The sequence below is a fragment of the Lycorma delicatula genome, chromosome 12 (assembly GCF_047948215.1).
Source record: "Lycorma delicatula isolate Av1 chromosome 12, ASM4794821v1, whole genome shotgun sequence".
NCBI lineage: Eukaryota > Metazoa > Arthropoda > Insecta > Hemiptera > Fulgoridae > Lycorma > Lycorma delicatula.
Genome location: NC_134466.1, coordinates 42,974,957 through 43,119,135, shown reverse-complemented (window position 1 = coordinate 43,119,135; position 144,179 = coordinate 42,974,957).

Sequence of the window (144,179 nt, the reverse complement as noted above, 5' to 3'; positions counted from 1 at the left end):
TTGTGTCATACTTATTAGGTCTGTTATTGTGAGAAAATTATTACTTAATCTGATACTAATTTACAACACTAGAATTAAAAATAAATAAAAACAATACTTAATTGAATTGAACGTAAAGTGTTGGACGTGAAAAAAGACACAAATTACATCAATGTTCTCCCATAACTCGGCTATATGTTAACCCATGTAAAAAAATAAAATCTCATTTTGTTCAAAATAAAAGGCTTAATATTTTAGTAAATAAAATAAATTTTGATAAATATTCGTGTAAAATTCGTTATTTTTGTAAAATGTTTATACCCGCGCGTAATTTTCAAAACTGTTAAATATTTATGATTGTTTGTATTTCGTATAATAATATATTTTCAAATTACATTTTACGTTTTTTATAAATATTTTAATCAGATTTTATCGATTATGACTGACCGACTACTATGTGAAGCAATATTTTGGATTCAATTTTCTTTCTTCTGAGAATTTTCTTTCCAGAACTTCCAATAGTCCATTTTTATGCTTTGAATTTTCCTTCTCTCTTCTGACCAGACGTTATTGATTTATTTTTCTGTTTCTCTTGGAAACCCTTGAAATTTGACCAGTTTCTTAATATTATTTTATCTTATACTAATCTTCATTTCTTTCACGACTTTTAATTATCTGAAGTCCATTAACTTCCGTTATTTTTTTTTTCTCTTATAAATGTAGTTGGTTTAATTTTGCGAGCTTGTTATCATAAGTGACCGAAGAATTTGTCTCTTTTTCTGATTGAATCTGATATTTTCTCAGTTTCATTGTATTTGTAAAGATCTTTACTCGAATATATAAAGATTATTTGTAAATTTGTATTCATTTTCACCTACATTTATTGATACAAAGGATTTTCTAAAGAATTTTCTTTCTCTAATGTATTTATTTATTTCACTTTGTATCAAACTGAAAATGCGTTCTGATATGTACAGGCTTCCTGGTGTAATTATCCTTTTTTTAATGCCTGACTTTGGCTTTTATTGAAATGTTATTTTGTTGTTTTAAAGCAATTTTATTTTAATATAATTTTTTATTTCGAAGAGCCCACTAGTGTTTTTTTTTTCAATATTATTGATATTATGAAAAATTATTAAATATAAATTACTAGGAGACCCGTCGCGGTTCGACTGAACTATATGGTTACTTGCGTTTCCCGTCGTGGTCAGGGTATGTTTATCAAATCAGACCTCGCTTCACACGCCCTTCCCCTCTAGCCAGGAGGGTCTGCTTCCTGGACACTTCTGTGTTCATTATACTCATTGTTTGTCGACTAATTATTTACGTATATTATTATTTAGGAAAAGTATAGGGACAAGGGAAGCAATTTTAGGCCTCAGATTAATAGTAGAAGGAAGATTAAAGAAAAACGAACCAACATATTTGGCGTTTATAGACCTAGAAAAGGCATTCGATAACGTAGACTGGAATAATGTTCAGCATTTAAAAAAAATTAGGGTTCAAATACAGAGATAGAAGAACAATTGCTAACATGTACAGGAACCAAACAGCAACAGTAATAATTGAAGAACATAAGAAAGAAGCCGTAATAAGAAAGGGAGTCCAACAAGGATGTTCCTATCTCCGTTACTTATTAATCTTTACATGTAACTAGCAGTTAATGATGTTAAAGAACAATTTAGATTCGGAGTAACAGTACAAGGTGAAAAGATAAAGATGCTACGATTTGCTGATGAAATAGTAATTCTAGCCGAGAGTAAAAAGGATTTAGAAGAAACAATGAACGGCATAGATGAAGTCCTACGCAAGAACTATCGCATGAAAATAAACAAGAACAAAACAAAAGTAATGAAATGTAATAGCAAATAACAAAGATGGACCAATGAATGTGAAAATAGGAGGAGAAAAGGCCTCCGGATGAAAGGCCGAGACGCTACCACTCGTGCCATGGAGGTCGGCTTTCTTTAGTATTTATATGAAGTGAACGTAACTGCTTTAAACTAATTGATAGATATACTGTATCTAATATAATCTGATAAGAAGAACATATAAGAATAATCGATGTATTTCATTTTTTTCTTAATTTTTATTTTTTATATTTCTTCTTTATATATTTATTCATTAGAATTCTATATATTTCTCTTCTTTTTTTTAAGAAAAAAAAGTTCTTTAGAGAAATTAAAGTTCTTTAGAGTTTTCTTCATACGCATTAGACGTGTTAAAGCTTCAAGTTGTGTTACAAAACCCATGGGATTTAGCGTTTGGGGTTTACTAATCAAGACTTTGTCTGGAGAATACGTATCTTTAATCTGTGATAAAAAGAACTTTCTAGGTTTATACGTAGTTTCATGTTTCATTAAACTATTTTATTTTTTAGTTTGAAAAAAAAAACTGTTGACAGTGTAATAATCCAGAGGCAAATTTTTGTCTTAAAAATACATAGAACATTTAAAACTTAACAAAAAAACGGTTCATTGAAATACACAAAAAAATTTTAATGAAGACTCCATTAAACAAACTGAAATACTATTTATTTATTAATCAGAATTTAGAAAAAACAATGAACGGCATGGATCAACGCAAGAACTAGCGCATGAAAATAATCAACGACCAAACGTAATGAAATGTAGTAGAAATAACGAAAATGGACCACTGAATGTAAAAATAGGAAGAGAAAAGATTACAGAGGTAGAAGAATTTTGTTATTTGGGAAGTAGAATTACTAAAGATGGACGAAGCAGGAGCGATATAAAATGCCGAATAGCACAAGCGAAACGAGCCATCAGTAAGAAATATAATTTGTTTACATCAAAAATTAATCTAAATGTCAGGAAAAGATTTTTGAAAGTGTATGTTTGGAGTGTCGCTTTATATGGAAGTGAAACTTGAACGATCGGAGTATCTGAGAAGAAAAGATTAGATTAGAAGCTTTTGAAATGTGGTGCTATAGGAAAATGTTAAAAATCAGTTGGGTGGATAAAGTGACAAATGAAGAGGTATTGCGGCAAATAGATGAAGAAAGAAACATTTGGAAAACTATAGTTACAAAAAGAGACAGCCTTATGGGCCACATACTAAGGCATCCTGGAATAGTCGCTTTAATATTGGAAGGACAGGTTGAAGGGAAAAATTGTGTAGGCAGGCCACGTTTGGAATATGTAAAACAATTTGTTAGGGATGTAGGATGTAGAGGGTATAATGAAATGAAACGACTAGCACTAGATAGGGAATCTTCGAGAGCTGCATCAAACCAGTCAAATGACTGAAGACAAAAAAAAAATTATTTACGTTTTGTTTTTTACATTTTTTTAACTAATGAAAACAATGAAACGGACAATGTTGCGAAAACAATAATTGTAGAATATTAATTCAGTATTAGTCTTTTTATTTTCTTATGACTCCCAGAATGTTTATCACAGTTCAAATCTCACTAAACTCTTTGCTATATCAATTATTAAAAAAAAACATATATATAAATATCCTAAAACTTCTTTTATAATTTCGTGTTTTTTTTCGAAAGATATCGTTTATATCAATTGTCATTGTTTATATCGATCGTTGTGTTTGTTAATATCGACTTCCTCAGACAGATATCATATTAATACATATTAAAAAAAATACATGTTCAATATATTTAATAAACAATAGATATACAATAATAGATAATAAATAATGTTTAAGCGTTTCATACAATAAGCAAAAAAAAAATAAAATTTGTTATAAAACTGTTACCGACTCGTTTCATTTATTTATAATACATATCACATTTACAGAAATAATACAATTCTTATGATTATTCGTTGTTTAATAAATGAAATCGGGTCGGTATTTTTTTAATAAAATTCTAAATTAATAACAGATTTTGATAATAGAAATGTAATACCTTACCTTTCTTGATATCAATATCGTTTTGTTAAAAACAGTTTTATTTATATTTGAGAATTTTTTGTTTTTGGAATGGAAGAAATAATATCTACGAGACTCTTACTGTAAGGATTACAATTTCATGTAATTATTTTTTGATATCACTATGTTTTCTTAGATTATTCTTTTATTTTTTTTATGAATTATCGAATTTTATCTTATGGATTTTTTATTAAAATTTATTGCCTTTCTAGAACAAATAAATTAAATTTCACGGCTATTTTTTATTTTTTTTTGATAGTCATATCATTCACTTTATACCATATTTTTCCTTTTTTAATAAAAGTAGTATAATAACGTTTACGAATCTAAGATCCGTGATGTAATATTTCACTTATTACTTTGTAAGTGTAATCCTAGATTTTTTCGTTAAATTCAATTTTAACTATCGAATTCATTTCTGTTTTACTTATTCCTTTTTTAATAAAACTAGTGTAATCTTCTTGTAAACTTATACTTTTATTTTTTAAAAGAAGTGATGGGAATTTAAAAAAATTATTTCATCTACATTTCAGTATTTCATTTACATAAGAGCATTTAATATTAAAACAAGCTGTAGTATATTTTCCTTTAAATTTTATTATTTCAATTGCATTATCAAGTTTTTCTACACTACCTAGTACTATCAAGTACTGATATCTAGCGGCGCATTTAGTAAAGGTAAATTAAAAAAATTAATAAAATGATATGTTCCAGTTCCGCGGTTCATCAAATGGGGAAAAAAAAACATTTTCTAACAAAATTCGAGGTATTTTTTGAAAGTAAAAATCTTTATTTCAAATTTAATTGAACTGAAATATAATGTTTTCCCGCTTATTTTTTCCCAATTTTCATTTTACTTTTAGGTTAGGTCATGGTTAGAACTGTAAATGTAGTTAGTTGACTTCGTCACTTCTTACCGAGGAAGTTCTAACGAACTCTGTGAAATAATTAGATACTATGGAACTGGTAACTTGTAAAGACTCCTGGGACAAATAATATATTGTGAAATTTTCAGCGAAACTGGTTAAGTAGTTTCTGAGTTATTAGGACACATACAAACGAAGACTGTTGTTTATTTATATAGATTTTCATATTGTTAAGTATTAATTTTATTTTTCATTTTATTCTCCTAATATGTACGTTACAATCTGTTCAACTAGTAAAAAATAAGCAAACCCACCGGGTTGGTCTAGTGGTTAACGAGTCTTCCCAAATCAGCTGATTTGGAAGTCGAGAGTTACAGCGTTCAACTCCTAGTAAAGGCAGATATTTTTACATGGATTTGAATACTAGATCGTGGATACCGGTGTTCTTTGGTGGTTTGGTTTCAATTAACCACACATCTCAGGTACGGTCGAACTGAGAATGTACAAGACTACACTTCATTTACACTCATACATACCATCCTCATTCATCCTCTGAAGAATTATCTAAACGGTAGATACCGGAGGCTAAACAGGAAAAAGAAAGAAAGAAAGTAAAAAATAAGCAACCACCTCCCCCACAGTGGTCCAATGAGATAAAGATGATATTTATGAAAAACAAATTAGGTTTATTCTTGTACAGAGTCAGGCCGATCCATCCTTAGACGTGTACTTAATTTAACTTCAACCAAAGTACACCAGTATCCACTGTCTAGAATTCAAATCCGTATAAAAGCAGCTAACTTTTATTAGGATTTGAACCTCAGATCCTTAGAATTCGAAAATCTGTTGTGAAAAAACTGTTTTTTACAAAGTAATCGTAAGATCGATTTGGACGTATAGATTCCATTTTCGGAGTACGGCAAGTACCAGCAATGTGCGGGCGAATGTCTAGAGAGCCGCCGATCTTGTGCGGGTCGGCTAGATGCAATGAAGCTGCGGTCACTCCACTGGTAACTCCCGGGGGCTTCCCCCACTTCCAAGCTAAAGCTGATGGCATGTAAGTATGAGTCTTACGAGAGTTGTTGGTCTGCGTGTGTCTGTGCGCGGGTGGTGTATGTGTGTTTGTATGTTCTGTTCTTGTGTGTGTATGTGCCTTGCTATTTCTTTGTTGTCTAAATGTATGTGTGGGCGATTACTCCCTCTTCTGAAATAATGCTTTACTAGTTATTTCCATGAGGGGTGGGTCGCCAGTGGTGGAGGTTCAGTCGGTAGTGCGAAGGAATACATACGCCTTTTTTACTATCTTGCGGAACCTGTTAGCGAGTCCGACACTGCATCGGTGCCCACGTAAATGGGGTTTCTTTATCTCTTAAAAAAAAAGTACCAGCAACGTAGAGACTATTCAGTGATTCCAGAATTAATTTGCAAGAAGCATAACGCAGGCGTCATGTTTCATTCGGAACTCCGAAATCCATGAGTCCTTTGGGTTACCATAATATGTTCGGGAAGAAGTCACTCTATTGGCAACGAAGTATAAAGCAAAGTTTATGACTACGTGAACCGTCTAGTTGTTAACCTCTTGGACAATGGCAAAGATGTTAGACTGTTAAAGCGGCACCAAAGAACACCGGTATCCACGATCTAGTGTCAAAATATGTGTAAAAATAACTGACTTTACTAGGACTTGAACGATGGAACTCTTGATTTCCAAATCAGCTGATTTGGGAAGACGCGTTCACCACTAGACCAACTCGGTTGGTAAAAACTCTATCTGTCCACCAACAATGTTTTGGAGAAGCCAGTCGCAATAATCAAGTGGTTTCGGTTTGTTTCTCTCCTTCAGTCGTAACGCGGTATGGTTTCAATTTTAATTCGTGAAGAATTTTACGACAAGATGTATATTTAACACCGGATTGTTGGGATAACTTGCGTAGTGATTTTTTTTTTTTTGGAAATTGCAAATTACCTGTGGAATCCTAACGAAAAGTTGCCTATTTCGTTTTGCGTTTGAAACCGAACCTGATGTACACCATGTTTTAACTAAATCGTGTATGCTACTCTTCGCTGGGATACAGAGAATCGGAAATTTTCTACGATTAATTGACGTGATTAATGTAACATTCCAGAAGAAATATAGGCCTCAAGTATCTTCTCCTGGAATGAATAAGGCATTTTTTTTTAACTTCCGGGACCACAGTTAGGTATTGCTTCAGAAGATGAGATGAATGATTTGTAGCGTGTGAAAATGCAATGCCTGACCGGCATTCGAACCGGGGGCCTCCGGATGAAAGGCCGAGACGCTATCAATCGCGCCACGGAGGCCGGCGAATAAGGCATTTTACACAGACAATATGTATACTGCACTGACACATAACCAACTGGTAAACTGAAGCAACAATCAGTAGTAACATATAAATCCACTAGTCGCACTAGTTGGCTATACAGGATTATCATAAAAGAATGGTGCGGTATTGAACATGGTTTAAATTAAAACAGAATTACTTAGAGTTTATGTTTTTTATTTTTCAAATTTGTCGTCTCAAACATTTTTTTACGTAATTAATAAATTTCAATATGTGCGCCCTTAGTCGCTCGAAAAATGTCCAAACGATACTCAACTTCTCTCCAAAAATTAGTTAACATTTCTTCGTTAATGGTTGTCATTGCTTCATTAATCCTGTTTTTTAAGCGGTTTAGGTCGCGAATTTTTTGTGTATAAACAACGCTTTTTATGTACCCCTACAAGAAACAATCGCAAGGTGTCAAGTCTGGACTCCTTGGAGGCCAAAGTATGAGTCATTGCCGGCCTATCCATCGATCTCAAAATTTTTCGTTCAAAGCGTCAGTGACCAATGCATTGAATTGCGGAGGAGCACCATCTTGTTTTGAAATGAAGTCGATGAATGTTTTCGAGTTCATCCAGCAGAGGAAAGCAATAATCGGTTAACATGTCAAGATACACAACTCCATTAATTGTTTTTTCAGCAAAGAAGAAAGGCCCTATTACACGATTTTTCATCACACCACACCAAACATTAACTTTAGGCGAATCGCGTTGTTTCTCAATAATTGCGTGTGGGTTTGCAAAGCCCCATATTTGTGAATTGTGTCTGTTAACACATCCATTCACGTGAAATGTAGCTTCGTCTGTAAAAATTATATCATCTAAAAATGTATCGTTTTCACTTATTCTGTCCGACATTTCAACAGCGAAATTGTAACGTTCTACACCATCATCGGGTTTCAATTCCTGCAGTATCTGGATTTTATAAGCGTTTAATTTCAGTTTTTTATGTAAAACTTTGTGAACAGTTGATTTTGGAATACCTAATTCGACGCTTCGACGGGGGATGGACTTCCTAGGACTTCTAATTGCCGATTGTTTAATTAGTTCAACCGTTTCATCTGGTACACTTGGTCTGCCAGTTGATTTCTGTTTCTTAACCGATCCAGTTTCTTCGAATCGTTTGAACCAACGTGTTATGTTATTTTTGTGTGGTGGATCTATTCCGAATTCACGTCGAAACGCACGTTGAACTAAAATTATGGATTTAAATTCAGCCATCAATTAAACACACTTTGCTTTGTCTTTATCCGAGAACATAGTAACTCACTAAACTCACCGCAACAACAATACAAGAACTGACGTTGTTACAACTGCTGATAAACAAACTTTTGGGTTGGAGGCTTTCAGGGATACCAATATAACATCTAGAAATTTCCCTACAATCTTCCTATGAATTACTGAAATCCATGCTAAGACCCTGTATTATGGGTTCGGTTTTATATTGTTCACTCTGTAGAATTATTTACAAAGGATCTAACAAATTTTCAGGAAATAATAATAAAATACGAAATTCTTGTTTCTGTTGAATTTCTGTTATTCATACCAAATTACTTAAAATTTTATATAAGTTTTGGTTAAAATCTTAATCTGTTTATTACCCATTTAACAAAGTTATTTTACACCAAACATAAAATAAAGTGTTTTTTGGTACCAATCTTTTGGATTTTACTTCAGATTTTTCAAAAATTACTATAAATTCATTTCTGAGACAAATTTTTTCTTCAGTTTTTTAGATAAGCTTTCATTACATTCGAATAAATTGATCACTTAATTTGGCTCGTTTTTTAATTACTTTTCGAAAAATCTGTGGTAAAATAAAAAAAAAATTGAGATAGAAATAAACATTATTTTATATTTTGTGTAAAATAGCTTTGGTTAACTGTTTAAAAAATATGTTATAGAAAATTGGATTGCAAGTAAAATGATTTGAAAAAAGTTCAAAGAAACTAAATACCATCATAAAAATATCGAAGTTACTAAAAACAATATTTCATATAAATTTGAGATTTCATGTAAAACCATGAAATTTACCCCTTAATTTAGATTCCAAGAATTACAGTTTGGCTTAATTTTATCAAAGAAGCAGACAGAAATCACGGTGAAGTCTTTCGCCAGCCGGCATTCATTAACAAAGCGTTTCCAAACCTATATTTTGTATGAACTTTCTTCTTTATTTTCACAAGTAGAATTAGACTTAAATATTACGTACTCCGTTAACCACTTTGTATATTAAATTTCTTGTTGTAAAATATGTTATCCTCTAAAGATACCTATTAAAAAAATATTTATTGAACAATAAATTATTTAGAACACTACAGAAGATTTTAATAAAATTAGAAAATACGTAATGACGTAAAGGTAAATCTTCCACTTCGATTGGAAAGGAATGTTTTAAATCCCCTTATATTTTAAGGAAATCCTGACAAAATTCAACAAAAACATATTTCCTAATCATTTTTGTTTATCATTAAAATATTTTTAATTTCTTTTAGTTTTTATAACTATTTTTCGTCGTCTATGTTACTATATAATTCCATTTTATTAACATTTACGAAAATTTATATTTTACTGTAAATTGAGGGGAAAACGATATTTCAAAAAATAAGAAATTAATTTTTAATTTATGCTTGAGATATTTTAATAATTTTATATTTTTAAAAGAAATTAAAAAAAACAACTCTAAATTCATTGTAAATTATGTAGAAAATTGCAAAATAGTGTCAAAAGCACTTTATTGTATTATTATTGTAAGGGTGTCAAACCAAGAGACAAATTGTATGAATGACTGAGAATAAAAGAGGTTATATGAACATGCAGAAGAGAGAGTTAAAGTGAAATGATTGGGAGGATGGTTACGAGAGTTTGCAGTAAAACAGAGAGAGAGAAAGCAGGGAGAGGGGTTGTATGTGAGGGGAAAATGAATGGGAAAGAAAAAATGAATGAGGTCTCTGCTTCCCAATTATGAATTACTTTTAATTAATAAAACGAAACAAGGAACGGCAACAGGATCGACCGGCTATTTCTAATGAGAACCCCCCCCCCGCCTTCAATCACTAACTTCCACTTCACTATGCTTCCGTATTTGTTGTAATCCTTCCAAAGGATTTATTTATTCAACTCATTAAGCACAAATTGATATATTTTCACATTCCATCTAAATATTTTACAGTATTAATATATCTGCAAAGGAATTTTCCTAATCCATTCTCTTAATTAATTTTTTTTGTGGTTTTAATATATATATATATATATATAATATATTCTTTAAATATAATTTTAATCCCCATCGTATTATTATTTTGTTTTTACTGTTTTTTTTGTTTTCTTATTATTACAAGTTATTAATTAAAATTTTATACGAATAACAATAAATTACACCTTTAGAGGGTTTTTTAATTTATTTATAAATTAATTATTTTTTTTTGAATAGAATGGTTTCTATAGTAACGTATTTAAACTAATCTCATATTGCTCGATAATTCATTCTCTCATTGGAATCTAATTATTATATCCTGAACCTAAGAATCTATGGTTGTAAAAACTTACAATCAGTTTTACTCATTATATATGATTCAAAAAGTGCTTCACAAATTTAAAAGTATATAATAATTTATTTAGACAACTTACAGATTCAGTTGAGGTCCCATTTTATAGCAAAACACATCAAATTTTGAATCACGTAGTTCATTAGTACCGAATTCGATCACCAGTATTTTCACCAGTGTTGTTCTTTATTTTCTGTTTAGCCTTCGGAACCACCGTAAGGTATTACTTCAGAGGATGAATGATGATGATATATTTGAATGTAATAGAATTTCAGCCTTATACAGTATCAGGTCGACCATTCCTTGGATCGGGACATTTCTATGATGCATGGAGGACCCCCGAAGTGTGATGGGCGGGCGCGCGTGGGACGGTGGGGGGGTATATGTAGGGCATACTCGGACCCCGACTACCGGTAGGAAAGGAAGGGTGGTCCATCCGGGGAAGGACCACATGGCATCCAGAAGCGGAAGTCACGCGGCTCCAATGAACTAGATGGGATGGTCCAATGGGTGGACAATGCTGGTTAGTCATCGCTGCGTCACATCAGATCGACCGAGGCAACGTCTTTTAGGCGGCTACCGGTTGCCCTGGTGTGATTAAAAAAGGATTATAAAAAAAAAGGTGGACCATTCCTGAGATGTGTGGTTAATTGTTATCCAACCACCAAAGAACACCAGTATCCACGATATAGTATTCAAATCCTTATAAAAGTTACGGCCTTTACTAGGATTTGAACTTTAGAATTATGTACTTCGAAACAACTGATTTACGATGACACCAATGTTGTTAAAAATTAATACATTTACTGGCGAAACGTACGGGCTCTATGTTTTGGTTTTATAGAACCTAATTTTAGTAAAGAGTATGGTAGAAATTCGTTATATTTCGTATAAATCGATTTAAATAGAAACACAACCTACCATTCAGTTATAGAAAAAAAAGTAGGTCTTATTTGGAAATTGAACACATTTCTTAAATAGTTATTATATTAATAAAAACTAAGTTTTACTTTTATTCACTGTTGTGGAGGCCAAACTAAGATGATAATAATCCGCTAATAATCAGAAATTATGTCCGTCCAAGTTCTGATAACCTGTGAAACGTATATTTCGTTTGATCAAGGATCGCATTTACAAAAAAATTTTTTGATTCTCTACAAATCTTTGAAAATACCCAATATTGAAGATAAATTGGACCCACATTGTACTTTCGCCTTGAAAAAATATTCGTTTATTTCCACGTTCAGACCAATCTTAGTTATTATTAATGGGTTACGGAATAACATGTCCGCAACCACCTCCCATAAAATTTTTTTCCTGTCAGTTACAGCGTCACTGCTCATACTAAATTCTTCTTATAAAACCTACAAGAAATAAGTGACTAAATTATAGCCACTTTATCGTTCCTTAAATGATTATATTTGCGACAACTCGCCTTTTCAGAACGTCATTTGTCTTCCTTGTCGCTTAACAAAAGAGACATTTTATGATCCTCTACGCAAAACCTAGGAGTACGTAAAATCCCTTTGGCTTGTAAAAAACGAACAGCGTGTTGTTTATCTGGTACCTTATGGATTAAGTCCTTGTCGAATAAAAAGTATGATTGATAAGCACAGTAGAAATAATTGACTTGGCGATTGAAATGATTGACTCCAATTAGTACTTAACCAGCGATATAATTATGATAAGATAAGGCAGATATAGTAATTACTAAAATATCAGATAAGACAAACATTTAGAAATGAAAGTTAAGAAATGTATCCAATTTTGAATTTTTTTTTTTTCGTCTTCAGTCATTTGACTGGTTTGATGCAGCTCTCCAAGATTCCCTATCTAGTGCTAGTCGTTTCATTTCAGTATACACTCTACATCCTACATCCCTAACAATTGTTTTACATATTCCAAACGTGGCCTGCCTACACAATTTTTCCCTTCTACCTGTCCTTCCAATATTAAAGCGACTATTCCAGGATGCCTTAGTATGTGGCCTATAAGTCTGTCTCTTCTTTTAACTATATTTTTCCAAATGCTTCTTTCTTCATCTATTTGTCGCAATACCTCTTCATTTGTCACTTTATCCACCCATCTGATTTTTAACATTCTTTTATAGCACCACATTTCAAATGCTTCTAATCTTTTCTTCTTAGATACTCCGATTGTCCAATTTGATTATTTCAATTTTGAAATAATACCTGAAAAATTAAATAGAAAAATCTGAGAATTAAATGTATGTTTTTGAAAGTTCCATTTTTAATTATTTATTCCTTTTTTTGTTGAGTATTTTTAGTTTTGATTAAGTACTGATAGAATCAAATCTTAACATTTCACATACAAATTTCCATTCACACAAGAAAATTGTTTGTTTACTTGTATATTAATGAAACTCATTTTTAATGTTCGTACAAGAAAGTAAAATCGCGAAAAATTTCAGTTTCTAGATTTCAACAGAAATATCCATTTTGACCATCACTGAATCCATTTTGACTAGCTTCGGCGTGACGTCTGTACTTACGTACATACGTATTTACGTATATATCTTGCATAACTCAAAAACGATTAGACGTAGAATGTTGAAATTTTGGATTTAGAACTGTTGTAACATCTACTTGTCCACCTCCCCTTTTGATTGCAATTGACTGGACCCAAAAAAGCCCAAAATTTGATTTGGATATATCCAAATCATTTGTATATATACATCATAAGTGGTACTTATTTTCATTGGTTCCAGAGTTATAGCCAAATAAAATTGTAATTAATGAAATATTTTGATCTTACAAGGGGAAGGCTTCGAATTCGGTTCGAATCTGAGTTCATCTCCATTATTTATTTATTTAAATAAGATATATTTATTTATTAATAATTATTAACTTCTGATTGTAAAAATATTTTTACGATAAATAATAATTCAATAATAAAAATAAAAATAATTCAGAAGTTATTAATGATTTTAAAAAAAAAAATGTGTATATGTAATTTAATAGGCGTACATGAAATTCATGTCGTGTTTACATCAATTTTTTTTTCCTTAGGTCAGGAGTAAATTTTTACAGTATAATTTTTTCTAAGAGTATTAAATCATATTCTTCTTTATCATGTATTTTATACTTGTAAAAAAGAATACATTATCATATTTTTCGTGAAAATAAATTTACTTATGTACTTGAGAGCACATCTGGCAGTAATCCATTTTAACACAAAATCTTTTAATGCATACAAATAAAACATTATTAGAAAAATTTAATTAAAATAATCAGCCTTCGAACTATAAACTAATACCCTTGTTTATTTTATAAACTTTAATGTGTGTCGGGGAAGCATTTGTAACTGATACTAGTAGACGGTAGATATCGTTAAAATTACAGTACAAGGAAATATTAATAAGTGTTCGCCCAAAGGCAGGTTTTCACATGGCTGCTTTCCATTCTGCTCGATTCTTTGCCATCCGTTTCATTTTATAGTAACTTTATTCCCTTTTTATATGGTCTATCATTTTCATTCGTCTTTGACCTCTTGCTTTCTTCCACGTTACAAATCCTTCCAATGCCGTCACCAACAGGCAGTCACATCTCAGCCAGTATCCCAACCAACTGCATTTTCTTCTTTTTATAATTTCAATAATCCTCCTCTCTTCTCCTACTCTACGAAGCACCTCCTCATTCCGAACTCTCTCCGTCCAGCTGATCTTTTCCACTCTCCTCCAAACCCACATTTTAAATGACTACAATCTTCTTTCCGCTCCCCTCCTAATCCATAACAAAACATTTCGCAAGTTTTATCCGTAGTTTGCTACTATTCGCTTCCTTTGCTCTAATACTCCGTACTTTAACTTCCTGATCACACTTCATATCTTCCTTAATGATGCACCTCAGGTACTTGAAGGATGCCACTTGCTCAACGTTATTTCCCTGAATCCTAATCGTTGCCCTTTTGGTTGATTTGCTAATTATCATGCTTTTTGTCTTTCTCATACTCCTCGCAGGTTTGATTTATTTTTCTCAACATTTCATTCATCATGTACTCACTCTTTGCCAACACTGTCATGTCATCAGCGAACCTAACGCACTCTATTCTCCTTCCTCTAACATTTACACCCTTATTAACCAGTTAGTCTTTTTCAATTATCGTTTCTAGGCCACAGTTGAAAAGAGTCGGTGACATGCAACATCCCTGCCGCATCCCTCTCCAAAGTCTGCTTTCCTCTGATAACTCATTCCCAATTTTTATTTTTATCTTCTGTGACAAGTACAGATTTCTTATTAATCTCCATTCCCTACAAGGGACTCCTTTTTCCTTTTAGATTCTCAGCAATTTATCCCATTTTACTCTGTCAAATTCCTTCTCCACATCTATGAAGGTCAAATATAAATCTCTTTGCTTTTTAATATATCTTTCTCCGATCACCCTTATTAACCCTTATGCAACACTTGTTTTCTTTCCCCTTCTAAACCCAAACTGCTCTTCCCCAATTGATTTCTCTAGTCTTCCATAAAAAATAATTTATTAAAAATAATTGAAGTTGTGTTTTACTTTTGAAAATTTTGTTTCTCTCACTCTCCTTAAAAAATAGCGGGTTGAAGAGGGATTTATTTTTATGCAATGGTATTAATCACGAACAATCCTTCTTAATCAATCAAGTAGAACATCTATATTCAGGATCTTATTTCATTCCACCTGAATTCACAACACTAACAACTAATAGTTAATTCATATGTCATCATTAATGTATATAATCGAATAGAAAATAATTAAACAATTTTTTTTTTAAATCCCTTCTTAAAGACATACTGTTTGAGTTTTTTATACAACTTGTTTCCTTGTAAAACTGTTTTTAATTTTTATAAAAATGATTAAATTTTATTTTAAGTATTATAATTTACTGTTAAGAAAAAATTCTGTTTTTTTTTTTTTTTTTGTAGAGAATTTAATAAAATATTACTATTATACGTTTTAGTGAATATAGCGTAACGTTTCTTTTCTTGGTGGGCTAAAGAGGAGTTTTTGTCAAATCGAGCGAATAGTACATCTGTTGAATACGTAATGAATGTAACAAACTTCACGTAAGATTTTCAGTATTTTCTTCTATATTTTGAGAGTTTAACTGTAAAATAAAAGCGAGAATCTAAAAAATAAATTACATTTTATAGCACAAAATTTTAAATAAAATAAATTTTTTATAATTAATATTTTATTTATTTAAAATGACTTCGGAAATATTATTTAAACAAACAAGAAATAAACAAATAAATTATTTATAATAAAATTTAACTGATTACTTTTATTCTTAGTTATAGAGAGATAATGTCTTTCTCTTAATCAGAAAGTAGATTTATATTTGCACTAGTAAAATTAATTACATAAACCATACTTTTTTTTTTAGAAAATCGTTTAGTCTTTTAGCAAAATGTAAATAATTTTTAACACATCTTTTATCAATTTTTTTAATTTTTTTTTTTACTTCTGTTCCATGCCATTAATGGTTTGTTTATTTAAATTGATTAAAATTAATTAAATCGGTAGTTATTGTAATATTTTTTTTTATTTTAATTTATTTAAACACTTATTTCTAAAAGTAATATCCTAAATACTTATTTCGGTTTTTATAATTTAAAATATATATAAATCTGTACCTTGAAAATCTGAATAGCTATTAATATTTTTTTTTTAAGAATTAAGACATTTTTTTAAGAGTTCATACTAAAGATAATAGTTAATAAATTACATTAGTTACGGTAAAAAAAAAATTCTGACAACACAGTTGTAGGTCTTTCTCGTCACGCAGATTTTTTCTGATACACAACTTTCTTTTTTTTTTTGATACATGACTTAAACAAACTTACATACACGATTTAATTAAAAATATTAATCGGTTTTTTAAATATAATATTTTTTGTTTATTTAATTCAATGATTCTAACTAAAGCCCGCGCATATCATATTTCATTCGCGCGGGTGTTGCACGGCTACTTTAAATACTTTAAACACTTTAAATATTATTCATTTAATTAATGCTACCTCTCATTTGTGACGTCACAATATAGATAACGACTCCAATAGATATACATCAGTGCTACACTGGCTCTCCATGCGGTGAAACGGGGTACTATTGAGACAGTATACCCACTTATTCGCTAGTTTATTTAGATCATTTTTTGGGATAGCAAAGCATTTTTACAAAAATTTTTTTAGCAAATATTATTTTTTAATTGTTAAAAAATTTGCCTAAGAAAAATAAGACCTTAGGTGAAATTTCGAGATACTGAAGGCGACCTAGCTGTATAGCCTCACCCTCATGACTTGTTAAGTTGAAAATTTAATGGCATCAATGTCTGATATGTAGATGTAATCTGACTAACCCACCAACCCGGTGGGTTAGTCCAACCTAGACCAACCAACCCGGTCTAGTGGTGAACGCGTCTTCCCAAATCAGCTGATTTGGAAGCAGAGAGTTCCAGCGTTCAAGTCCTAGTAAAAGTCAGTTATTTTTACACGGATTTTAATACTAGATCGTGGATACCGGTGTTCTTTGGTGGTTGGGTTTCAATTAACCACACATCTCAGCAACGGTCGAACTGAGAATGTACAAGACTACACTTCATTTACACTCGTACATATCATCCTCTGAAGAATTATCTAAACGGTATTTGCCGGAGGCTAAACAGGAAAAAAAAGAAAGAAAAGATGTAATCTGACTAATTTTGGTCAAAATCGCTTGTGTAATTCTAGAGATATAGGAGTGCAATACCGAACACACACACACATGCATATATATATATATATGCATGTGTGTGTGTGTATATATATATATATATATATATATATATGAACATCCGTAAAATTTCCGTCCGGTTTTTTGGGTTCCTTATGTGTCAAAAAGTTAAGATCCGGTGAAAATCCCATATGCCCAAATTGTATCGATTACAATACTTTTCCTTAAAAAAGCTATAGTTCTGCTACAGCGCTAGACGGATAGTAACAGAAAATTATGAATCATTAATAAATTAGAATATACATTTAAAAATTTATTTTTAGAAAACATAAGCATAAAATAAAATTTAAAAAGTCTTACACCAACATACAATCCAACACACATGCTAAATCAAGCAAAATAGAAAATAACAGTATTTAAATGGAATCAAAAAATAATTGCCGTACATACTTATTCATCCGCGCACACCCATGTAATACGCGAACCTAAGTTTGGAATATTGAAAAAAATTTGTTACTTTTTTCATTCCATTAAAAAAAAATCATCATACCTGTTGGAAATGTAACAATATCTATTATTTTCATAAAATTATTTTCCATAAACCTGTCTATACTGTAAATATATAATTAGTAGGAGGTATTTACCTTAATCACTGTCATTATTTCTCGAGTTTCCGTCATCCGCAGAATGATTATTATCTAAGTAATCATTTAATCACAAATAATCTTCCTAACTTCCATTGAGAATATTCGAAATACAATATTTATTAGAACGATTCTTTATTCAACTCGTCCAATATTTTTAACCAAACCGTATTAAACTACGCACAAATCTGTATCAAAGACGGTTTCTTAATTTTATCAGATTATGTAGCCTCGTGTGTCTTGTTGACAATCCAGTTTTTTCTGCAACGTTTACGGAGTTTGATTTTAAACAATCGGATTTCCCAAATATATGAAGATTAAGATTGGTTGTTATTAAATCAGGAATATACTGCACCTAATTCCATTTTTAAGAATCATTTTTCGCTTTATATCATCGGTCCTCCTAAAACTGTCCGTTTCATGATCGGAAGGTTTTAGTAATAAAGCGCCTTTTGGATGCTACCAGACTCATTTGATCGAGTCTATTACTAATTCATTATACATCCGTCCCTTTATCTTGTGTAGGTACGACAATATTGGTGAAAATCTTTTACTTTCAGGTAGATATTTTCTTTTAAAAATTACATAATGGGAACGGATGGTCCTTATGGAAGTCTACGAAGGGACCACAAAAATCACCAGGAATACTCCCCGCCTAACAGAGGTGTACTGGATCGTGGGCGAAAACTGACAAGGAGAAGGCCGATCTGTTTGCTTCACACCAAGAAGTAACGTTCCGATCCAACGATGAAGAGGGCCTCGTTGATTTGGATGTTAACGACTTCCTTGAGAGCCCGATGCCAATCACCTTTCCGATTAAACCGATCTCTGCAAGGGAGATACTGAAACTTGTCAACCAAGGGAGGCGACTGAGGAAGGCCCCGGGCTTTGACTCAATGACGTACAAAATGCTTGTCATGCTATCCCTTAAAGACATTGAGTACATTAGGAATCTGTTTAACGCTGTTCTGCGAACGTCTAACTTCCTAGCGGAATGGAAGGTGTCGTAGGTTGTATCTTGAAACCAAGGAAGCCTACGCAGGAAGTTTCATCTTACAGACCAGTAAGCCTGTTACCGATCTTATCTAGATTGTTTGAGAAGCTGCTACTGCAGGCTTCGGCCAGTGTTGGAGAGTAAGTGGATAATTCCAGACCACCAGTTTGGGTTGTGGTCATTCCACAATCGAACAATCCCATAGAGTCTTCAGGAGTCAACAGTGGGTGTCTAGAGGAAAGGAAATTCTTTTCAGCGGCGCTCTTAGACATCCATCAGGCCTTTGATTATGTATGGATACCTGGCTTGCTCTACAATTTAAAGCTACAACTTCCTCAACCCTACTGTCTAGTCTTGCAGAATTATCTCGACGGGCGTCTCGCCCAGGTGAGATATATGATGCGTTTTCAAGATTCTTTGACATTTTGTCGGTTGTCCCTCAAGGCTCTGTGTTGTATTCCATATTCTCTGTGGACATTCCGGCCCTGAATGACTGCATCATCACCACGTCCGCCGATGACGATCCTAGCCGTTAACGCAAACTCTGGTCAAGCTTCGCAGGACCTACAAATGGCGCTAGGCCGTGTCTGCCCGTGGCAGAAAAAGTGGACGGTTAAGGTTAATCAAAGTACGTCGAGGCACGTCACATTCTCCATGCGGAGGGGTGACTGTCCCGGTGTGAACTTCGATCATGTCTTGAGCCCGCAAACTGGGACTGTGAGGTACCTGAAACTTCATCTGGATCGGCATTTGACCTGGAACTGTCACGCGAGGTTGAAGAGGAAACAGCTGAACGCAAGGTACAGGGAATTTCATTGGCTGCTACGGAGGAACTCAGGCCTTACGTTATCCAATAAAATCTTAATTTATAAGGCTATCCTGGGTCCAATCTGGACGTACGGTGTAGAATTGTGAGGAACAGCTAGTACTAATAATGTGGAAATTATACACCGATTCCAGAACAAAGTAGCGAGGGCAATTGCTGAAGCGCCATGGTTCACGCAGAATGATGAAATTCACCATTATCTGGAGTTCCCGTCAGTTCGTGTAATTGCATGGCTGTGCAGTGTCTAATACCAACAGAATCTTGGGAATCATGTAAACCACATTGCAATTCATCTACTCGATAACAGCAGGGACGTCCGACGGTTGAGATGTGTCCATGTACTCTGCTTAGGATCTGCGTAACAGTTTGGAATTTAACACCGTCCAGTTTAGTGATGTCGTATCAAATTTCTTTGTTACTTTTCTTTCTTTTTATTCTTGTTTTTTTTTCTTTTTCTTCTTTGTTATTAATATTTGTTCTTGTGGACTATCTGGTGCTGAAATTAATGTTTTGTTACATTACTGAGCTTGAAATTACTGTTTTGCTACATTACTTGTTTCATTACTGAGCTTGAAATTTCATATTGGACTTAAGTTTATTTGCAACTATTTATCATGTATTGCTTATTTTGGGGGTTCCTTAAGGAAGACGTGCTTTTGTCAAGAAACTTGCTTATGACTCTGCAGGAGAATAATTATAATTTTAATTGAGAAAAATAGAAATAAATTTCCCTCGTTTGTCGACGAGGGAAATTTTTTTTTTCCTGAAAGTTTGTTTTATTCTCTGTAAATCATTCTGTATAATAAAATACTAATTTATAAACATTGATTAATTTTTATTCCTTTAATAAATAGTGATTATAAATTTTATTTTTATTATTATTGATATTATTATTTTACTCTTTTCTTTAAATATTTAGTAATAATAATTTAATTAAAATATAGATTTTGATTGCTACAATAATAATACTTCTAAATTCATCAAGTTTTGCTAAAGATTAAATTTTAAGATGTACTAAATTCTGGAAAGTTTTAATGACATATTCATCAGTTTTTAATTTTATTTTTTATTATATAGTTACTCTCCTATAATGTAATTTACTTTTTTAATATAAACGGTTATTTTAAATAATAATATTTAGGATTACTCACTCTTCTCTCTCTCTCTCTCTCTCTCTCTATATATATATATATATATATATATATATATATATATATATATATATATAATACAAATTTACTCCTTTTTTGTTTTCTTTATTTTTCTTTTGGGGGTTTTATGGTTGATTGTTATGTAAGTAGGTTAATCCAAATGGGAACTGGGTATACTAGTACAATGTTCTGTTGAAAGAAGGTAATTTAGACCCATACCCATGGGAATATGATCAAAGTTTCTATCATATAGTACAGTTTCTTCTCGGATCCTTCTGCATCTTTAGCTGTATAAGTTTCAGTATCCTATTGATTCCTAACTCCATATTGTAAAATATATCTATTCATTTTAGTATTGAAAAAGAAAAATAGCTCGTAGAACAGAATTATTAATTTGCATATTTTGAAGTAAAAATGGTTTTATATCAAAAGTATACCTGTGTTTCAGCCTATATATATTTATATTTCCCCGTAAATTATGTTTCATTTATCCTGTGTCCTTTATCAAAACTGTCGTTTTTTTTTATTCATCCTCTTTATTCACAACCTTCATCTACCTTCCTTCCACTGCATTTACATATAGTCTATTTAAGAAAGATAGCAGATTTAATCTTTAAATAGAAAACTTTATTACACATATTTCGTTCCGGCTATTTACAAGAAACGTTATTAAAAAACAAATTCCATAAAATAATGAAAAACAAAACATTTTTGACTATAATTGCATTACAAAAAAAAATGTAATTTGGACACCATGTGACTTACTTGTACGCCTATTAAATTACATATACATATTTTTTTTTTTAATCAGAGGTTAATAATTATTAATAAATCAATATATTTAAATTAAATATGTTGTGGATAACACATGAGTTCCTTGTACCCCCGATTAAATAACAAAAACATTTTTTTTTCTAAATGAAAAGTACATAAAATATTATATCATTAATAACTTCTGATATTTTTCATATTTTTTAACATTAAACATTTGTATAATTATTAATTCAACAATCTTACCTGTAATATTAGGATAGAGTAAAAGTCCCTTTATTACTCTTTAAATAAGTGTATGTCTTATATCTATTTAATACTATGTTTTTTAAATTATTATGATGTAACCATCAACAAAATGAAAAATAAAACGAATAATCAGATTTACATATAATCTGATGTGGACACCACATGACTTACTTGTACGCTTATTAAATTACATGCACACACTTTTAGGTAGATTTCATAAAAAAGCTACTTATTGTAATGAGTACCACGATTTCGATATATCTTCGAAATTGGCAGAAATGTTATGTTGTAATTTTGTATATGTTTACATGTCCTTCACTTTACGTTCAGTTCGATTAAATATTAATTCATTTTATTTCTTGTCAATTTTAGTATTGTAAATTAGTATCAAATTAAGTAGTAATTTTCTCACAATAATACATCTAGTAATTTCCACAAAATTACATCATTTTCTCCTATAACTCGACTATTTGTAAACCGATTTTAAAAAATAAATGTCATTTTGCTAAAAATAAAATGCTTAATATTTTAGAACATAACATAAATCTTGATAAAATTAATATTTATGGAGATATAACGGATTGAGAAATAAACATGGCTGTCATTTTGTAAATTGCGAAGGTATTTAAGGTCTTATCTTTTCTAATTTTAAAACATTATTACCAAGACGCTTATTACATATCAATGTGATTCATCTATCAGAATTTGATATATAAATGATTATATAAAAATAACAAAATGGTGGACATTTAATGAACGAAGGAGAAATTGCCATTTTTTTAAGTATATTTTTTTGTTTAGTTTATCAGTAGAATACGAAAAATCATCATTTTAGAAACATTATATATTTCAATATTAAGAGGTGGGGATTGATTTTTTTTTTGAGTGCTTATTCATTGTAGGTAACAAATTTGTTTTAATAAATGTTTCTTTGAAGAGAATCGAAAATATTTATTTTGCGATACACCCCAATACATTAATGAAATTAAAAAAAAAATTATGAGTAATGCCCCTTGTATATAAATATTTGAGCGACATTTAAAGAAAATCCTTTTGGTCAATCCTTTTTTTTCCATTTTCCCCTTCTTCCGATTTACCTTTTTCGTCCGTTTTCCGATTTTTCCCTTTCTCTCTTTTCCCCGCGCGTAAATCGGTCCAGTAGTTTTTTAGCCTATAGTGGATACACATATCGGAAACCGCATGAAATGGAATCGTAATATATTTAGTATAGCGTGTGTTGTTTTTACGTCCAACGATAGCGCTGTTTTTCAAAAAAAGCATGTTTTTACCTGTCACAGGTGTGACATCTTAGTTATATAAAAACACGCGCGTATTCGAATGCACGTTGTGTCAAAATTTCAAAGCAATCGGTGAAGAACTTTCGGAGATTTAAAATTTTCAACAAATGAACATTTACATTTTTATTTATGTAGGTAAATAATAGCATCAACCGGTATCAATTAAATTTCGTATTTTATGTTTAAATATATTGAGGGAAATTTTATTTAATATATCCCCTTTTATTTAAAATATAAATAATTTACAGTAATAAACCAGTAGATCGTACATCAACTACATCCTACTAAACACACACACACAAAATTCTGGCTTCTGGCGACTGTTGTTGATTAAACTTTAAGTTTAAAGTTAGAAATCTCTTTTAAACGGAAAAGTTAATGTAAAGATTCAACAATTCCTGCAATTCTACAAACCCAAATTTAGCCTACATTAAAACTTAACTTTGTAGAATTGTTTACTGTATTATGCAATGTTACTAACATAAAATATATATAAGTTTATATCAAGAAACTTTAACTTCAACTAAAACAATCCGTAAAATAGTGTATACTAATTGTACTCGTATAATTTACAGTATGTTTTCGCCCCAAATTGCATTTTCTGTTATTTTAGCTTGAGTTCAAAGAGACAATATGTAGCTTATGGCATTTCATTTTATTAAGACTGCAATTAATTTTTTGAATATTATTTCGTAATTTTAAAATACTTGCTCGCTTAATTCTGTAATTTATTTACCTGTAATATTGCAGAACTATATTTTTACACTAACTTAGTAATTCCGTTGTCATGCAGTCCATTAAGAGGCTTAATCTTATATTTATAAAAGTTGAATATTATATTTTATAGAGTTTCAAAGTATATATTATTTTATATTTTTCAAAGTTGAACGCAGGCAGGGATTTGTGAAAAGTATTGAATGTGTATAGGTATACATCTTTTCCAATCTTCGGGAAACAGCTTCACTTCCTAGTAATAGGAATAGAAATCTATTAATCGGAATAGTAATAGTAGGGGGATAAAAAATATTTCCACCTTAAAGTTAAAAAAAACTTAAAATTTACTTAATACGATAATGGTTGCATGTGAAAAGTGTTTCACACGTTTAACATACGACAAGCCCTAATCTTCTTACAATTCCTGTAACATTTTGGTCATCCCTTTCCATAAGTGTTGGTAATATCAAAAATTATTTCAGAAAAACGTTTTAGCTAATGTTTACAAGACTACTGACCACTTTAAACCGAATACTGTACCTATTAAGGGAGGTATGATATTTTATTGTCTTCGAAACCCTATTTTTTCCAGCCCCTGGGCCAATGGTTGGTGATATAAAAAACTTTACTTAGATAGGTTTTAGGCCCTTATCCAGAGTTACGAACTTTAAACGAGTTCGATATTTTACTTTATAAGAAAGTTATAGCGATATTTTGTTTTATCGAAAGAGCCCCCTCATTTCCATCCCTATAGTCCGATTTTTCCCATTAACGAACTCCACCGAGATTTTGGGTCATTAAATTTTGTGTATCAATTTTAAAGTGATTGGCGCAAAATTACGGCAGTTATCGAGTCTACAAGAAAGTGAAATATATATATATCATAAACTTTTGGACTGCCAGTGGTTTTGGGGTCTGGGGGATGTGAAAAGCGAAGACATGTCGAAATTTTCTGGAAGTCGAATCATGGTACCCATTACATTAGGTAGCTTTATTATGAAATCTCCCTAAAAACATGGGTTTTACCCCAATTTATTCGTTTTCTCCCCAAATTTTTCAAAAACTACTGCGAATACGGTTCTTGGATTATTTTTATTCGATCTTTAAGATCGAAAATTATAACAATCACTAAATCTGTCCCTTAATTAACGTCGTAAAAATTTCAGTATACTCCAGTGAAATGAGCCGGAGTATACTGAAATCACCGGGGTAGCTGAAATTTGAGCAAATTCTTTCACTAGCCGTAACTCGCAAGCGAATCATTTTAGGACAGATGTTTTATGGACTTTTTCCATTATTTTTACGATTAGAATAAGTTATAAAAGATCTGGGAGGACTTTGTAATACACTCTGTATATTTTTTTTTCATTTCTACAGTTCATGTCCGTTACATGGTAGCTCTTTTTCTCTCTTTTTCCTGTTTAGCCTCCGGTAATTACCGTTCAGATAATACTTCAGAGGATGAATGAGGATGATATGTATGTGTGTAAATGAACTGTAGCCTCCTTGTACAGTCTCAGTTTGACCATTTCTGGTATGTGGCTAATTGAAAAGTCAACAACCAAAGAACACCGGCATCCACGATCTAGTTCTCAAATCCGTGTAAAAATAACTGACTTTAGTAGGACTTAAACGCTAGAACTCTCGATTTCTAAATCAGCTGATTTGGGAAGACGCGTTCACCACCAGACCAATCTGGTGGGTTTATACGGTAGCTCCTAAACCTGTGGCTTTTAAACTGTGGCTCGTGCACATTAATTTGGCAATGTTGGTCAAAGTATCAACTATTGGTGGGGATATTGTTACGATCAAATATCTTTGAGAAAGCTAAATTTCCTACCAGATAAATTTGGTTTAATTTTGAAAAAAATATGTAGCCTCACAAATCATGTCCAATTTTGACATGTACAACTAAATATAACATCCCTCCGAAAAAGATTAAAACAAGAACGTAAAAATTTTTCAAAAAACTTTTCTGAGTTTGGGGTTTATAATTTTGAAAAATTATACGTAGGTAAAATACGTACGTACATAGTACGAAAATACATACATATCTTTTTTATCTAGATGAACTAGTTGGACCCTAAAACGTAAAGATTTGTAAAAAACCCGATACCCCATTTTTGACACCATACTATCGCCTTTAATATTTGATTTTATTCTAGCATATTCTATTAATTTTGATTGCATTTAATTTTATGATATTTGCCAGGAAAGTAAAAAATGAAAAATTTATTATTTGGTATCCCAATATCATATTATCTAATTTCACTAATTTTAATTCTTTCATTAAATTTATTAATTTTAATTTTATGGCCTTGAATATTATGCCTCAAATATATTTTAAAGTGGAAGATTAAATGGCTGATATAAATTAAAAAAAAGAAACTTTTTGGGAATCGAATATAAAATTTGTTAACCTAATATTGTAATAAGGATAAAATCAAAACCTAAACCGACAACGATTGTTAACGTCTATATGCCTACAAGCGCCCATGATGATGATGAGGTAGAGTGTGTATACGAATAGATTGATGAAGCAATTAAACACGTAAAAGGAGATGAAAATTTAATAATAGTTGGAGATTGGAATGCAAGCATTGGAAAAGGCAAGGAAGGAAATATAGTGGGGGAATACGGGCTGGGCAAAAGGAATGAAAGAGGGGACCGACTTATAGAGTTTTGCACGAAGTATAATTTAGTAATTGCCAACACCCAATTTAAAAATCATAATAGAAGAATATACACTTGGAAAAAGCCAGGCGATACTGCAAGGTATCAGATAGATTATATCATGGTTAAGCAAAGATTTAGAAATCAACTCGTTGATTGCAAAACTTACCCTGGAGCAGACATTGATAGCGACCATAATTTGGTGATAATGAAATGTAGATTGGGGTTTAAAAACCTGAAGAAAAGGTGTCAGATGAATCGGTGGAATTTAGAGAAGCTTGAGGAAGAGGAGGTAAAGAAGATTTTTGAGGAGGACATCGCAAGAGGTCTGAGTAAAAAAGATAAGGTAGAAAATGTAGAAGAAGAATGGGAGAATGTTAAAAAGGAAATTCTTAAATCAGCAGTAGCAAACTTAGGCGGAATAAAGAGAACTGGTAGAAAACCTTGGGTTTCAGACGATATATTGCAGGTGATGAATGAACGTAGAAAATATAAGAATGCTAGTGATGAAGAAAGTAAAAGGAACTATCGGCAATTAAGAAATGCTATAAACAGGAAGTGCAAACTGGCGAAAGAAGAGTGGATTAAAGAAAAGTGTTCAGAAGTGGAAAGAGAAATGAACATTGGTAAAATAGACGGAGCATACATGAAAGTTAAGGAAAATTTTGTGGTACATCAATTAAAATCTAATAATGTGTTAAACAAAGATGGTACACCGATATATAATACGAAAGGTAAAGTCGATAGATGGGTGGAATATATTGAAGAGTTATACGGAGTTATACGGAGGAAATGAATTAGAAAATGGTGTTATAGAGGAAGAAGAGGAAATTGAGGAGGATGAAATGGGAGAAACAATACTGAGATCTGAATTTAAGAGAGCATTAAAAGATTTAAATGGCAGAAAGGCTCCTGGAATAGACGGAATACCTGTAGAATTACTGCGCAGTGCAGGTGAGGAAGCGATTGATAGATTATACAAACTGGCGTGTAATATTTATGAAAAAGGGGAATTTCCGTCAGACTTCAAAAAAAGTGTTATAGTCATGATACCAAAGAAAGCAGGGGCAGATAAATGTGAAGAATACAGAACAATTAGTTTAACTAGTCATGCATCAAAAATCTTAACTAGAATTCTATACAGAAGAATTGAGAGGAGAGTGGAAGAAGTGTTAGGAGAAGACCGATTTGGTTTCAGGAAAAGTATAGGGACAAGAGAAGCAATTTTAGGCCTCAGATTAATAGTAGAAGGAAGATTAAAGAAAAACAAACCAACATACTTGGCGTTTATAGACCTAGAAAAGGCATTCGATAACGTAGACTGGAATAAAATGTTCAGCATTTTAAAAAAATTAGGGTTCAAATACAGAGATAGAAGAGCAATTGCTAACATGTACAGGAACCAAACAGGAACAGTAATACTTGAAGAACATAAGAAAGAAGCCGTAATAAGAAAGAGAGTCCTACAAGGATGTTCCCTATCCCCCTTACTTTTTTAATCTTTACATGGAACTAGCAGTTAATGATGTTAAAGAACAATTTAGATTCGGAGTAACAGTACAAGGTGAAAAGATAAAGATGCTACGATTTGCTGATGAGATAGTAATTCTAGCCGAGAGTAAAAAGGATTTAGAAGAAACAATGAACGGCATAGATGAAGTCTTACGCAAGAACTGTCGCATGAAAATAAACAAGAACAAAACATAAGTAATTAAATGTAGTAGAAATAACAAAGATGGACCACTGAATGTGAAAATAGGAGAAGAAAAGAGTATGGAGGTAGAAGAATTTTGTTATTTGGGAAGTAGAATTACTAAAGTTGGACGAAGCAGGAGCGATATAAAATGCCGAATAGCACAAGCGAAACGAGCCTTCAGTAAGAAATATACTTTGTTTACATCAAAAATGAATTTAAATGTCAGGAAAAGATTTTTGAAAGTATATGTTTGGAGCGTCGCTTTATATGGAAGTGAAACTTGGACGATCGGAGTATTTGAGAAGAAAAGATTAGAAGCTTTTGAAAGGCGGTGCTATAGGAGAATGTTAAAAATCAGATGGGTGGATAAAGCGACAAATGAAGAGGTATTGCGGCAAATAGATGAAGAAAGAAGCATTTGGAAAAATATAGTTAAAAGAAGGGACAGACTTATAGGCCACATACTAAGGCATCTTAGAATAGTCGCTTTAATATTCGAAGGACAGGTAGAAGGAAAAAAATGTGTAGGCAGACCATGTTTGGAATATGTAAAACAAATTGTTAGGGATGTAGGATGTAGAGGGTATACTGAAATGAAACGACTAGCACTAGAAAGGGAATCTTGGACAGCTGCATCAAACCAGTCAAATGACTGAAGAAAAAAAAAACTTAATATTAATAACAATATTAACCGCTACAACAACCTCTATGAATAGAAAAACTTGGTTAAAGATATTTAATTTAACTAGACATAGAAATTTACAACATTGAAATATTAGTAATTTATTACTTTTCTCCACTTGAAATATTTATCAGAAGCCACCACTTTTTGTTGACTGAAAATAAATGTTAACATTTTTTAAATAAATTTAAAAAGCACTTTAAATACTCTTTAACAAAACAGGAGGAAATATTTAACCCGTTCTTTTTCTGGCAATGTTTTTTTTTAATTTACACTCGAAGGTTGTATCATGTTAATAAAAATTTTCAATACAAAAATCTGTAACAACTTCTCTTGTAAGTTTAATTTATATTAAAAAAAAAACGCAAATACAACCTCTTGATTTGATTCGTATGATATTTTTTACTCGTAAGTCTACATTTAGAAAACTATATATTTAGACACTAAATGTATTTAGTGCAGTTTTGTTGATTTGGGGATCATCTATAGCCAACTAGTTTTCGTGTAATTCTTTTAACTTGGTACATCCATAAATTATCTGAACAAGATCTGTTGTTAATTAGAACTCAACAACAGAATTGCGAACGGGGAACACAGAATCTTTAGGATCCGTTTAGGGTTAATATATCACTGGATTTCGAATTTTCAACCTTTGCTTAAACACTTCATCATCAACAGCACCAGTTGGGGTCCGTACTCGGTGATTAATATACCTTTTACCTTTTGACACACCTCCTATTTTCTCAACCGATTTCTGTACATATCCTTCGTGGAGATTTTAAATGAATCTTTTTGGTAAATTACTAATGAAATAAATTTTGAAAGCACACGATTCTACAATAAATGTTCAAAATGCTTCCGTCTACAGCTTGGCAGTGTGCTAACGTCAATTATTATCCGTTTGTAAATTGTTACATCATATCTGGTGGTACATGGGCAGATTCGTCAATCATTCTTCTTTTCAATTCGTCAATGTTTACAGGTTTTTTTTTTGTAAATATTACGTTTTAGTTATCCGAAAAAGAAATAATCCAGAGGAGACGGGAAGGAGAAATATAAAATAATTCACTTTGTGGTATATACTCCTGTGTGTTTGTGTGTGTGTGTGTACGCACGTGCGTGTGAATGTATATGTATATATTTGTATATCGAGATTAGTTTAACATAGTTTTATGTTAAATATATAAAACACAATTTATTCTTGGACGCATTAAGCAAAAGGAGCGGTATAATATTTTTTATTAATATCTCTCTTCGATTAACTTTAGTGAGTGTTCTTATTATGGCTGATTAGTCTATAATGTGATATCTCTTAGAACCTGAATAGTAGATTGTAAAGAGCTTTCTGGTTATTTAAAAGATTCTTTTCATTTGTTTTACTTATGTTATTTCTTTTATTCATTCTATTACTTTTAACGTAGCCTATGATAACGTAGACTAGAATAAAATGTTGGGCATTTTAAAAAGTTTAGGGTTCACATATAGATACAGAAAAGCAATTGATAAAATTTACAGGAACCAAACTACAACAGGAATAATCGAGAGCATAAGAAAGATGCAGTAATAAAAAAGGGAGTCCGACAAGAATGTTCCCTATCACCGTTACTTTTTAATATTTTCATAGAACTAGCTGTTAAAGATGTTAAAGAACAATTTAAATCCAAAGTAAGAGCGCAAGGTAAAAAATAAATGTGCTACGATTTGCTGATTATGTAGTAATTCTAGCCTAGAGTAAAAAAATATTTAGAAGAAACAATGAATGGCATATATGAAGTCCTCCACAAGAACTACCGGATGAGAATAAACAAGATCAAAACGAAACTAATGAAACGTAGAAGAAATAAAGTAGATGGACCACGGAATATAAAAATAGAACGAGAAAAGTCTATGGAGGTAAAAGAATTTTGTTATTTGAGAGGTAGAATTACAAAGATGGACGAAGTAGGAGCGATAAAAAATGCTGTACAGCACTGGCGAAACGAGGTTTCAGTCAGTAATACAATTTTCTTACATCAAATTAATTTAAACGTCAGGAAAAAATTTTTGAAAGTGTATATTTGGGGCGTAGCTTTACATCGAAGGGAAACTTGGACGATTGGAGTAACTAAGAGGAAAAGATTAGAAGTTTTTGAAATGCGGTGCTATAGTAGAATGTTTGTTAAAAATCAGATGACTGGGCAAAGTGAAAAAATAAAGAGGTGTTGCGGAAAATTGATGCAGAAAGAAGCATTTGAAAAAATATAGCTAAATGAAGAAAGAAACTTATAGCCTATATCTTAAGGCATCCTAGAATAGTCGCCTTGATATTCAACGAACAGGTAAATGGAAAAAATTGAGTAGGCAGGTAATGTTTGGAATATATAAAACAATTTTTAGGGTTGTAGAATATAGGAAGTATACCGAAATGAAACGACTAACACTAGATAGGAAATCTTGAAGAGCTGCATCACACCAGTCGTATGACTGAAAACAAATAATATAATTACTTTTAACTTCTTTTCTTTTAATTTTTAAAAATAAAATATGTTTATATGTATCAGAATATGTTTATATGTATCAGAAAAACAATGATGGTCTTATTCCACGATAAATTCTAAATACAGTTTAAATTATCATCCGTTAAAAATTTATAAAAAAACAAATCTATTCTTGTTTCATCAAATCAGAATTAAGAATGAATATTACATATTTAATATATTTTAGTGTATTAATATAACATGGTTTAATATGTATAATACTTTTTTCCCCGTTAAGTTTTACTTATCTAAAATTTTGTATTCGATTATATAATATCTTTATTATCGTCATCCAAAATTTGAATTTTATAATCATTTATGCCTATTAATTTTCCATTAGGCGCGACTAATTCAGATGATACGTCAAGCGCACAGTATCTGACAGATATGTCATGATTAATAATACTTGCTTAACCTTTAATGATAGTAAGATTTTATTATGTGGGCATATATATTGATAAAAGAAAAATTGATAAAATAAAATGGCTTAGGCTTTGTTATTTATTATCTGAAGAAGATTAAGATTCTGTAAATTATTTATTTTTTTATTTTTTTAATACAGAATTTTCTTTTAACAATGAACGTTATTATTATTGATATATCAATTATTATTATAATTATTTTTATTTTAATAATAGTAACTGTCTTTAGTACACACTAACATATATACGTTTTAGCATGGAACATACATGCGGACTACTAAGTACAGTAGGTGTTATATATACAAAAAAAGCTTTAAAAAATAAATAAACTTAAAAACAAGTTTAGAAAGTAAATACTTATTAATTTTTTTTTTAATTTTACTTTTTTTTAATTCGGTGCTAACGTATATGATTCAAAAAGTTAAAATTTAAACAATAATAAAATAATATTTATTTAATGCTTTTATTTATAGTCGCATCAACAATTATAGTCATTAATGTCTGCAGTAACACTATCATGTAGTATTACATAAAATAAAAAAGTCATAAAGAACAAAAATAAACAATAAATAAACAGAAAGAGGTAAGGAATAAACATAGAAAATTGACAACAATAAATACAAAATAAAATGCAAAAATGAGATAAAAGTCACTAAATCATATTTTCATTCCACTGTAGGAGAGAAACCGCAACAGACGTTTTATATCTTCGTTGTGGTTTAATAGAAATTTTATATCCGAACCCAGGTCTAAGTTTTGTCGGATGATACCGAAAATTGGGCAATAAATGAGCAGGTGGTACACGGACTATTTGACCTTGCAAGCCTTATAGATCTTCTGAGGAGAACCAAGCAGGTGAGCGTGGGTAAGCCTGGTGTGTCCAATCCTTAGCCGAGGTAACATGACTTGGTCTCTTCTGTTGTTCAGGGATGGAGATTTCTCGAGCACATTCTCCCGGATGTTGTGTAATGCCGTGGAAGGTTTCAACAGCCAGAATGTATTCCACTGAGCTCGCAGTTTTACAGGATCTGATCTCATGAAGTCTCTCTCATATGTCGATTGTACTTGGATGCCATTATTGCAGCTCTCTTGGCAGCCTCATCGGCCCGTTCGTTCCCGAGGATGCCACAATGGCCAGGGACCCATACCAGTACCACAGTCTTATTTATCCTTAAAATGATATCATGGATAATCTGGATGATGGATTCAGAACGTTTGCAACTCAAGCTCTCAAGTACACTCCTAGAGTCTGTGATTACTAGGAAGCTGTCATTGCTACGGATTTCGATAACTATCAAGGCAGAGTAAATCGTGAAGATCTCGCAAAAGAACACAGAACAAGCAGTAAGTTTATATATTATCTTGGTGTCAGGAAGAACAATAGAACAGCCACTTCCATCGGCCGAGACAGACCCGTCTGTGTAGATGAGAGTGTATCCACTGAAAATCTTAAAAATGTTGTTAAATTGGTCTCTAACAGACTGGAAACCTGTGTCCCGTTTACAACTCCAGATTGTAAGTATACGATCTCTGGAGATACGCTGGACCACAGAAGGTCGTTCTCGTCACATGTGAAAAAAGTGTCAGGCAAAGCTGGAGACAGTGCAAGCTCTCAGCGGACTGCTAGGAAACGTCACAGGCCCCAGAACGAGTAAAAAGAAGCTTTATAGCCACGTGGTCAACTTCATACTATTGTACGGGGTGTCAGTATTGGACAAGGCTTTAGAGATACGTTAGGATAGGCGTATACTAGAAGGAGTGCAGTAACGGATCGCTCTACGAGTAGCCTCTGCGTACTCCTCGGATTCGACTAAGGCTACACTAAGTTTGTCTGGCATGCCTCTACAACAAATGGCACATATGAGGAAGAATGTGGAAGAAGGAATGGACAAGACTAAAGCACAGAGACGAATGTTTGAGGAAGAATTTGGAAGAAGGAATGGGCAAAACTAAGGCACGAAGACGAATGTTAGCAAAGGCGATGGGACCAGTCTTCAACTGGGCGATGGACTCATCCCCTTATAACACAGATTGACCCGTGGGTCAACCGTAAGTTCGGAGAACTGAACTATTGGTTGACTCAACTATTGACAGGACATGTTGTGTTCAGGGCGTACCTGTATGGAAGAAGAAGGGCAGAAAATGACGTCTACATTACTGTGGAGAAACAGGCCGAGACGCTATCGCTCGCGCCGCGGAGACCGGCTTATAGATATAATCTATTATTTTATTTTTTAATTTAGCACCCCCAAGGCAACTGGTCCCTCGCCCTTAAGCAAAACTAGTCACCTTCGCATGCCGTGGCAGTAGTCTCTGCTCTCCCTTTCCTATCCCTCTCCAGTCACGGGAATTATTCCCGTTACTTTTTTTTGTGACTTTATGTGATGTGAGTTGGAGTTTCTTTTTTCCTGTTTTAGGCGTCGGGAATTACCGTTCAGGTATTACTTCAGAGGATGAATAAGGATGATATGTATCAGTGTAAATGAAGTGTAGTCTTGTACAGTCTTAGTTTGACCATTCCTCAGATGTGTGTTAATTGAAACTCAACCACCAAAGAACACCGGTATTCACGAACTAGTATTCAAATCCGTATAAAAGTAACTGCCTTTACTAGGACTTGAATGCTGGAACTCTTGACTTCAAAATTAGCTGATTTGGAAAGACTCGTCACCACTAGATCAAACTGGTTTGTTGATGTGAATTGGAGCTGCCTCAGCTATTACCCATCAATTCACTATTCCAATTCGTTTAATTTTAGTTATTATTCTTTCATTATTAACTATAGTTTTATTTTCATTTCATCTCTCATTTTTCATTGTTTCTCTTACTTATTAATCCTTTGATTGTTTTTGTTTTGCGTTGAGCCACCAATGGTACGGTTCTCTGCTTAAATTTACGTATGTACTTACATTGAAAGTTACGTGTACTTATATTAGTATTTAATTTTTGACGAGTTTCGATGGAAGCCTCTCTGCATGTAATTTTATGATTATGTTTACTTATGGTTTCTTTAATACTATATTCGATTGTAAATATTATTTTGAGATAAAATAATAAAAATAAATGAGATAAAATTTTCAGTACATCTTCTTCCTGTTTATTATTATTGATTTTTTTTTTTTTTTGTTATATGAGCATCAATTTCTACGGTCATTAGCCCTCGTCACATTCTTCAAAATAGTAATTAAATCACCATCAGATTCATCATATGTAAAAGTGTAAAGGGCCATTACATTTTATTTAAAAACACCAAAATACACATGACATTTAAACACAAAACACTGAAAGCACTTACAGGGTGTAAAGTACCCACTTACAGGGTGTAAAGTATATTAAAATTAGAAATAAATAAAACACAAAAATATAAATGAAAAAGAACGGCTTCCGTTCTTCCGTCAATACCAACATTTCCTTTTTGGTCTCACTTATTTTATTTAAGCATCCCGCTAAGCAACCAGAACTTTAAGCAGCACATCACATTATTATTATTTTCAGACAAAAAAGTATTCATAGAAGTTTTAACAAATTTTTTAATGTTAAAATCCTTTTGTAAATTAAATATTCTCGTCCATGGTTGATTAATTTTTATAATAAAAAATGAAATTCTAATAATATATTTCAAATAAAAAATACTTTTCCTAACAGAAACACTATTTTGTTTTGTGAAAAGATTTTTTCTTTTATATAATTCATTTAAAAAAGAACTTGAACTATTAAAATACAAAGAAGTTATATTTATTTGAAAAAAAAATTAATTTTTAAATTTATAAAAGAAAGAAATATAAGAATGTTTATTATTAAAAGCCATATATTTTTAGTCTATATATATTTAAATGTAGGTCCAAGTCTTTATCACCAAACTGCTCAATTCCAATGATTTCTTTTTTCTCAATAAATCTTCGGTTGATGGTCTCTCTCTCTCTCTCTCTCTCTCTCTCTCTCTCTCTCTCTCTCTCTCTGTCTGTCTGTTTGAGTGTGTGTGTGTGTGTGTGTGTGTGTGTGTGTGTGTGTGTGTGTTTGTGTTTGTATATGATTTAAAATGAATAAACGATTTATCAAAGAAAATTTAATTTTCTATCGAAATAATTTAAAAATATTTTTCATCATTATTTAATACTAGTTTATGATGGCGTTGTAATCATAATACATTTTCGCGAAAATTTCGTACGAAATTTTTTTATAAAATTTAGGTTATGAAATAATATATTAAAACTTCAAAGTACAATAGCAAACCCTAAATAGTACGATCTTTTTTTATGTTGTTGCATATCTGCATTCTTATTTTTTTACATTTTTTATGACTAAAAGATTTTTCACAATTTTGTTTCTTACGAGCGAAGATTTTTTTTTTTTTTAGCAAATTTTTTTTCTTTAACTTAATCATAATTATTATGATTAATTACATCTAGCTGAACCAGTGCGAGTCTGACACTTTCCAATTTATGAAGGGGTGCGTAAATCGTATTTCTCTGACTCATCGAGAACAAAAAATAAATAAAATAAAATAAAACATAGATCCACGTATGGAGATACTTAAAAAAAAAAAAAACTGCAACCATCTCATTAATTTATTGTCTTTACGTGTGTACTTATAAATAAATGTAAGTGAAAGATAATTTTTTTCTCATAAAATGATGTCATTTCTGTTAACGTGTAAAGTTATACGCTAATTTCGCAACCTCCATGTTGAGAAACGCTGTTAATAGAAGATTATTAGCCAACAAGTAACGTCATTTCATTTCTTACAAATGTCAGCAATAGAAAAAAAAAAGACAAAATATTTGAATTGAATTTCATATACTTTTGAGTAAATATTAATTCCACAATCCTACGGTAAAAAATAAATCATACGCACAATCAACCTCGGAATAACCGTTAATCCTTTTATCTAAATATCGTATTATTTAAATTATTATCAGAATGAAATGGGAAAAAAGATATGAAATGAAGTAACAAATAGTAATAGAAATACTTTTTCATTCCAGCTTTATAGAATTATTTCTTTTATACATATATTATCTATAGCAAAATAAAATAAAGGTGAATGTCTTTTATATAACCAAAAAACGATTTGCGTATTTTTATGTTAGTAAATAAAAATTTGGATTATAAAAATTCAGATTTACAGTAAATCTTTCTTTGTATAGGATTATTAATATATTTTCTATTTAGTTTGTTGAACAATAAAATAAATAATTTTTGGCTAAAGAAGACGATTTTATTTTTTATTAAGTGAAGATATAACAGGAATATTAAACAAAATCCTGTCTTATATCAATCTTCTATATACATATATATATATATCCTTCATACAAGAAGAAAATTCCAATTTCTAACCACTCTTTCCACCAGCTACATCCTTTTAATCTACCACAGCTTTCAGAATCTATTCTAAGAAGTTCACAAAGCACAGTTTAATGTTAAGCTATAGTTTACCCATTGCTCCTCTACTTTCCTCATCAGCTTGACGCGCTTTCCCTTGCTTAGCTTATGCGTTCATATCCTTTTCAAAATATACCTTCTCCTCCAAGCCCACTCTCTTATACAACATTTCCTCTCAGCCATGATTCTCTTTAAGTTAGCATCCCTTTATTTACTTACTGTATCTGTTAACCTAAACGGAACCGACGTAAACCCACTGACAGTACTTAATGTACATTTACCAGTCTAAATAAAAGCAATATTACACTAAAGTTTTATTTATAATTTATGCACAGTACCTTTAATCCATTTTACTTGAAATATCTTAGTAAAAAAATAAATAAATAAAATATACCGTAAATTTTTATTTAATTTCTTGTAGATGAGTGTACATATCTTTTAAAATTCTATTCCATTAATTCATACATAACTATACCAAATACATCAAATGTTGCTTAGCAAGTAAATAAACACTTTTTTATATAATAGTTTCCACTTACCAACAATGTTTGATATAATGTTCGAGCGCTTTCGGATTATTAAACCATCCTCAGGAACAATGATATGTTATACATTATAAGTATTTACTTCACATATCATTAATTATACTAAATTGAATTTTATAAAAGTATAAATATAACATTATTGTTTGTTCCTGAAGATGGATTAATAATCTGAAAGCGCTCGAACATTATTATTAAAGACTGTTGGTAACTGAAAACTGTTTATAAATAATTTATATATTAATAACCAACGGTTCGTGCTTAATAAAATTCAAATAATCACTTGCTAATACATCATATTGTGAACGTTTTTAGAAATATAATTATAAAACCTCTTAAAAAATGACTTCATATTACGAGAACTATTCAACAATTATGTACACTTCCCGTTTTACAATTTATTAACACAAAGTAGGGATTCAGCTTGTAAATATGTTTTTTACATAGTCGCCTCCTTTGTCGATGTACTTGGTCCAGCGTCCTATAAGGAATTTTTTTTCCAAGAAGAAGGTTTTTAGTAAGTCACTAAGCCATTTTTGCACCGCTTCTTGCACATCAAAATCTGTGGAAAATCAACTACCTTGCAAAGTTTCCTTGAGCGATCAAAACAGATGAAAGTTGGAGGTATTAAGATCTTGGCTGTAAGTAAGGTGTCTCAATAATTCTACGTGTTGTATTTTTGAATGGTGTGGCGATTCGTTTATGGTTTTTATTCAACAAAACTTGCATGTTTTCCAGCATTTCATTATAACTTGCGTTGTTGAGCGTAGTCACATCTCCATGAAGTCTTCCAGTCCCCAAAAAACGGTTAGTATAATCTTTCTCGCCAATCGATGGCTTAGTTTTGAATTTTGTCTTCGTCAGAGATCCCGGGTGTTTTCGCTATATACTCTGGATTTGCAATTCTGGCTCATTGTGATGAACCCATTTTTCTTCATCGACGACTATTTTGCTCAAAAATATCTTGGTTTCCTTTTTGAAGCAATCTAGTAAGCATCGGCAGAAGTAAACAAATTTGAGCTTGTTTTCTGAAGTTAAATTGTCTTGGTAGCCATCGCGAATAGATTTCACTTAAGCCGAGATCGTCTTGGATGATTTGATGTTCAGAACCATGACTGATGTTCAAAAAAGACGCTACCTCATCGATAGTAACTCGCCTAATTGCCAGAACCCTCTTGATATCTGGATTATTTGTCTTCAAAGCAAACATTTTTATGTTTCCATACATTTTCGATTTTATTGAAATAATCTGGTTGAAGAATACACTATTATTCATCGCAATTTGGATAATATGAAGATACTTTTACGTGAGCTAAAACGTTCAGTTGGCGGATTATTTTCCGGAAGATAAAAATGATTTCTTGAAGAGATGAATACTGAATCCATTTATGAAAACGTTGTTGCAACTGCTAAATTGCCGGTTGAGATTTTCGACCAGCTCATCGAAATGTCTACCGATAAAATGTTGCAACTACAATTCATATATGAAGATTTAGACACATTTAGCTTGTTCATCGTAGTTGATAAGGAAATTTAGTCATAGCAGGATTGAAACTATTCCTTGAAATAGGATTGAAAAACTAAATTTAGGAATCGACTTTTATAAGAAGCTTGTCGTTCGTGATGGAAGTTGACGGCCGTTAACTCTCTTCAAGAATGATCTTTACTTCATATTTTTTTTTTTTTTTGTCTTCAGTCATTTGACTGGTTCATATTAAATATTTATAAATTGGATATTAATTAAACTATAATCAAAATCCTTTGCGTCCTCTTCATTAAATTGCATTATATTTTATTGAAAAAAATTGTGAATAGGAATAAAAAAAAACATTTCTGCAGAAAGGATGTAAAAAAATATTAAGGAACGAGTGTGTGGTCCTCTTTGCGCGTCACACTCGTTCGGCCACTTTTAAACTTTTCGATCCAGGAAAAAACACTTTTCCCTAATAAAATCCTATCCCCATAATGTGATAAGTCTACAATAAATTTCAGTCCCTTTTACACCTTCCGACCAGAGAAATCGGATCGAATCACTGCTTGTTTTTCCTCCTTGGTGTAAACTGCTAGCGGAGCGGAAATGTTTATACTGTGATAGCTGTGATACCGGGATCAAATTTTGCAGACATGACCTCAGTCGTACTAATTCTAAGCAGGCGTGTACAGAAAGCGCTATGACAACCTTGAAGGTATGTTATGACAAACGTGTAGATTATACTTGACTTGCCCTAATATAATACGTATTAATACCTTTTTTATGAAAATATTTTACATTATTTTTCTCCATATATTTTCACAACGTAATATTACGTCAATATATTGGATTATTTCTTTCGTGATTTTCACATAATCTGGATAATTTTTATAATTTTGGATCTTTTCCCGTTAATAGTCAATATATAAAAAGGTGTAAAGACATAATTTACAGCCATCGAGAAGTACTTCCTATAATTTTTACACCCTTTCTACAGAAAAGATTTTTTTATTCCCACTGAAAGTTCTTTCTATAAAATATAATTCAATTTAATGAAGAGTACGGAAGAATTTTGAATATAGTAATTTAATGAATATAAATATTTAGTATGAAGAAAAGTCTTCAATAATTTATAAAAAAAAAAATTATAAGAAAAAATTTTAAATGAATCTAATTATGCATGGTTGCGATGTAATATTCTAAAATGATAGTTTCGATTCAAGAAATTACATAAAAAATTACTGTAGTTTGATTTTATTTGTTGAATTAGCTACATAATTTTTTTTTACCTAAATTTGTACCTAAAAATTTATTAACTGTAATAAAGAATATTTTTGAATCATAATTAATATATTTTTAGAAGGATAAATGTTGATAATGAGCAAAACAGATACCGCGAACTAATTAAAAGAACCTGGAATTCTGTTAATTAAGATTACAAATTTTTAATTAAAACAAAATATAAGAAGTAATGAAGAACTTTAAATTAGTAACTCGTTGAAATGTCATGATTATACAATCCATTTTAATTTTATGTAGTTTATAACTTCTTACATATTTATTTACCTACTTTAGTGTCACTTTAATTGATCAATTATTAGGTATTAATTTTACCTCATTATATCATATATATTTCCCCGCTGAACTCAGATTTTATACATTTAAGTAGATTGATTTTCTTAAATAAGTGATGCTTTTACTTGTTTCATTATCTAACCTAATCTTTATAGTTGTAGTTATCACGTGTATAAAGTACCAGTAGTGCTATTCAGATTTATTTACTCGGTAGTAAACAGTCTGTATAATATTCATTGTAGAGCCAGTCTATTTGTAGGGCTAAATGTCAAGTACATTTTGAATGGATTAGTATATTCATATTCATAATTATATTTGGCTAAACAGTATTAGATAATTGAAAATCATACTTTTATATATATATTTTCTTAGTATATCTAGCATGGAATGCTTATCATTCTTTGGAATTGATATACTATATTTAATGATTAAATTATGTCTCCAATATTATCTACACGCAATTTCGATACATAATATCTGATTAAAGAATTCTTTGTTTTAATAATATTTTTATTATTTAACAAACATGTAATACCTAAAAACAGTGATAAGGAAATGAACGTTAATTTTTTTGGGGGGCATATGCATTCAAACAGATTAAATTAACAAATCTTTGATAAGCTGTGGGACATGAAAATCAAATCAAATTACCTGAAACAGATGGAAGAGAACCTCCTAAAGATAGGCTTGAAAGAAAAGGACTGTTGTGATAGAGATAACTTCTGAAGAATAGTTTACAATATGAAAGTTATTTTGGCAGAAAAATAAAGGACAGGAAAAAATGAACGGATGAGAATTTTTTTTAAAAACAAAACCATGCCGAAAAAATGAGAAATGCGTGGAAGAAGAGAAAAGAAACTAGAAAAAAGTAATATTTACGTGATTGTAAGTTGGCTTTTTTGAATAAAATAAAATTCAGAGAAATTAAATTCAGAAGTACCTATATAAAGTTTTTTCTTTTAAATATCCGTATTTATTAATAGCCGGTCTAACTTGGACACCGGTTTGTTCGTTATCCTTATGTTGTGAGAAAATGGTTGATAAATAACAATTAACGCCTGAAAAACTTTCTTACCTCCAACATTTCCCTCGTTCTTAACGGAGAAGAACGAATACACTCGTGTTGTAAACGAAGCTACAGCTCGAGTCTGAGCGTATCCCTCTTTGTGAACTCCTAACTAAGAATTACGCATTTGAGCTGTTTCAGAAGACCGGGATATTCTTGTTGTTTTAGCAGACTTACAATAATAAGAAAGGTAACTTCTTTTTTGAAGGCACAATTTTTTAACTTTTGGTAATCTAATATCGACATCCTGATCCCGTAGGGGAAGACAAGCTCCGCCTCATCCTCCGGGTTTACCCCAGGTCATCTTCGAAACCTAGGTTTTTGAGATATTCCAGCCCGCCTCGCCCAATGCGAATATCACGTGATATTCCCATTTCTCATCGGTTTATTACTATATTTAATGAACTCAAAACAAAACGCATCTCACCGAGTCTTAAGTAAGACTAAAAAGGACCTAACTAAACAAAGGAATTGAACTACCTACCCGTAGAAGGTAAAAATGAGTTCAACACGAAACAATAACAACACAGTAACATAGAAACAAAACAAAAAAGGAAAAAACAACAACAAAAACATAATTTATAAAACAAAACATCAACAAGAGAAGTCCAAGGAGAGCTCTAGATCCCCTCAGCAATCTTTTCCTTTGTTAAATACACTATAAAATTCTCCACTAATATCTTCGAAATGCGAAGATATGTTGAAATTTTCCGGAAGTCGAATCATGGTACCCATTACAATAGGTAGCTTACTTACGAAATCTACCTAAAAACCATGTACTTCTTACAAAGGCCGTATTCTATTATCCTAGCTGTACATCATCAACAGAATTATTCTTTCAATTTCATTTAAAGGATGCATTTTTATTTGAAAAAAACTAAATGAATAAACGAAGATAATAAAATATAATTTGCAATAGAGGGCATAAATTTGACCAATTACAAATTAATTTTCCAGTACATAATTAATTTAAAAGCAATCAAATACTTAACTTTTACATTTAATTATGAACTTAAAATGAGAAGTTGGTTACTTGCATTGTTGTTACGTAATATAATGTGCATTGTTCTAAAGTAATAGCTAATTTACTACACTAAATGTACTTTGAGTAGTAATTTTTTTAAATTTCACTTTTTTTAAATTGTTTAAATTTATTATTTCAAAATTTATTGTATTAAATAATTTAAAATTGAAAACATTTAACTAAATTTTAAAATTAAATAAACTTTTTACTTGTTGACGTAGCCCTTTAATTTGTAGTAGTGTTGCGAATTATTAGTTATTGTTATTTTATTCTTTTTCTTTTCGAATAGCCCTTTTAGAGGGCACGCTTAATCTCCTTTTTAGCCCATGGTTCTTTCATTTTTCTAGAGTGGTGTTCTTTGTCTTCTTGAGTCCATCTTCTCTCTCTTCTAAAAGTGAGTTTTTTACTCTCCTGAAACTCTAATTCCTGTATTGTTTTTCTGAATGTTGCTCTGTATTTTAAAATGTCTGAGTCTATTGAATTGTTTACTAGGTCATTGTCTATTTCTTTAAGCCAGGTTATCTTGTTCTTGTGAGTGTTTAGTAGGGCGAAGATCTGTTTTGTTAGTCTGGTGTTCTCCATTCTGTGTATGTGTCCATAGAATTGCAGTCTTCTTTTCCTGATTACATCCGTTATTTTTTCTATTTTGGAATATAGCGCTTGGTTTGATCTTTGTTTATAATCTAGTTCTGTGTTCTGTGTTTTTTGGGCCTAATATCTTCCGTAAAATTCTTCTCTCTATTTTCTATATTCTCTCTACGTTCTGTACTTTATGTAGTTTCAGCGATTCTGCCGCATATAGTATTTCTGGTCTAACTACCGTTTGGTCGTGTCTTAGTTTGGTGTTCCAGGAAAGGGATTTCTTGTTGTAGGTACTCTTCGTGATATTGTATGCTTTTTCTATTTTGAGTAATCTGTTTCTAGAGCTATTTTTTCACTATTCTTTTGTGTTATCCATTCTCCTAGGTATTTAAAACTGTCAGTTCTGGCTATTTTATTTCTGTTTATTTTAAGATGTTGTGGCGCGTTCTTGATGTTTGTAATGTATTGTGTTTTCTCAAAGGAGATCTGTAAGTCAGGCTTAGTTGCTTGCCTTAGCTGTTATTTGTTCTTGCACATGTTCTATTGTATCGGTGATTAACGCCATATCATCAGCAAAACCTAAGAGTCTATAACAACTTCCTTGTTTTTTGTACCGAGATGCCTTTGGTGTTAATCGCCTTTCTCCATTCTCTAAATATCTTCTCTAAACGCAATTGAACAATAACGGTGATAAGCCATCCCCCTGTCTTAACCCTGTAAGACAATTTATTGTTGTTATTATTTGTATTTATTTATTATTTTCAATGCTGTTATTATGAATATTTGAGCCATTAATTACAACGTTAACTGTTTAAAAATTATTACTGGTTATAATTTTGAATGTAGTACGATATAAAATATCATTACGGAGCTTTTTACCTCAGCAAAAGAAGAAAAACAATATATTTCAATTTTAAGAGATGGGGTTGATTCTTTAAAAAAGTTTTACTTTTTGGAAAATTGTTTTTTTTTGCAATATTCTCCAGCTCCTTAACGAATTAAAAAAAAGTAATATGTTCAGTGACCAGTGTGTACAAATATTTGAGCCAAATTTGAAGAAAATTGGTTTGGTCTATCCTGAGGTATAAGGCTGAAAGCAGCGTGATACACATATTTACATACATACGTACGCTCGTACAAATGTGTTTTTTTTTTGCCTAGATAATCTAGTTGAATCCTAAAACGAAGATTTGAAAAAGATCCAATATCTGGTTTTTGGTATGATCACCGTAGATTCCCTTAAATATTCTAGATATACTCGCTGGGAAAGTAAAAAAATAATAAATTTTCAAAGATATTGCGGTTGTCAATTACAGATATACTGAAATATATATATATATATATATACTATTAAGGTTATAAAAATACGATAAAACGACAACAATACATTATTTTGTGTTTTCTTCTGATTTCATTCCTAAAAAGAATATAATTTAAATAAAAATTCAACTAGAAATAATACATAAATAAATGAGTCTTAAAAGGGATCAAAAATCAGAAAATAAATTTCTATTTTAAATTCCATATCTTGGTTTGTTTGGTAAGAGACAAAAATAGGGATTTATCGCTTTGAAAAACCTTTTTCCTTCTTTAATATAAAGAAGGCAAAAACCGTTGTAAGTTAGTACTAAGTGCTATAATGTAATGCAGTCGACTATAAATTGCGATGAAAATAAAGCGGTCTTTCCTATCCGAAACAAGCTTTAACATGTTTTACATGTGTCCAAGAAACGCGTTTTACGGTACCGTTCTGACTTTAATTTAAATCCAACCTTCTACAGTCTTAAATTTACTGAAGTACGGTAAGATCTTTCATGGTTTACTCATAAACCATTACTAGTATAGATATTTATATGTATTATTATGCCAAATTTATTTATTTTTTTTTTTTTTTAATTTCGTAAGAATTATGGTTTAAGAAGAAAATATATTTTTTCAAAAAACAATTCATTTATAGATATTTTAAAAAGTTTTTTTCGATATAACCTAATATGCAATATTATTCATGAAAAACGTAACAAACTGTCAGAACATGTTCTATTGGTAAAAATAAAGAAGAAAATTCATATAAAAATAGACTAAGAAACGCTTCGTTAGCGAGTGTCAATTGGCGAAAAATTTCGTTCTGATTATTGCGTTTTCGGTAAAATTAATCCATTTATATATTATGTACGTAGAATATTTACATATACATAGTGTTTATAATAAAAATCGAGATACAGTAAGTCTTTTATAAGAATTTTTAATAAACCATTCAGAAATAAGCTATTTTACAATATTAAGTTGAAAAGAATTAGCTATCGGATTCCGATAAAGTACCATCTAATTTTCTATTAAAATTATTATTTTTTTATAAATGATTTTTTTACGTTTTCTTGTTTTTTTCAATAATATAGGATGTCCCATATAAAAGCAACCCATCAATCGCTCATCCATGAAATTTCTAAAGTCAAGCTTACTCCCCTATTCGTTACTGAAATGGACTAGTCCAACATCAGAACATCGTGGTGACGCAGTAGAACACTACCGATAGTAAAAACAATGCAATCATAACGTTCTCTTTATTGCTAGAGACAAGATGGTGTTTTCGCTAGATGAACATGTTTTCATTTTTGAGTCGTACTTCAGTACGAAATCAGCGGTTGCAGTGCAAGATTTATTTCGCCATAAGTACCCAAATAAACCAGCTCCTAACAAAACATCAGTATTAAGGTTAGTTGCAAAATTTAGAGAGACTGGTTATTTTAATAACAAGGAACACAAAAGATCTGCGTCAGTGTTGAATACAGATACAGTCACTGAAATCAAAGACCGATTACTCGCTTCGCCAAACAAATCGATCAAATGTTTGTCTGCTGAAATTAATTTGTCTAAATCAACTGTTCATCGGGCGACCAAACAATTACAATTACGACCTTATCGCATTCAAACGGTTCATCGACTTCTTGAGCCCGACAAAGAAAAACTGTTACAATATTGTCAACGGTTCCGTCGATTTCTGCGTGAGGGAAATAATGTTATGGATTCGTTATTTTTCACAGATGAAACACGGTTTCATTTGGATGGCTACGTAAACAGCCAAAACAGTAGAATTTGGAGTGCTGAAAATCCCCACGTTTACCACGAAAAACAATTACACCCGCAGAAGTTAGGCGTGTGGTGCGCGATATAGCGGAAGAAAATAATCGGTCCTATTTTTTTCGAGTACACCATTAATGCAGAACGATATCAGGATATTTTATTTCAGTTCATTACACTCTTGGAAGAGGAAGACAGACACTCCTGGCTACAACATGACGGTGTGACATCGTACTACGCACGTTCAACTTCTGATTGCGTCGAGGAATTCTTTGGTAATCGTGTTATCGGTCGAGGCATGTGGCCACCATGATTTCCAGATTTGACTGTGGCGGATATTTTTCTACGGGATTACCTCAAAGAAAAAGCCTACAGCAACAAACCACGAACTCTTGAACAATTGAAAGTCAATATTTAACAAGCTGTATTAAATATCCAGCCACAAACTTTGAAAAACGTTGCAAGAAACGCTGCAACAAAGCTTGTATTCAAGAAGATGGCGGCCACTTCCAACATTTACTCTAAATGTAAGGTAATGGATGGTAATAATAAAAATTACATTTACATTTACACATGCCTTTTTATTAATTCAATACCTACCAATATAAGGTTGCGTTGCGTTTTATATGGGACACCCTGTAGTTTCAGGTGTAATCCTAGGTTTCTTAGTATTTTCAGAATTGATCGTATTTTAATCATAATTAAAAAGCGATTAAAATGAAAAATTATACATGCCGATATAATATTTTTATTTTAATACATAATATTTATTGCATATTTATTAAGAATTGACGTCATTTTGTGCTACTAATAAAATAGAGACTAAAATAAGACTTGGGTTGCGTTTTATATGGGACACCCTACATACTATATTATGGTCTGGTTCGACTATTTCATTTTATTTTATTATATTTTAATTACGTTGAACGAATTTAACCTATGATTATTTAATTTAAACTTTAATAATCCTAATATGGATTTAATATATTTATAGCTTAATTGTTAAATAGATAAAAATTTTATGGAAGGATGAAGTACGTATAATATCTTGAAGAGTTTATCAGATTCAATCTCAAAAATATATTTGTTGGTTAGTAAGGGAAGAAGAAACTGAATTATGAATAAAAGGAAGAAAACGTAGGTGTTTACATTAACTTTTTCATTATTTTAATCAAGGATAAACAGGATCAAAGCTTTAATCACAGTTTTAATCAGAGCCTTGTAAAATTTATCAGGATCCTCTTACAACAAAATATAAAGACAAACATTATTTATAACTTTAGCCTTGTATCATTATAATATTTCTGAAAATATAACGGTAATTATAAATTATAAATTCTTGAAAAAGATGAAGCCTACTTTAATTAAGGTTTTAGTAATTTACCGAATGATATGGTGTTCTTGTAATAAACAAGTCTTTAAAATCCAAAACGTTTTTCCTTAATTCATACGAATAAAGTTTTCGAGGTGTTACAACAGTGTTAAAAGTTCTACCAGTAGAGCAAAACAAATATTGGAAATTATTAACAACAAGAACGAAGAAAAAACACGATCAGAAATCATTAATACAAACTTAAACAGAGATAAATCAATGACGAAATTAAAACATAATTAAAAAGATAATAATAAAACTTCTTCAAAAAATTAAATATATGTTTTCGAAATAAAAATTAAAGTTAGTTGAGAAATGATCTGTCTCCAATTTTCTCCAACTTCGTTTTAGATAACGTCATCAAAGAAGGGAATGAAAGACAACAAAATTGATATAAGTAAAATTGGATATACGAGGTCTATCCACCGGGTTGGTCTAGTTGTGAACGCGTCTTCCCAAATCAGCTGATTAGGAAGTTGAGAGTTCCCACGTTCAAGTCCCAATAAAGTCAGTTATTTTTACACGGATTTGAATACTAGATCGTGGATACCGGTGTTCTCTGGTGGTTGGGTTTCAATTAACCACACATCTCAGGAATGGTCGAACTGAGACTGTACAAGATTGCACTTCATTTACACTCATACATATCGTCCTCATTCATCCTCTGAAGTATTATCTGAAATGTAATTATCAGAGGCTAAAGAGGAAAAAGAAAAGGATATACGAGGTTTGAAAATATAGTAATGAGACTGGTTCAGAAAAACGTTTTATTTATAACAGAATTATATATGGACTCTTATCATCTTCAAAATAGTTCCCTTGGGAAGTCACGCAACACTTCAAATGGTTTTCCCACTCTTCATAGCAGTGTTGGAACTCAGAAACCAGAATATCCTTCAGATGGTAGGTTACATTTTTTAAAATGTTTTATACTGTTACAAAATGTTGTCCGTTGAGGTTTTTTTAAAGTCAGGAACAGGGAAAAGTCGCAGGGACTCAAGTTAGGTGAGTAGGTGGTTGAGGAACTACAGGAATGTTTTCTTTGATTAAACTCATAAATTGAGAGTACAGTGTGACAAGGTGTATTATCATGATTCAGCATCCAGTTTTCTTTGATGGCTGGTCTCACGCGAGAAAGTCTTCCGCAGTTTTTCATGAGTTTTTCTGTAAACATATTGATTTACAGTCTGTCTTATAGGCAAGAAATCCTTATGGACAATGCCATTACTATCGAAGAAAGAAATTAGCGTGGTTTTGATTTTTTATTAGCTCATTTTTTCTTTTCTAGGACGTGATGAATTTGAAGTGTACCACTCCTTGCTCTGGCGTTTTGTTTCTGGGTCGTACTCAATATCCATGATTCATCATCAGTAATAACATTTTTTTAGAAAATGAGAATCAGTTTCAATTCGCCGTACAAGATCGCGGCACACCTCCACCCAGTTGTTTTTCTGTTCAACAGTAAGGATTTTTAGGACCAGTTTTGCACAAACTTTTATCGCATGCAATTCGTTTGTCAAAATTTGATAGACTATGGTACGGTTGAAATTCAGTTGTCTGCAATCATTCTGACCGTTAATCGCCAGTAGTACCGTATCAAGTCTCTCATTCGCTCAACATTGTCGTCACTTTTTGACGTTAACGGTCTTCCAGAACATGGATCGTCCGCAGCTGATTCCCGGCCATCTGAAAATACTTTAAACCACCTAAAAACTTGGGCTCGTGACAGAGCGTCATCTCCATACGCCCTTTTCAATTTTGAGAAAATTTCAGTAGCATTCTTACCAAGTTTAACACAAAACTTGATTGCACAAATTTGCTCTTAATTAGTATCATTAATTTTTTTTTTTGTCTTCAGTCATTTGACTGGTTTGATGCAGCTCTCCAAGATTCCCTGTCTAGTGCTAGTGGTTTCATTTCAGTTTACCCTCTACATCCTACATCCCTAACAATTTGTTTTACATATTCCAAACGTGGCCTGCCTACACAATGTTTTCCTTCTACCTGCCCTTCCAATATCAAAGCGACTATTCCAGGATTCCTTAGTATGTGGCCTATAAGTCTGTCTCTTCTTTTAACTATATTTTTCCAAACGCTTCTTTCTTCATCTATTTGCCGCAATACCTCTTCATTTGTCACTTTATCCACCCATCTGATTTTTAACATTCTCCTATAGCACCACATTTCAAAAGCTTCTAATCTTTTCTTCTCAGATACTCCGATTGTCCAAGTTTCACTTCCATATAAAGCGACACTCCAAACATATACTTTCAAAAATCTTTTCCTGACATTTTTGTAACACACAACAAAAACTCGTTTCACAAAAAGTTTGTTTACGTCTTACATGGCAATTATAGATTAAAAATATTAATACCTAATTTAAATCAGCTGTTCATATAACCATATGTTTACTAGTAACTTTACAGTGTTGCCACTTTGACTGCCAAAAAAAAAAACTACTCGTCTCGTTACTTTATTTACAGACCTCGTAAAAAGAAAAAAAGTGGCTTGGTTACACCATTATTTCAAATGGTTTTAATATAACCAGAATATAAGTAAAAACCTTAACGGACCAAAATAAAAAATATACTTATAAATTAAATAATAAGATATAAAATCAATCCAGTTTTAAAAGGGAAATAACTAAGAAAGATATTACAAAATAACGCTATGGAAAAACTAAACCTTTAAATTAAAGCTAATATAAAAATGTAATTAGCATATTAATTGACACGTAATATTTTATAATAAATATTTATGTTCTTTAATACAAAATTTAGATACTAAAACACAATAATAAAATCTAGATGTTTATATTCAACAGAAAAAAATAACACTAGTAAATAAATCAAGATGAGAAAAAAAAAATCCTTAAAGAAGAAATAAAAATAGTAGACTGAAATTTAAAAGATAAAGGTCAAAAAGAAACACTACATCAGAAATTTGAAAAAATTAATACGAGAAAGAAAATTATGTTTCTTTTGACATTTAAAAAGGATGAGTGGAAAGGAACCAACAAAAAAAAATAGACTTACCTTGCTTAGAACTTAAGAAAAACCATACTGATTTAAAGAAATTGAAAAAAAATGAAAAAACAAAAAGAAAATGTGTGATAAAGAGATATATTGATAAAAAAAGAATACAAAAGCTACTGAATTTCAAGGAAAATACAAAAACAGAAATAGTTAAGGACAGTACAGAAGAAAAAAAACTAATTCGAAATGAAAAAAAAAAAAAATATTGTCAAAATAACAAAATAAAAAAATGTAAAGTAAAATTGTGTAAATATATTCCGTAGAATACTCAAACGGGTAAAAATAATAAATACGTTAAATATTTTTAATCTTTAACTTATTACCATTTAGAAAAAATGTAGTACGTACATAACAAAACTCGAAAAAATCACATTCGTAAAATAATAAAGAAATGTGTAATAAGGAATATCACTGGTATTAAATGTTATTATTATAAATTGCGTATAACAAATTGTTCTTTTTACAAGGAACAAATTGTTCCTTACAAGGAAGACAAACATTGAGAAGAACTGTAGGCTGCAAGAAAATAATATAAGTTTACAGACTGAAATCGAACTAAGAACTGTATGAAGAAATAAAGGATATCGAAAGAACAATAAGAAGAAGGAAACACGTGTACATAATGAGTTCCTGGGCTATCTGTACAGAATTGATGAACAAAGACTAAATAAAAAAACAAATTCATTAAACTTTGGGAACAAAATGGAAATCGTAGTACCTACAACAAATGAAGAATGAATTACAAAATCCAGGATCCAAGGCAGTTACTTTTATACGGATTTGAATACCAAATCGTGGATACCGGTGTTCTTTGGTGGTTGCGTTTAAATTAACCACATATCTCAGAAATGGTCGAACCTAGACTGTACAAGACTACACTTCATTTACACTCATACTTGTCATCCTCTGAAGCAATACCTGAACCTTAATTCTAGGAATTTAAACAAAAAAAAAAGAAATAAAGCATGCAAGATACAGGAAGAAAGTTATTCAGATAAAGAATTACACGAAGTTTAATTTAAAACAATGAGGAAGGAAAAGAATCACAATTGTGAAATGATCGGAAGAGAAGAGATACATGGATATAATGAAAGAATACCAGGTAAAAAAACATAATAATAAATCAAATGAAGTGGTATTTGCGTCGGTCGTAATTGGTGTAAACCAAAAATAAAATTGCCAATGATTTGAAAATCACATAATCTAACAAAAAAAGAAATATATATGTTAAATATATTAATTTGTTAATAACTTGATGGTTTAATTAGAATTAAATTAAATAATACTTTTTGAAGAGGTATACTGTTTGGTTAAATTTAACAAGAGTGCTCATCTAACCATGCGTATTTATTGATAATTGCTCACAACTGCCCTTCCGGACACAATCTGTAGTACGTTCCATGTAATGTTAAAACCAAGCTATAAAATTATAAGGTGATTAAAAAATATACATAAATGTTTAATACAACAAAGAGTTTTATATTTTTTATTATGTGGCCATTACAATAAAAAAAGCATCCATTTAATTTGCCGATCTACTTGGCGGTGTGGTGGTAGCTTCTCAGCCTTTCATGCGAAGATCCCGGGTTTGAATCCCTGTCAAGCATACACCCATACGCAAGTTTCGAGGCTATTATGGTAAAATCATCAAGCAAAAAAAAAAAAAAAATATTGTATTTCTTTAGGAGATATAATAACCATATGATTTAAGGAAAACATTTTATTTTAAAATTGGAAATAAGTTCTTGATAATTTATTTTTACTTTTTTTTACGAAGTAAAGAAAGTAATCGTTAAAAATTTCTGTTTTCAGATTTCAAAGGAAATATCCATTTTGATCATCCCTGAATTCATTTTGATTAGTTTCGGCGTGACGTCTGTACGTACGTACGTATGTATCTGGCATAACTCAAAAGCGAATAGCCGTAGGATATTGAAATTTTTGAGTTAGGACTATTGTAACATCTAGTTGTGCAACTTCCCTTTTTAATGCAATCGTATTAACCAAAAGTGTCCAAAAAGTCCAAATTCCAAAAGATTTGGATTTTGGACTTTTTCTTAACTGCAGTAATAAGCCCTCATCGAAAGCTTTTCAACAATATATCGTAAGTGGTATTAATTTTTATTGGTTCTAGAGTTATAGCTATATAAAACTTTAATTAATGAAATATTTTGATCTTAGAAGGGGGAAGGCACTCAGTGCAAATCCAACTTCTTTTTTTAACTTTTTTTGTAATTTAAATATTGATTTATTAAAAATTATTAACTTCTGCTTGTAAAAAAAAAAGTACAATAAATAATAATTCAATAATGACAATAAAAAAAATAAATATGAAAATAAAATCAGAAGTTACTAATGAAATTTTATTTATTTTTCATTTAAAAAAAAAATGTGTATTTGTAATTTAATAGGCGTACAAGGAAGTCATGTAGTGTCCACATCAGATTATTTTATTCCACATTTAGTGTTTCTAGTTTTTCTTTATAAATAATGCATTATACAGTGCGATCATTGTATCGCGTACAACATGAATTACTTGAACAGTCTGTATGGAAATGTTTGCGTAGAATATCATTGCATATAAGAATGTCAAACAGGAGACAACAAAAAAATTAGGACAACATGCATACCAAATTATATTGCGTATAGGAACTGAAATCCAGGACACTGCTAAAAGAATAAGATACTGCCAGTTGTTTATCAACCAGGTGGAAAGAAATGGTATGAGCATAATGGGTAATGTGTTTTTATTGGTGAGGAGTACTTTCAGCTTAGCGGTTACATCAGTGATTAGAACTACATATATTGGTGAACACAAAATTCATACATCTTTCTTGAATCGCCGCTGCATTCACCACAGTTTGTGTGCGATTTCTTGACGAAGAATAGTGTTCCCGAATTTTTTTTTATAAAACCCTTGACAGTCCGGTATACCAGGATGTAATTATGCAATTTTTAGCTCTTTTTCAGCCTGATAAACGCGTTAATTACCTTCAACAAGACAGAACAACCTGCCATACATTCAAAAACACTATGAAATTTGTGGGTGAAATGTTTGTTGATCTAAAAAGGTCTGTGGTCCCCTCGTTGCCCTGGTTTATCCATCACCAGATTTCTTTTTCTGAAAGGGATGTATATCGAGCAAATCCACATACTCTACAGAACCTGGATTAGACATTACTGCAGAGATGAATTCCATTAGCCCTGGTGTTTTACGAAAAGTGTCAAAAAATACGGTACAACGGGTTCGAGCCAACCTTCAAGAAAATTTCCAACACATTTTGTAATACATGACTAGTTAAGGTTAAAATCCTAGTAACGGCAGTTACTTTTATACGAATTTGAATACTAGATCATGGATACCGGTGTTCTTTGGTAGTTAGGTTTCAATTAACCACACATCTCAGGAATCGTTGATCTGAGAATTTGCTAAATTACACTTTCATTCATATAGATTACATTCATATAGATCATTATCATTCATCCTCTGACCTTACGGTGGTTCCGGAGGCTAACAGAAAAGTAAATACAGTTGTGCATAACTGCAGTACAATTGTGATTCCACCAATCAAATAGAATGTGAGTATCTCTGTATTATTGTTGCATAATGGAAGTATTGTGTATAATACCATGATGTGCATGATAAAATGAACTCGCTGAATATATAACTTAATACTTAAAAAAAAGCAATGAAAGTTACTATAGAATTGAAACCAACATTAAAGATTATTTACAAATTACGTAATGGTAAATAATATGTAGTTTCTATTACATAATTTAAACATTTGATACATGGTAGATCTAAAACGTATACACTATCGACTTTTATAACCATGAATGAAGTCAATATAGTTTTAATGAAGTCAATATAGTTTTACCTCTATAGAATTTAATGTGCCTGGATATATTCAATACAAAAAGCTTATCAATGTAAATTTTCTGATGAAACACAAAAAAAATTAGTTTCCATTTAAAATAGTCTTTCTAGTTGCATCTTCACATGACTGTACCCGTTTAATTTGACTAACAGACCATATTTTTCTATTCTGTAATATTGTACTTTCAAGTTACTTTTGTTACCAATGCCATTATACATAAATCTGTATGTTATCTCTAATGGATTAAATTTATATTAGTTTATAAAAATAATTTTATAAGTAATTAATAGATAAACGATATTTATAGATATAATTTATGGTGGATAACCATTTTATTCCTCAAATTATATTTTTGAAAAAATTGTGAAACGTGCCATTTTGTTTTAAAAAAAAAGCCTAAACGTTAATACCTTCGGCTTTATATATTTTCATGAAACGTGTCAATCCCCCCCACCCAAAAAATTGGATTTTAGAAAAATAATGAAATACATAAAATTTAATTTTCATAGGATTGACTTAATACTGACTTTCACAACTGTAACAACTTCCGTTTTTGAGATATGGTATTTTCATGAAAAAATCTGTCTCTACTTTCCACCTACCCCCAAATTGAATATATAAAAAGTGGTTAAAAATATGTCAATTTGTTTTTAAAATAGATTGTAAATCCAATTCACACGAATATAACACCTTTCTTCTTTTTAACTCATTTTTAGACAGATTTTTCAAAATCCATCTATAAAACAATGTACTCAAAATTCACATACCTAAGCGATTTTATCCGTGCTGTAATGAGTCAGTCAGTCAGGTTACTTTGTTTTATATATTGTATTGTTGCCACATGCTAAGCTTACTATCGACGCTCTCCGTTAGATGTCGATGTAGATCACATCCAGTTCACCTGCGCGACTGCACACACGTCCTTCCCCACCAAGCCAGCTGCCTTCACAACTCCCACTACAGCGGTGCTGCAACCCCAACATCCATAGGCGCAGATGAAAGAAAGAAGAAGATGTAAGGTGATTACTGGTCAGATAGACGTAGGCAATGTTATTAGAGTAATAGTAATACAGTGATAAATTCTCCGCGGTGTCCATCTTCGTATACAGAGTCCTGCATAGGAAGGTGCAGGATGCAAAGTGGTGAAATACAGCCTCTAATGGAGCTGTCGTTTGTCTATGTTTACACAGATGGACGATGGTTTTGAAACGGGGGGACTGCGGTAACCCCTGAGCAAGCGACGAGTAGTACCAGTATCCCATCTGAGGTGTCAAGTGATATACAAGTATGTGAGTATCAATTATAAGGTGAGTACAGTTTAAGTTCTAGATCGTAATTTAGTAGCCAGAAGTATAATCAATTGTCTGGGTGGGGGGTTGAGGACAGCACTCAGTGAAGCCGTCATCTGACCGTGTTTGCTCGGGTGAGCGGCGGTGGTGAAGCTATGGGAGCCTCCCTGCCTTGGCACCCCCGGGGTTGTGCTATACTTAATTGCAAACCCGGCCACGGGTGGTGAGGAACGATGAAGTACAAGTTTTAACCGGTAGGGTGCGGGCACACATAGGCTCTTAATAACATTTAGGCGAACCCGTGCGAGTCCGACACACTCTCCCACTAGTGGGAGGTTCGTAAATGGTATTTCTCCGCAACACCGATAATTGTAATAATTAAAAAAAAAAATCTAAGTACACCGGTATCAACTGTTTAGAATTAAAATTCATAAAAATGTGACTTTTGCAAGGATTTGAACCTTAGTTTAAAAATCAGCTTTTAAGCAAATTATTTCCGACTACGAGTTAACCACTAAACCAGCCCGGTGGGCTAAAAGCACTTATGGGCACATTTTGGATTGTCGATTGCTGGATGGAAAAGTTTATCTACTACACAGAAAGATTTTTATACCCGTGCAACTATAAAATCATTTAAAAAAGATAAATTAATGTTTTAACATAATTATACTTTGTTATTTAATATCTATCGAGATACAACTTCATTTAACTTAACTAGGTTCCTTTATTACCGGAATACATTGATTTTTTTGTACATTTTAGAGTATATAATTAGCACAGATGTATAAATACAAGTGGAAAATATGAGTGAATAATGCAAACTTATAATCGTTGAATGATTTGTAAACCTTAATTTGCACTTAAAATTTTTGAATATTATCGATTTATTGAATAACCTTTATGGTTTTCTTTACGTATGAAAATTTACATAAAATATTATACATCAAAATCCAGCAATGCTAAATGCAGAATAATAAATAAATTATTAATACGTGATTGAAGAATTAAAAACAGAAATTTCTATGTTAAAAATATGCCATTATTATTTATTCTACGTAATTTATTAGAAAAAATGATATTGTTATTTGCAATGGCAAAATATTAGAAATATATTCTGGTTTTGATTTTGTCAAAAATGTAAATAACATATATATATATATATACGCATTTTTTTTAGTAGTTTATTTTAATACTACATGTATTATAATAAGATTATTGTTCTTTCTTTTTCCTGTTTAGTCTCCGGTAATTAGCTTTCAGTTAATACTTTAGAGGATGATATGTATGAGTGTAAAAAAAGTGTAGTCTTGTACAGTCTTAGTTCAACCACTCCTGAGATGTGTGGTTAATTGAAACCCATCCACCAAAGAACACCGGTATCCATGATTATTGGTCTGGAGGACGATGTTGAAAACAAATGGATGTGATTAGACAGGCATTCTTTGCAGTTAAGCCGATCTCTACTTATTATTTTGCTAATAAGCATGTATAAAAGAATTCTTGCCTGATCAGTGTTAAGAGAAATGGTTATAGTAGTCATATTGATAAGGAAATTACTCGTTAAAATATATTCGCCTGAAAAACTAATTTAAAAAATTAAAAATTTTGGGTATTTAAATAGGAAAATAAAACCATTTAATAATTTTGTTTTTCATGAATAAGTTTTGAAAAAAGTAAAAAGTAAAGAAAATAGAGATGTTAAAAAAAATACTGTAATGATCTATTATAAAATTTAGGACAGGCTTGTTTTTAGTAATAATAAGTATAAATACCTTCATTGTTTGATCTTTATAGTTTTTATAATAATATTTTTTTTTAAATTTTAATTAAAACTCGTTTTTGTTCACCGAGATTTACTTTTGTACTTTGTTAATTTTCCTTGTTATAAACTTCTTTCATGCTATTTCCCTTAGACTTACTCATTTCCCTATATTCTACTCTATTTCACTTCCTAATTTAACGCAGTTTAATTCCTACACCCTTTGTCACCGTCTTTCATGGTTTACCAACTATCTCGACTGATAATCACTCGGTATACGTGCCACAACATGATCATTCAGTCCTTCGATAATTAATTGAACATAGACACAATCTGTGTAAAGCAGTTCCCATTTCTCTAATACAATCTCAAACCTACTTCAAATAATCATCCAAGTTAACAATAAATATAATTAATGTATTGTCACTAGAATTTTCTCTATTTAATAGAATTCTTGAAGCATGTAATTAAGAGTATAGTTGTAAATTATAATACGATTTTTTATTATTGTGTCAATAATAATCAATTTTTATAATTTATAATTAGGGTGGTTATAAAATATAAACAATATAACGTGCAGAAGTGGTTTGGAATATTAAAATAAACAAGAAAAATTGCTATAAAAATATTTTTGAAAACACTGCTGCGTTTCTTATATATTATCACCGAATGGCTTCGACGGCACGTGGAACCATAAAACCTTAAGGAAGTCCTGAAAATTGAGTTTTTTGGAGTGAAAAGGGCCATTTCTATGTTTTGCGAGGAGCTCTGACCCGGAAGCTGATCTCCAAAAATGTCGGCTCGGCTGTAGTCGGGAAGTTGCGGCTCGACCACTGAAATCGGACCGAGCTTCCCCTTAGCGGCAGTTGAGTCCCCACTACAGCGTGGCAGTGGTGGCACTCAGAACTTCGCAGTTTCGGGTCGGTATCGGTCGTCTTCCGCCGGGGTGGTCAGAGCGCTTGAAGTCAGGAAAACGGCTCTCTCGGAGCGCTGGCTAGGTCTGCTGATCGGGTGGCATCCGTGGGAGGTCCTACGTTGCCAGAAAACTTTTGTTCTTCTTGCTTCCTCTTCTTATTCTTTCTTTTTTCCTGGTATAGGTTGATGACGGATTTCGCAGCGCTGCTGATCATCTTTTGCCATTTTGACCATCCTGGATCCATTTTGACTAATTTCAGCGTGACGTCTACACGTACGTAAGTATCTCGCATAACTCAAAATTGATTAGCCGTATAATGTTGAAATTTTGGATTTAGTACTATTGTAACATCTAATTGTGCTCTTTTTCTTTTAATTACAATCGACTGGACCAAAAGTGTCTCCAGAGAAATCCCAAATTCCAAAAAAAATTTGGATTTAGACTTTTTTAATAAAGCCCTCATTGAGAGCTTTTCAACGATATAAGTGGTATTTATTTAATTGCTTTCAAAGTTATAATCAAATAAAATTTTAATTAATGAAATATTTTGATCTTACAAGGGGAAGGCACATCTCGATTCGAATCCGATTTAATTTCCTTTTTTTTACTTTTTTTTTATTTTATTATATTGATTTATTAATAATTATTAACCTTTGATTGCAACAAACGTTTTACAATAAATAATAATTCAATAATATAAATTTTTTAAAATACGAAAAATATCAGAACTGATCAGTGAAATAAAATTTTATGTATTTTTGAAAATGTATATATGTAATTTAATAGGTGTACAAGAAAGTCATGTGGTGTTCACATCAGAAGTTTTTATTCATGTTAAAATCTATATTTTTCACCTATTAATATTTACCACAAACGACAATTTTGTTTTTTTTTTCTATATGGGTAAATTTTTACGTAGTTCATTAAAAACGTTTTACACTGATCTCAAGACGATTTTTTTTGTAACAAATAAAATAAAAAAAATAATATAAAATCGCATTAAATTATTATATAAAGATATAATCGATATCCGTGGCAGAATGGTAGTATGTCGGCCTTTCATCCGGAGGTCCCAGATTCAAACCCGGTCAGGTATGGCAATTTTCATACGCTAAAAAATTCCGTTTCCATATTCCCACATATAACCTATTCTGTAAGCTTTTATGTTGAATCAGTTCATCAAGAAAAAACAATCCAACTTCATAAAAGTCAGTAAAAATAAAATAAATATTATTTCAGTATTTCAAATTATTATTTTTTTTTTCTATTTATTATTATTTGTTGAGATATTGTTATTATTTTTTTTAGAAATGTATTAAAATTAATTTTAATAATGTATTATTTTTTAAGTTATATATTTATTGAAATATTTTTAACAATTGCAATCAATTTTTAACAGTTTATAATTTTTGAAAGAATTATTTCAAAAAGTAATATAATTTTTTTTTTTTTTAAATTTAAATTGTGTTTTTATAATTCATTATAAAAATCCAGTATATTTTCCCAGAAGAGAATAATTTTTTTTGTTTTGTAAAATTAAATTTTTTTTTTAATATAATATCTAGTTAAAAATCTGTCACATGTTGATATCTTTGTTTTTAATAAACGGCAAATTTCTTACATTTTAATTTAGTTTCTGTGTGTTATATTCAACCAGTTTCACTAACAACCAAATTCTCTACCAGATTTATTTAAAAATTTTAAATGTTTATTACTCATTCATCAAAATTATTTTACGTCAATATAAAATATTCTAACCGATGGATGAAGCTGTTAATTGATAAAAATTCATCATAAAACAAAATAATAAAACAAAATATGTTATTTGACTTTCACAAAATTATTTATAAATTACAACAGCTGTTTCGGGACACAGTATCTTCTTCAGGTGGTCAGGTGTTACAAACACAAATATCTTCTGCTTTTGATTCTGTTTGTAATACTTGCGAAAGGTACTACATATTGAATCGGCTGTTGTAAGTTTTTAAAGAGGAATTCTCTTGTTCCGAGAATGGCAGGTCTGCTGGGACCTGTCCTCCACAGGGCGATGGACACGTAGTCTGATCCAACAAGTCGAGCCTTGGGTCAACCGCATCTTTGGTGAAGTCACCTACTAGTTGATCCAATTTTTTAGCCACGGCGTGTTTCGGGTGTACTTACACGTCAGAAAAAGAACTGACAACACCTTTTGCCTTTCTTGCGTAGAACTCGATACACCGGAAGACGTGGTGTTCGACTTCCGGACGTGGATTAGTGAACGTCCCTTCTGTGAGTTGGTGACTGGAATCCTTACACTTGACACAATCATAGACTGTATGTTATCAGGGACAGAGAAGTTTCGTGTGGTAACTGACTTTGTAACACGGATATTCCAGTACAAAGCCAGAGATGATGGGGCGAGGGGTTGAGGGACAGCCCCCTGCGAAGCTGCCGTTCGTTTATGCTTGCACGGATGGGCGGCAGTGATGAGGCACTGGAACTCTCTCATCCCTTCGCAAAAAAGACCGAGACCCGGTGTAAGAGCTCTGCACAGGGACCCTCTCACTAGAGGCAAGACCAAATACCGCCTTCTAAGGGGGGATCCAGGAACGACATAGTCGAGCTTGGATACCCCGCCGAATTAAAGGCAGACAATGAAAAGATTTAACCGGCGGGCTGACCTGTCGGACTAGACTTAAGGCCGGCGGACGGGGAGGTCCATTTGAGTAGATAACCCCCTGGACCGCGCTTTGCTTTGTTATAGATACGGGGGGGGGGCGGTAGAGGGAAAAAATGTTTAAAGAATTTTGATAAAATGAAATAATATATTTTTTTATTTTTGATATGATAGTGTTTTTCGAAACCAGCACTTTTTCCCAACATTTCCAGAAATGCACAAAAAGTACAGTTCACGGAAATATATTTATTGATTTTTTGGGTTAGATTTCATATAAAACCACTTAATTTATCCCTTAATTTGGGTTCAAAGAATTACAGTGAGGCTTAATTTTACTGAAGGCGCAGAAATCAGGTAGAAATTTTTTGCCAACTGACACTTTCTAATGAAGCGATTCCAAACTTATATTAATATGAGATTTCTTCTTTATTTTCACCAATAGAACATGTGCTGGAAATTTGTTACATTATTCATGAATCACTCTGTACTGTATATTATCAATTCATCTTTGATAAATCAACAAAAAATTTTAATTAATTATCAATAAACTGTTATATTTTGCCCAGTAAAGAAATGGAGTATTTTTTACTTTTTTATTTCTTACATCTACATCAACACTGACCGTATAAAGAAAACCCTTTCATAAAAACGAGAAATCAATATATCTTCATAGTCATCAAAATGTAAAATAGAATCCGAAGACACGATGTATAAAAGATGTTATCGAGATTTAGTTAGGCTCTCTGGATTCGGTAATATAAATTTTATTTTTCCAGTTTTCCATTTAATTCTTCAAAATCTCTCTCGGAAATACTTGTAAGAATATCAAAATAACATTAGGATTTATTTTATTGCATTATTAAAATAAAACACTTAAGTTATGATTTTGATAAAAAAAATACTAAATTGTCTTTTTAATCAATGTAATTTATTATTTATAAAATAAATTGCCGATATCTGTGGCGGAATAGTAGCGTCTCGGCTATTCATTCGAGGATGCCGGGTTCGAATCCCAGTCAGGCATGACATTTTTCATACGCTACAAAAAATTTCAAATTCCCGTATACCAGCTTCTCTTTAAAATATTATAGTAAACTAATTCATCAAGCAAATGAATATTAATAAATATAAATAAATAAATAGCTTTCTTGAATTCTCTAGTAAAATATTTGCAACGGAGAACTGAAAGACCCTTTATATATAAGGAGGATCTAGTAGAAGATATTCTCTACAAAATAAAAATCAGTTCATTTTATAAACAATAAGAAATAATCTTATTAGACATATGTAAAAAAAAAGAAGTATAAATCAAATTGAAAAATTCCTTCTTTTTGATGGCGGTTAACAAATTTTATTAGAAATACAAAATTATTTAGGCACGTATTAAAAAAAAATTACAAATTATTTTCTCTTTTATTTCTCATAAAATTTTGTAGAATCATTTTGTATTACATAATGAAATAAATAAAAAGATAAATAATAAAAATAAAATTTTTATGTGATTTTTTCCAAATATCTTTATTTGTAGCTTCCTCCAGTTTGGTCGATTTAGATTTGTTTATGTGATACTTGGATGCGTATATTATTTCATTTATAAAAAAACAATAATAACTTCAGCTAAAACCAGACACAAATAACAATAATTGTAGTAATTATTGATGAAAAAACTGATAAAAAAAGTTGCAATACTTTCCTGGCTTTGGTTATTCATACTTTTGATAAATAATTACACATGAAAACAGTTAATTAAGATTATGTTTTTTTTTGAGCGAGGGTAATTCATGATAAAACTGTATTGTACAAATAAATATCTTTATATGTTTAAATACACCAATAAATATTTTAAAAATTAAATAAATCAGAATTCATTTATTTTTCTGTTCTCCCACTTCCAAAATTTTTGGAAAATTTTTGAAACGTCTACGTTTATTTTGTTAAATAGAAGAAACATGTAAAAGAAATAATGCGGGTATTAAACTTTTAATACTATTTAAGAATTAAATAAAACAAAAAAAGTTTATAAAAAATCAATATTTTTAAACATTGATCGGCTCCTTCAACCCCAAATATTGTAACCAAAGTATTCTATTTTTGGATACTTGCACTTCCTTGTAGGATTCAGGCGCAGAATGAATACAGGTTAGTTATAGGATCATGACCGCTCCTTGCGGCATCATGACGTAGAACATAGTATGAGCTTGCCGGCAAGCTCTAACTCTCGCCAGGTAGCAGCACCAAACGTCTAAAAGTGGAACGTAACAGCTTGTATAAGTCGCTTTTGATATCTGCCTTACTTTTTCCATCGTTTGTAATTTTACTATCACTATTTAAAAAAAAAAAAAACTTTTTCCACTTTTAACGTACAGAGTTATCATAAAAGAATGGTGCGGTTTCAGTAATTCATAGGAAGATTGTAGGGAAATTTCTAGATTTTATATTGGTATCGCTGAAAGCCTCCAACCCAAAAGTTTGTTTATCAGCAGTTGTAACCACAACGTCAGTTCTTGTATTGTTCTTAAAAAACGTAATTTTAGTTCAACGTGCTTTCGACGTGAATTCGGAAGAGATCCACCACACAAAAATAACATAACATGTTTGTTCAAACGATTCGAAGAAACTGGATTGGTTAAGAAACAGAAATCAACCGGCAGACCAAGTGTACCAGACGAAACGGTTGAACTAATTAGACGATCGGCAATTAGAAGTCGTGGGATGTCCATCCTCCGTCGAAGCGTCAAATTAGGTATTCAAAAATCAACAACAGTTCACAAAGTTTTACATAAAAAACTGAAATTACAAGCTATAAAATCCAGATACTGCAGGATTGAAACCCGATGGTGTAGAACGTTACAGTTTCGCTGTTGAAATGTCGGACAGAATAAGTAAAAACAAATCGATTTTAGACGATATAATTTTTACCAATGAACCTACATTCCATGTGAATGGATGTGTTAATAGACACAATTCACGAATATGGGGCTTTGAAAACCCACACGCAATTATTGAGAAACAACGCGATTCGCTTAAAATTAGTGTTTGATGTGGTTTGATGAAAAATCGTGTAATAGGGCCTTTCTTCTTTGCTGAAAAAACAATTAATGGAGTTGTGTATCTTGACATGTTAACCGATTATTGCTTTCCACAGCTGGATGAACTTGAAAACATTCATCGACTTCATTTCCAACAAGATGGTGCTCCCCCGCACTTTAATGCGTTGGTCATGGACGCTTTCAACGAAAAATTTTGAGATCGATGGATAGGCCGGCAAGGACCCATACTTTGGCCTCCAAGTAGTCCAGACCTGTCACCTTGCGATTTTTTCTTGTGGGGGTACATCAAAATGGTTGTTTATACACAAAAAATTCGCGACCAACACCGCTTAAAAAACAGGATTAATGAAGCAATGACAACCATTAGCGAAGAAATGTTAATTAATGTTTGGAGAGAAGTTGAGTATCGTTTGGACATTTGTCGAGCGACTAAAGTCGCACATATTGAAATTTATTAATTATGTAAAAAAATGTTTGTGACGACAAATTTGAAAAATAAAAAACAAACTGTAAGTAAATCTGTTTTAATTTATACCATATTCAAAACCGCACCATTCTTTTATGATAACCCTGTAATTTCTTCATTGTATATCTATTTGTTTATCTATCTGTATTTTCTTCTTTTTTTTGAATTCTTACTATGTTTAAACATAATTTTTCAACTTCCAATAAATCTTATTACTATCTAAATAATGGCATTAAATTTATATTAGGTCGAGAAAATTATAATGGTATAAATTTTTTGAATATAAAAATTAATAAAAATTTTAATGATTATTTTTATATCTAGATATATAAAAATACACTAAACAGGACACCATAATTCATTATATTTTTTTCATCCTTGGAAAAAATAAATAATTTCGAAGTTTAATTCGTTAATATACAGAGCTATAAAATATTTAAAACATAACAATATAAAATTAAATATTGAATTAAATAATATCAAACATATCACTAATGGATAATATGAAAAACTTATAAATAAATTATACACTAAAATAAAAAATAAGATTTTTATAAATATAATATTAAACTTACAAATAATTATAACGGATGTAAATATTCTGAAATTGAATTCAATATCAATTAAAAAAATTCAATAAAATATTTAAATCTTTTGAATTAAAAACTGTATATACAACGAATAATAAAATAATTAATTATATAAATAATAGAGATTCTACTAGCATAACAATAAATATAATTTAGATAACAGGAAGTATATAGTTTAAAATGCACATATTGCGATCTGGAATATATAGGGATGACAAAGCGATCTTTTTCAATTAGAATTAATGAACACATTGATTGTGTAAAGAAGGGAAATAAAGAACGAATTAATTTTTCTAGACATATCTTAGAAAATAATCATAATTACAACCCAGAGAATTTTATTAATATTCTTGAATATTCCAGTAACCTTCATAAAACAAATATAAAAAAATATTATATATACCTTTTTTTTTTTTTGTCTTCAGTCATTTGACTGGTTTGATGCAGCTCTCCAAGATTCCCTATCTAGTGCTAGTCGTTTCATTTCAGTATACCCTCTACATCCCTAACAATTTGTTTTACATATTCCAAACGTGGTCTGCCTACACAATTTTTCCCTTCTACCTGTCCTTCCAATATTAAAGCGACTATTCCAGGATGCCTTAGTATGTGGCCTATAAGTCTGTCTCTTCTTTTAACTATATTTTTCCAAATGCTTCTTTCTTCATCTATTTGCCGCAATACCTCTTCATTTGTCAATTTATCCACCCATCTGATTTTTAACATTCTCCTATAGCACCACATTTCAAAAGCTTCTAATCTTTTCTTCTCAGATACTCCGATTGTCCAAGTTTCACTTCCATATAAAGCGACACTCCAAACATACACTTTCAAAAATCTTTTCCTGACATTTAAATTAATTTTTGATGTTTTTTCTTGGAAAAAAAAACAGCTGTAGTTTTCCATTGCTTTCAGCTGCGCAGTACTCAGAGGACTGAGTGGTTGATATGGCCGTTTAAGTCATTGTGACTCACGCCCCTGACAACTACTGAAAGAGCTGCTTGCCTCTTTCAGGAATCATTCCTTAGTCTGGCTCTCAACAGATACCTCTCCGATATGGTTGCACCTTCGGTCCAGCTACTCTGTATCCCTGAGCACTATAGCCCCCTCACCAACGGCATGGTCTCATGATTCATAGAGGAGGTATATATACTTAAATATAAAAATTTGATAAATGAGAAAACGAAATTTGAAAATGATGTATTATTCAAACAAATATTAAACAATATTTTGATTCTTAGGTTGGTTATACTGCTTCATACAATGAGCATAACAAATGAAACCTTCATACTTACATGACGAATAATGTTGGCATTATTTTACCTTTTGAAGATAAATTGTTATATTTATAATTTTTTGTTTTTAAAATTCAATTTAGTTTAATTAATGATATGTTAAGTAAATAATTATAATTATAATTCATTAATGAGCCTGAGGATGGATTACTAATTCGAAAGCGCTCGAACATACTATTAAAGATAGTTGTTAAGAGGAAACTACTATATAAATTAAATAAATCTTATATCGTATATTTTTTGTTCTAATTTACTGTTGATTTATATCAAAACAACAGAATTATCAGCAAGTTTTCTTTTTTTTGTGTTTTTTGGGTAGTTAATCTAAAATTGTACATTTAATTACTGTAATACTATTTTTATGGTACATGTTTAAAAGTAATTTGAAAGACTACATACTTAGTCTCATTCCCTTGTAAATCAGAGCTCTGTGTTTTTCAACTTTTATATATAATCGTTATTTATTTTTTATCAGACTATCGATAATTATTAGTTCTTCTCTTCTTAGTCCAATCGTTTGTTAAAAGTTAAAAAAAAGAAAATCAAAAATTTATCGTAAAGGTAGAAGGATGTACTTTGTATCCATACTCTTTCTAAAATAGAACTCTTTTTCATCTAATATTTCTCTTACCACACCGTATAGATAGAATATTATATAAAAAGTAAAATTTGATTAGCTGTAAGCATAAAATAGAAAGGAACTGATAATTATATGGAATCAAAGAGATGGAAAAAAATAATAAAACGTTTTCTATGAAATGACGTTAATTATTACAGGAAATAATTTGTTTTTTTTTGTTGTTTTTTTTTTTTTTTTAAGAAAGAAAAAAGAAACAGAGATTGGTATTTCAAAAGTTAACTTTTTTCTCAGTAGCGACAAATCTTAATTGAAAACAATCAAACGAAAGAATAAATAAATCCACGTCAAACAGTAACTGCTAGGATGAGAACTAAAAGTTTTGGATGAAATGGAAAACTTTGTCTTTTAAAAAATATGGTGAAGAAGAGTTACAGGAAAAAGATGGTTTGCAGATTGGGAAGAGAAGTTGGAAAACGAAGAATAAGAAATAGTATAATAAGACAAAGAATAAGAAGAAAAATAAGATAGGGTTTCTATTCTTTTCTTTTGTTTCTTATCCCCCCTTTAGATTACAAATTCTCAGCCACAACTTACATTATTTTCTATCTTATCAAAAAGAAACATCTTGTGGTAAAATTTGTAACATCCACTTTTCAAAAGATTTATCATAATATACATTGTTTTTTTTTCTACGTACTAACGAACGCAACGACACAAACATAATTAATTATAGTATAATATTTATTATTTTGTAAATGTATATATAATTAATACCTAGTAAATCTTGTATCAAAGCAGAAATAAAAATTTGAAATTTATTTGTTTTTCATTTACATAAGTATCAGTCAAGATTTAGTCATGTACACCAACTTCAGTTTCAAATGATGAAAGCAGGCAGTCAAAAAGTCAGGCAAATAAAAAAATACCGAATAAATTAATCATTGAAAATAATAAAATATAGTATTTAATTTAAATATATATATATATTTTTTTTTTGGTTTTCGTAGGGGAAGAAAAAAGCACTGCCAGCCACCGTCAGGCTCGCACTAACGGCAGTGCGAGGCTCTCACCCGCTATAAAACCTCCGCTCTTATCATGCAGGAGCCATATGGTATGTACAGCCCCTGCATGATCATCCAGGGACTCTACTATCCAAATCTTGATGACCGGAAGGCGTCCCCAAAGGGCGATCGACGAGTGACGACTCCGAGGAGCGCGTGCCTTCCAACCCCCAAAAGCTGGGCCCCCTTAATCACCCGTCATCGCACAACATATCTCTATCTATCCGCATCACCTCAGCCTTTCTTCGCCTCTTCTCATTGGCCTTCTCTCCTACTATTGTTGCGGTCGTAGTCGAGACACATTCCCATTTGTCCCTATTGCTGAGCGTCAGCAATATTTTATATTATTTAAAACTTTTTTTTTTTTTTTTTTTATAAAAGTGTAGAATATAAATACAATATATATATATATATATATGTATAAATATACAGGGTGTCCCATATAAAAGGCAACCCAATTTATATTGGTAGGTATTGAAATAATAAAAAGGCATGTATAAATGTAAATGTAATTTTTATTATTACCATCCATTACCATACATTTAGAGTAAATGTTGAAGTGACCGCCTTCTTCTTGAATGCAAGCTTCAATTCTTTTTACAGCGTTTCTTGCAACTTTTTTTCAAAGTTTGTGGCTGGATATTTAATACAGCTTGTTCAATATTGACTTTCAATTGTTCAAGTGTTCGTGGTTTGTTGCTGTAGAAAAAAATCCGCCGCAGTCAAATCTGGAGATCTTGGTGGCCACAAGCCTCGACCGATAACATGATTACCAAAGAATTCCTCGACGAAATCAGAAGTTGAACTTGCGTAGTGCGATGTCGCACCGTCATGTTGTAGCCAGCAGTGTCTGTCTTCCTCTTCCAAGAGCGCAATGAACTGAAATAAAATATCCTGATATCGTTCTGCATTAATAGTGTACTCGACCGATTATTTTCTTCCGCGATATCTCGCACCACACGCCCAACTTCTGCGGGTATAATTGTTTTTCGTGATAAGCGTGGGAATTTTCAGCACTCCAAATTCTACTGTTTTGGCTCTTTACGTAGCCATCCAAATGAAACCGTGCTTCATCTGTGAAAAATAACGAATCCATAACATTAATTCGCTCACGCAGAAATCGACGGAACCGTTGACAATATTGTAGCCGGTTTTATTTGTCGGGCTCAAGAAGTCGATGAACCGTTTGAATGCGATAAGATCGTAATTGTAATTGTTTGGTCGCCAGATGAACAGTTGATTTAGACAAATTAATTTCAGCAGACAAACGTCTGATCGATTTATTTGGCGAGGCGAGTAATCAGTCTTTGATGTCAGTGACTGTATCTGTATTCAACACTGGCGCAGATCTTTTGTGTTCCTTGTTATTAACAGAACCGGTCTCTCTAAATTTTGCAACTAACCTTAATACTGAAGTTTTTCGTACTGAAGTACGACTCAACAATGAAAACACGTTCATCTAGTGAAAACACCATTTTGTCCTTTCATTGTTGTTACTATCGGTAGTGTTCTACTGCGTCGCCGTTATGTTCAGATGTTGGATTAGTCCATTTCAGTAACGAGTAGTGGAGTAAGCTTGACTTTTGAAATTTCATGGATGAGTGATTGATGGGTTGCGTTTTATATGGGACACTCTTTATATATAAGTGTACCTTAAAAGAGGTTTAATTTAATTTAATTTTTTTTAAATTGTATACCTTTTCGTATCTTACTATAATATTTTCAATTTAATTTTTGACATCCGTCTTCAATTTTTAATAATGTGAGGATGTTTATATGAACTCTTTATTTATTTTCAATAGCGGAACGTGTCCAGCAAGTTTGTTACATTCTTCCTGTATCTCTATACACATACACAAGCTATCCCGTCGCGGCTTTCCCCGCGCTGTATGGTTACCAACTTAACGTAAAATAGTCCCGTTGCGGTGAATTTTTTTTTATTTTATGATTTTAGTCAAGTAACCGTAGGCAGGTTCAGCCAGTCATGTCACTAAAATGTCATTAAAATTGACCAGCTGCCACGTCATACCCAGTTGCACCCATTAAAAAATCGAAATTCAAACAAATCCAAAAATTGTATTTAGATATTGATCTGAAAGAGTATTTGGAATCCCAAGTCTACTGAATATCTCGGTAAGTATAGGCGGAAATGAAGAAAATTTGCAATCATCATTTAAAAATATTTTCACATTTCTTCCCTCCCTGGATCCCCAATCCGGTAGTCGGGACTTGGTTTTTAAGCCAACGCCTCTAACGAGGACACCCCGAGTGCGGTATCCCCGCCGGGATTCGGTCTTCTTCGTTCAGAGTTCGAGTGTCCCCGTGTCTCATCGCTACCGCCCTTTCGTACAAGCACAAGCAAACGGCAGCTCCGCAGAGGGCTGTCCCTCATCCTCCCCCCTATCGTTTTCCTGAAGAATCATCGTCACGAATCCTGCGATGGTATACAAATTCTTGGAGCTCCGCAACATGGTGGCGATTATGACGCTCAGCGGTCCGTTATTCGCGAGCAAGCTAGACGGTATTCATCCCACTGCGAGCATCAGAACACAACGTGTTCCGGGGTATCCGGGTCACCACAGTAAGAGCAGTAACAGTCATCCGCTCTCCTCCTACCGGACAGATAGGCGCGGAAGACCCCATGGCCGGTCAGGAATTGCGTGAGCCAGTAGGTCACTCTCCAAACCTCCAACCAGCCCACGGCCCTGTATCCGCAATAAGACCTAAAATTCACCTAAAATTTATAAATTGGTTTTCAGATTAATCAATTTATAAATTCTTTAATTTACATGAAGAATCAAGTTGATATCTTGATTTGTTACCGAAAATAAAAATAAAAATAGATTCCATTGTTACTCCATTTTAATCCTTCAAAAAAACTCTGTATTTATAAAAATCTAGAAATTAGTTTTTAGATGTTCACATGAAGATTAGACACACCAAAAATAAAGTAGATTAAATTACATACCGAGAAATTAAAAAATTGAATTTTTATTCCATTTTAAACTCGAATTGCAAAAAAATTCTTTCTTAGTGTGCACTTATATTATAGGATGAACAAGTATACAAATTTTCATTAATTTATTTCTGCTGGGTGTTGAATTATTTGCTTATATATATATAAATATATATATATTTATATTATATATAATATATATATATATATATTTCACTTCCTTGTGAACACGATAACTGCCGTAACTTTGCGTCAATCACTTTCAAATTGATAGATCAAATATAACGACCCAAAATCTCGGTTGAGTTGGTTAATGGGTAAAATCGGAGCAGGAGGTTGAAAATAGGGGCTTTTTCGAAAAAAAAAACAAAATACAAAAAACAATACAAATAAATAAGTAAAATATCGAATTTGTTTAAAGTTCCTACTACAATCTGGATAAAGCATAAAGCCCTAAAACTTTAGGGCTTTATCAAAAGTAAAGTCTTTTGATAACACCAACCATTGGCCCAGGAAGTCGAAAAATGGTATTTTGAAGACAAAAAATATCATACCTCCCTTATTAAGCACAGTATTGAATCGGTTTAAGTGGTCATTAGTTCTCTAAACATTAGCTAAACCTTTTATCTTACATTAGATAAACCCTTACGGCAAGGGAAAACAAAATGTTGCTGGAATTGTATGAAGATGGGGCTTTTCGTATATGAATATAACTTTTTTCACATGCAACCATTGTCGTAATGAGTAAATTTGAAATTTTTCTTAACGTTAACATGGAAATCTCTTTTATCCCCTACTTAGCACCGGTGAAATTTACCTCCACCTTTCGCACACCCCGAAAGGATTTTTTTTTTGAGACTGTTTTTCTTCATTAAATAACGAACTATAACCAAAAGTAGGTACTGGAACGTACCGATCACTAGCGGAAGATCCTGATTCGTTAGTATCAATTTCTAGAACTAGAACTATATATATATATATATATATATATAAAAGCAATATTTGAAACTTTTATGAATTTAAACTCTTAAAAGTACATTTATTTTATGAGTTAATATGTAGTTTAGATGGAACCTCGCTTTATTAGTGAAATATTTATTTTTAATATGCAGGCATTTTAATCAAATGAATAAGACCAATCATAATATAATTAATTCATTCTAATTTATTCCGCACTTTTCTTCTTGCATAACACTAATTTTTATTAAATATATAATTCAAAGCTGATGATATTGTAATTCTAGCCGAGAGTAAAAATGATTTAGAAGAAACAATGAACGGCATAGATGAAGTCCTACGCAAGAACTATCGCATGAAAATAAACAAGAACAAAACAAAAGTAATGAAATGTAGTAGAAATAACAAAGATGGACCGCTGAATGTGAAAATAGGAGGAGAAAAGATTATGGAGGCAGAAGAATTTTGTTGTTTGGGAAGTAGAATTACTAAAGATGGACGAAGCAGGAGCGATATAAAATGCCGAATAGCTAAAGCTAAACGAGCCTTCAGTAAGAAATAAAATTTGTTTACATCAAAAATTAATTTAAATGTCAGGAAAAGATTTTTGAAAGTGTATGTTTGGAGTGTCGCTTTATATGGAAGTGAAACTTGGACGATCGGAGTATCTGAGAAGAAAAGATTAGAAGCTTTTGAAATGCGGTGCTATAGGAGAATGTTAAAAATCAGATGGGTGGATAAAGTGACAAATGAAGAGGTATTGCGACAAATAGATGAAGAAAGAAGCGTTTGGAAAAATATAGTTAAAAGAAGAGACAGACTTATAGGCCACATACTAAGGCATCCTGGAATAGTCGCTTTAATATTGGAAGGACAGGTAGAAGAAAAAATTGTGTAGGCAGGCCAAGTTTGGAATATGTAAAACAAATTGTTAGGGATGTAGGATATAGAGGGTATACTGAAATGAAACGACTTGCACTAGATAGGGAATCTTGGAGAGCTGCATCAAACCAGTCAAATGACTGAAGACAAAAAAAAAATTCAAAGCTAATAATACATATATGAGATAAAATATTAAAGATATATAATGTAATAAAACCATGTATGCTTAAAGATTCATATAGAATAAAAAATAAATGGAAAATATAAACATGTAAAATCTAAAAACTTTCATTGATAACTTCAAATTTTTTAGTTTTTCTTATTTTTTTTTTAACATTTTCTGATATTTCTAAAGAAGAACCATTTAAGAAATATTGCATAGGTGGCCACTAGTAATATTGCTTAAATAAATGGAAGCATATCTGAAAGTTAATTAATTTTCTATTTTCCCATTAAATCATTCATAGTTTATGTAGTTTTTTTTGAACGATTTGAAGTTATTGCATTCATTTATATTCTTACAGAATATAAATGTAAGAAATAAACGTGAATGAATGATACATAGTTGGCTCTGAATACCAACTTTGAAATTATTACGCAAGATATGTCATTGATGGTTTAAATGGGTAGAGGAAAACAAGTTAACGATACGAAGTAAAGAAGGGTTCCGTTATAAAGGAATGACACAGAGCTGAGGTGATTTCGTTTTCAAAACACGTTCTTCTAGGCGATTTCAAGCTTCGTTCTGTGACGTAGACAAATAAGACGATTTACAATCCCGTCTTCAGGTGATTTACAGTTCAGTTTTCAGTTTCAGTCTTGAGAGATAATTTAGTTTAACTTATATTTAATGGAAGATCTACTGAATTCACCGTTTTCCTCTACCCTTTTCTTAAGAAAAGTAGAATAACACGAAGATATACTTATTTTTACCTAGTAAATCCCTTTTAAAAAATTATAACTATTTCCCAAGTAGATTCTAAAATAAAAGTCGTATATATTACATTTTATATTTATTTTTAATAATCCAAAGAGGTTACAATTTTAAAATATTATTTTAAAGATTAATTTTTGTATGAAAAATAGTAAAATAGTAATGAATTTCTTAGTTTTATGAATTTATTTTTTCCCAAACACGTCTGCAAAGGATCACGGAAATATCTTTCAATTCCTTTTATTCTGGTTTTCCCTCTTTCTTCAGTAGAATTTCCACAGAACGGCGCAGTGGCTCAACCAACACAACTACTGTTATTGTATGTTCTAGTAAGACTGGCAGCACCTGCCTCCGATTACTTGATAAAAAAAAAGAAGTAATTAACTTTGTAAAAAAATGAGAAACGAAGTACAGTCAACTCCTAGTGGTATTTGTACGGTAACGCTAAGAACCGGGTAAAAAATATTTTTATTCGAACGAAGTACGATATAAAATGCCGAATAGCACAAGCGAAACGAGCCTTCAGTAAGAAATATAATTTGTTTACATCAAAAATTAATTTAAATATCAGGAAAAGATTTTTGAAAGTATATGTTTGTAGTGTCGCTTTATATGGAAGTGAAACTTGGACGATCGGAGTATCTGAGAAGAAAAGATTGGAAGCTTTTGAAATGTGGTGCTATAGGAGAATGTTAAAAATCAGATGGGTGGATATTGCGACAAATAGATGAAGAAAGAAGCATTTGGAAAAATATAGTTAAAAGAAGAGACAGACTTATAGACTACATACTAAGGCATCCTGGAATAGTCGCTTTAATATTGGAAGGACAGGTAGAAGGAAAAAATTGTGTAGGCAGGCCACGTTTGGAATATGTAAAACAAATTCTTAGGGATGTAGGATGTAGAGGGAATACTGAAATGAAACGACTAGCACTAGATAGGGAATCTTGGAGAGCTGCATCAAACCAGTCAAATGAATGAAGACAAAAAAAAAACGAAGTACGCGTTATCAATTATATAATAATTTTACGATTCAGGTCGACTGTTTTGAAACCAAATGCTTGTGTTACTCAAAGATTCGGATCCTGTATTGACCAAACTGTTGTTCTGAATAAATTGAAATAAAGTGATAATTTTATAAATTAAACAGGCTTCAATTTTTATCTATCATTATTATTCTAATAGGCATGAGTTTAATGAACACAGCGGGGTCAAAGGGGCAGTATGCTCCGGCTAGACGGAAAGGACAAACGAAGCAAGCAATGAACGGTTAAATATCCCCACCGCGACGGGAAACGCAAGTAACCGTATAATGCGGGAGAAGCCGTGACGGGTCCAATAAAGGGAAGTTAAGATCAGAGTCCCGGTGGAGGATCCCCTTGGCGACCCCTCATTTGAGGCATAAAGCACAGACAAGACCGATTATTCCCTGCGAGGGAATAAAGGTTGCAGCACTGCCGGAGACTCTTCACTGAGCGTTAGAGGCTGGCACAATAAAATGCTCCAACTGGCAGACCGACCTGCCTTGCCGGACGTAAAGCTGGTGGAAGAGAAGTCCTGTTAGAGTTAAAGGACACTCCCCCTGGGCTGATTTATACATAGCTGTGGGTCCAGCTCAGAGGAGGGGAATTAAGACGTGATGGGAATATTCTATATTTTGGGGCTTCCAAATGTTCTTCAGTTGTATATTTAAAAATTATTTTTTGAATTTCGATTTTTTAAGGGCAAAGGTATGTGGCTCGGTGGCTTAACCAACACAGGTACTGCTACTTTACTGTATGTGAAATGCGATTGGCTGCAGCTGCCTCCGGTTACATGACTAGAAAATATAAAATTATAAAAGTTATCCGTGTGTATAAATATATATATATATATATATATATATATATATATATATTTATTCATAAACTTAGTGGTACTTATGAATCTGTTACGCTTCCACGCAAAGATTAATCCTAAATTTCGCACAAAGTTAGTTTTTATACCTTTTTTTTCTGTTTCTGTTTAGCCTCCGGTACCACCATCAGGATTACTTCAGAGGATGAATGAGGATGATATGTATGATTGTAAATGAAGTGTAGTGTTGTACAGTTTCAGTTCGACCATTCCTGAGATGTGATTAATTGAAACCCAACCACAAAAGAACACCGTTATCCACGACCTAGAATTCAATTCCGTATAAAAGTAACTGCCTTTACTAGGACTTGAACGCAGGTACTCTCGACTTCCAAATCAATTGATTTGCGAAGATGCGTTCACCACTAGATCAACCCGTTAGGTTTGGCTATCTTTGGCTACCATCATTATAATTTTTTAGGCTAATAGTAAGTTTTTTTTTTTTTATTTTTTGCTAGGCGAGAAACGATTCGGCGTTATCATCGCCCAAACACAATGTATTTTCTGTAAAAAATTAGATTTAAAAAATTCACAATTAAAAATTAAATAAAAACGCTTGGAAAAACAAAACAGGAAGTATAAATACTAAAACATAATATGATAAAAAATGCAAACAAAATCAAAACGAACAAAAATATTAAAAACAAAAAACGTAGTCTAAATGTTAATTTTTTGGGGCGAAAAATATTTACGTTTTACAATCTCCCTGAAAAAAAGGAATATTAAAATAAAATATAAAATGTACTAAAACTACAACAAAATTAAAAGAAACTAAAATCGTAAAGTAAAATCAAAAAACAAAATTAAAACCCAAAGTAAAATACTAAAAACAAAGACAAAATAAAAACTTAAACTAAAATTTTAAACACAAAAATCTAAAAACAAAGTACAAAAAAAATTTAAGTACCCTATTAAAAGGTATGCAAAATATTAATAGCTCGAAGAAATAAAAATACCCGTCCAAAATTCCTTTATTATTATCCAGGATTTGACGAAAATTCCTTCTTCTTTTACTTGTTTAGCCCCCCGTTAATTACCGTTCAGATAATACTTCAGAGGATGAATGAGGATGATATAGATGAGTTTAAATGAAGTTCAATCTTGTACAGTCCCAGTCCGACCACTCCTGAGACGTGTGGTCAACCCAACCACCAAAGAAGACCGGCATCAACGATCTAGTATTCAAATCCGTGTAAAAAATCTGATTTTACCAGGACTTGAACGCTGCAACTCTCGACCTCCAAATCAGCCGATCCGGGAAGACGCATTCACCACTAGACTAACCCGGTGGGTTAATTTTACGAAAATTCCTGGGCAAATTTAAATTTACTACGCAAGGCCGCATAACGTATTCAGTTCACAAGGATGTGGTGCACAGTCAAGCGGCACTTGCATCGTACGCATATCGGTTCTTTTTTGCTGACATCAGGTATCCGTGAGTAGCTCTCGTGTATCCTATCCGCAATCAGCAGAGGACTACTCTCGGCCAAATTTCCTGTGGCTGGAATAGTTAAGTTATGGGAGTTGAAGTTATGGGATGTAAATTTTGTAGCGTATGAAAAATTTCGTGACCTTCTTGAGGGTTCTTTGTAGGGTTTCGAATTCGTGACCTTCTAAATGATTGACATAAATAGTATTATTTTACTTTTCCTAAAATATATTTTTATATTATATTGTATCACAATTTTTATAATTTTGAAGTCAAGTAATTGAGTTAATGTCATAAAAATATTCTCAAACCGTATATAAATGTATATTTATTTATTTTATGTTTATCTCTTCATCTTTTTTTAATGGAAATTTTAATCATATGTTTAAAATAAATATTGTGGATAAACAATTTCCTAACTTTATTTCTCGTTCTTTTTTAAAGAACTCAATTGGTGCATCTTCTATTTACATAATTATCTTCTTTTTTTTTTATTTTGTTAGAATTTTTTTATTAATCTTCTTTTGTGTTTAAAATCGACTTTTTGAGTATATAAATATTTTTATCTGCTTATTCTATGTGTCCTTGTGACTCTAAGGAGGCCTCCCCACCCACCGGCTGTACGTCCGGCACGGCAGATCAGCCCCCCCTGGTTCCGGATCTTTTCTTATTACTGCCCGCCTCTAATCCTTCGCACGTAAGGGAAGATCCGGCTATGCCGTCCCCCCCCCCCCACCACTTAGAGAACCGGGTCTCGGTCTTTACTCTTTTATGCCTGCCTCAAACCGGCGGCGTCAGCCCCAGCAAGCACCGAAGCGCCCCACAGGAACCGACACCCCCGGCCAGGACTCGGTCTTTTCTTTATCCCTTTCAAGCAACCCTTAAACTATTTATCAAAATAAAGTTTTTTGTATCATCAACAATTGACCTAGGGGGTGGAAAAATGGGGTTTCATAGATAAAAAATTCGTATCTCCCTTAAAAAGCATAGTCTCAAATGGGTTTAAAGGGATCGTCAGTCCTCTAAAGATTACCTAAAACTATTATCTGTAATAATTATTGATATACCCAACCTTTGTAAGAAAATGGGGCTTTTCATATGTTAAACATGTGAAACTTTTTGCACATGCAGCCTTCCAACGTGCCGAAAGGAATTTTTTCGTTTGTAACTAGTTAAATATTGAGTTTATCGAAAAATTCTTCAAACAAAAGTTGTCAAACGGAAAATTTTACAAAAAAAAAAAACTTTTAGTAACATTTTCATAAGACTATATGTAAACGTAAGAATGATGTGTTACGTACATAAAAAAAATAAATCATTTTTTATCTTAGAAAATTTAATTTTCGAAAATTAAAAAAATAATCAAGTCGAACGTTAACACTCAATACTGGACATTTTTCTAGATAAATTTAACAATTTTAACATAAAAATCTGTTTTTTTTTTAATTTTTTATAAACATTTATTTATATTGTTATTTTTACTGTTTGGTGCCCTCTGGCACATTTTTACAAATATTATCCTCACAAAAATCTTTCAAAATTTAAAATTTACGTAAAACTGATATAACAGTCTTAAAGTAGATATTTTTCCCTAAAAATTGCTATTTTTAATATTTAATTTCTTAAAATTTTAATTATGTTTAGTTTTTTGTACTTAGTAAGTCCCAAAATACATTTTTTTTTAAATATAATGGTTTTAATATTACTAATATTTAAAAAACGACAATATATTTTGCTTATTACACGCAAAATTATACATTCATAAATAATAGCCGTAAGCCTGTAAACCTTAACCTATTTACATAGATATTTTTCGATATTTTGAATTTTGTTTATATTTGCAGGTCTTTCGTAAACAAATTTGAAAATACTTCGACCTAACAATGTTGAACTATAATATGTTATTCCTATGTTCATCCGGAGGTCCTAGATTCGAATCGACAGGCATGGCATTTTTCATACGCTACATTTTCATATCCCACGCACAAGCTTCAAGATTATGTGGCGATATCATCAAACAAAAAAAAAAAAAAAAAAAAAGATTTAACTAATGTAATTAACAGCAACAATAAGAAAGAGGAAAACATCTTGTTTGGGATATATCTTGCTAAGAGACTGCCTTCTAAGTATGATAATCGAAGAGGAGATAGAAAGTAAAAAGTAAAGGAGGAATAGGAAGAAGATGGATTGGAATGCTGGAGGATATCAAAAACGAGAGAAGTTGTAGAGAAATGAAGGATGACGCTCAGGACCGAGAGAAATGGAGAGAATCCAATTGAAACCTGTCATAAGACAAATCTACAAGAAAGAGAGAGGCAGCATATAGACCGCTACTCTTATTGCGCTAGCGCGTTTATTTTTGATGATCGGAATGAGTCCGAAGCATTTTTTTCTGTATAAGTTTCATTTTTTTGACAACAATGATTTTTTTCTGTATAAAAATCAATATTTAACGACTTACAACCAAAATAGTTAAACAAACTACGGTTTATAAAATTTTATTTTATTTATAAACAAATGTCGGAATGGTAGTGCGGGTCTCGATTTTTAATATGTTAATTGAGGAATGCTTAGGGACCTTTTCCATCTGGTTTAATCGACAGGAAACGTTTGCCCCTATATTCGTTTTTTGTATTTAATGCTGCTGCTGTAAATTGTTATATATAAATGTGTATACTTATGTACAAACTTGATACATAGAGATTAGGAAAATTAGAAAAAATTAATACTGAAGCTTTATTGCGATAGAGGAGATTACAGAAGATTAAATGGATAAATAAAGTGAAAAAAGAAAAGTAATAAGAGTTAAAATAATAGAAGCTTATTCAGAACAATTCAGAATAGGAGAGCTAACTAACCGTGATATATCATAGGAAAATTACGGTTGATGAGGAATTATTTTTTTTAAGCCTGCAGGATTATTTCGGAGGATGAAATGACAATTTTTGCGTGTGAAAATGCCATTCCTGACCGGTATTTGATGCTACCATTCATACCACGGAGGCCTGCGACTAACAAGGATCTATAGAAGGTAGAAGAAAGAGATGCCGGAAAATATGGTAGGTGATCGGAAAAAAAAAGGTCAAGTTAAAAGTAAAATTGAGAATAGAAAAGAATTGACTAGGTCATGTGCAAAGTACCTGCCTCAGATAAGAACACCATTATAATGACAATTTTTTAACAGAATTTACAATACTATTGTCGGGAAATAACTCATATATTTCTATATAAATAAAAAGTAAATGTTCGTTTGTTCAAAATCTTAAATCTCCGAAAGTTCTTTACCGATTGTTTTGAAATTTGACACAACGTTGCATTCGAATATGCGCGTTTTTATATACCTACTATTTATATACCTAAGATTTCACACCTGTGATAGGTAAAAACATGTTTTTTTTAGTTTTTTTTTTAAAACAGCGCTATCTGTTGTACATAAAAACAACACACGCTATACTAAATATTTTACGATTCAATTCAGTGTTTCGATATGTGTGTCCGCTATAGACTAAAAAACTACTGGACCGATTTACGCGCGGGGAAAAAGGGAGAAAGGGAAAAATCGGAAAAGGTAAAAGGGAAGTAGGGAAAAATGGAAAAAAGAAAAATGGGGAAAGTCGGGAAAATGAAAAACGGGAAAATGAAATGTAAAGGGGAAAGGAGAAAAAAGAAAACGTGGTAGATGGAAAGAGGAAAGGTGATAGGGAAATAAGGGAAAGAGGAATGGGGGAGGAAAGGAATGTGATAAAAATGAAAATGGGGAAAAAGAAATAGGGAAAGGGTAAGTTCCGTAAAGTTCACTTTTTTAATGATTTATCAAACTTTCAGTTATATTCCTTGTGCTCATTTAATCAATACATATGCTTAAATCTAGCAATAGCGAAGTATTGCCGGGTCTGCTGTTATATATATATATATATATATTTTTTTTTTTTTTTCAGTTACTTAGATAAAGTGGATTAAACATAATGAAAAACTATTCATGTTCTTTAAATCGTTCTTTGTATCTAACGATACTGTAACTTTCCTTATTTAAAAAACAAGGCATTAGATGTAAATGAATCCGAATTAAAATAATGTGTAAATAAATGTAAAACCATATATTTATTTATTTTAATTTTTTTAAATCAGTAGCCTAATCGCCCATTTATAGCTGACGATGATTTTTAGAATCGTGTGAAAAATTCCAAGTATGACTGGGATACAAACCTAGGACTTAGGAGATTAAAGACAAAAGAATAAATCAATTTACAACTGTATAAAAGGATTGTATTTTAATGTTCTCATTACATAAAATTTTGCTGCAACTAGTGCAATTATAAACCATTTATTAATCGTATTAGCTAAACTAATTCGTTTTAATATAATAAATTAAATATGTACCTTATGATAAGTAGTATTTTCTGAAACTCGGAATTAGTTCCAGGAAACATGGCGTTACAAAGAACATAGTTCCAAAATTGGAATTAAAATGATATATTTTTATGAATTGGATTTTTTTTTTTACTACATTTCATTTTAATTACATCGCATTATACTGTTTTCGTAAAGAGGTAAAAGAAAAGACGGCAGAGTTGCATATTTATCCCGATTTTTAAAATAGATATTAGGTAACAAATTTAGAAATCGATTTATATAGTGTGTTACTTAGATTTCTAATGATATTTCACGAGCTGGTACCGAATACAATAATTTTGCATCATGTAAAAATAATAAAACCATTGTTTATTAACCTTATAAGGTAATATTTTAATTAAATCTTACGCGTTAATGAATAGAAGAAATGTTAATGTTGGTACTACTTTACCTGCTTATCTGTAGAGGTGCAGATTGGAAATCATGAAATCTGAAAATTTTATTCTTCTTTTCCAGAATAATTATTGGGTTCCATTTTAACAAATTCACTTATATCTCAGCTGTTTATAAATTGTTTTCAATAAATGAGTTGTCATTTACGAGGGTAAGTCAATTATTATACGCAATGTAGTTATAAATTTTATTGCAAAACAAATAGGAAACTTACGTGTACATCAATTTTCAACATAGTCCCCTTGCATTTCAACGCTCTTGGTTCCATCGTTGCACAAGCTTCCTGATGCCCTCATAAATGAAGGTTTTCGGTTGAGCTGCGAGCCAGGAATGCACTGCTTCTTTCACTCTTTCGTCCGAGGTAAATTGACGGCCCCTTAATGCCTCTTTGAGTGGATCAAACAAATGGTAGTCAGAGGGGGCAAGATCAGGGCTATACGGAGGATGAGCCGGTACTTCAAAGTTGAGTTTCTGGAGCATTTCAGCAGTGTGGGCAGCAGTACGTGGACGGGCATTGTCGTACAACACAACACCTTTCGACAGCAGTCCTCGGCGTTTGCTTCGAATTGCAGGTTTCAGCTTGGCAGTAAACATCTCACCGTAACGCTCACTGTTTATTGTCGTGCCCTTTTCCTCATAATGTTCCAGTACTGGGCCTTGTGTGTCCCAAAAACGGTAAGCATCAATTTTCCTGCGGATGGTTGGGTCTTGAAATTTTTTTTGCAGGGCGAATTTGGATGTTTCCATTCCATACTCTGTCGTTTACTTTCCGACTCGTAATGATGGATCCATGTTTCGTCACCAGTGATGATTCTGTCTTAGAGATGTCCCGTTCGTTACCGTAGCAATCCAAATGTTTTTGGCAGATGTCCAAGCGTGTTTGTTTGTGTGACTGTGTGAGTTCTTTTTGGACCCATCTTGCACAGACTTTATAAAACCCAAGTCTGTTGTGGATGATTTCGTAGGCAGAACCGTGATTAATTTGCAGACAATGTGCCACTTCATCGATCGTTACTCGTCTATCTAAGAAAACCATGTCACGTGTACGCTCAATGTTTCCCTCATTTGTGGCGGTAAACGGTCGTCCGGCTCCTTCGTCGTGCGTAACACTTGTGCGACCATTTTTGAATTTTTCAATCCATTCGTAAACACTCCGTTGCGGCAATACACTGTTCTCGTACTGTACCGAAAGTCTTCGATGAATTTCGGGCCCTAATACACCTTCCGACCACAAAATACAGATCACTGAACATTGCTCTTCTTTAGTGTAAACAGAAAGCGGAGCAGCCATGGTTAACGGCAGGGCAGTGATAATGTAACTAGCCTAGCAGCATCAAACCTGCACAAACATAACAACAATTAAACCACGCATGCGTCATCTACGCAACACAACAGTACTACCAACTTAAACAAAAATATAACTTAAATTGCGGATAATAATTGACTTACCCGCGTAGTTCACAATAAAATGGTTGAAAATTTACTTGAAACATTATTCTATAAAACATAATATTTATGAAGCTGTTAATTAAGTGAATCCCTTTCAGCACGCCGGAAGACGGAGATAGATTTCACCCGTGTTAATTACAGGATAAAAAAGATTTCCACCTTAAAATTAAGAATAACTACAAATTTACACAATACGACAATGGACGAATGTGAAATAAAAATTCACATATTTAGCATACGACAAGCCTAATCTTCTTACAATTCCAGCAATATTTTTTTCATACCTTGCCGTAAGGGCCGGTTATATCAAAAATTGTTTCAGAAAAAAGTTTCAGGAAATGTTTAGAGGACTAGCTATCAATTTAAACCGATTCGATACTGTGCCTATTAAGGGAGGAATGATTTTTTTCTCTTCAAAACCCAATTTTTCCTATCTTCTGAGTCAATGGTTGGTGATATCAACAAACTTTACTTAGATAAGTTTTAGGCCCTTATCCAAAGAATATTAGGAACTTTAAACGAATTCGATATTTTATTTAATAGGAAATTTATAGCGATATTTCGTTTTTTTTTAAAAAAAAACCCTATTTCTACCCCCATGGTACGATTTTGCCCATTAACGAACTTAACTGAGATTTAGGGCCGTTATATTTTATGCATCAATTTGAAAGTGATTGACATAAAATTATGCCAGTAATCGTGACTACAAAAAGTGAAATATATCTAAATATATATATAAACTTTTGAATTGACGGTGGCTTTGGGGTCTGAGGAATATGAAACGCAAAGATATGTTGAAATTTTCCGAAAGTTGAATCAGGCATGGTACCCATTATAATAGGTAGGTTTCTTATGAAATCTACCTAAAAATATAACGCCTATTTTTTCAAATATAAAATTTTTTAAATCATTTTTCTAAATAGAATTCGAATTTTTTTAATATTTCTTTGTTTTACTCAACTTTTTTTACGTCATTTTGTTCAAAATTAAATTCTCTACAAATTCTTTTATAACGTTTTATGTGTTTATTACCCATTTAAAAAGTTATTGTACGTCATACATAAAAAACAATGATATTTACACCCAATTTATTGGTTTTCACACCAGATTTCTCAAAAACTACTGCAGACACGGTTCTTAGACTTATTTTAAGCTCAAAAACCATAAGAAATCACTAATTCTGTATTTTAATTAACGTTTTAAAAATTTTAATACTATCCCATTTTACCGAGATAGCTGAAACTCGATTTCATTACCGTAAGCACAAACGAAGCATGTAATGAAGCTATAGTCTAAAAAAACTACTGGACCGATTTACGCGCGGGGAAAAAGGGAGAAAGGGAAAAATGGAAAAGGAAAATAAGCGAAAGTTGTAAAAGCGAAAAAGTTAAAAGGGAAGAAGGGGAAAATGGAAAAAAGAAAAATGGGGAAAACCGGGAAAAGGGAAAAGGAATAAAATTGAAAGGGAAATGAAAGGAAAAACGAATGAAAAGGAAAAAGGGAATGAAATGGAAAGGGGAAAGGAGAAAAAAGAAAACGTAGTAGAATATAATATGTTTATATGAACATTTTTCATTATTTCCCGATTAGGATAGGTTATGAAAGTTCCTGGAGAACTTCATGATACATTCTGTAAATATTTTTTAAACTATTTACAAATTTAAGGAGTTGAAATTACTAATTATTTTTATACTAAAGTTACATTTGTTATAAAAAGTATTCTTTTAACAACCAGATTATTCTTTCTTTTTTTTTGAAAAGCTTTCTCACTCTTTAATTAACAGCCTTCGTTATGGATAAATTCTTTTATTATATTCAGATTAGCTTTGAAGTTATTTTATTATTACTAAAATTCAAGGAATATCAATAACAGTAACGCTATGTTTAGTTTTTTCTTTTTCCTTTTTTATTTTTAAGAGTCTAACAAATAAAGAGTCTAACATTCAAACTCCTTCCCTCTAACTAATTCTACACCGATAAAGATTTTGCGTTAAAACACTTTTTGTAAAACTGACTTTATAAAATAATTTCTCCGCTTTTGTAATAAAACAAAATAAAAAAATACATGGTGCTTATAAAATGTTACAAATGGGCAAAAGTTTGTCAACGTACAATAAAAAAAAGTTACTTCTTTTTTTACTTTTAAATATTTTTTAACCTTTCAGTATAAACGTTTTTAATTTTATAAGAATATTAAAAATAATAAATTAATATTAAAAAAATAAGTTTTAAATTTATAATAATATATGTATATATATATAGCAGACTTTCATGCAAGCAAATGCTTGCATGAAATATTCACCACTGTGGTGACACGTACGTACATTGCAGTTGACTACGAATATGTGTGTCCAGTTGCAGAATGATCCATCAGCTGAGGTATTTGTATTCTCACGACAGTTACTGGACATTGGAAACGGACAGCTGCCAGTCGATCAGACGTCTAGACGAATATCATTTCCTGATAATTTTTGTAATTTAGTAACATAGAAAGAAGAACTGATCGAAAAAATATTTCCTGATATTCAAATTAATCATATAAATCACGATCGGCTCAGTGAACGAGCTATCCTTGCCGCAAAGAATAAAAATGTCTATCAACTTAATCAATCCAGCATTCAAAGTGAAGAAATTACATATAAGTCTATAGACACCGTTGTGGAAGCAGATGAAGTAGTTAATTATCCAACGGAATTTTTAAACTCACTTGATCTGACAGGGATGCCACCACACATATTAAAATTGAAAATAGATGTGCCAATTATCCTGTTGTGGAATATTAATCAGCCAAAACTCTGCAACGGCACGCGACTTGCAGTTAAGAAATTGATGAATAACTTAGTGGAAGCAACGATTTTAACGGGGCCTTTCAAAGGTAAAGATGTCCTCATTCCTCGAATACCCATGATCCCGACCGATACACCATTTCAATTTAAAAGATTGCAATTCCCAATTCGATTGGCATTTGCAATCACAATTGATAAAGCACAAGGTCAATCTATAGAATTGTGTGGTTTAGATTTAGATGCGGATTGCTTCTCACATGAAAAACTGTATGTGCGTGTTCCCGAGTCGGCAAACCAGATAGCCTTATATCTACGCAGACAGTGGAAAAACAAAAAAAATATTATATATCCACAAGTATTGCAAAATTAAACTTCTATGAAACGTATGATTTGTTTTGTTTCTCATTTCTCATCCATGCAACCACAATGTGCCACAGCGAAGCGTGGCGGGTACAGTTAGTTTATAATAATATATGTATATATATATATATTAATTTATTATAAACTAACTTTATTAGTTAGCTTTATTATAGTTTAACTTAGTTAACTTTATTATAAATTTATTATAATATATATTATAATAAATTTAATATTCTTTAATAAGTTTGTTAGATCGTCATATTATTAATAATAATAATAATAATAATTTTAGTTTTAAATCGTTTATTTCTTGAGTAGAAATTCAATATTAATAAATTTTAAGAGGTGGAACTAATAAAGCAGTTAGTTTTTCGGGGTTTTATATGATGTAGTTTTGAAAAATATTCCCATCAGTAATTTTTAAGGTAGATTTCATAAAAAAAAGCTACTTATTGTAATGGGTACCATGATTCGATTTCTGGAAAATATCGACATATCTTCGCTTTTCACATTCCCCAGAATACAAAACTACAATCAACTCAAAGGTTTATATATATATATTTCACTTTCTTATGGACACGATAACTTCCATAATTTTGCACCAATCACTTTCAAATTTTTCCCTAAAAAACCTCGACCCAAAATCATGGTCAAATTCGTTAACGGCTAAAATCAGACGATAGGGGTGAAAATGGGGTACCTTTTTCCAAAAAAAAATTGCTATAATATTTTTATTAAGAAAAATATCGATTCGTTTAATGTTCCTACGATTCTTAGGATAACGGCCTACAACTTATCTGCGTAAAGTATTTTGATACTACGAACCATTGGCTCCGAGGGTGCAAAAAATTAGAATTTTAAAGACAAAGAATTCATATTTCCCTTAATAAGCACAATATCACATCGAGTTAAAGTGGTCGTTAATCCTTTAAACATTACCTAAAACTTTTGTCTGAAAATAATTTTTGATATGATCAACCCTTACGGAAAAGGATAACCAAAATATTTCTGAAATTTTAAGTTGGGGTTAGTCGTGTGCTAAACAAGTGAAACTTTTTCACATGCAACCATTGTCGTATTGAGTAAATTTGAAGTTTTTCTTAAATTTAAGTTGGACATTTTTTTATCCCCTTCTTAGCACCGATCAAATCTTTTTTACCAACTTTTTTTAATTTAATTATAACGAATTTTTTTAAAATTATTAACCTCTGATAAAAATTAAAACCTCTGTAAAAAAAAGTTTAACAGTAAATAATAATTCATAATAAAAATATTAAAAATAATCAGAAGTTATCAGTGAAATAAAATTTTATGTACTTTTCATTTATAAAAAAAAAAAATGAAGTCGGATTCGAACGGATGTACCTTCCCCTTGTAAGACCCAAATATTTCATTAATTAAAATTTTATTTGGGTGTAACTCTAGAATCAATGTACCTTTTATGATATATCGTTGAAAACCTCTCAATGAGGGCTTCTAAGGGCAGTTAAGAAAAAGTCCAAAATCCTAATTTTAGGGGATTTTGGGCTTTTTTGGACACTTTTGGTCAAATCAATTGCAATGAAAAGGGGAACGTGAACAATTAAATATTACAACAGTCCTAAATCCAAAATTTCAACATTCTGCACCTAATAGCTTTTGAGTTATGTGAGGCATACACCGTACGTACATAGAGACGTCACGTCGAAAATAGTCAAAATGGTATTATTTTTAGTATTTCTAACATAATTTCTGTTTTTATTTTATTTAATTATTCTGGTATTTATAATTAATTTTATCTGAATTTAAGTTAACTAAAGAGTAACTGAAAAATAGACCCTCACAAGTAAAAATATATACATTGAGACAACATGCCCAATCTTTAATAAATTGCCAAAAATTCGATTACTCCTCTGATATTTTCGAACAATATTTTCCCTAGGTCATTTCGATCATTTTTTTTGTATTTGTTTTTTTGTTGCCAATCGCTCTTTGGTTTGATATAAAACCTTTGATCTTAGTTTCTGTACATTTCTCTAGTTTTCAAATTTTCTTTCACTTTAGTTTATATTCATTATCTGCTCTAAATTTTTTTATTCTTCCCTTGTTCTTAACATTTTCTTCCCAATCATACTCTTCTTCTTTTAGTTTTTTGAGATCTATTTCTTCATGGTTATCTTTCTTTTTCCTGTATGATTGTTTATTTTTCATTTTTGATTATTCACCAAATAATCTAATTATAAATACTGATTATTTTACACCGTAAGATTGAAATTAACATTTGTAATCAGTATTTAGGAGTTCGCTAAACGGAATAGTTTAATTATCATTAACATTTATTTGTATCACACACCAGAAATCTAAAACTTTGGTTAATCAGCAACTCACGAAGATACGAATAATATTGATCTAGTAATACGAGTAATAAAGGGACTTTACTTTATCCCAATATTTCATGTAAGATTGTTGAATTAATAATTGTATAAATATTTGATATTTATAAAAACTAATAGTTCAGCAATTGTGTAACTGTCCACTTTATTAAAGAATTGAAGGATCGTATCTCACTTTCAAATGAAATTAAGTCTAAATGAAGTACAGAAAAAATATGTATATGTAATTTAATAGGCGTACAAGGAAGTCATGTAGTTTCCACAGCAAATTTCTTTTTAATTTTACAAAGATAAACTTTTTCATAATTTTTTAAAATTAAAATGAATAGAAATAAAAATTTTCCAAAAATTTTGTCAAGCACGAAAATATAAATAAATTTACAGTTTTATTAAAAATGGATAAATGTTTCAGACGTAAGCTTTTTATAGACAGGCAGGATTTATTTGTATAAATACTACAAAATAATAATACATTAAAATGAAATATGAATTAATAATAATAATAATAATAAATTTATTTACTAAAATATTGACGAAAACAAAACGATATAGTAAAAGTTGATTCGTTACATTTTAGCATATAAAAGAAAAATCTGTTTCAGTCCAATAAAATCCAACGTTCTACACACCATTTTGTAACCTACGTACTAAAAACAAAGCCTTTTTGTAAATACTTTGCTTTAGTGCTTTTATGAAATGAATATATATATATATATATGCATGTTTATAAAATCTCGTAAAACCTTTAAATCTTCAAAGTTATGACATGAATAGTTTATCTACAGTACTATGGAACATGTTATGTTAAATTCATGAATTTAATTATTCATATCACTAATTTATGAGATAAAAAACCGTCATGAAAATTCGTACATATATGTGTATATTTACACATAGTATATGAATCATTAACCTTTTGATTTTTAAATGAAATATAATTTTATATTACCTTTGCATATTATTTAATTAACAAATATTTTTTAATAATTGTTAATTATTGTTAATTTATGAAAAGATAAAGATGCTACGATTTGCTGATTATATAGTAATTCTAGCCGAGAGTAAAAAGTATTTAGAAGAAACAATGAACGGCATAGATGAAGTCCTACGCAAGAACTATCGCATGAAAATAAACAAGAACAAAACAAAAGTAATGAAATGTAGTAGAAATAACAAAGATGGACTACTGAATGTGAAAATAGGAGGAGAAAAGATAATGGAGGTAGAAGAATTTTGTTATTTGGGAAGTAGAATTACTCAAGATGGACGAAGCAGGAGCGATATAAAATGCCGAATAGCACAAGCTAAACGAGCCTTCAGTAAGAAATATAATTTGTTTACATCAAAAATTATTTAAATATCAGGAAAAGATTTTTGAAAGTTTATGTTTGGAGTGTCGCTTTATATGGAAGTGAAACTTGGACATTCGGAGTATCTGAGAAGAAAAGATTAGAAGCTTTTGAAATGCGGTGCTATAGGAGAATGTTAAAAATCAGATGGGTGGATAAAGTGACAAATGAAGAGGTATTGCGACAAATAGATGAAGAAAGAAGCATTTGGAAAAATATAGTTAAAAGCAGAGACAGGCTTATAGGCCACATACTAAGGCATCCTGGAATAGTCGCTTTAATATTGGAAGGACAGGTAGAAGGGAAAAATTGTGTAGGCAGGCCACGTTTGGAATATGTAAAACAAATTGTTAGGGATGTAGGATGTAGAGGGTATACTGAAATGAAACGACTAGCACCAGATAGGGAATCTTGGAGAGCTGCATCAAACCAGTCAAATGACAGAAGAAAAAAAAAAAAACATTTTTATTGAGAATATTTTTTATTGTAAAATAAAAAATATTCTTAATATTTAACCGACAAAATAGAACATGGATTTATGACAGTAGAAAGAAAGTGAAAAATATTTACTCTCTCATTTCTAGTTTTTTTTATTTTGAGGTTACATGAAATATAATGTAAATAAAGAAATCCTGTAAACATTAACGATTTGAAAAGTTGTATGTAATTGACGAATTTGAATGTATGCCACCTTACATGAAACAGAAATCATAAATGAATAAAAATTAAGGTTAGTGCACTGCTAAGCTGTAGAGTGGAAATACTTTATTGTTTCTTGAAGAATGATATGCTTTAAAACTGTATTGCCTTAGTAATTTAGGACAAAATTTAAAAAATTACTTTTGGTACGTCGAAAGGCGGAGGTAGATTTTACCGGTGCTAAGTAGGGGATAAAAAAGGTTTCCAAAAACCTTTAAAGTTAAAAAAAATTCAAATTTACTCAATACGACAATGGTTGCATATGTAAAAAGTTTCACATGTTTAGCAAACAACAAGATCCATCTTCCTAAAATTCCAGCAAAAGTTTCGTCATCTCTTGCCGTAAGGGCTAGTCATATCAAAATTTGTTTCAGACAAATTTTAGGTAATGTTTAGAGGACTAGCGATCAGTTTAAACCGGATACTGTGCCTATTAAGTATGATATTTTTTTGTCTTCGAAATACTATTTTTTCCAGCCTCTGGGCCAATGGTTGGTCATATAAAAAACTTAACCTAGATAGGTTTTAGGCCCTTATCCAGAGTTATCCAGAGATTCGATACTGTGCCTATTAAGGGAAGTATGAATTTTTTGTCTTCGAAACCCAATTTTTTCCACTCACTGGGCCAATGGTTGGTGTTATCAAAAACTTTATTTAAAATAGGTTTCTAGGCCCTTATCCAAAGAATAGTAGGAATTTTAAACGAATTCGAAATTTTACTTAATAAGAAAGTTATAGGAATATTTTGTATTTTCGAAAAAGCGCCCCCATTTCCATTCCCATGGTCCGATTTTGTCCAATAACGAACTCAATTAAGATTTTGGGTCGTTATATTTGAAAGTGATCGGCACAAAACTACGGCAGTTATCTTGTCCACAAGAAAGTAAAGTGTATATATATATATATATATATATATATATATATATATACATACACTTTACTGACGGTGGTTTTGGGGTCGGGTTGGGGGATGTGAAACGCGAAGATGTGCCGAAATTTTCCGGAAGTCGAATCATAGTACCCATTACAACAAGTAGCTTTCTTACGACATCTACCTAAAATAAAATATGATAAAATATATATTATCAGTTAACCTAGCCATTTAATTGTAGTAGTGTTAATTAATTATTGTGTTATTGTTATTATTATTCCTTTAAGAAATAATTAAAAAATGGTGAATGTCATGCGGAAGATCGCTGGAAACTCGATAACGATCGATGTCCTCTCCCTGAAGTCGTAATATGGAGAGACGAAGGTGCGGCGGTAGCGGTTCCGCCTCTGCAGGCTGACCAGTTGCTGAAGGTTTGGCGAATTCGCATCGTGTGGGTATCCTGTCGATGGTCAAAGTGGTCCGCCGAAGAGCGATGTTATCAGTGTAAAGATTAAAAAGCAACAGTGATAGGGAACATCCTTATCGGACTCCCTTTCTTATTACGGCTTCTTTCTTATGTTCTTCAATTATTACTGTTGCTGTTTAGTTCCTGTAAATGTTAGCAATTGTTCTTCTATCTGTATACTTGAACCCTAATTTTTTTTAAATGTTGAACTTTTTCGTGCATCTTTAGTAATTCTACTAAATAAAGATAAGTATAATCATTAATAACAATTATACAATAAGAAGGCCAGATAAATCATGACGTCAAATATAGGGAGAGGTGTGACTAAAGGCTCTATCAAGATTAACAGAAATTTAAAAAAGTATTGGTACAATAAGTTTTGACAGTGCAGTGGTTCCGAAAAGGGTCAATAGACAGTAAAATAATGCTAAGAAAGGTGCCGGAGAGAGTCACCCATCTGTTGTTACTGTGATGCGGTTCACGATGCTGAACACACTATTTTTGTGTGCAGACGATGAGAGGAACATCGTATAAATGCAGGACTAATTCATAACCGACCGAAGCATCTCTCGGAGTGGCTCTTGGCTATAATTTTGCAATTACTGGTATAATTTTGCAATATTTGCAAGAGCAGTCCTCAGAATAAAAGATGATGCAAGACGTCTGGGATACTGAGGGTTTTAGTTTATAACAGGGCTGGGCGGACAGTCCCGTTCCTGAGGGCTCACATGCCCTGGTGTATGATTCCCGTGATGGAGCGGAGACTCCTGGGGTCCGTTAGGTGTGAATGAATGAAAAGACCGAGACCCGACCGGCAGTGTGGGTTCCCGGATACGCTTTGGCGGCTTCAGCTCCTGCGCCGTCGGTTTGAGGCTGGGAAAGGGAAAGACCGAGATCCGGTCTCCGTAGGGGGAGGGGCTGGGAACGGCATAGCCGGGCCTGGTTCTTCCGTTGGAGATTAGAGACAGTCAATTAAAAGATCTAGAAAGGACACGTCTCCGTCGAGTATACTTAACTGGATGTCCGGTTCGGGGATGTAGGGAATAAAAAAAAAAAAATGCTAAGAAAGGTAAGCAGGATTCAACATATAAATTACAATGATCTTATCAGAAATAATAATAGTAATTTTTATGTTAATAATGATAAGTTTAATATTTTACGTTATAAAACATAATTTGGTAAAAATTAATATTTACGGCGATATTAATGATTAAAAATTCTTAATGGCCGCCATTTGCAAAACTAGATTTTTACATTTATTTATTATGCAGAACAATATAGTTCAAGTAAATCATTATAGTATCTTAATCCTTTTTTAGGCATAAATTTGGTTAAAAAAAAAATAAATAAATAACGGACAGAGGAAAAATGAAATGAAATAAAACCGTCAACACGATTTTTTTTTTATTTGAATACCTTCAGTCAGTCTTTATTAGAGAAAAAAAACTTTTTATTGTAAAAAGCAATGACAAATTAGTCATAAAAGGATGAGATATCAGTGAAATTGTTGAAATATTTCACAAAAATTTGCAGGAAAAGAGACAAAATTTTGTTCGACTGCTTATTTTTTTTTTTATATAAACATGATACCATCCACAAAAATAAAAATATACCTTTTAAGTAGATTTCATAAGAAATCTATCTATTGAAATGAGTACCATGATTCGATTTCCGGAAAATTTCGACATATCTTCGCGTTTTACAACCACCTGACATCCAAAACCACCATCAGTTCAGAAGTTTATATATAGATTTATAAATATATATTTCACTTTTTTGTTGACATGATGACTGCCATAATTTTACGCCAATCACTTCCAAATTGTTCGTTAAAAACAACTCGTCAAAAAATCTCAGTCGATTTCGTTAACGGCCAAAATCGGATCATGAGGGTGGAAATGGGGATTTCGAAAAAACAAATTATCTCTATAAATTTTTTTATTAAGCAAAATAATGAATTCCTTTAAACTTCCTACTATTCTTTAAATAAAGAGCCTAAAACTGATCTAAGTAAAGGTTTTTGATATCACCAGCCATTGGTCCAGGGTTTGAAAAATTGGGGTTTCGAAGACAAAAAAGACTCATACCTCCCTTAATAGGCACAGCATCGAATCGGTTTAAAGTGGTCGTTAGTCCTCTAAACATTACGTCTCTCTGAAAAAATTTTTGATATGACCAATCCTTACGGCAAGGGATGACCAAAATATTGCTGGAATTGTAAGAAGATTGAGCTTGTCATATGCTAAACATATGAAACTTTTTTTACCTGCGACCATTGTCGTATAGAATAAATTTGAAATGTTTCTTAATATTAAGGTGGAAATCTTTTTAATCCCCTATTTAGCATTCCCTACTTAGGTGAAATCTACCTCCACCTTCCGGCGTGCCGAAAGGGGTTTTTATAAAGTGGAGATATAATGATATCTAAACAAAATAATAACGAATTTAAATATCATACGTTTGAATTATTAGTTAAAATTTCAAGATAAAATAAACGAACAAGAAAAATGTATGGTAATTATTATAACTGGTTCAAAGAAATAATAAATGGAATAATTCATTTCTAATTTTAAATCTTATTTAAATAAATTATGAAAACATTAGTTCTTATCTAAAGAAACTTTTTCAGTAGTAAATACTTTCTTAGCAAAAACTTTGTTCTCTATCTTACATTTTTAAATTTATCATTTTTTTATATTTTAACTGGTGAAATAGCGAACAGTTTTATATCATATATAATTATAATTTAAGTATTGTATCTTCTTAAGATCTATATTTAAAAAAAAATGAAGTAAGAAATATATATATTTCAGTATAAAAGGATGTATTGCTTAATTCAGCCGACGTATTCGGCGGTCTAATACAATAGACAGATATTTTCACTCTTTTTTGTCTAACATTTGTCACCCATAGATGTGACAAAAGAGCAGTGTGACGAAGATATTGCAGTAATGAGCATCATGTAAGTGGTAATAATTTGAAGTGGATTTGCTAATTTTGGTAGCATTAGTTTATAACGCTGACTAAATCGAATAAACTGTCTTTCAGAATGACTAACTTTTTAAAATATTAAATTGAATTAATCTTTTATAAAATAAGATCATTTTGGATACACCCATTTTTCAGGAAAAGAAGATATTTTGGAACGCTTGATTTATTTTAAAAATATAAACTTATACAAAGAGATTAAATATTTTATGGAGTAAAAATATAAACTTCAGTTTTAGGTAGATTTCATCAGAAAGCTACCTGTGGTATGGGTACCATGATTCGACTTTCCTGAAAATTTCGACATATTTTCGCGTTTCACATCCACCAGACAACCAAAACCACTATCAGTTCAAAAGTTTATATATACATTTATAAATATGTATTTCACTTTTTTTTTTGGATATGATGACTGCTGTAATTTTACGCGAATCACTTTCAAATTGATACATAAACGACCCAAAATCTCGGTCGAGTTCGTTAATGGGAAAAATCGGAACGTGGTGGTGGAAATGGAGGGTCTTTATCGAAAAAAAAAAATATCGCTATAACTTTCTAAGTAAAATATCGAATTCGTTTAAAGTTCCTACTATTCTTTGGATAAGACCCTAAAACGTATATTAGTAAAGATTTTGGATATCATCCATCATTAGATCAGGGAATGGAAAACATCTTCGAAACCCCAGAAGACAAAAAAAGCCATACTTCCCTCAATTGGCCCAGCATCGAATCGTTTCAAAGTGATCGTTAGTCGTGTAAACGACTAATGATCACTTGTGATCGTTAGTGATCGTTAGTCGTGGAAATGGAGGGTCTTTATCGAAAAAAAAAATATCGCTATAACTTTCTAAGTAAAATATCGAATTCGTTTAAAGTTCCTACTATTCTTTGGATAAGACCCTAAAACGTATATAAGTAAAGATTTTGGATATCATCAATCATTAGATCAGGGAATGGAAAACATCTTCGAAACCCCAGAAGACAAAAAAAACCATACTTCCCTCAATTGGCCCAGCATCGAATCGTTTCAAAGTGATCGTCAATCGTGTAAACATTACCTAAAACTTTTGTCTGTAACAATTTTAGATATGACCAACCCTTACAGTAAGGGATGACCAAAATATTGTTAAAATTATAAGATTGGGCTTGTCATATGCTAAATTTGTGAAATTTTTTTCACATGCAATTATTGTCGTATTGAGTAAATTTGAATTTTTCTTAACTTTATGGTGGAAATCGTTTTATCCCCTACTTCCACCGGTGAAATCTATAATCACCTTCCGGCGTGTCGAAAGGAATTTTTTTTCAATTCAAAAATAATTTCCCGTAATTATTAAAAAGGATACAAATTGTGTCCTTGCCATAAAGTCGGAAGAACACATTTCAATAATATTTACGTATGTTAACAAAATAAAAAAACAAATTTCCTATACTGTAAGATAATTACTGATTTAGTAAACGAACTACATATGAAGCGTTGATGAAGCGAAAATAAAACGGAAGCAAATGATTATTGTCATTAGATGTCTGATCAATTTTATTGGTGTTATTCTATTTCTTATTCAGTGTTATTATAATAAGTGTTTTCACACTTTAGATACGATGCGATTAGATCTCTAAGCCTACAGAACTAATATTGAAGCAGTCGACAAGAATTCATGCAACAACGGATAAATAGTAGAAACAAGTTACAAATTTTCCCAGTTCCTTACCAGTACTCGCAGACGCTTGGGATACTTCGTGGAATGTGACTTTTGCGGTGAGTAGGATACCGTAGAACACACGGTATTTATGCAGGATCGGTTCCTGCAGCACAGGGAAGCATGCATGAGAGAATTCCGCGTTCTAATTGCAAATAACATCATTGGAACTATGCTGCTTACTGAACAATCGTAGCACGCGTTGTCCACAATGTTGGTTAAGATCATCCGAACATATATTCGGATGATCTTGTATCATCCGAGGAGGTGAATAATACCCTTGGACTATTTTTATATTAAGCAGTTTCGGTCCTAAAATCGTGGTATATTGATTAGTTTATAAATAAATAAAAAGTATTTTCACACACGCTACACCTTACGGTGGACCCGGAAGCTTAAAAATAAAAATAAAAATAAAATCCCAATGGGTTTGAGACGTGTGACTAGAAATTAGGTGGATGTGGAGGACAGAAAATACGTGGAGTGCTGTAAAATACGGCGAGGTGGGCACGGCATCTCATGTTGTAGAGGGAGGTTTTTTAGCAAGCGGGTTTGCAAGGGTTAGTCTCATACTACCATGAGGTTCGAGATTACATGATTTTTATAAAAGGATTCCCCCGCCTCCAGCGTATATCAAATGGAAAATAATAAGAATGGAATGAGTAACATAGATATGTACATGTCACTCGCCTGGCGCAGAGATAAACACGAATGAATTATTTACAATATCGTAAATAAATTTATAGTATGCAAATGTGAGCATTGTAGAGCATCTAAAATATTTTCTTATGCTAATGATTTTTTTTTTTCTATTTGGAGGGAGTTGTGTGACACTTGAACTGTTGTTCTTACTTTTCATAATTACTCCATTTCAATTGTAAATTGTATTCTAAACTTAGAATACAATCTCTCTGGTTTTGACACCGAGCATATACTATTAAATGATTTAATTGTGTAGTTGAAGAAATACATTTTCAATTGAATTAATTTAACCCTTTCTGTTTCCTGTTTTAGCCCCCTGGAATTACCGTTCAGGTATTAGTTCAGAGGATATAATGTATGAGTGTAATTGAAGTGTAGTCTTGTACATTCTCAGTTCGACCATTCTTGAGATGTGTGGTTAACTGAAACCCAACCACCAAAGAACACCGGCATCCACGATCTAGTATTCAAATCCATGTAAGAATAATTGATTTCGGCGTGATCTGTACGTACGTATTTATCTCGCACTACTCAAGAAAATGAAATTTTGAATTTAGGACTGTTGTAAATTCTAGTTATGCACCTCCCCTTTTGTTTGCAATCGACTTAAACATTTCCAAAAAAAGCCCAAAATCCAAAAAAAAATTTTTGACTTTTTCTTATTGCAGTAATAAACCCTCATTGACAGCTTTTCAACAATATATCATAAGTGGTACTTATATTCATTGGTTTCAGAGTTATAGTCAAATAAAAGTTTAATTAATCAAATATTTTTATTTTACAAGGGGAAGACACATCGGTTCAAATCCTACTTCATTTCTTTTTTTTTTAATATAAATATATTGGTTTATTAATAATTATTAACCTCTGATTCAAAAAAAAAAAATATGAAAAATAAAAATAAAAGTTATTAATGAAATAAAATTTTATATACTTTCCATTTTATTTCTAAAATTTTTACGAAGGTTAATTATTATTAATAAATCAATATATTTAAATTTTAAAAAAATGAACAAATTAAAAAAACGTATGTATATGAAGTTGGATTCGAACCGTTGTGAACATGGTTACGGATCTGACACGTTCTTAGTTACACCACTTAACTACTTGAGCGGCGTGAAACAAAATTAATTGATACGGCCACAACAAAATAATGTGATGCAATTTGGTGTTAACCACAATGTAATTGTGTAACTGTCAACTTTATTAAAGAATTTGAGGATCGTATCTCACTTTTAACTGAAATAAGTTTAAATAAGTACAGTAAAAAATGTATAAATGTAATTTAATTGGCGTAAAAGGAAGTCATGTGGTGTCCACATCAGATTTTTTAAATTTATTTGTAGAGTTGTATACCAGTCTGTTCCTGACAGTATCCATGTAATTTCTAATTATATACCTATGTGAATAGAATATATGTTAATGATTTATTTAAAAAATTGATGGGTTTTTTTTAATCTAATTAATATAACGAAATTTACTGCTGTGAATGAATGGTAGTCCGTTTTCAGTCCGGGATTTCGTTGTTATAGCAATGATTTTTGTGGTTTTTTCTTGTATTGTAGTTGGTCAGCATTAAAGAAAAAAAATACTGTCTATGCCTATTTGAATTTATCAGAATAGGTAGAGATAAAAAGGTGGTCGTTTTTAAAACCTTATTTCAATCTTGTTTTTTATTACGAAAAACCAATTTGTTAATTTGTATATGCATCATTACTTTGTTAAATTTGTTTAAAACGTTTTCTGTTTACATTCCATAGTAAATTTTCTAAATTTTGTTGAAATCAAGAGTTAAATATATTGTATCTTCTTTTAACAAATTTCTCTTACTTTGCTTAGTTTAATTTATATCTAATCTTAAATGGACTTTTTAATATTAGATTTATTGACTGTTTGATTTGTTTTAAAAATGAATTCATAAATTGGACGTGTTGATTTTAATTATAACTTTTATAGAAATGAAGAATGGAAAGTGTAAAGGAATAATTTAAATAAAATTTAATTTTTTTGTTTATTTATTTTTTTAACGTATTTTATACATTTGATATGTCTACCATGAAAGGATTTTTGAGAGTGATATTCAACAGAAAAAAATTCTCGCAAGCAGAACGTGCTACTTTAATATTCTAGTCAAGATTTACGAAAGTATTTTGTTCTAATTTCTGCTCACTAGGTAATATAATTCTGTAATGAAATGCTTAAAGACATTGACTATGAGGCATAATATTATATAAAAAAGCTGTCTAAATATGGTATTATTTTCCTAGCTATTAATGATAAAAATTAAACGAGTTAAAAAAAAAAATTGATTTTATAATTATTATATGTGGGTAATTAATTTGTTTTTTAAATTTTCCTAAAAATATTAATAAATAAGCTTAACAAATTTGTTTAAGAATGTTTTCTCTAAATCTAAAAACCCCTTCAATAAATTATAAAATAATAATAATAAAATTTTCAAAAATTTTATCTACATTTTAAGTCTGGGGTTTATAATTAAAGAAAAAAATTGTAGACATTCTTAATAGCTCTAAAGTATAAACTTTCAAAACATTTTTGAAAAGTATTTAAATCAAAGGGAGATAGAGAAAAGGAACATAAAATATATTTTTAAGAGATATGGTTTGATTTTTTAAACTTTTTTTTTGGGGATAACAAATTTGCTTTAATAAAATTTTACCTAAAATGCCTCTGATGAAAATCGAAATTGGTTTTTCGGAATATTTCCCACCCTCTAATGAATCTGGAAAAAATATTAATATGATCATTGTCCCCGATACAGAGAAATATTTTTAAAAAATTAGAAGGTAATCTGTTAGGTTAATTCTGAGATATAAGGCCAAAGCAACGCGACACATACGTACGGTGCATATATATATATATATATATATGTGTGTGTGTGTGTGTGTGTGTGTGTGTGTGTGTATGTGGCGCCCTTTTTCACTTAAAATTTTTCCATGGTACCCTAAATAAAAGTATGACCTGTACAAGACTATACTTCATTTACATTCATACATATCATTCTCATTCATCCTCTGAATTAATATCATACGGTAGTTCCAGAGGCTAAACAGAAAAGAAAGAAAGAAAGTATTTACTGCAGGGGTTGAAGTAAAATCATTTTTCATTCTATATGTAATACATTATAAAATAATATATTATATATAAGTCGAAGAAAGTTATTATATTGAAAACAATTTTACGTACACACACACACACACACACACACACACACACACACACACACACACACACACACACACACACACACACACACACACACACACACACACACACACACACACACACACACACACACACACACACACACACACACACACACACACACACACACACACACACATTTTCTGACTGACTGAAGATAAATTAATAAAAATTTATATACATGTTTTTCTTTTGGGGTAAATGCACACTAAGAAAGGATTTTTTTGAAATTCCGAGTTTAAAGGGTTGAAATGGGATAACAATGAAATATTCTTTTTTTTTGTGTAACAAATGAAGAAGATATTAACTTGATTTTTGGTGTATGTTAATTCAACCTTGAGAGGGTGAACAAAGTTATAAAATTTGAAAAATGCTTGCAAACTTTTCCCATTTACAACGAAACTCTAAATGAGATATTCACTAGATTGTTTGCAGATACTCTTCAGATTAATATCCATAATCCTTTCAAGTTTTTTTGAATTTCGATTGTTTTCGATTGCGACGGCGTACTGCAGAAATACCGAGGTACTTTTCGCATTTTATATACTACAACGTACGCCGAAAGTACCTCGGCATACGGAAATACTCTTCGCTTTTTTCCTTACAGTCATTGTTCCTCTAGTACGACGTGACTAGCTGCATTTGCTTCCGGTTTCTTAACTAAAAAGCATAGAAGTAATTAAATAAAGAAATTGAGAATTAAGTACGGTCATTTCCTGGTGGTGTTTGTCGGGTAACTATAAGAACGAACCGGGAAAATACATTTTTACCCGTATTTTTTACGGGTAACCAGTTAAATATAATTACTATTTTTAAGATGGAGGCTGACTGTTTTGAAACTCTAATTTTTAGATTACTCAAAGTTTCGGGTTCTGTACTGACCAACCTGTGGCTGTGAAGAAATTACAATACTGATAGATTATAAACAGGCTTTAGTTTTTATTTACTATTATTATTCTTACAAGGATGAGTTTAATCTGGCTAGAACGGAAGGGCGACGGAAGCATGTCCTGACCGACTAAACATCCCCTAACCGCGACGGAAAACGCAAGTAACCATATAGCGCGGGTAAACCCGCGACGGGTCTGTTAGTATATATATATATATATATATAAACTATATAGGTCGTGACTGATTCGTAATCTATGCCCAGCACAAATGTTTGAAGAGTAACAATGAAAATTTTTATTCACGTTCTTAAGAAGAAGGTGAACGCGAATTCTTTCTTACACAGTAAGAAAGAATTTTATTAAATTTCGAGTTTTATAGTTTTTTTTGTTTGTTCTCGTGCTCCCCTGGGCCGGATCAACAATCAAGTATTATTCAGCTCAAGGGACTGTCCTTGCGACTCTAATGAACCCGCCTACCGGCAGTACGTCTGGCATGGCAAGTCGGCTCACCGGTTCCGGATCTATTCCTTATTTTCATCTTGCCTCCGCTAAGGCCAGGAACACCGGGCCAGGCTATGCTGTTCCCGGACCCTGTCGCAGCAGTCGGTTCTCCGTCGTTATACATATATAGTAAAGTAACTCCTCCCACTTCTTGTAATCCCTTCTTTTGCTCTATAACCTCTGCCACGAGTCTATTGTTAGCCATTCGTCTTAAAGAGAGAATTCTTGTTTAAAGAGAGTATATGCTGAGAGCCATTCCTCTCAGCATATACTTTATTGTACTTTCCGGGATAATCTCTTTTATGTTATATATTGCTTTTAGATTCTCTCGACGTGCACATTCAAAAAAGGTGTGGCAGGGAGTGTCCTCTTGATCGCAGTGCACACACAATTTGGGAGCTTCCTTCTTCTAAACCTGTGAAAGTATGCACCAAAACCTCCGACCTTTCAGGTCGGAAGTTTTGGTGCAGTATAGTAAATTGTGACAGGTAATCGTGAAATTTACTATATATATTTTTTTTTAATTTCTCGGTAACAAATAAAGATATGAATTTGATTTTTGGTGTGTATAATCTTCAAAAAAAAATTTTTAGAATTTCTGAAATTTGACTTTAAAGAGGTGAAGAAAGATACGTTTCAACAATGATTGCAAATTTTCCTCATTTCCAGCTTTACTAAACGAGATAATTACTAATCTTAGGCTTACAACAAATATTCTTCCACATAATTGTCTGAAAACCATTTTCGGGGTTTTAGATTTCCGATTTTTTAAGGGGTGTGACGGTGTACGGTGTGGTGGCTCACCCAACATAGCCACCGCTACTATTACTTACGGTGTATGTGTGATGGAACTGTCACACCATTTTTTTCAGGATACAGTAAGTTAGTCAGCGATGTGAATTCTAATATTACTTCTACATTTTAAGTTGTTTCGGGTGCTTGTTACTCATAAAAAAAGAGGCCATTAAAGTAACCATCTTATGTAGTCTACGCAGTTACTCCACTACAACATAAAATGTAGAAATAGTATTAAATTTCACATCGCTGACTGTATCCTGAAAAATTTCTATAAGGAAAGAAAGAAAAACTTCTTTAATTATTTTTTTCGTTTTTCATAATTATACTACATAGATGTAGAGAACTAGAATTCGGATTGTTTTTTAATAATTATTTTATTTAGTTCTTTTTTGATATTCTATAACTATACTATTCAATAAAGTAATCATCTAGATACAATACTGGTATAAGTTTTGTGTTTTCTAGAAATGCTGTACTACTTAAACAGAAATTTGAATGTTAATTAATGATATATTGATATAATAATGACCTGCCATTCCGGACGTACTGCCGGTAGGTGGGAAGGCTCACTACAGTCGCAAGGACACTCCCCTGGGCTGAGTAACACTTGATTGTTGAGCCTGACGGGGGGAGCAACAGAACAAACACAAAAAATGAATGATATATGATAACCGCGATGCGTTCCTGCTTCCTTTTGCTGATCATATTTTTCGCTTATGTCTCAAGAACGACGAAATTTTAGAAAAAAAAATACCAGAGGCAAAAAGTGTTTCTTTTTTACTGTTTTATGGATTAACATCATTAAAATTTGAAAATAGCAAAAGTTAAAAGTTTTCACCTCAGTGTAACGCCCATTCTTCTAGATAAGACAATTCAAAAAAGCCTATATTATTCCAGACCCTTTAACAATCCAAAAGTTGGTTATAATTGGTTGGATCTATGAAGATACAGAAGCGAAGAAACAAATATATACTTAGTAATGTATATACCCTTGCATGACGTGTAGGGATATTGGATGGGTTCTAATCTGTCGTATAATGATAAAGGTACGGATATCAAGTACAGGTTCTGACCTGTTATATTCTATCATTAATAACGATGCTGTCCAACGCATACCAGCAATATTCAGCGCGAAGGCATGCATGCAGCGCTACCCGCGATGCATTCCTGCTTTTCCTTTTGTGGAGCATATTTTTTACTTATAATTAGAGAATAATAAATTTTTCAGAAAAAAATATCATGAAAGGCAAAAAGTAATTCTTTTTTATAATATTTTTTTGTAATTATTATTTAAAATTAATTTAAAAAAATATATATAAGTACATACCCCATTTTTTGAAGAACCAGCAAAATCGAGAGCTTTCCTCATTTTTATATGAAAATTTGTAGAAAAATTTTATTTTAGTTAATTTGTTGCTTAATTATATTAATTTAAAAAATTAGATACACTTTTTAATAGTTTAATATGGTTTGATTGTATTCACTTAAAAATAATTGTTATTAGAAAATCCTTGGAGAATATAGATGGAAATTAGAATAAAGAGCTGGGAGTTGTAATAATTTTAGGAAGAGTAGAGATAAATTTTGTCAATGAAGAAAAAGGTAAAGGGTTATAATGAGTGGTATTAAGGGAAGAGAAGGGGAAGGAAGTAGTTTGTCGGTTCATGTTTTGCGGAAGCGTTGCGTTGGTCGTCGACAAGGACAACGACCGAGTGTTAGTAGTGACAACGTAGAACGAACGAGAACAAAAGTGAGTTATGCTTAACTCAGCAGAACATTAAAGGTGTCGGTACGCTTGTACTAGTGTGCTTTTTGTTACCGTTATGTTCACTTCATTCTAATGATATAGAACAGCACAGAGTATAAGAGCGAGTATATGACAGTGAATGAAGAGGGAAAATTTGAGAAAGACAGAACGGATAGGACGAGTAAGCTAGGGGAACGTATTAGAGAGAGACAGAATCAGTACTTTACAAGTTATATAGCTCTCTTCCTAACCCATCCAAATCTTCTCACAAAATTCGTCTCTCGTTCCATCACTGGATATGTATACCTCTTGTAAATCTAAAATTACCTGTTCCGTGTATCCGTGTCTTCATAATACACCAAATAGTGATTTTAGTACATCTAGAATCGTTAAGTTTAAAGCCTACATGTTGAAATATGCTAAACGAGTTAAATTTATTTGATAAAAATCTATTAATTATTGCATTTAAAAACTAATTAAATTAAATTCACATGTTGGTCTACTAGAATTATACCCTGCTTGTACTGAATGTTTTATGTGTTTCCAACATACTACGCTACTTGTTACATCTAAACAAACTAAATTACATTAAATGTAAGCAGAAGTTTTATTTTCAAAGTATATATTTTTTCAGGAAAAATTAAAAAGTAAATAAGTATTTTATCTTTTATTATTTTCTAGCAGGAAATGTTTCTATAATAATTTAAAAATATATTAGGATAATATTAAAAAAAAAAAAATAATCTTAAGTACGGCGTGTTTAAGAACATATAACTTACCTTTTACTCTTTTCTTATTAATACTTCACAGAGTTAAGGAACCTTATTCAACATAAAAAAACTTTGTCTTTGAACAGTGCTATCTTACGAAAGACTAGATGAGTAAAAGATTAGGTTTTATTTTATATTAAATTTTCTTCCCTGAAGTAATTTTACGAGTTACAAAATGAAAACCATATGTTTTATGAAATGTAATTTGAAGAGAGTTTTTGAGATTATATAATACTATACAATACTATATATAAATGGACGAAAGGCTCCTGGAATAGACGGAATACCTGTAGAATTACTGCGCAGTGCAGGTGAGGAAGCGATTGATAGATTATACAAACTGGTGTGTAATATTTATGAAAAAGGGGAATTTCCGACAGACTTCAAAAAAAGTATTATAGTAATTATACCAAATAAAGCAAGGGCAGATAAATATGAAGAATACAGAAAAATTAGTTTAACTAGTCATGCATCAAAAATCTTAACTAGAATTCTATACAGAAGAATTGAGAGGAGAGTGGAGGAAGTGTTAGGAGAAGACCAATTTGGTTTCAGGAAAAGTATAGGGACAAGGGAAGCAATTTTAGGCCTCAGATTAAGAGTAGAAGGAAGATTAAAGAAAAACAAACCAACATACTTGGCGTTTATAGACCAAGAAAAGGCATTCGATAACGTAGACTGGAATAAAATGTTCAGCATTTAAAAAAAATTAGGGTTCAAATACAGAGATAGAAGAACAATTGCTAACATGTACAGGAACCAAACAGCAACAATAACAATTGAAGAACATAAGAAAGAAGCCCTAATAAGAAAGGGAGTCCGACAAGGATGTTCCCTATCTCCGTTACTTTTTAATCTTTACATGGAACTAGCAGTTAATGATGTTAAAGAACAATTTAGATTCGGAGTAACAGTACAAGGTGAAAAGATAAAGATGCTACGATTTGCTGATGATATAGTAATTCTAGCCGAGAGTAAAAAGGATTTAGAAGAATCAATGAACGGCATAGATGAAGTCCTACGCAAGAACTATGGCATGAAAAAAAAAAACAAGAACAAAACAAAAGTAATGAAATGTAGTAGAAATAACAAAGATGGATCACTTAATGTGAAAATAGGAGGAGAAAAGATTATGGAGGTAGAAGAATTTTGTTATTTGGGAAGTAAAATTACTAAAGATGGACGAAGCAGGAGCGATATAAAATGCCGAATAACACAAGCTAAACGAGCCTTCAGTAAGAAATATAATTTGTTTACATCAAAAATTAATTTAAATGTCAGGTAAAGATTTTTGAAAGTGTATGTTTGGAGTGTCGCTTTAGATGGAAGTGAAACTTGGACGATCGGAGTATCTGAGAAGAAAAGATTAGAAGCTTTTGAAATGTGGTGCTATAGGAGAATGTTAAAAATCAGATGGGTGGATAAAGTAACAAATGAAGAGGTATTGCGGCAAATAGATGAAGAAAGAAGCATTTGGAAAAATATAGTTAAAAGAAGAGAAAGACTTACAGGGCACATACTAAGGCATCCTGGAATAGTCGCTTTAATATTCGAAGGACAGGTAGAAGGGAAAAATTGTGTAGGCAGGCCACGTTTGGAATATGTAAAACAAATTGTTAGGGATGTAGGATGTAGAGGGTATACTGAAATGAAACGACTAGCGCTAGATAGGGAATATTGGAGAGCTGCATCAAACCAGTCAAATGACTGAAGACAAAAAAAAAATACAATACATAAATACAACACTGGTTTTTATTTCCAAGTTGTGCAATTTCAATTTTCATAATTTCTAGAAAGCAAGTAAAAAAAATTATATTTAAGAAATGTTTATTAATTTTATGTAATAAATTAATATTTCAGTTGCTAATAAAGATAAAATTTTTTTTGGCCTAAATTACAAAAATAACACTGTTACAATACGAACATAAACAATAAATATCACATAGAAAGTATGTTGAACCAAGGTATAATTACAACATTTAATTTTCAAAATGCTCGAAATTTTAAAAGTGAACAGAAAAGAAAAAAATCATAGTTATATTTTTCTTCAACCTGACTAAACAAATTATAATGGTTAGAAAGTAATTTTTAACTTCGTCGATTTCCTCGCCCCTTGGACCCGAATTCGCGACCAAGCATAAACTCAGCTCCAAGGGGTGCCATCGCCTGAAACAACCTCAGAAGAGCACAAGGCCCTGCCCAGGCAGCCGAGACTCGGTCTTCCTCGCTTGCCATGCCTCAAATGAGAGGACCCCAAAAGATTCCCCACACCGGGACTCCGGTCTTAACGCCTAATCTTCGGGGTCTAACGAGGAACCCCGAAGAGATCCCCCGCCGGGACTACGGTCTTACTTTCCCCCTAACGGCACTCTGCAAGAGAGTCCCCCGATCATCGAAGATGAGATGACAGAGCCTCCCACCCCTGCCGGATGAGTCTGAATGGTTTGAAAGTAGAAAAAAAGTTTACGGTTTAAAAACCAATTCTGCTCTCTTCAACTTATGGAATCTTGAAGCAGGAATAATTTGAGTAAAAAGAAATTCCAACTTTATTATATAGCTTACGTTTTACATTAAACTTTTTAATATAATTAAATAAATTTTTCACGGATTAACATATGAAAAATGTAGTTATCAGATAAATATAGAGTGTTTCAAGAAGCTTCCTTTCAGGACATGTTCTGTTAATGAAAATAAAACAGAAAGTTCATACAAACATAAGTTCAGAAACGCTTCGTTAGCGAATGTCGGCTGGACAATTTATTATTCTTAAAGCGAGTTAAATAAAACCTTTTAATAATTCACATTATTAACAATTGTTAACATATTATTATAATGAATAGCATTCAAAAAAATAAATTAATATACTACTTAATATTTAAATCTACATATATAAAAGTTTGAATGTTTAAATCAATGCTAAGACAGTAAAAATTCATATAGTATTTTTTTACAATCAAAAGTTAATAGTTATTAATAAATAAATATATTTAAATTAAAAAAAAAAAACGTATAAAAAGGGAGATGAAGTCGGATTTGAACCGATGTGTCTTCCCCTTGTAAGATCCAAATATTTAATTAATTAAAATTCTATTTCTCAATAACTATGGAACCAATAAAATTCAGTATTAGTTATATTTCGTTAAAAAGGTCTTAGTGAGGGCTTATTACTGCAGTTCAGAAAAAGTACATAATACAAATGTTTTTGATTTTGGGTTTTTTGGACACTTTTATTTCAGTCAACTTCAATCAAAAGGGAAAATACACAACTAGATGTTACAATAGTCCTAAATCCAAATTTCAACATCCTACGGCTAATCGTTTTTTAATTACGCGAGTTATATACATACATACGTACAGACGTAACAACAGAACTAGTCAAATTGGATTCAGGGATGGTTAAAATGAATATTTCCGTTGAAATTTGAAAACCAAAAATTTTTGTGATCACTACGTCCTTTACTTCGTACAAGAAAGTAAAAAAAAAAAAAAAAAACATTATTTTAATAAGTGTAATTTTATATAATTTAAATTTGCATTTAATATTTAATAAAAGGCAGTGTTGATCAGATCGTTTGTTGTTTAACATATAAATGATTAAATAGTTCGTTACTAAACGGTTACACTAAAACAGTGGAGGGGGTAATGTAGAAGACACACAAACAACATTGCTTCCCGCGTCCTGCGTAGAACAAGATGGAACATGTTTGTGTCGTGTCTATTGCAACAGTAGCTTACGTTCTATTGCTGTTTTTCTTATAGACTAGTGAGTTAGAAGGAATATAACAATTTAATTTTTTGGGGTTAGTGAATAGTTTTGTTAACCATGTTGTTGATTTAATTATTTAAGTTATTTGAAAACGTATTAAAATTCTTTAATGACTGTAATTTTTTTTAATTAATTTTAATATATGTTCTAGTAACTGTTCAACAGTAATGAATTGTAAGTATAACCAATACTTAACGTAAAATAGAATTAAGTGTGTTTGTTGAAGAAATAATATATTAACACAGTTAAATATGTATCATATTGACGTGAATATTAATCATGTGTGTAATTATTGTGAAAATATAAATCCTCATGTTGTTTAGATTTTCTAGAATGTTCCAAACAAGGCGTCTCATTTTTAACATCGTCTTGGTTTTTTTCTATTCTTCCACTGTACATAACTCTGTTACATTTCATAATTCCTTTTATATATTTATTTATTTGTATTTTTTAATATATTTAAATACATTTTACAGGATCCTACATACAGTATTTACTAAACACAATTCAATGATTGGGAAAGAATTTATTTAGAAAGTTTTAAATTATTACTTACTAATACTAAGACTAAGCAAATAATATTATGATGGGATTACCACTAAAAATGCATTTTTATTTCTTTTATTACATTTTTTAACATTATAGATGCTCTTTTAATTTTTATTTTATTCATAAAACTTCATGGTACTGTCTTAGCTTCTATGGTTGAAGTAACTATCGGATAAACAACCTACAAAGACCAAAATGGCGAGATAAATTTAATTTTGGTCATCTACAAAAACAAGATTTTAAATATTTTGTTTATTTACATCATATTATCTTAATTCATATTAGTCAATTAAAAGAATATTATTCAGAATTTTCATCTGTGATAGGTATCGCTAACTATCTTCTTCTCAAAAATATCTAAAAACTTTTAATCTTGTATTCACTTCGAAACTACAGTCATAATGTTCTACCTATACGAAATTCCTCGATAATGTCTGATTGCAAGGGCTTAAAGTTTTTCTTATTTATATTTTCGTATGGGTTACATATGGATCGATTCTTTAAATTAATATAACGAACAAAATGAAAAAAAAAAAAATTATTTAGGTAATAAATAGAAACTATTTTAAAATTTGTTAATATGTTTTTTATTCTAAAAATAGATTTAAAAAAAATAAAGTTATAATAATATGATCTGCTCTTTACTGTTCACTCTAGCAGGGATTATAAAAATAATGTTACGTATGCAATTTGTTCCACCTCAACAGTTTTTTATCGTTATGTAATTACTGAAGTGTATTAGGTCTAATTGCTCTACAGTAACTTCTTAAAACATTGTTAATTAGTCAAGTTTAGCGAGCGTACTTTTAGTTTGGTTAAATTGGATTTATAAAATAAATATAAATGGTAATATAATGTTAATATATATGGTTATATTTGCTGCTTATAATTACACGTATAAATTAATCAATCTTCACTTCGCTCGCTAACCTAGACTAATTAACAGTAATGTTTGATTATTTAAATAATAAATAATTGTAATAATTACCGAATTTATTATTTAAATACTCAAAACAATAACGTGTTAATTAGTCAAGATTAGCGAGCGTAGGTTAAGTTTGGTTAAATTTAATAGTTTAGGTATAGGTCAAAGTTAAGGTTAGGTTAGGTTGGTTTATAGGTAACTTAAACATTTGACAAAAATACCGCCATTTGTTTTATACAATTCAAGGCTTCTGCTCAACTTAACCTTAAGAAATATAACCTTATGTGAAAATGTAAAATGCTTAATGCGCATTAAATTGAAACAGAAATTTAATATAACCAAATTTTATTTGAAAAATACAAACATCAAACAAAACTTTAATTGCAAAGATATTATAAAATAAAATAAGAAATGACTATACATTGTTGAGCCATTAGACTTACAACACGTCATTAGTAGTGATGTATACGAACGTCGGTGATGACGTAACGATAAAAAAATTGAATGATTTTATATAAATTAATGTTATTGTTTTTAAAACTTATCTCTTAGTAAAATTTTTAATTGCTTTTTTTTAATAAAAGGAGGAGTTTCAATTCGAGTCTGTACAGAGTGTTTTTAAAATGGTGGGCTGGCTATACTTTTTCAGGTTCTAATTGTAAAACCAAATTACAAATATCCTTAAGAAAAATTACAATTTCTCTTTCGTTGCCCCGTTGTTCTCCATTTTGTTGTTTTTTTATAAAAATTTATATCTCAAGTACGGATAGACGAATCACATTATATTTGGTAAGTGTCTTGGTGATAAAGTTGTAAAATTAACAAAAAATCAGGACTTAAATACCTTCGCTGGCGGTCATGTGTATTTTTCAATCCGTTATATCTCCTTAAATATTAGTTTTATCAAAATTTATGTTTACTAAAATAATTAAGCTTTTTATTTTGAACAAAATGACATTTTATTTTTTAAAACTGGTTAACAAATAGTTGGGTTATGGGAGAAAACTGATGTAATTTTGAGTCATAATTATTAGGTCTATTATTGTGAGAAAATTATTGCTTAATTTGATACTAATTTCCAATATTAGAATTAACAGTGAATGAAAACAATTAATATTTAATCAAATTGAACGTAAAGTGGTGGTCATGAAAACAGACACAAAGTTACAACAATCAACAATCATTATCAATCATAACTCTGCTATTTCTCAACCAATCTTAATAAATAAAATGCCATTCTGTTCAAAATAAAAGGCTTAATATTTTAGCAAATAACATAAATTTTGATAAAACCAATATTTATGGAGATATAACAGATAGAAAAATAAACATGGCTCCCATTTTGTAATTTGGGAAGATATTTAAGTCCTGATTTTTCCTAATTTTATTTCTTTATTACCAAGACGCTTACCAAATATTAATGTAATTCATCTATCCGAACTTGTAATATAAATTTTTATATAAAAATAGCAAAATGGCGGACAGTGGGAGAACGAAGGAAAAATTGCCATTTTCCGTAAGGATATTCTTTATTTATTTTTACAAGTAGAATCCGAAAAAGTATAGCTAGCCCACCATTTTAGAAACACTCTGTATATATTTTTTTTCTACTGACCATTTTTGGACCTGATTTACATAAATTGGCTTTTTTTTCCAAAACCATCCTCATTATATCTGCTTTTAGTTTCCCGTCTAAATAGCGCAATAGCATAGCTATAGCTCTAGAAATGAAAGTATTGTAATAGGTACAATTTAGACATATGTGGTTTTCACCTAATTTTGGCGTTTTGACACCTAGACAACCCAGAAAAACGGATGGAAATCCGTTTTTAACCAAAATTGTTCAGATTACTTCTATATAAGAGACATTGATGTTATTAAATTTTCAATTTAAAGATCAAGAGGGTGAGGCTGTAGATCGAAGTCACCCTCAGTATCTCGAGATTTCTCCTAAGTTCATATTTTTTTTGAGGTATATTGTTAAAAATTAAAAAAATAACAATATTTAAAACAAAAATGTTTAACAAAATCGCACCTCCAACTCAAAAAAAGCTCTAAACTAGTGGCTAAGTTGCGCGTATTGCGTCAATAGGTACCCTTTCATCACAAGGAGTGCTAGTATCTCAGTCCGCCATCTTGGAATTACCCTTTTCCTTGTGAGAAATTCTCTCGTTCTTGAACCGGGAAATTTGAAATTCCACAGAATTGCCAACGAAATTATTTTTTAGACTCGAAATTTTAATTATTTTTTTATTTAGTTAATATTTTAGAGGTTAGTAGCACTGACGTTCAGCTTCTGTAATCGTGTATATTATGACGTCACAGGTGAGCGGTAGAATTAAATAAATTAATAATATTCAATGTGTAGAAAAGTAAGTCGGTTCGGCTGGGACTCGAACTCGATCGCCCGGTCAACTCAGTACTTAGTGCGTTAGGCCTCGCGGCTACAACAGTCTGCCGATTGTACAAGCGAAATTTGTTTTTTGTAAGTTGTGAAATTACATTAGTTTAGTTAGTACCGCCATACCTGCGCGAATTAAATACGATATACCCGCGCACTTTAGTTGGAATATTTGAAACAATATTATATTTAAATTAAATGTTAAATATTTTAAATTGTGTGTAAGCTGTGCATCAAAAACAACCCATAGTTGTAAGACTTTCCCGGAACGCGGCTGTAGCCGCGTGTCACATACATAGCGTGACGGGAATATCCCGCAACTCTCTACTCAGTTTTTTCTTCTTTCTTCCCTACACTTAAAAATTTTTAGATTTTTTTTTTCAACATTAATTCATCAGATAATTTCATAAGTATATTTTCATACATAAATACTGTTAAATGCACCACGCTCATTTTGATACATCATTTATGAATTTTTATTGTTTTTTTCATGTATTTTCATAGTTTGAACAATATTAGAATATTAATAAAATACAAACTTTCAGTTGTCATTTTGTGATTAGGTCATCCAAAATTATGATTTGCCGTACGAAGAAAAGTAACGTAAAAGGAATTTTAAGAAATACCGGATTAGTCTAGTTGTTAAACTCGTCATCGTAAATCAGTTGATTTCGAAGTCGAGAGTTCTAAGGTTCAAATCCTAGTAAAGGCAGTTACTTTTAAAAGGATTTGAATACCGGATTGTGAATAATGGTGTTCTTTGGTAGTTGGGTTTCAATTAACCACACATCTCGAGAATGGTTAGCTTTTCTTTTTTCTGTTTAGCCTCTGGAACCACCGTAAGATATTACTTCAGAGAATGAGGATGATATGCATGAGTGTAAATGAAGTGTAGTCTTGTACATTCTCAGTTGGACTATTGCTGAGATGTGTGGTTAATTGAAACCTAACCACCAAAGAACACCGGTATCCATCTTTGCGTACAAAATCAATTTTAATACTTCGTATAAATAACATTAATCGCTAATTCATCGATAAGCCGTACAGGCCAACACAAGTTACAGTTTAACAAAATTATTTATTTATGACATTATTTAATAATTAACATTATGATTTAAAAGATATTAATTGTAATTTAATATAAATAGCAAAATAAAAAAAAAAAATCTTAGTGCGGTGTATAATAGAAAATACCTAAACATTTGTTTATATTTAGTCTTCAAGGTCTTTGAACTGTTTTTTGTCAATTTGTTTTTTTCTTCTTTTATTACTAAAATTAAAATATTCTTTGTCGGTCTATTATTGTTCAGTCTACATAGATGCTTGTAGAATAATATTTTTCGCTTGTTTTAGTTTGTGCATTTGATCTGTATAATGTATTATTCCGACTATGTATGTGTATAGTATATATATTTTTTTATACTTGGATGTAAGTATCTTTTACTCTTCATCAAAGGACCGATTTCGATGAGTCGTTTTAACTTCTTTTTTTTTTTTTTTAAGACAGATGCTCGTCGAGTAAGATTTCTGTTCGGAAGGGTATTTTTTTAAAATACGTTTTATTTTTTGCCGATTTGAAATTATTTTTTTTATCGTTCTTTTGTATCGATTATTGTAGCATAATAATACTTAATCATATGTTATTCTCGTATTCAAAATTCTTTCATGTAAAAATTCAAATAATACCGTATGATACGTTCCAGAAAGTTTTTTAGCTGATGCACATTAGTGTTTTTTCTCAAACATTTTTATCGCTTTTACTTACTTTTTTTTAAAACGCAGGCATCTTGCCTTTATGCAGACGTTGTTCACATATGGATATAAATTTTTTTGTAGGCTTTTTGAGATTTTAAATAAAAATAAAATATATAAATTTAAATGAAAAATATATTATAAAAAATCACTTTAACTTACTTTTTTAACATAACTTACTAACTTAAAGTACTTTTATTTGCTTAGAAATGTTTTTCAATTTTCCTTTATTTAATTTTTTCTTTGCCGGCTATAGTACGGGGAACTATAACGGGAAATTATATAAATAAAAAAAAATTATAATACCTATATAAAATATTATGCCTACATAATTATATAGGTATATATATAGTTTTTAATAGTATAGGAATATGGTATAAGTATATTTTTATATATTAATAACAAATTTTTTTTTTGTCTTCAGTCATTTGACTGGTTTGATGCAGCTCTCCAATATTCCCTATCTAGTGCTAGTCGTTTTATTTCGGTATACCCCTTACATCCTACATCCCTAACAATTTTTTCTACATATTCCAAACGTGGCCTGCCTAACAATTTTTCCTTCTACCTGTCCGTCCAATATTAAAGCGACTATTACAGGATGCCTTAATATGTGGCCTATAAGTCTGTCTCTTCTTTTAATTATATTTTTTTCCGGATGCTTCTTTCCTCATCTATTTGCCGCAACACCTCTTCATTTGTCATTTTATCCACACATCTGATTTTTATGATTCTCCTGTAGCACCACATTTCAAACGTTTCTAATCTTTTCTTCTCAGATACTCCAATCGTCCAAGTTTCACTTCCACATAAAGCTTTCATATGGAATTGAATCCATATACTTTCAAAAATCTTTTCCTGACATTTAAATTAATTTTTGATGTAAACAAATTGTATTTTTGACTGAAGGCTCGTTTCGCCTGTGCTATTCGGCATTTTATAACGCTCCTGCTTCGTCCATCTTTAGTAATTCTACTTCCCAAATAACAAAATTCTTCTACCTCCACAATCTTTTCTCCTCCTATTTTCACATTTTCAGTAGTCCATCTTTGTTATTTCTACTACATTTCATTACTTTCGTTTTGTTCTTGTTTATTTTCATGCGGTAGTTCTTGCGTAGGACTTCATCCATGCCGTTCATTGTTTCTTCTAAATCCTTTTTACTCTCAGCTAGAATTACTATATCATCAGCAAATCGTAGCATCTTTATCTTGTCACCTTATACTGTTACTCCGAATCTAAATTGTTCTTTAACATCATTAACTGCTAGTTCCATGTAAAGATTAAAAAGTAACGGAGATAGGGAACATCCTTGTCGTCCTCCCTTTCTTATTACGGCTTCTTTCTTATGTTCTTCAATTATTACTGTTGCTGTTTGGTTCTTGTAAATATTAGCAATTGTTCTTCTATCTCTGTATTTGAACCTTTATTTTTTTTTAAATGCTGAACATTTTATCCAGTCTACGTTATCAAATGCCTTTTCTATGTCTATAAATGCCAAGTATGTTGGTTTGTTTTTCTTTAATTTAACAAAAGTAATAGGTAAAAAATGTTTGAGTTTTATACCTTAGGAGAAATTAAAAAAAAAGTCTAGCAAAAAATAGATTTAAATAGATTGTAAATTATCTACGAAAAAAAGTTTTGTTCCATTGCTGCAAAGTCCATAAAATCTCTTTTTGTCAAACGGACGTTTTGACCACAATGTTTCGCCTTTATGTGAGACTTATTTGGATCTGAATACTTCGTGTTCTTGTTTCATATATATATATATATATATACAGAGAGAGAGAGAGAAAGTGATAAAGACAGAATGTAATTCCAAATTGCACGGCAATCTCCCGGGAGATGATTCTATAGCCAAAACCTAGAAAATTCGTTTACATTAACTTTTTTCAAATTATCACTTTTCTGATCCAGTTTGTGTGTCTTGTTTCTAATTAAAGTTGAACTTCTCTTGTTTTTATTTTTAATAGACCTTATTTACATCACTTTTCTCAGAATTAAATTCTGTATATCGTTAACTAAAAATTTTAATTAGTTACTAGTAAATTAATCGCGTTATTTTATCCTAAACCTACATAGTGTATTTTCAAAGTCAACAAACGTAAAATCATTTAAGTTTCGCCTTTATGTGAGACTTATTTGGATCTGAATACTTCTTGTTCTAGTTTCATATATATATATATATATATATATACAGAGAGAGAAAGAGAGAAAGACAGAATATAATTCCAAATTGCACGGCAATCTCTCGGGAGTTGATTCTATACCCAAAACCAAGAAAATTCGTTTATATGAACTTACTCTACTCTACATATAGCGCATTAAAAATTTGAGTACGTTAAACCACACTCTATCAGATTGCGTCTTTTAGTTGTAACCTATAAATTCTCCATTGTATTTGTATACGCCCCGGTAACTGTTTCTCGAACGTTAACCGAATGATTAACAATTTGATGTGTAGAATTCTAACCATGTACATAATAATTACATTATGTTAACTCCGTCAAAAATCAAAAATTATGTTCATCCTAGATCTTTCTTTTTCCTATTTAGCCTCCGGGAATTAACGTTCAGGTATTACTTCAGACAATGATATGTATGACTATAATTGAAGAAATGTAGTCTTGTACAGTCTCAGTTCGACCATTCCTGAGATGTGTGGTTAATTGAAACCCAGCGAACAAAGAATTGACACAATTATTGACTGGCCATGGCTGTTTTAATAAGTTCTTTGTGATAGGAAGAAGAGAAGGTCGCCAGAGTGTAGGTATAGTGGGCAATGCGATACGGTTGAACACACTGTGTTTAACCGTTTTAGGTTTGAGGAGGCTAGGAGGGAAGCGCTGGCTATTGTTGGTGCCATAACACCAGATAATGTAATAGAGGCAATGTTGCATAGCTCTAGAAACTTTGACCTAATTGGTAAGATGGTGGGCAACATTTTGAAAAAAATGGCGATGGAGGAAGTTGAAGAGGAAGATTATGGTTCCTGGTGGGGTAGTGTAGGGTGTGGCTGGATAGTTCCGTTCATGAGGAGTGCGATACTGAGGTGTTGCATTTCCAGTGAGTGAAGTGGGACTCCTGGGATGAGTAGGAAGGGAAGTGTAAAGACCGAATCCCGATCGGAGGTCCCCTGTGGGGTACCTCTGATTTGAGGCAGGAAAATAAAGACCGAGAGCCGGTTAGGGAACCTCCTTGCGGAACCCTGATTTGAGACAGGCAATTGAGAGGACCTAGTCCCGGCTGACCGGGTGGTACCCCGTGCCGGGTACGGCATAGCCGGCTTCGGCATAGTCGCCTGGAAGGTTAGAGGCAATGGCACCCCTAGGACTGAGTGTGCTTCTGCGGCGGGTCCGGGCCTAGGGGGGATGGTAACAACAAATATAAACCAACAAAGAACACCGGTATCCACGATTTATTATTCCAAATCTGTATAAAACTACTAGGATTTGAACGTTGGAACTCTCGACTTTGAAATCAGCTGATTTGTGGAGATGCGTTCAACGCTAGACCAACCCGGTGTCATCCCAGGTCTAATTCACTCTTTTATAACAATCAGTATTGTGCCTGTTGTTTGATCGCAGACCGCATATATGATAAATTATTTTTTTCCTTCAAAATTCTTGCAAACATGTACTACGTTTTTGTAAACCGTGCCCAGATTATTTTTTTTTGCTTTGAAAAAAGTGATTCGTCTCTCTCCACGTTCAGACCACTAGTGCCTATTATTACTGGGTTTCGGTGTAATATGTCTGCACATTTTTACTTATAAAATTTTTTGAATATGTTACATCAGCATTACCCGTTGCAAATTCCTTATCATAAAACTTAAAACTGGTATATTCCCTACTTCACGTGTAGAGGGAATTAAAAACAACTTCCAGACATGATTTGCCTTTCCACAACTGCATTTATCTTCCCTGATATATATAGCGAAAGAATCATTTCATGACCCACACCCAAAAACATGAGTTATGTAAAATCTCTTTGGCTTGTAAAATACGATCATGTTTATCTGGCAGCTCGTGGATTAAGACAATTAAACTCATGTGAGATGAAATAACGAATAGTGATAAGTAGAGACAACATAAGCAGTAAAAAACGTAAATAATTGACTACACCTAGAAGAACACAACCAGCTGTATAATAATAGAAATACATCTTGTAATATAATTTTTATAAGGATAGGTACGATAAATATTGGCAATTAATTATTGTATTTTATTACTTAATTCATAAATAATTTACCTACGATGTCAGTAAAGTAATTCAGAAAATTAAAATTAAGAAATTTGAACGCAATCGAAATAAGACACTATGTTTCTTGTAGGTATAAAACGTAAACCCACCGGGTTGTTCTAGTGGTGAACGCGTCTTTCTAAATCAACTGATTTGGAAGTCTAGAGTTCCAGCGTACAAGTCCTAGTAAAGTCAGTTATTTTTATACGGATTTGAATACTAGATCGTGGATACCGGTGTTCTTTGGTGGTTGGGTTTCAATTAACCACACATCTCAGGAGTGGTCGAACTGAGACTGTACAAGACTACACTTCACTTACACTCATACATATCTTCTTCTGAATCAGGTATCACCGACAGGTGATACCTGGAGGCTAAACAGGAAAAAAGTATAAGATTTTATTTTAAAGAATTATTTACCATTGAGGATATGTAAAATAGATGGTTGTAATTATTTTATTTGTTTACGTTTATTGTTACGATTATAGGGAAATATACGATAGGTTTTTATCGTGTCGATATGCACTGTTTATATCGTAGCCGACCACTTAGATATTTAATTAAAAATTAATTTAGAAAATTGCGTTTAAAAAGTAATTATCATTTCCGGAATGATAAGTCCTTATTGTTTTCAATTACTATTTTTGTGTTCTTGTTTAAAATCATTCATCAAAGTACCTTTTTTTACAACAAGATACAGGTTATTTCTTCCGTCTCTTTATATATAGAAAATATTTTTTTCCGAGTTATAATTCTCTGCATGTTACTCTCCAAAAAAAGTAAACTTAAAATATCTAACTATAGGAACACCAAAATACAATACACAACTCGATTGTTCTTTAAACTTTTACCTTTAAATCAATACTAAATTAAGTTAATGATTCATAAGACATTACTATTTGTGTGTCTTACTTCAGTGACGACTTCAAAAAAAGAAATGTTAAATCGATGTAAAAAAAAGAAATCCCTTATGGCACGCCGGAAGGCGGAAGTAGATTTCATCGGAGGTAAGTAGGGGATAAAAAAGATTTCCACCTTAAAATTAAGAAAAATTTTTAATCTATTCAATACGACAATGGTTACATGCTCCTCCATCTTCTTACATTTCCAGCAACATTTTGGTCATCCCTTGCCGTAAGGGTTGGTCATATCAAAAATTATTTCAGACTTTGTAGGTAATGTTAAGAAGACTAACGACTATTTTAAACAAATTCGATACTGTGCCTATTAAGGGAGGTATGATTTTTTTGTCTTCAAAACCCCATTTTTTTCACCCCCTTTGGGCCAACAGTAGGTGATACCAAAAATGTTTACTTATGTAAGTTTTTGGCCCTTATTCAAAGAATAATAGGAACGTTAAACGAATTCGATATTTTACTTAATAAGTAAGTTATTGTGATATATTTATTTTTCAAAAAATTTCCCCCATTACCACCCCTATGGTATGATTTTGCCCATTAACGAACGTGCCGAGCTTGTAGGTCGTTATTTTTTTATGTATCAATCTGAAAGTGATTGGCGCAAAATTACGGCAGTTATCGTGTCCATAAGTAAGAGAAAAAAAATTATATATATATATATATATATATATATATATACAATTTTGAACTGACAGTGGTTTTGAGGTTTGGGGGATGTAAAACGCGAAGATATATCGAAATTTTCAGGAGTAGAATCATGGAACTCATTCCAGTAGGTAGCTTTCTTGTGAATTCTACCTAAAACAAATTGGAGTTATTTTGCATCACATACGTAAGTTTCACGCTGTTCAACAAGAAGTGAACAATAACAAACCACCTATGCCCCACATTATATAGCAACCGCCATAGGTCCAATAACATGTAAATGAGGTGTAATTTTGTACATACTCAGACCGACTATTCCTGAGACGAGTGGTTCATTGAGCTTCACCCACCAAAGTGCACCGATATCCAATGTTTATTATTCAAATTCGTTTAAAAGTAACTAAAATTTACTAGGATTTGAACTTTAAAACCATAGACTACGAAAATCAGCTGTAAAAGCAGCTGATTTACGACGACGAGTTAACCACTATACCGACTCTGTCGATTTAATAATTGAATGAAAATAGATTATTGAATTGTATTATTTATTTAATTTTAGTATGTTTTTTGATGTGGTTTCTTTTTTAGCTATATTTTATAATTTTTCCGGTAAGGTAGTATACAAGTTTAAGGTATATTTCAAGTTCAAAAGAATTAAAAATAAATATAATTAACATAAAATACATTGCTTCTGTGTAAGTGTGTGTGTGTGTGTGTGTGTGTGTGTGTGTGTGTGTGTATATATATATATATGCATACATATACACACTAGCAGACAGGGCAACGTTTCCCTATTGCTAGATAGATTTGAGTATATATATATATATATATATATATGTATATTATATAGGTTAAATGAACCCAATTGAAAGTTTGATAAAACATTAACAAAATGAACATTACGGGCCTTACCAAAATTTAACCTTTTCCTTTAACCATTTATTCATTTAACCTTTTCCCTTTTTCCCTTTCATTCCCTTTTTTCCCTTTTCCCATTTTTACCATATTATCTTCCCTTTAACCGTATATTTTCCCCCATTTTTCCCTTTTATTATCCCCTTCCCTATCCTTCCCCTTTTCTCTTTCATTTGTTTATCTTTCCCCTTTCCTCTTCACTACTTTTCCCTATTTTTTCTCCCTTCCCCTTTCCATTACCTTTTCCCCACCGCCCTTTTTCTTTTTCACCCTTTTCCCTTCTTCCCTTTTTACCTTCTTCCCTTTTATCTTTTTCGATTTTTCTCTTTCTTCCTTTTTTCCCCGAGCGTAAATCCGTCCAGTATTTTTTTAGTCTATAACGGACCCACATATCGGAAACACTGAAATGGAATAGTAAAATATTTAGTATAGCATGTGTTGCTTTTACGTACAACAGATGGCGGTGTTTTTAAAAAAAAAACATTTTTTTTACCCATCACAGGTGTGACATCTTACGTATATAAATAGTAGGTACATGAAAACGTGCACGTATTGGAATGCAACGTTGTGTTAAAATTTCAAAGAAATCGGTGAAGAACATTCGAAGTTTTAAGATTTTGAACAAACGAACTTTTACATATATATATATATATATATATATATATATATATATATATATATATATGTGTGTGTGTGTGTGTGTGTGTGTGTATTGTGACTTTTTCTTTTTTATAAAAAATGACTATTGATTTTAACATTAGATTGACAGGTTGGACGAAACGTGTGCAGAATTTTTCGAGTGACGGCTTAAATAAAATTGTAATATCGCGTGAGAGTTTTTTTTATCCTCTCGATATATTATTAAATTGGATAGTAACGATTAATATTTATAGAAAAGTGACTTCCTATTTGGAAAATGCATTTTCCGTGTACTATATGGAACTGTATTTAATTTCATTTACCATTCAATCCATTTGTTCAATCCTGTGTCCTTACTGCTTCCTAGAAAACTACTTATCCTTTGGAAGCCTAATCCTCTGAATCCAGGAAAGAATAAACCCTGCATATATTAAGGAACGGATTCTTTTACGCTCCTAAACCCCCTATAATTTATATTAGAAAAACTAAAATAGTGTTAAATTTAAATAATTCTTTTGTTCATTTTTCATGACTTAAGATCTGGAACGTTCCCGATTTTTTTTATATGATTAATTTACCATATGTAGCTTGAAGATGAAAGGTCGTGACGCTACCACTTCACGAAAATCGGCATCTTATTAGTACAAAAAATATAAATAGGTGTATGTTTATATTAATTTTTTAGCAGTGATGGCTCTTGAAATTTTATTTTATTTTAGATTCAGTGAGAAGGCAAGGTTACAAAGAAAATTTGAGTACTCATTAAGACTTTTATTTAATTTTCTTACACTTTACAGTTGTATATAATAAAATAATTATATACTATTATTTATGATAGTTGTATACAACTATTCTGTTGTATATAAAATAATTAATGTTTTTGTAATATAAAAAGTAAATTATATTAATAATTTTTAACTAATATACGAAATATTTTTTTTTTTTTTTTTTGCTTTAAATTAGCTTTAGAAAAAGGAAAAAAATGGATTTTCAAAAAAAACGATTGGTTTTCAAAATATATAAAACATAAATGTATCCTGTTTAAATTTAAAAGTAAATTTTTTTCAATTTCTCTGAAAGAGAGAAATATAACATTACTGAATTTATGGATTTCTCTTCTTTTTTTTTGTTATTGGAATATGCTGACAATGGAGAAAGTATTATAATAATAAAAGTAACAATAGCAAAGTATAAATTGTAGCGCTTAAAGAAGGCTTAGAAAATCTACTACAGCTCTAAATTGCTGACACTTCTATTTGTGTCCTAAATATTTGTATGAAAAAAAAATTCGATATTAATCTTTTTATCTAACTACATTTCTTTTATCATATTAAAAAATGTGAAAAAGTTTAAAACTCAACGTTGAAAAAAAATCCAAAAAATTCGTATTTTTAAAGATAAAAATTAGTAGATTTTTAATTTTTTATAAATTAAAATTGATTAAAATTTTAAATGAAATTAATCAGATTTTTATTTTGATAACCCTTAAAAGAGAGTATACAAAACCTCCTTGTGAGAAGATAAATAGCTCTTTCTTTCTCCAATAAAGAATGTTTAAAATTGTAAAAAATGGAAAATTTCCAATATAATCTAGAATTGAAAAAACTTATTTCTTGTTAAAATTTACGTATAGATTGACATTAAAGCAATGGTTTGACCGACGATACAATTCACTGAACACTCACGATATCGCGACATATTTGTTTTGAATTAATATTATGTATTATCTATTTCTAAGCATCAGACATCCAGCATACGTAAACCGATTTTAACGTGCAAGTGGGTGGATCTTCTACATACAAGCTGTCTATCAACCGGCGTAAAAAAAAAAAATAAATATAAGTGCCTGGAATACCGAAATATGTATACTGTAATTAAAGAAATATTTTTTTTTTTAATTTAAAAAAAAAAAATCAGTAAAAAAAATACAAAAAACAAAAAAAATTACAAAAATATATTTAATTACATATAAAAAATATTTTTTTAAAAAAGCTTTTAACTAATAATATTATTAGTAAAAAAAGTAAAAATAATATTATTAGTAAAACATTAATAAAAAAAGGAAACAAATTAGAATAAACCTCTAAAAAGTAAAAAATAAGAATTAAATTAAACTGAGAATTTTAAACAAAAAAATATAATATATTAATAAATATAAATATGCACTGAAAAGTAAAAAATAAATTATATAAATACATAATAAATAAAAATAAATTAATGTAATAATTATTAAATTTTAAAATTAAAAGTATTGAAAATATTTAGTTAAATAAAAGCGTGGCGCAGTTTTTATAATTTATTTAAAACAACACAACATTTATTTTTACAACAATTAATTTTCATTTTCAATAACAACGCCATGAGGCGGAAAGGTCTGCTGGAACCTCTCCAGTTGAGACTGACTACCTACAAGTAAAAATCTGGGAAAATGCACCAACTGGCTTTCTTTGTACGTGTTCTCACATGGTTGAAGTTCATCTTCGAATTCTGCTTGTAATCTAAGCCAAATAGAACGCACTCTTTTCGCTAAAAGTTTCATTTTAATTAATTATGAATTTTTTATAATGAATTCATAATTACGATTACAATTATAATAATGATAATAATTAATAATTTTTCAGATTACCGTCAAAATGTAATAACTTTGTGCAAGATTTCTAAATTTAACTTTTATTTTTAATCTTATTAACCCTTAAAGGTCATCTCGGTGCAAATTTGAACCATCAAAGAATTAAAACTTGAGTTATTTTATTACAGATAAATAAAGTATATAAGTATACTAAATAACCTAATTAAACAAAAAATATATTTTAAAATACAGCAAATAAATGTCAATAAATACTTATTCGAAAAAATTGTTATAAAAACTGCGCCACGCTTTTATTTAAATAAATATTTTCATTACTTTTAATTTTAAAATTTAATAATTATTACATTTATTTATTTTTTATTTATTGGTTATTTATTAGATATTTATATAATTTATTTTTTAGAGTGTTTTACTAATTTTACCTTTTTTTTATTAATGTTAATATATTAATATTAGTTAAATAAAAGCCTTTTTTAAAAAAATAATTTTTTATGTAATCAAATATATTTTTGTAATGTTTTTTGTATTTTTTTTTTTAAAGACTAAAAAAAAGTAAAAATATTTATTTTTACACATAGAAGTTATATATGTGTACCAAATTTCAATAATTTTCATACAATAGTTCATGAGAAATGAAAATTTTTTACTAAATGCATGGTAGTGGTATTGCGCGGTGGCGTGGGGGTGGATCATATCAAATTCCAACACCGTAGTGCTGTTTTGTCATCGAAGTTACATACGTGTAGCAAATTTCATTGATTTTCAAACGATATAGCAGTTGCAAGATATGATTATTCCTAAAGGGAGTTAAACAAAAGCTTTTAATTAATGTGAAGTATGTGCTAAGTGTGTTCCATAAATTTTTTCAACACGTGGCCTTATGGTCGACATGCCAACACGCAAATAATCATTAAGATATATCAGTCCAGTCCTCTGTTCAAATTTCATTATTTTTATTTAAATATATGTATTTTAGAAAATGATTCGCCCAAGTATTACGATGAAAATGGCAGCAAAATCTGGCCCTCTTTGCGATTTTGTGATATTAAAATCGCGTATAAATTCAAAAGGACTGTATTGAAGTGTTTAGGAATTTTTTTCATGGTTGAAACGCGTGACTAAAGTTTAACAACTAATTTTTATTCATTGACAGTTAGGTTAATGGTATTTAGTATGTTGATCTCCCTAGTAAAGCCAGCTATTTTACATGGACTTGAATACTAGATCGTGGATACCGGTGTTCTTTGGTGGTTGGGTTTCAATTAACCACACATCTCAGGTACGGTCGAACTGAGAATGTACAAGACTACACTTCATTTACACTCATACATATCATCCTCATTCATCCTCTGAAGTATTATCTAAACGGTAGTTAACAGAGGCTAAACAGGAAAAAGAAAGAAAGTATGTTGATCTCAAGCAACCAGGCTTGTCTAGTGGTGAACACGTCTTCCCAAATCAACTGATTTGAAAGTCGAGTGTTCCAGCGTTCAAGTCCTAGTAAAGTCAGTTATTTTTACACGGATTTGAATACATGTCGTAATACTAGTGTTCTTTGGTGGTTGAGTTTCAATTAACCATACATCTCAGGAATGGTAGAACTGAGACTGTACAAGACTACGCTTTATTTCAACACTCATACATATCATCCTCATTCATCCTCTTAAGTATTATCTGAAAGATAATTACCGGAGGCTAAACAGGAAACGGAAAGAAAGGATGTTTTTTTTAGAATTGATTTTTACATATTTAAATGAAAATTACACACACCAAAAAGTCAAGTTCATATCTTCATTTTTTTACCGAGAAATTCATAAAATACAGCCGTCCATGTTTCAGAAAAATTCTAAATATATTTTAATCCTTTAAAATAAGAACTTAAAATATCTAGAGAATCATTTTTAGATACTCGCATGAAAATTACACTCACCAAAAATCAAGTAGATACTTTCATTTCTTACTGATAAATTTTAAAAAAATAGTAAATTTATTGTTACTCCATTTAATCTGTTAAAGTCAGAATTTCAAAATATCCTTTCTTAGTGTGCACATACACTGTAAGAAGAATTTTTATATAGATTTTCATCTGTATATCTCCAGTAATTTTTTCTGGACGTTGATGAATCAGTCACGACAAGTTGCTTTATAGAAAAATGTATGATTTATAAACCTACAGTATTTTGTAAAAACTCATTTAAATAACACCAAAATGTAAGCTTTTTGTTAATTGATTTCATTGTATATGAATAATTATAAAACCGTTTAAAAAATATTTAATAGTATATGTTTAATTGAATGGATTTATTTTTACTCACTCATCAAATATCAAGATTTATCGTCCTATATTTAGATGTAAATGGGAGTAGGCCATTAAAAAAAAATATAAAAAAAATATTTCTTAACGCGTGTATAACATTGAAATGATGTATATTTCCATTAACAGACAGGTTTTCAAAAATAATTTACCTTTTTATAAACACGCATTTGTGGTTAAAGAGAAAAATAAAAGTTAATGTTTTAAATAGATAAATTTCAAAACGTTCAACATTTTATACTAACATTGTAATTGACAGAGAAACGAACAACATTACCACAATTAAATAAAACAAGAAATTAAAAAACTTCAGCATTACTTATGTAAAAATAATCATTTGCAAAATTACTGAAAAATTAAAACATCTAGAAAGCCCTAATGATAACACACTGCGGGCATATTTTAACAATTATATTACAACGAGCATTTATCTATATATATATAAAAATCAATGTTTGTTTGTCTGAGTGTTCCAACTTAACTCGAGATCTACCGGACATATTTGTCTAAAATTTTGCACACCTACACTTTGAAGCCCTGCGGTAACATAGGCTAATTTTTTTGGACTTCCGACATAACGAAATTTTACAACGAAATAACTTAACTCGAGATCTAACGGACAGATTTGTCTAAAATTTTGCACACCTACACTTTGAAGCCCTGCGGTAACATAGGCTAATTTTTTTGGACCTCCAACATAACGAAATTTTACAACGAAATTTAAAACACTTTATTTCTTCCTTAAAGTTTATTTAATTTTAAAAATACTTGGATTTTCAAGAAAAATTTAATTTTTAACATTTTTTTTTCAACATTGAATTGATTAACTTTGAAAAGGGCTGAAGTTTTAACGTACAGTTATTTCCAAGTTTCAATTGATTTAGCTCACATGCATATGTAATTTTTACGATTCATTTATTTATAATTTGTTACAGCTGTTTAACAACATAAATAAATAGCTGCTTTTGTTTATCATGTGTGTGTTACTAATTTAAAGTGTGTAAAGTATTTAACTGCAATTTTTAAATTCTGTGATCTTTTTTCAAAACATCATACCATGCCTAAAAGACATTCTACAATCGGGAGAAATACCGAAAAAAAAGCACGTACGATGAAAATTTTCGTCCGGCAGAGACTGAAGACGAAAGACAGTCAAAATTGAAAAGCGACCGAATACACACGGCCCAGTCCTGTTCGACTGAAACAACTGAGCAACGGGAAATGCAATTAGGTTTGGGGGCGCAGCCCCCAAGTCGATAAATAAAAAAAAAAAAAATGGATTTTCTTTTATCAGTTAAAAAAATTGCATGAATTTTTTTCTAAAAACATTAAGCTCTTAACTAGGAGTAAAGTTGATAACTTCAAAAATTTCCAGTTGAAAAAAGAACTTTGGAAACCTGGAAAACCGAAGCGCTGAGCGAAGCGAGGCCTGGCTGGGAGGTCCGGCGAAGCCGAACCGAGCGGCTAGTGTTATATAAATACTCGAGTATACGTATGTAGATTGAACTGTTAACATTTTTATGAAATTCTTACAAGGCAGTCGGATTAGTTCACTTTTAATAATACAAAGTGGGTTTAAATACAATCGGAAAAGTTTTGCAATTACTTTAGCAGCCTTTCTTTTTAATAGTTTAAAAAATAACTGAACACGTTGTTGCTAACACAATTAATTTGGCTAATCGCTTCTAGTATGTAATAAAATAAATTTAATTGTTGGAATCAGATCATAATATTGCCAATTACGAAATAAATTATTTCAAACAAATTTAGATTATAGTAATTTTTAATTACCTCATAAATTTTTGTTTTGTTGACGTGTCATTTTATATGATTTTCTTGTTGTTTCAATTTTGATTATTAATTTTTTTTAAATATTTCATTCTTTTGTTTTGTGATACTGAAAATTTTATTTTCTTGTACCTGTTTTCTTGTTTAGCCTACGGAAATCACCGTCAGGTATTACTTTACAGGATGATTGAGAATGACATGCATGAGTGTAAATGAAAAGTAGTCTTGTATTGTCTCAGATCGACCATTCCTGAGATGTATGGTTAATTGAAACCCAACTACCAAAGAACACCGGTAGCCGTGATCTATTATTCAAATTCGTATAAAAGTAACCGTCTGCTAGAATTTGAATGTCGGAACTCTCTTCTTGGAAATTAGCTGATTTGCAAAGACGCGTTCACCATTAGTTGCCGCATTCTGATGTATTTCATTTTTAATTAACTTCGAATTATTATGTATAAATTTAATTTTTCTGAAATCTATTCGTACAATTTTATTCAGAATCATATTCTCTACAAATTTTTTTGTATTTATTACCCTTTTAACAGGTTATTGTAACTCCCAAAACAGCGCCTCATGGGCACCCAATTTGTTAACCAGTTGATGGAGATGATCGGTGTAGCCTCTTACGAAGTGCTCGCATCACCTCACTACTCTAGCCTCACACGCAGACCCCCACAGGAAGCCATTATTATTAAACAGACATTTTTGTAAATTTATTAATTATAAATTTAATTCTATTATTTTTGTTATCTTATTCATTCGATTGATTCGAATCATTCAGTTCAAAATTAACTAACACATTGATAGAGATTCACAGTTCACAGCTCATTAATTTAATTCATTAAAGTTTATGCTTTAATCGGCAAATTTCCGCTACTAAATACATGTCTAATCTATTATCTATCTATCTATATATATATATATATATATATATATATATATATATATATAGAGCCTATAGCACTCTCGGTTCAAACGCCGATTCTAACTAAGGATTCTTCTAACTAACTAAGGATTCCAACGTCGGAACATACATGCAATCGGTTCAGCCGTTCAGCTGCTACGGTTGAAAAAACATACATCCTAAATAAAATACATTCCTTTTTGGGCACTTGTGTAAAAATTACACCATTTTTTTTTTTTCAGCACAAGTAATAAACAAAATAAGAAACAGATAATTTTAACGAACAACAATGGTTATGTTTTTGATAAAATAACACAGCGATATTGAAAATATAGCATAGTTGTTACATTAAATAAATTAATTGAAAAAAATCGAAAAACTAAAATTTAAATGTTAAAATTCCAATAAAGGTATTTGCTCGGATTTCAATACTTTAGATAATGGATACCGGTGTTTTTTTTTTTTGTGGTTTGGTTTCAATTAACCACACGTCTCAGGAATGATCGGCCTGAATCTGTTCAAGACAACACGTTTACTGGAACATTTACACTGATAAAGCGCCAATGACTTTGATTGTTGATCTACTAAAAAAAATTACACAATTAAAATTTACTGACCTCCTTGTGGAGCGTATCATCTCGGCCTTTCATACCTGGGTCCAGGGTTCGATTCCCTGTAGAATATGGCATTATTCTTATGCCTTGAAATTTCATTTTCATATTCCCACCAACAAGCTTTAAAAACTTCTGTGATGAATTAATTCTTCAAGGGAAAAAAAATACAATTTTTTTTTAACTTCAGGTTTTTGGAATAATTTCTCAATAAGGATAAAAAAAAAATCGTATATCAATGGGGTTGGTGTAGTGGCAAACTCGTCGACGTAAATCATCTGATTTCGAAGTCCACAGTTCTAAAGTTCAATTCCTAATGATGGTAGTTGGTTTAATTCGGATTTGAATACTAGATATCAGTGTTCTTCTGTGGTTGGTTTTCAATTAATTACACGACTCAGGAGTGGTTACCCTGAGTTTGTTCAAGAATACACATTTACCGGTAGAGTTATATTTCATTAATCAGTTGGTAACGACTTTAATTGTTGATAGGAGGATGAAAAAATTCCTTATATCATAATTAATTGATTATTTAAGCGCTATTTTTACCGTTATAACGAAAGCTTATTTCATATTTTAAGGACACATATTTCATATTCAGAGAAATAAATAATAATAGATTTCGTTTGTGACAGAAATTAATGATTTGATTTTATTTTATCTTTTTCTGTATGTAGAAATTGTTAAAATTAAACAAACATTCATATATATTAATACAATTTTACAGTTTCATAGTAACTTTCATTCCCTGCATTGCTATATTTGTAATTTGCTTTAATCAAAATTCCATTAAGGCATATACATTCATTAGTGCTAACAAACACATGCAAAGTTTTTTTTTTTTTTATTTGAACAATATATGACTACTAAAAGCATGCTACCTACTCAAATTACACACACACACGCGCGCACGCGCGCATACTGTAACTTGGCAGTAATAATAATTATTATTGTTTAAATTTTATCAACGGATTTCTAGATTTTCGTTTAATTATAACAAAAGTCATTAATAAAACTAAATATTAACATTATACATATATTTCTTTTAAAATGATAAAAATTTTGAACTATTTAAAAATTCAGTATCTAGATAACAAATATATAAATCAAATAATTATGATTTTTTTTTCCTATTTAGCCTCCGTTAACTACCGTTTAGATAATACTTCAGAGGATGAATGAGGATGATATGTATGAGTGAGTTGATATGTTTGATTTCTCAGTTCGACCATACCCGAGATGTGTGGTTAATTGAAACCCAACCACCAAAAGAACACCGGTATCCACGATGTAGTATTAAAGTCCGTGTAAAAATAGCTGGCTTTATTAGGACTTGAACGCTGGAACTCTCGACTTCCAAATCAGCTGGTTTGGGAAGACACGTTCACCACTAGACCAAACCGGTGGGTTAAATAATTATGATAAGTCCAACCAAATTACACTTGGAGGAAAAAAAAATTGTTACCTGGACTTTTATACGTGGAAATGGTAGAGTGATTTTTAATAAACGTAAAAAAATTAAATGTATGAGCGGTGGGTGGGATGATTTGGGGTGGTTGGGGGATAGAAAAAATTTTTTTTCAAAACAAAAATTGAAGTTCATTCAAAAATCTACATTGTTTATAGAAGTCACTTTTTAACATAACCTCAAAATTTCCAAGAAAAATGCGAAAAAAAATTTTTTTTACTAGTTTTTTTAATAATTTATTTTGACAGAACCTTGGTGAAAGTATATTTTTCTGTGTCTTAAATAACCATAAATTTTTTTGGCGTCATCTTTCGCCGAAAATAATAGTAATACCATTTTTCACCACTTTTCAACTCCCTAAATCAACCCTCCATCACAACTTTACATTAATTTTTTTTTACGTTTATTATAAGCCCCTTTATCATTTCTGATTTGATTTTAAATCAATTGAAATCAATTTTCAATCAATTGCTAACATGTACAGGACCCAAACAGCAACAGTAACAATTGAAGAACATAAAAAAGAAGCCGTAATAAGAAAGGGAGTCCGACAAGGATGTTCCCTATCTCCGTTACTTTTTAATCTTTACATGGAACTAGCAGTTAATGATGTTAAAGAACAATTTAGATTCCGAGTAACAGTACAAGGTGAAAAGATAAAGATGCTACGATTTGCTGATGATATAGTAATTTTAGCCGAGAGTAAAAAGGATTTAGAAGAAACAATGAACGGCATAGATGAAGTCCTACGCAAGAACTATCGCATGAAAATAAACAAGAACAAAACAAAAGTAATGAAATGTAGTAGAAATAACAAAGATGGACCACTGAATGTGAAAATAGGAGGAGAAAAGATTATGGAGGTAGAAGAATTTTGTTTTTTGGGAAGTAGAATTACTAAAGATGGACGAAGCAGGAGCGATATAAAATGCCGAATAGCACAAGCGAAACGAGCCTTCAGTAAGAAATATAATTTGTTTACATCAAAAACTAATTTAAATGTCAGGAAAAGATTTTTGAAAGTATATGTTTGGAGTGTCGCTTTATATGGAAGTGAAACTTGGACGATCGGAGTATCTGAGAAGAAAAGATTAGAAGCTTTTCGAATGCGGTGCTATGGGAGAATGTTAAAAATCAGATCGGTGGATAAAGTGACAAGTAAAAGAGGTATTGCGGCAAATAGATGAAGAAAGAAGCATTTGGAAAAATATAGTTAAAAGAAGAGACAGACATATAGGCCACATACTAAGGCATCCTGGAATAGTCGCTTTAATATTGGATGCACAGGTTGAAGGAAAAAATTGTGTAGGCAGGCCACGTTTGGAATATGTAAAACAAATTGTTAGGGATGTAGGATGTAGAGGGTATACTGAAATGAGATGACTTGCTCTAGATAGGGAATCCTGAAGAGCTGCATCAAACCAGTCAAATGACTGAAGACAAAAAAAAATTATCATTTCTACTTATAAAAGTCCAGGTAACAATTTTTCCCCCTCCAAACGAGTTATTTTAATGGTTTAGTTAAAAACTATAAAACTAATAAAAGATTAGTTTATAAAAATCTAAACTTTAATTACATTACATTAGCTGAAAGTTTGCACGTCGCCAGCTGCTACCACTAATGCACTGTATTGTATTTTACTGTATTCAGTAAGCTTGTAGATTGAAAAATAAACAACCGTTTCGTTTGTTATGAATTCTTCATGATTGAGATGAGTCACATTCCTTGTATCAGCGCCGATTCACAACACGGCCCTATCTATATAGAATACTATAATATTATCATATATTAATAACCGTATAATTAATTTTCCAATGTAATCAAAGTTTAAATAACGTTATGTCTGCTCAGTTCTATTAAAATGCTTGATATTTTCATATGATCACTTTTTTGATCTCGTGATCAATTTTCCCGTATTAAAGGAAAGGGTTTCGCGTATTAAAAGTAATCTTTTTGTATATAAAATTGATGAGTTAGCAACATCCAGTGGCAAAACCGTGCTTCACTTCACTATCTATCATTGTGTCAACCCGACTGAGTTAATTTGGAGACAAATCAAAAGTTTCGAAGCGTCAGAAAATACTTCTTTTAAAATACCCGATGTTAAAAATGTTTGCTTAACACTCTAGTCTGTCCTCACGTTGAGGCCTCTGGAAATTCCTTTTCCCTTCTGTATCCTTTTGTTAGATATTCATGCTCTTCGCGTCATGGCGATGAGTATCATCCCGGAAACAGTGAAACGTGGGATGGAAGGACAGCCTGCTGTGCGGAGAGGGCGTTCGTTCGTGGCCGACCGTGGACGAGTGTTTCCTGTTGGTTCTCGTGAGGCTCAACTATCTCACCATCTCCTTCTGGCTGGTGATTCTGGCAGCCCCACCGGAGACTGGCTTATTTATGCTTCATAGCGGGTCTGGTCTTCTCGTGTTGCCCATGGGGAGTTTTTTTTTTTTTTAGTCAGTGTGTGCCCGACATTGCGGTCTGTGCGGGCAGAACTGTGCCTGCGACTGGCAAAACTATTCCCTCCTCCGATGGAAAAAGGACTGTAAAACATTGAAATTTTAAAATCGAAGTCTGGAAGGAAGGTTAAAATAAAACGAGGGCTCAAATTTCAATTGGGGCTGGTAATACTGATAATTTTACTTGACCATTTTTGAAATTTTTAAAAAGACAAATATTTTGTTTTAAAAATTTTTTTTCAAAAATTACTCGTAACTAAAAAAAAAAATCGTATTTACTAAAGTTCAGCTTCATCCCCATGTTTTGTTTACCGTTAATACATTACATTTAAATTGTTCATACTCAAATATATATGGAATTTTATCTGTTGCCATTAAATTTTGATGGATCTGAAAAGGGTAAACAATTGGGAAGCTATGCGTAAAGTATTTTTATGCTCTATTATCCCCTTCCCAACTTCGGAAATTTTATATGCATATACAATTTCCAAAATTGAAATTAATTTTTTAGCAATTGTGTGTGAGCTAAGCTTTCATAGTTTCCTCTACTCACCATTTGCCGAATAAAATAAAATGGTTATTTAAAGAATATATTCCCAAAATCAAATTTTTAAAATTAAATCAGGACGATTAAGTTGTTAAATAAGTAATATTGTTGAGAATAAGTTTTTCAAAAACCACTTTCTTCTCTAACACAACAAAGTCAAGGAGTTTCATCATTCCTTTTTAGGCATTGCAATGATTACATATTTTTATCATTTTTACCTATTTACATATCTTTAAAATTCAGATTTTCAGTTTCAGGTTAATAATCTAAAAAAGATTCGAGAACTTAACATATTTCTCGAAGGTTGAACTTTATTTTCAGCCGAGCGTATACATTACTCTTAAAGTTTTTGAGAACTTTCTGGCGTAGATTCACGTTATTTACCATCATAAATTCTAGTAGTAACTTCAGAATTTCTTCTCATATCTGTGACTTAAGTATAAAAAAAATTAATACTAAATTGAAAGTCAGATCTATGCCAATTATATGCGTGGCTTCTTACCCTGATGAAACTTCCTAGTTCAGGATGTAAAAATCTACAATGCTAATTTTCTCCCGTGAAGATGAGTTTTCAGGGATCACGCCTGTTTATACAATGAGATTACATTTAGTAAATCACACAATAACTACCTGAAGAAGTCAATATTGTAATCCAGAGTGGTTTAATTTCACTTCTTAATATTTTTTTATTTTAATAATTTTTAAAAATAATTTTATTATTCATGAGTTTTGCAATATATGCCTTTTTCAATATAGAGGTGGTGCACAAACTGATCCAACATTTCTTTTGCCAATAATTGTTTTCGTTAATAATTATTAATGCCTTTTAAATTGGCGGAAGTGACAGTAGTTCATGAATATTAGTTTCTTCTCTTTCGGATTGCGCTGTTTCTGTATCGTTCAAAGATGGTTGATAAAGGAAGACTGACTGTTGAACAGCGCGTAAAAACTGCGATGTTTTTTAATGAAACTAAAAGCGTGTTGCTTACACAAAATTGGTTTCGTGCACATTTTCAAACTCTGTGGTCGGTTTATTTAAAAAGAATATTTTACGAAAAATTTTATAGTGATGGTTCAGTGTTTGGGAGTAGGCGCGAACCGATGTTTGTTCTTCACAGAATGCCGAAGCAGTCGGAGCAGCGTTGCTGAGGAGCCCGGGAAAATCAACAAGAAAAGCAACAGCACAACTTAGGATTTCTAGAGAATTTTAAAAACCGACTTGCATTTGTAGACGTAAAAAATAACAGCGATGCTTAAATTAACGGTTCACAACAAACATCAGAGAGTGGCATTTGATGAACGGCCTGTGAACCAAAAGATATTGTTGAACGATGTTTGGTTTACAGATTAGGCAGATTTTCACGTAGACAGGGTTTTTAATAAAAAAATTTGCGTTTTTCGGCTTCCGAAAATCCACAAGCGCTTCATGAAAATGTTCATCATGGTCCATGAATTACGGCACGGGTCGCTATTTCAAGTCACGGGGTAAGAGGACCATCCTTTTTTGAACAGACAGTGTCCGTTATCTAAGTATTCTGCATAACTTTGTTACTCAACTTCACGATTAGAAAATGAGTGGTTCATGCATGATGGAACCAGACATCCCAACCCCATAGAGGAAGACACCAGCCTTTGACGCTTCCGGTTGCCACACCACCCCCACCCGTTCTTAGCCCGGATGGGCTTTAACGGGAGTCCTTTCACCCTCTAACTTTCTACGACTGATAGTAATAAGCCAGGCCTCGTTGGGATGCCACCGACGTAAATGCCTCGGTAGACATTTACATCAGTATTTTATAAACTCGGCTGTTGCCTTCGCTGCAGGACTCTTTTGCGGACGTCTTGAATATCCTACATCGTTGACCTCTGAACCAGCTAACCGAGTTCGCGGAAACAGGAACCCCGCGCCTAGTTCAATATATTATACAGTCAATTCGGGTATAAATGTCTCATTAAATTCGAGGCAAATGAGTAATAACATACCACTAAAAATGTTGTTCGCAACAACGAAATTTATTCCTAGTTCCCTTAGTGAACTCAACTTCAGTTCATACCCCTAATTTTGATGGAACCAGACAACACACAAGTAATGTTGTTTTAGATTTTCCGCATGAAACTTTTAACGCAAATGTCGTTTCAAACCAATGATGTGGACAGAAATGGCCGCTGAACAGTCCTGATTTGAATCCGTGTGATTATTTTCTTTGGGGATTTCTAAAGGAGAAGATTTTCCCTGTACATCCTCGAACAGTGATAGAACTGGGACTGCTGATCATTGAAGCGGTCGACGAATCGAAGATATTTGTCGTCGAGTTAATAATAACATCGTGTTGAAGAAGTTGCTAGACCTGATGGTGGTCATACTGAACAAGTGATAAGCAGACATAATCTCTAGGCATATACTAAGAACGTTGTATTTTACTTTTTTATATTGAAATTCAAATAAGAATTTTTTGTTAAAAAATACTTATTTTTTAACAAAAACCAAATGTTGGATCATTTCATGCGCCTTCCTGTTGGTAAAGATTTCTGTAGACAATATTTATCAATGAAGAAGACGAAGTAAATTTAATAAAAGAAGTTTTAGGTTATTTATTTATGTTTTTTTTTTTTTTATGAGTTATATACTAGTGAGTTTGAACTTTAGTATACATTCCTGAGGTCACGAGAAAGCTAGTCAAAATTTCGTAATGATTAATTCAGTAGTTTTCGTGGTTATCCGAAACAAACGAAAAACACATTGCTTCTATAGTATTGAAATGAAACAGGTTTTTTTGCTGGTTAAGCGATCCAGTGCTGATAATAGAGTTAACATCGCAATTTTTCACACCTTTTGTTGTGTTCAAAGGCCTGCTTCAATCTGTACAAAACGTTACTTACGTTAATCCATTGCCAAATTTATTGTAAAATGAATGAACTAGTTACTGAATTTCATGATTAATTAGTCGCGTAATCTTTTTTTTTTTTTTTTTGTTTATTGTATTAGAATGAAATTATTGTAGGCATAATTTTTTATTACAACCGATATTTCTCATTATTAATTTTAATTAATGTAAGATTTATTTTATTTTAATAATTTTAACATTTACTCGCTTCGGTTCTTGAAATCTACTGAAGTATTTTACTATTTTATTTTGGCTTATGTTATAAAACTACTCAATAAGAATAAAGATATCACGTATTAATGTTAAAAGAAAACGTTGAGAGGTATTTTTATTTTTAAATTTTAACGTGAGTTTCCTGTTATTCAAAAATTGAAATAATTCTGCTAATTTTGTATTTATTAAAATAAAAGTGATTAAAGATTAAAACATTCAACTTTTCCGAAAAATATGTTTTTTAAATCGTAGATTTTTTTTCAATTATTATTAAATATTATTTCCACTGTTAATACAACTGGAATTTATTAAATGATTTGAATGAGATTTGTTTGAAATTTGAAAGATAATTATCCAAATATATGATATATATTTCATCATATCCAAATCGATGAAGAAAGAAGCATTTGGAAAAATATAGTCAAAAGAAGAGACCACATATTAAGGCTTCCTAGAATAGTTGTTTAATATTCGAGGGACAGGTAGAAGGAAAAAATTGTGCACGCAGGCAATTTTTGTAATATGTAAAGCAAATTGTTAGGGATGGATGAGATAGGGGTATACCAAAATGAAATTACTGGCACTAGATAAGGAATCTTGGAGAGCTGCATCAAACCAGTCAAATGACTGAAGACAAAAAAATTACTTATTTACTTTTCTATGGTGTGTAATATTTATGAAAAAAGGGAATTTCCGTTAGACTTCAAAAAAAGTGTTATAGTCATGATACCAAAGAAAGCAGGGGCAGATAAATGTGAAGAATACAGAACAATTAGTTTAACTAGTCATGCATCAAAAATCATAACTAGAATTCTATACAGAAGAATTGAGAGGAGAGTGGAAAAAGTGTTATGAGAAGACCAATTCGGTTTCAGGAAAAGTATAGGGAAAAGGGAAGCAATTTTAGGCCTCAGATTAATAGTAGAAGGAAGATTAAAGAAAAACAAACCAACATACTTGGCGTTTATAGACCTAGAAAAGGCATTCGATAACGTAGACTGGAATAAAATGTTCAGCATTTAAAAAAAATTAGGGTTCAAATACAGAGATAGAAGAACAATTGCTAACATGTACAGGAACCAAACAGCAACAGTAACAATTGAAGAACATAAGAAAGAAGCCGTAATAAGAAAGGGAGTCCGACAAGGATGTTCCCTATCTCAGTTACTTTTTAATCTTTACATGGAACTAGCAGTTAATGATGTTAAAGAACAATTTAGATTCGGAGTAACAGTACAAGGTGATAAGATAAAGATGCTACGATTTGCTGATGATATAGTAATTCTAGCTGAGAGTTTATAGGCCACATACTAAGGCATCCTGGAATAGTCGCTTTAATATTGGAAGGACAGGTAGAAGGAAAAAAATTGTGTAGGCAGGCCACGTTTGGAATATGTAAAACAAATTGTTAGGGATGTAGGATGTAGAGGGTATACTGAAATGAAACGAATAGCACTAGATAGGGAATCTTGGAGAGCTGCATCAAACCAGTCAAATGACTGAAGACAAAAAAAAAACTTTTCTTATTATTGATTACACGATACGTATAAAATTCTCCGTCGTATAGAAAAAAATACTTAAAATAAATTGAACTAGTTTAACCTTAAAATTGAAGAATCAACTAAAACTTGCTTAAAACTTTGTATACCAGGAGTAATATTGGTAAATATTTGTGGTGGACTGTTCCTATTAGGGTTGAAGTAGTTTATAAACGGAACAAACTTTTTTCTTCTACGTAAAATTCCTTGAAAGTTAAGTTAAATAAGCTAAAATATATTGCCTATCCTTTTTTTCTAAGTATAAGCACTTTATTTTCTTGTATTAAATTGATTTATATCGAAGTAAAATAATTACTTTGCAAATTAAAAAAAAAGTATTTGGTTTATAACTCATTAGTACGATGGAAATGTATACTTAAAATACAATAAATTATAAAAAAATGTAATTTTAAAGTTAACTTATAATTATATTTGACGCGTTATATCTTTTCTATTAAATTTATAATACAATAACTCGGTTCATAATAAAAGTAAATCTATTTTGCAATCGGTTTTAGATCAGCATAATATTCAATTCCAGTTTGAAACTTTTTTTTTTTTCAAAAAATGATGTAAAAGTATAAATATATTCTTCTTTTACAATTTTTACTCATAATCCATTCCTGATTTTTTTCATAAAGTAATACTTAATTTTGTATTAATAAAATAAGATATATTTAGAGTAATTACAATGAACTAATAATATATAGCTGCTAAACTTTGAAAACAAATTTGTTTAAAATAATGTATATATTATTTTTTTACGTAGAGAAAAATTCTGCATGATTAAAAAATACTTAAAGGATTCATTCTAAGCCGCTTCTTACAGAGTAGTTGTTTAAACTACTTTCTTACAAAGGGATATGATTAATCGGCCGAATTAGTGTGAATAATTTAATCATATTAAGTAGATTTCGTAAAAAAGCTACCTATTGTAACGTATACCATGATTCGAATTCCTGCAACGACAATGAAGTTTTAAACCGGATGTTCATTTTTCTGCGTAGTGTAGGGTTAACCCAAAAAATTTAACATTGTCGGGTAAATAACTTATTCTAGAAAAGTTTTTTTAATAGATTTGATTTTGTTAACCGAGGAGGGAGCCTTTTACACTCCCTATCCGAATCTGTTAAATTTTATTTTTCTTATAGTTTTTTTTTTATTTATTATTTTAGCTTTTATGTTTTAATGACTTGGTCTGTGACATTAGTTTTAAGATTCTAGTGATATTAGTTTTAAGTTTTTTGTTTGTGTCTTATTTTTTTTAACTTTTTTGAATCATTTTTGTGCTCTTGTTATCCGAGAATGGGCCTTTTCCCATCTCGGACTTTGTTTAATTGTTTTATTTTTTTATTATTATTTTAAGTTTTAGTTTTACGTACTAGTTTTAATTACTTTTATTTATGTTTTTTTTCATTAAAAATAAACCCTTTTTCTTTCTTTTTCCTGTTTAGCCTCCGGTAACTACCGTTTAGATAATTCTTCAGAGGATGAATGAGGATGATATGTATGATGAGTATGAATGAAGTGTAGTCTTGTACATTCTCAGTTCGACCATACCTGAGATGTGTGGTTAATTGAAACCCAACCACCAAAGAATACCGGTATCCACGATCTAGTATTCAAGTCCGTGTAAAAATTGCTGGCTTTACTAGGACTTGAACGCTGTAACTCTCGACTTCCAAATCAGCTGATTTGGGAAGACGCGTTAACCATTAGACCAACCCGGTGGGTTCATTAAAAAAAAAAAAAAAACCCGGGCGATGATAACGTACAGACGTTTTTCGCCCTCCACAAAAAAAAAAAAAAAATGATTCGACTTCCGGAAAATTTCGACATATTTTTGCGTTTAAATCCCCCAGACCCCAAAAGCATTGTCTGTTAAAAAGTATATATATATATATATATATATTTCACTTTCTTATGGAGAAGATAACTGCCGTAATTTTACGCCAATCACTTTTAAATTGATACATAAAATATAATGACCCAAAATATCGGTTGGGTCTGTCTGTCTGTCTGTGTGTGTGTGTGTGTGTGTGTGTGTATGAATTCTTTCTGGATGCGAGTTATTTTCAAATCAGATTTTATTATACGTATCTTAAATTTTCAATTTTAGCACATCCTTTAACGTGGATGAAAATCACCTTTTTTTGTGTATAAATTAAATGAATTAAAAAGATAAAAATTATATTAATTGTTTTGAAAGAAAATATCCTACACAGTATTTTTATACAATATGATGATTTGCATAAAATAATATACAAATAATTGATTGTAAATTAATTTTGACGTAAAAATTATCTAACTTTGAAACAATTAACAATATGAATAAACACAAAAATTAATCAACGTTTGTAATTACCAACAAAAGTGTTGTTTTAAATTTTTTTATTTTAACTGGAAAGAAAAGATAAATGATTATTTTTATAATGACGAATTGTGGCGGCATTAATTTTTTTGATAAAAAAAAATTTCTTTTGTTATAATTATATAATATGAATGTAACATAATATATAACATTAGTTTATTTATAGAAAACAATTATAGATAATGTAATCCTTTTGTATTAATATAATTATTTAAAGACTTTACATCTGTTTTTATAAACAATATCCTGTAAATTTAAAAACAAAAGGCTTGTCGTAGTTAGGTTTATCAACCCGTAAATCCAAAGATAAGTAAAAATTTTAATTATTTTACTCCATTTTATGTAATTAATAAATTTTTAATACGCTATTGTCTAATATTCATACGTTATGGTTTAGAATAAACCAGGTAATAACATTATTAATATACTGAGAGTATTATGTTATTTAAGGACATAATATATTTGTATTTACACATAAATACATTAACTTCGTCGACAAAAACTTGAAGTTTTATGCTGTTCATATAAATAAATAATTTCTAAATTTTAATAAATATATAACTACGAATGTCATATTAAATCTTTGCTGAAAATTTTAAAACAGGTGTCTTCAACGTTTTCTCATCCACAAGCCAATATTTTTAACTTGTTTTAAGACCGCAAAACAAACAATTTTAGAATCGATTACTCAACGATTTATTCTGCCTTATAGAGTTATATTGCCGTCCTAAACAGAAAGGGCGTATCAAAATATATAATATATTTGAGTAAGGAAAGATTTTATAAATTTTACTAGCCGTACAGGTCTGTCCCCCGGATCACCGTAACCTAAATCGACGCAGGCGAGTCCCAAGGAGGAACCTAAAGGCTCCCAAGGACCGCTGAACGCGCTTCGCTCTCCATTTCCGTCTTTCCAGGATCTCTGCAGTGTTCCAGCCCTTATAGTTGTGAGAATAATACTGAAAAATAAGTATTACGTATTCAAACTTTATAGAAACCTGAAAAAAAACTAAATTATAAAAGACAGTACTAGTAACTAAAGTACACAGACCTTTGACGAAGAAAAATTCATCGTTTATTTTTATTGTTGCAATGATGACAGAAGAGATGAATATTTTATTATTAATTTATTTCTTCTTTAATAAACAATTTCACCTTTAAAGGGGCTATGACCTTGATCTACGGCTTAAAACCTTTCCTGGGATCAAACAAATGTATCCTGAAATATTAAAACAATCGATCGGTTGGTTCTCGCGTGATGCGAGAACAAACAGAGAAACAAATGAACGAACAAACAAGCAGATTGACAAATAGACTGACGAAGGGTAACGGCCGGGGATACAAACAGATAGGCAGACAGATGAATTATAAACTTTTGGTTTTATATATAAAATTACAGCATTTTTTTTTATATGGATGATCATATTTATAACCTTTCTTGTGTAATATTTTATTAATTGAAAGTTATGTAGTTTACTTTGGTTAGGTCATTAAAGATTTCTTTTTCTTTTTTTTTGTGACGAGATTTAATAGCCGGATAGGAAATTCC